This window comes from Bufo bufo, chromosome 1 (assembly GCF_905171765.1).
Source record: "Bufo bufo chromosome 1, aBufBuf1.1, whole genome shotgun sequence".
NCBI classification, from domain to species: Eukaryota; Metazoa; Chordata; class Amphibia; order Anura; family Bufonidae; genus Bufo; species Bufo bufo.
Genome location: NC_053389.1, coordinates 822179288 through 822323466, shown reverse-complemented (window position 1 = coordinate 822323466; position 144179 = coordinate 822179288).

Below are 144179 nucleotides of genomic sequence, written 5' to 3'. Positions count from 1 at the left end.
ATTGTGTGGTTGTCAAGCCTAGATATAGGGAAAAAAACTTAAAATACAGAAAACTATTTTTCTACCATAATCTATCAACATTTTTGCTGTCAACGGTGTAATCCGTGAATTGTGTGATCTGCGCTTCAATACATTGTGTGGTTGTCACGCCTAGATATACTGGGGGAAAAAAACATACAGTAAAAAACACTATTTTTTCCCCCATAATCTATCCACATTTTTGCTGTCAACGGTGTAATCCGTAAATTGTGTGATCTGCGCTTCAATACATTGTGTGGTTGTCAGACCTATATATTGGGAAAAAAATATTAAAATACAGAAAACACTATTTTTTCCCCCGTAATCTATCGACAGTTTTGCTGTCAACGGTGTAATCCGTGGATTGTGTGATCTGCGCTTCAATACATTGTGTCGTTGTCAGGCCAATATATTGAGGAAAAAATATTAAATTACAGAAAACACTATTTTTCTTCCCTATAATCTATGCACATTTTTGCTGTCAACGGTGTAATTCGTGATTTCTGTGATCTGCGTTACAATTGTGTGGTTGTCAGGCCTAGATATAATTGAAAAAATTTTAATACAAAAAACAATTTTTCTTCTATGATCTATCCACATTTTTGCTGTTAACTGTGTAATCTGTGAATTGTGTGATCTGCCCTTCAATTCATTGTGTGGTTGTAAAGCCTAGATATAGGGGGAAAAAATGAAAATACAGAAAACACTATTTTTTTCCTCATAATCTATCCACATTTTTGCTGTCAATGGTGTAATCCTTGAATTGTGTGATCTGCACTTCAATACATTGTATGGTTGTCAGGCCTAGATATAGGGGGGAAAAAAATACAGGAAAAAAAATTCTACCATAATCTATCCGCATTTTTGCTGTCAACGGTGTAATCCGTGGATGGTGTGATCTGCGCTTCAATACATTGTTTGGTTTTCAGGCCTAGATATAGGGAAAAAAAATTAAATACAGAAAACAATTTTTCTTCCATAATCTAATCAGATGTTTGCTGTCAACGGTGTAATCTGTGAATTGTGTGATCTGCGCTTTAATACATTGTGTGTTTGTCAGGCCTAGATATATCGAAAAAAACACTATTTTTTCCCCCATAATCTATGCATATTTTTGGTGTTAACGGTGTAATCCTTGGATTGTGCGATCTGCGCTTCAATACATTGTGTGGTTGTCAGGCCTAGATATAGGAAAAAAATAATTAAAATACAGAAAACACTATTTTTTTCCTCATAATCTGTCCACATTTTTGCTGTCAACGGTGTAATCCATGGATTGTGTGATCTGCGCTTTAATACATTGTGTGGTTGCCATGCACAGATATAGGGAAAAAAATGTAAATGCAGAAAACAATTTTTCTACCATAATCTATCCACATTTTTGCTGTCAACGGTGTAATCCGTGGATGGTGTGATCTGCGCTTCAATACATTGTTTGGTTTTCAGGCCTAGATATAGGGGAAAAAAATTAAATACAGAAAAAAAAATTCTTCCATAATCTAATCACATTTTTGCTGTCAACGGTGTAATCTGTGAATTGTGTGATATGCACTTCAATACATTGTGTGGTTGTCAGGCCTAGATATATCGAAAAAATAAATAAATACATAAAACACTATTTTTTTTCCCATAATCTATACATATTTTTGGTGTTAACGGTGTAATCCTTGGATTAATAGAATAATGAGCAAGCACTCATACATTTGGCAACCAGATTGACTTATGCAGAAAATATTTATTAAATCCCCATAAAAGTAATAAAATTTATAAGAACAATGTAGCAATAATATACAACATTACAGTCACATATATTGTGGTAGATATGATCGACACTATATTCATATGACTCAATAGTGTCGATAAATTCAATAATATATATCACACCAAAAAACTTCAAGTATATGCTGTTATTTGGGAAGAGGGGGTATTATCTTCTAGCGCTCTATCCCAATTTGGGAAACTGAATGTCACTGAAAATGTTGTAGGTGTATTCACTGGGAGCGCAATATGTTCATAAAGTGTCCACAGGAATCCTGATAATGTAAAAAGTCTCTTATAGCATATCCTTTTAAGCTCGATATGATCTTTGGATTGAAGAAAACTTTAAAATCGATGTTTGGCTTACCGTCTAGCGTCTGCTGTCTCCCTATTGCTTCAATGGAGCTTTAAATATTTGCCGGCTTATTCAGTCGCTCCATACAGCAAGCTGGTTTGAATTTCGCGGGAGTTCCAAAGATCGCAGGAGTTGCCACTCTGTTCCGCAATTTCCTTTGGTGCAGCTTTCGACGATAAGAATAGTTAATCCTTTACTGTAGAAACTTTCTTCTGTATGGCCATACAGTATTATCGGAGGCTTTTCAATGCAGGTACATCACTTGTTTCACCATACGCGTTACGGGTAGATTCACTCTCCCTTCCTCAGTGGTCGAGTGTCTGCCTGCTCTGCCTCCATTTTTATCCATTCCTTTAATTGCTTCCCAAATCTTGGACACCTGTTGTTCATGCTACTCCCAGTTTGCCAGGGAATCCTCCCACATAATCAGGGGATAATTCTATACAGCCTTTATTTTTTTTTTATTTTTTTTTTATTTATTTTTTTCCTCTTGCAGTCTCCATTCGTTTTTTATGGGTTTTTTTGGGGACACATGCGTTTTTTGGCCCAGATGTCCCAATTGGTAGGATATATCATTGTGTGAAATATAAACTTGATATCTGATTGCTAACACTTATAAAATGACTTTTTATAATAAAATATTATTAAACAAATTTTCAAGATTAAAATATCAATATAAGAATATAAAACAATAAATAATAGATGTGAGGAATCTTGAAAGTTTCATAGGAATCCTAGAGTTTGATACAATTATTCGGATTTGATAGAGAAAGAAGGGTGGGTATCTCGGAGCCAAGGACACGTCGCAGCGCCGATAAACGGCCTAGCATGCGACGCGCCGTCGGCCACGAGACACCCAACCTACATAAATCCAAAAATTTCCAACTCCGAATTAAGGCCTTTCGGTTGTAGAGATCCAAATTCATAAATGCGTCTGGATTTTATCCTAGACATTTGTCTGATAAAATCACCGCCTCTCCAGTGTTTCTCCACCTTCTCCAGTGCCGTAAACATCAGGCTCGATGGATCCTGATTATGCATCTCTTTATAATGTTTAGATAGGGAATGTTTATCGTACCCCTTCCTGATGTTGGCAATATGTTCGGCCACTCTTTTTTTTGAATGGCCTCTTGGTACGTCCTATATATTGTCTGTTACAGGGGCACTGGAGAAGGTAGATAACTCCACTGGAGTCACATGTAAGACAATCTTCTATCTCCCAATTAAAATTGTTCTGAGTCGAGGGGACATTAGTCATCAGGCGGGGTTTTTTATTCATTCTACAACCCATACACCTTCCACATTTATAAAAACCCTTCAAACTCAGCCAAGTTCCTGAAAAACTCAACTTATTCTGCTTCCACGTTTTTTACGGTAGGGGCCACCTTAATACCTAGATTGGGTGCCCTAGTGAAGGTAATCGTCGGAAGAGTCGGGAGTAAGTGTCCCACAATTTTGTCATTCAACACATGGTGCCAATGGGTTTTAATAATTTTCTGAATCTTCCTATAATTCTCATTAAATGGAAGAACAACTCTCATGGCTTCTTCTTTATTTTGTGTTTTATCTTTCTCATTATCCATCTCATTTTTATCTTTATTGTCCTCCTTATTAAAGAACTCTCTTCTATCTAATTTCCTAATTTGGTTGAGTGACTCCTCCACTAAGTTTTCAGGATATTCCTTCTCAATAAATTGTCTTTTCATCTCAATGGCTTCTATCTCAAAAGTATGTCCCTCTGTGCAGTTCCGCTTATTCCTACGGAACTGACCAGAGGGAACATTTGTCAGCCATTTTGGCAGGTGACAGCTAGAAAAATCAATATAGCTATTTCTAGCTGTGGGTTTACAAAATGTCTCACATATATATTTATTACCAGATTGTGTGATTAATAAATCCAAGAATTTGGTGCTCTCCTGTATGTTGGAGGTAAAGACCAGATTTAAATTATTAATATTAATTGTTTCTAGGAATTTTTCCAATTCTTCTTTACTCTTTTTCCAGATGAAGATCACATCATCTATATAATGGTGCCACAGGGCCAGATCCGTCCCCAGCCTTGGCTTAATGAGGTTGTACTCCCACTCAGCCAAGAACAAATTAGCATAGCTGGGGGCGAATCTGGTCCCCATGGCGGTACCCAGCTTCTGCAGGAAGAATTCCCCCTCAAAAAATAAGTAGTTGTGGCTCAGGATATACTCTATTCCTTTCGTTATAAATTCTTTTTTTATTGCTCCATACGAGCCATCTCTTATTAATTGCATTTTTACAGCATCAATTCCTTGCTGATGTTCAATCACAGTATAAAGTGATTGAATATCAAGTGTACCCATAATCCATCCAGACTGGACATCTAGGTTTTCCAGAATCTGTATGATTTGGGTAGTGTCTTTAATATAGGAATTGGTTTTCTTGACTATTGGCTGTAACTGTACGTCTATATATTTGGACAGGTTGGATGTGATAGATCCAATCCCTGAGACGATAGGGCGTCCTGGGGGATCATTCGGATTTTTATGCACCTTGGGCAGGAAGTAGAAGCATGGTAGCCTCCTCCTTGTATTGTGTGATCTGCGCTTCAATACATTGTGTGATTGTCAGGCCTAGATATAGGGGAAAAAAATACAGAAAAAACTATTTTTTTTCCTAATAATCTGTTCACATATTTGCTGTCAACGGAGTAATCCCTGAATTGTGTGATCTGCGCTTCAATACATTGTGTGGTTGTCAGGCCTAGATATAGGGGGAAAAAAATGAAATACAGAAAAAAAAATTCTACCATAATCTATCTACATTTTTGCTGTCAACGGTGTAATCCGTGAATTGTGTGACCTGCGCTTCAATACATTGTGTGGTTGTCAGGCCTATATATAGGGAAAAAAAATTAAATACAGAAATTATTATTTTTTTGCCCATAATCTATCCACATTTTTGCTGTCAACGATGTAATTCGTGGATGGTGTGATATGCACTTCAATACACTGTGTGGTTTTCAGGCCTAGAAATAGTGAAAAAAAATTAATTGCAGAAAACAACTTTTCTACCATAATCTATCTGCATTTTTGCTGTCAACGGTGTAATCCATGGATGGTGTGATCTGCGCTTCAATACATTGTGTGGTTTTCAGGCCTAGATATAGGGAAAAAAATAATTAAAATACATTAAAAAAATAAAATTCCCCATAATCTGTCCACATTATTGCTGTCAACGGTGTAATCTGTGGATTGTGTGATCTGCGCTTCAATACATTGTGTGGTTGTCAGGCCTAGATATAGGAAAAATTTTAAAAATACAGAAAACACTATTTTTTCCCCCCATAATCTATCCACATTTTTGCTGTCAACGGTGTAATCCGTGGATGGTGTGATCTGCGCTTCAATACATTGTGTGGTTGTCAGGCACAGATATAGGGAAAAAATTATAATACAGAAACACTTTTTTTTCCCATTTTCTATCCACATTTTTGCTGTCACCGGTGTACTCCATTGATTGTGTGATCTGCGATTTAATACATTGTGTGGTTGTCAGTAGAGATGTTGCGAACATAAAATTTTCCGTTCGCGAACGGCAAACGCAAATTTTCGCAAATGTTCGCGAACGGGCGAACCGCCATAGACTTCAATAGGCAGGTGAATTTTGAAACCCACAGGGACTCTTTATGGCTATAATAGTGATGGAAAAGTTGTTTGAAGGGGATTAACACCTAGACTGTGGCATGCCGGAGGGGGATCCATGGCAAAACTCCCATGGAAAATTACGTAGTTGACGCAGAGTTGGGTTTTAATCCATAAAGGGCATAAATCACCAAACATTCCTAAATTGTTTGGAATAACGTGCTTTAAAACATCAGGTATGATGTTGTATCGATCAGGCAGTGTAAGGGTTACGCCCGCTTCACAGTGACAGACCAAACTCACCGTTTAACGCACCGCAAGCAGTCCATTTGCACAACCGCAAACTCCCCATTTGCACAAGGTTGGATACCAAGCTAGCCATGTCCCGTTCCTTGTCCTCACTGACGTCATTGAAGGTCTTTTTGCTCTACCCAGCCACGTACAACACCAAGGGTCCCCGAAAGGTGGCAACAAGCCCCCTGGGACGCCTGCTGTGGTTGGTCTTCCACCTCCTCAAAGCCACCTTCCTCCTCTGACTCCTCTTCTTCAGACTCCTCTCTCTGCGTTGCCGCAGGTCCAGCAATCGACCACGACAAGGCTGCTTCTGGTGGTGATGGTGACCACAACTCTTCCTCTTCATGCTCATCTACTGCCTTATCCAGCACTCTTCGCAGGGCATGCTCCAGAAAAAATGCATATGGGATGAGGTCGATGATGTTGCCTTGGGTTTGACTGACCAGGTTTGTCACCTCCGCAAAAGGACACATGAGCCTACAGCCATTGTGCATGAGCGTTCAGTAACGCGGCCCAAAAATTTGCGCGTGCGCCGTGCAATGTACTATGCAATCCGAATATGAGTGGTGTGTTAAGTAGTACTATTCTTATCAGTTTAATCCCTGTTACGTCTCCAATCAGGGGCCGGTCTATGGAATAGATTTTAGGAACCGGGAGATGGAAAAAGATGCTTGGTTGGTCCTCCTACTTCCAGTTTGGGGCACTGCGCGTGCGCCATGCAATGTACTGTGCCACCAGATATGAGTGGTGTGTTAAGTAGTACTATTCCTATAAGTTTAATCCCTGTTACATCCCCTATCAGGGGACGTGTATGGAATAGATTTTAGACAACCGGAAAGAGTTGTCAATAGTTGACACACTCATGACATAAATTTTATTCCTCTGTGCGTCAATCTTGGTGTAGTGATGACTGTGCTCGTGCGCACGTTTGGGAGATTGCAGGCGATGGCGGTTTTTCAAAGCCTATGGTCGTGCTGAGGTAGTTCAGTGACAGTTAAGTGACCCAGAAAACAATGATTCTGCAGTGTGGGCCCATTGTTGGCCTAGTAGGCTTTAATGATCCCCTTAGATGATCACAAAGAAAATTAATGTTTTTTCTATGCAAAATTATCCAGCCGATCACTTTCCAAAACCCCTGTGGGTCTTCCAAGCACGCCAGATGGAATTAAATTTATGGATTAGTCTCATTTCCCAGAAGGAAATTTCTTCCAGTCTATAGATCTGATCGACCTTGGCGAACCATTGCTCTATGGAGGGGATGTCAGAGGAAAGCCAATGGTAAGGAATCAGAAATCTGGCCGCGTTAACCAATTGCTTATATAGGCCAAGATTAGGGATCCTACAGGATGTAGGATAGAGGTTCAAGAGAGCAATCTCAGGATGAGGTTGTAACGAGGCCCCACAAATTTGGTTACGGATGCCGAAAATCTGCTTCCACCAATCTAGTAAGGGAGGGCAATCCCACCTAATATGTAGAAAGGAGCCACTCGCTTTTGAGCACCTCCAACATGTGTCAGAGGCAGACCTGGAGTACAAGCAAGTTTTATCAGTGGTCCTGTACCATCTGACTAACACTTTGTAACTGTTCTCTTGTATTTTAACGCATCTAGATGGATTTTGGTCTGTTCACAATGAAGTAACGACCTTATCATCTGGGGTGTGCCAACATTGCCATTGCCAACCAGTGGCGGATCCAGGGGGGGGGGGGAACGGGGCAATTGCCCCCCCCGAGCTGGCGGCGGCGGAGCACAGGGAGATGAGCGCTTCCATTGTGGAAGCGTTCATCTCCAGTCATCTGTATCGCCGTCCTCAGGACAGCGATACAGTCTCAGATGCCTGTGCTGCGGCAGGGGAGGGAGAGGCGTGTCCCTTTCCCTTCCTCTGATAGGCTGCAGGCACTAGGCCGGCAGCCTATCAGAGGCCGGCGCAGGTGGCGCGATGACGTCATCGCGCCACCTGACCCATACAGCGCAGGACACAGGCCAGAAGAGGCCTGCATCGCATCGCTGACATGGAGGTAAGTATGTGTTTTTTTTTTTTTTTATATATATACAGTACAATGCTGTTATTACTGGCGGGGGGGCTGTTATTACTGGCGGGAAGGCTGTTATTACTGGCAGGGGGGCTGTTATTACTGGCAGGGGGGCTGTTATTACTGGCAGGGGGTCTGTTATTACTGGCAGGGGGGCTTTTATTACTGGCAGGGGGGCTTTTATTACTGGCAGGGGGGCTGTTATTACTGGCACAGGGGGGCTGTTATTACTGGCAGGGGGTCTGTTATTACTGGCAGGGGGGCTGTTATTATTGGCACAGAGGGGCTGTTATTACTGGCGGGGGGGCTGTTATTACTGGCGTGGGGCTGTTATTGCTGTCACAGGGGGGCTGTTATTACTGGCGGGGGGCTGTTATTACTGGCACAGAGGGGCTTTTATTACTGGCGGGGGGCTGTTATTGCTGTCACAGGGGGTCTGTTATTACTGGCGGGAAGGCTGTTATTACTGGCACAGAGGGGCTGTTATTACTGGCGGGGGGCTGTTATTGCTGTCACAGGGGGGCTGTTATTACTGGCGGGGGGCTGTTATTACTGGCACAGAGGGGCTGTTATTACTGGCGGGGGGGCTGTTATTACTGGCACAGAGGGGCTGCTATTGCTGTCACAGGGGGGCTGTTATTGCTGGCACATGGGGGGCTGTTAATACTGGCACATGGGGGGCTGCTATTAATTCTGGCACATGGGGGGCTGCTATTAATACTGGCACATTGGGGGCTGTTATTAATACTGGCACATGATTGGGGGCACTATAGGGGCATCTACTGAGGCCACAAAGAAGGGGTATTTTATATGGGTGCTCTGTACAGTACAATTTTATACTGGGACACATTATGGTGGGTACTATGGGGAAGGGGGGAGAGGAGTACTATGGGGTCATCTTTGGGGGGCACTAAGAAGGGGTATTTTATACTTGCAAATTATGGGGGACACTGAGGGCATCTACTGGAGCATTTTATACTGGTACATTATGGGGGACACTAGGAGGATGGAGGGTGTGGAGCACTATGGGGGCCTTTACTGGGGCACTATATAGCAGTATTTTATACTGGGACATTATGGGGGCACTATGGGGACATTAGCTCAACTGGGGGCATTACAAGGGGGTATTTTTTGCACTGTCACATTATAAGGAGAATTATTTCTACTGGGGGGCATTATGGTGGGCTTTATTACTCCCCCATGGTATTACCCCCTAGTAGCAGCACCAACCTCTCCCTGCTCTGCTATCCCTCTGCCCTTCTCCAAATCCTTATTATGAAATCTTTCTCATTAGGATAAAACACAACATCAGCTCCGCCGAGCCCCCGGCCAAAGTGTTGAAGTGGTGTCCGAGATCCCCAAGGGCCAAGCATAGTAATTGTAAGTTTTCATGTGAAATATGTTTGTTATACACATATAGCATACACTGTGCCCCACAATATACAGTATACCGCTACACTGTGCCACACAGTATACAGTATACGCCTACACTGTGTAGTCTGAGTCTATAAGCACCATTGTTTTGTGGCGGCGGACAGAAAAAAATCGGAAAGTGCCCCTCCCGAGACCAGGCTCTGGATCCGCCACTGTTGCCAACACACTCATAGAGGTGATCGCTTCATTGTGATACGCAAGCCCCTTCACCACAACAAGGAAACGATCACGAAGGGGAATTGACACATGTATGTGCCTTTTTTTTTGTTTTGTTTTTGCAGCCATAGTGCAGCACCAGAGGCCAGAAAAATTAGGCATGTACACATGCCTGAAAAATTTGGTATTGTAGCAGCGGCCGGAAAAATTGATGTTTTCAAGGCAGAGAGTGCACTAAAACATGGCGGCTTGAACCCTAGTTGGTGTCGAATAAGTCACGCAAGTCATCCGGCATGCAGAGATTAAATTCAGCAGCGTGTGGACCATTTTTAGCCCAAGGCAGCTCATCTCATCAGGCCTTTTTTTGTCAAATGTATCGCCCACTCTCAGTCCCTTCGGGATCCATGCCTCATTCATCTTAATAAAGGTGAGGTAATCTAGACTTTTTTGACCTAGGCGACTTCTCTTTTCAGTGACAATACCTCCTGCTGCGCTAAAGTTCCTTTCTGACAGGACACTTGAAGCGGGGCAGGCCAGAAGTTCTATCGCAAATTGGGATACCTCAGGCCACAGGTCAAGCCTGCCCACCCAGTAGTCAAGGGGTTCATCGCTCCTCAGAGTGTCAATATCTGCAGGTAAGGCGAGGTAGTCTGCTACCTGTCGGTCGAGTCGTTCTCTGAGGGTGGACTCCGAAGGGCTGTGGCGATGCGTAGGACTTAAAAAGCTCTGCATGTCCTCCATCAACAACACGTCTGTAAAGCGTCCTGTCCTTGCCGGCGTTGTCGTGGTAGGAGGAGGATTACTTTCACCTCTTCCCCTGTTAGATTCCTGTTGTGCTGTGACATCACCCTTATACGCTGTGTAAAGCATACTTTTTAACTTATTTTGGAACTGCTGCATCCTTTCCGACTTCTGGTAATTCGGTAACATTTCAGGCACTTTCTGCTTATACCAGGGGTCTAGTAGCGTGGCCACCCAGTACAAGTCATTCTCCTTCAGCCTTTTTATACGAGGGTCCTTCAACAGGCACGACAGCATGAAAGACCCCATTTGAACAAGGTTGGATGCCGAGCTACTCATGTCCCGTTCCTCGTCCTCACTGATCTCACTGCAATCTGTTCTTCCCCCCAGCCACGTACAACACCACGGGTACCAGATAGATGACAACGAGCACCCTGGGATGCCTGCTGTGGTTGGTCTTCCTCCTCCTCCTCAAAGCCAAATTCCTCCTCTGACTCCTCTTCCTCAGACTTCTCTTCCAGCTTTGCTGCAGGTCCAGCAAGCGATGCTGATAAGGCTGTTTCTGGTGGTGATGGTGACCACAACTCTTCCTCTTCACGCTCATCTACGGCCTGATCCAGCACTCTTCGCAGGGCACGCTCCAGGAAGAAAATAATGGGATGATGTCGCTGATGGTGCCTTCAGTGCGACTAACTAGGTTTGTCACCTCCTGAAAAGGACGCATGAGCCTACAGGCATTGCGCATGAGCGTCCAGTAACGTGGCAAAAAAATTCCCAGCTCCGCAGAGGCTGTCCTAGCACCCCGGTCATACAAATACTCGTTGACAGCTTTTTCTTGTTGGAGCAGGCAGTCGAACATTAGGAGTGTTAAATTCCAATGTGCCGGGCTGTCGCAAATCAAGCGCCTCACTGGCATGTTGTTTCGCCGCTGAATATCTGAAAAGTGCACCATGGCCGTGTAGGAACGCCTGAAATGGCCACACACCTTCCTGGCCTGCTTGAGGACGTCCTGTAAGCCTGGGTACTTATGCACAAAGCGTTGTACAATCAGATTCAACACATAAGCCATGCACGGCACATGTGTCAACTTGCCCAAATTCAATGCGCCAACAAATTTCTTCCGTTGTCAAACACCACTTTGCCGATCTCCAGTTGGTGCGGAGTCAGCCACTGATCCACCTGTGCGTTCAGGGCGGACCGGAGTGCTGGTCCGGTGTGACTCTCTGATTTCAGGCAAGTCAACCCCAAGACGGCGTGACACTGTCGTATCCGGGATGTGGAATAGCCCCTGGGGAGCTGGGGGGGTGCAGTTGATGTGGAGCAAGACGCAGCAGCAGAAGAGGACTCAGCCGAGGAGGTTAGCGAAGAGGATGGAGTAGGAGGAGTAGAGGAGGTGGCAGCAAGCCTGCTTGCAAGTCGTGGCGGTGTCACCAACTCCTCTGCAGAGCCACGCATTCCATGCTTGGCAGCCGTCAGCAGGTTTACCCAATGCGCAGTGTACGTGATATACCTGCCCTGACCGTGCTTTGCAGACCAGGTATCAGTGGTCAGATGGACCCTTGCCCCAACACTGTGTGCAAGACATGCCATGACTTCCTTTTCCACAATAGAGTACAGGTTAGGGATTGCCTTTTGTGAAAATAAATTTCATCCGGGTACCTTCCACTGCGGTGTCCCAATAGCTACAAATTTTTTGAAGGCCTCAGACTCCACCAGCTTGTATGGTAAAAGCTGGCGGGCTAAGACTTCCGACAAGCAAGCTGTCAGACGCCGGGGTGACTCTGTGACATTGACTTCTTACACTCAAACATTTCCTTGACAGACACCTGACTGTGGGCAGATGAGCAGGAACTGCTCAAGGCAAGAGGCGGATGGTTGAGAGGGGGCAAGGAGGACAGCAGTGGTTGACGTGGCTGAAGATGCTGGACGAGGAGGAGGATGGTGGCTTTGAGCTTGTGTGCTGCTTGTACTCGTCATCATGTGTTGATCCCATAGATGTTTGTGATGTGAGATCATGTGCCTTCGCAAAGCAGTTGTACCTAGGTGGGTGTTGGACTTCCCACGACTCAGTTTCTTTTGGCACAGGTTGCAAATGGCATCGCTGTTATCAGACACACAAAAAAAATGCCACACTGCTGAGCTTTGCAATGATGCCATTCTGGTGGTGGCAACAGCATGCGTTGATTGGCGTGCTGTCTGGCTGACCCCGGGTGCCGATACATGCTGTCTGACTGTGCCACTAGCTCCTTGCGACAACCTCCCCCTGCTTCCAACTCGTCTCCTCCTCCTCACAGTCTCCCCATCTGAAATTTCCCCCTGTTCTTCTCTTCGAGCGGGCACCCACGTGACATCCACGGACACATCGTCATCATCAACCTCTTCACTTGTATCTGACAACTCAGCAAAGAAAGCAGCAGCGGGTACAACATCATCATCATCACACCATATGTCCATGTGTGTAATGCTGCCTGACTGAGACATATCCCTGTTATCTACATCCTCTGGCAATAATGGTTGCGCATCACTCATTTCTTCCATCTGATGTGTAAATAACTCCTCTGACAGATCAAGTGAAGCGGCTGTGGTGCTAGTGTTGGTGGTGGCGGCAGGCGGGCGAGTGGTAACTTGAGAGGTGCCCAAAGCTGAGCTGGAGGATCATGGTGCGTCAAGGTTCCGAGCGGAAGCTGTAGAAGATTGGGTGTCCTGTGTTAGCCAGTCAACTATGTCCTCAGAACTTTTCGAGTTCAGAGTACGTGGCCTCTGAACACTGGGCATTATTCTAGGGCCAAAGGGAATTACAGCACCACGACCACGACGGCCCCTGCGGGGTGGCCTGCCTCTGACTGTCATTTTTTTTAGATTAGTTTAGTTGTACTATGCGTGCAAGCTACTGTGACACCAGATATGAGTGGTGGCACGGTGCACTGGCAGTAGTTGGCACAGTGCACGCTGTAGGCCTGACACACACGCTTGCAGGCAACTATCTGCAATTACATTACAGTCAAAAAAGTTTATTTTTTTTTATGTAATCTACTGTGACACCAGATATGAGTGGTGGCACTGTGCACTAGCAGTAGTTGGCACAGTACATGCTGTAGGCCTGACACACACGCTTGCAGGCAACTGCAATTATATTAGAGTCAAAATTGTTGTTTTAAAAAAAAATGTAATCTACTGTGACAACAGATATGAGTGGCACTGGAGACACTGTGCACTGGCAGTAGTTGGCACAGTACATGCTGTAGGCCTGACACACAAGCTTGCAGGCAACTAACTGCAATTATAATACAGTCAACAAAGTTTTTTTTTTTTTTTAAATGCAAGCTACTGCCAGATATGAGTGGTGGCACTGGGCAAGTGGGCACAGTATACACTGTGGGCCTGACACACACGCTGGTAGGCAACTGCAATTAGATTACAGAGGGGGAAAAAATCACTATGTGGGTATTAAGGGGACTGGGTGTGTATGATTATATTTTGGGCAGAATTAGAGGAATGGCCTAGTGTGCTTTTCAAAAGTTGGGTGGTATGACTATAGAGGGAAAATCAGATAAAATGGAGATACAAGTCATATAATGGCCAGATATTGTGTTATTCCTCATGTACAGTCGTGGCCAAAAGTTTTGAGAATTACATAAATATTGGGAATTGGAAAAGTTGCTGCTTAAGTTTTTATAATAGCAATTTGCATATACTCCAGAATGTTATGAAGAGTGATCAGATGAATTGCATAGTCCTTCTTTGCCATAAAAATTAACTTAATCCCAAAAAACCTTTCCACTGCATTTCATTGCTGTCATTAAAGGACCTGCTGAGATCATTTCAGTAATCATCTTGTTCACTCAGGTGAGAATGTTGACGAGCACAAGGCTGGAGATCATTATGTCAGGTTGATTGGGTTAAAATGGCAGACTTGACATGTTAAAAGGAGGGTGATGCTTGAAATCATTGTTCTTCCATTGTTAACCATGGTGACCTGCAAAGAAATGCGTGCAGCCATCATTGAATTGCATAAAAATGGCTTCACAGGCAAGGATATTGTGGCTACTAAGATTGCATCTTAATCAACAATGTATAGGATCATCAAGAACTTCAAGAAAAGAGGTTCAATTCTTGTTAAGAAGGCTTCAAGGCGTCCAAGAAAGTCCAGCAAGCGCCAGGATCGTCTCCTAAAGAGGATTCAGCTGCGGGATCGGAGTGCCACCAGTGCAGAGCTTGCTCAGGAATGGCAGCAGGCAGGTGTGAGCGCATCTGCACGCACAGTGAGGCGAAGACTTTTGGAAGATGGCCTGGTGTCAAGAAGGGCAGCAAAGAAGCCACTTCTCTCCAAAAAAAACATCAGGGACAGATTGATCTTCTGCAGAAAGTATGGTAAATGGACTGCTGAGGACTGGGGCAAAGTCATATTCTCCGATGAAGCCTCTTTCCGATTGTTTGGGGCATCTGGAAAAAGGCTTGTCCGGAGAAGAAAAGGTGAGCGCTACCATCAGTCCTGTGTCATGCCAACAGTAAAGCATCCTGAGACCATTCATGTGTAGGGTTGCTTCTCATCCAAGGGAGTGTGCTCACTCACAATTTTGCCCAAAAACACAGCCATGAATAAAGAATGGTACCAAAACACCCTCCAACAGCAACTTCTTCCAACAATCCAACAACAGTTTGGTGAAGAACAATGCATTTTCCAGCACGATGGAGCACCGTGCCATAAGGCAAAAGTGATAACTAAGTGGCTCGGGGACCAAAACGTTGACATTTTGGGTCCATGTCCTGGAAACTCCCCAGATCTTAATCCCATTGAGAACTTGTGGTCAATCCTCAAGAGGCGGGTGGACAAACAAAAACCCACTAATTCTGACAAACTCCAAGAAGTGATTATGAAAGAATGGGTTGCTATCAGTCAGGAATTGGCCCAGAAGTTGATTGAGAGCATGCCCAGTCGAATTGCAGAGGTCCTGAAAAAGAAGGGCCAACACTGCAAATACTGACTCTTTGCATAAATGTCATGTAATTGTCGATAAAAGCCTTTGAAACGTATGAAGTGCGTGTAATTAAATTTCACTACATCACAGAAACAAAGATCTAAAAGCAGTTTAGCAGCAAACTTTGTGAAAACTAATATTTTTTTGTCATTCTCAAAACTTTTGGCCACGACTGTACACACATGGCAGCTTATTCTGAAAAGTTCTCTGAAAGTGTCAGTAAACTTTTTATTTCTTGGTTATTTGCTTTTGATAAAGTTTTACTTTTTTACTTTGGAAACTTTGTGACCTCTTGACAGCACATATGAAGTTTTCCTCCTCAGAGATTTCGGCCCCAGGAGACACATGAGGTAATGGTAAAGCTTTTTATACAATTGGTTTCCACAGCCCATTCTCTTCACTATGTGGATATACTATATATACAGGCAGTGACATTGCTCCTGTGAACCTCCCGGAGGTCCTCTACACCAGAAAGCTGCTGCATTACATTTTAAAATGTATTTTCTTTTTTTTTATTAGAAGAATATTTACGTGGAAACAAGGAATGGAACATCTCATCAATAAAGAAGTCATCTGTCAGGAAAATCCCTAAAATCTGATGTAAGTTCATATTCAGTGTGGAGACTCTCAGTCATTGCAGGAATAGATATGTGACATTCAAATTTTCAGGAAAAATTTGTTTCATCACGAAGGGGAATTTCCTCTTGTTTTATGGAAGTGAATCATTTTTTCCTGAAATGGCGGGGGAAATGCTGCATCTGAGGGGTTCAATGACCGGGGCGACGCCATGGCCGTTCTCATCTTTGCGCCTACTACTTACAATGTAATATGTTTCATGACAAAGTAATTCATAACTAATCAAATTTCTTGCTGGAGTTTGGCAAAGCAGCTGAATCGAATTTTTGAAAACTGCGTTTATCTCTAATTATTATTATTGTGTTTGTTGCTCAATGCTGTAATGTGTACGGTAGTAATAACTGATTACACGTGCAAATACAATTAACAGCAAGAAAGTCATATTGGAGGTCATTTATCAAACCAAATATGTCAGGTTTTTGGTCTAAAAATACCACACGACATGACAATTGCAAATTCTTTCCAACATTTCTGCAATCTTACGGAGACACGTCACTTTTCAATGTGGTCTATGAGTACTGCAGAAAAGTGAGATTAGGTTCACTGCCTAAGGGCTTATGCAGACAAAACTATTTTTGTCTGTGTCCATTCTGTTTTTTTTTTGCAGCCCGTATACGGAACCATTCATTTCAATGGGGCCGCAAAAGAAAATAAAATGAATCTGCGTGCATTCCGTATCCGTATGTCTGCAAGTTTGTTCCGCAAAAAAATAGATCATGTTCTATTCTTGTCCGTTTTGCAAAAAAAATGGATGTTACACGGACGTCGCCTGTATTTTTTTGTAGATGGGTGTTTTGCGAACCACAAAATACCTACGGTCGTGTGCATGAGCCCTAAAGGACGGTAAAACAAAACAAGTAATAACTTTATCGATATCTCTAATTAAATAAGGTAAACATCCTGTAATTGTAATATTAGTGGACCGCTCCTTCTCAATATAATGATGGGCAGCAGATAGCGGTACAGTTGTGTCCCCTGCAGTATGAGAAGCACCAGGTCCCCAGAAAAGTAACAGTCCTAGCAGTGTTCTGATGTTGTACAAACCAGCCCGTTCCCGATCATTATATGGGGAAGTGCTGGAGAAAAAATTGACGCTGTCCTAGCAGAGCCAATAAGAGGAGGGGAGACGTCTACTGCCAAAGTCAGAACCGCCCCGAGTCCTAGTGCACTCTGTGTGATGTGCTGTTATGTGCCGTCTCATTACTTGCAAGTGGTGGTGAAGAAGGGATCAAGCAGCCTATTATAAAAAAATCAGGGTATAAATGGCAAAAATAACCATATATCATATTCTTTTCCCTTCACTAGAGATGAGCGAAGTTATCAAAAATTCAATTTGGTTGCTTTGTCGAAATTCAATTTGTTATGAATTACTTCATCACTAATCACATTTCATTGTATGTAGCGGGCCCAATGACGGGGAACGGTGATGGAGCCACCCCCCCATCAATGAACCACTCAGATGCCGTGTTCTATGCTGATGGTGGCATCTGATATTATAATGAACGCCTTTCAGGGGTTAATCAGGGTTAAAAAAAAAAAAGTAAAAAAGGCTCACCTTGTCCATTTGCTCACAGAGAGGCCGCCCCAGCCATTTTGTTTGAAGTTACCGATGATGTCATCACTCTGGGCAGGCACAGTGACTTCATCATTGAAGTCACACACCACTGTACGTGAGATTTCGCACAATTTCTTTTTGTTCGTTTTCTTTACCACCATTTCAGGAAAAATAGATTTGTTACCACGAAGAACAAGGAAATTTGGCTTTGTGGCAAATCAAATATATCCTGAAATTCAGATCAAAGTCAATTTGTATGACTTCAATTTGCTCAACACTACCCTTAACACATACATACCTTGTGTTAGACTATTGCAGTGATGGCAAACCTTTTAGAGACCGAGTGCCCAAACTGCAACCCAAAACCCACTTATTTATTGCAAAGAGCATACACTGCACTTTACCCTGAATATTACAGTCCAGTATAGTATATCTTCCATGTGCAGTACGCAGCCCTGCAGGGTGAGTGAGTGGCAGGTCACGGTTAATAGGCAGAACGAGGGTCTCTTTAGTACTCACAGTTCATAGGAGACCCTGGGCAGACGTACAGCAGTGATGGAGAGGCTGGCACATGAATCCTCTGGGGCACTCTCTGTTTGTAGTGACCAGGCCGGTGGTAGGTGAGGTGCCCTGGGTGTTGCGGGTTTAATGTGCCGGTGGCAAGATCCCTTTAAGTTTGTGACGCCAGTGCCGGTAATGGTGGCACACCGATTGATTGTAGGAATAATTGAGGAACACACGTTGCAGTGAACCAAAACTTCCTTTTACTGGAAACAGTTAACTATTTACAGTCTTTTGGCAAAGTTCCATATGTCAGCAGCAGTCACAAGCAGGCTTATACAAATGGCAGGCACAATGTTCTTGTAAGATACTCAGAGGATTAAACACTTACAGATCAGGCTGCACTTTTCCTCAAAATCCTGTCTGTCTTTATCCCAAGGCCCGTACGCCCTATTACTGGCTTTATCCTTGGTTAGGGAAACTTCCTCAGATATATATCTCCTTGCTTTAATTATATCCTTCTGCCTTTCAGCTCTCTGTCTGGCTGGAAACAACTTGGCTCTGCTCTGCACTCCTATGGGAACTTAGATTATCAGGAGGCAGCTCTTCTCCTGGTGGCAACTAGAAGCCTGGACTATCTAGCTGCATGTCAGGAAGTGGACTTCAGCTCCTCTCTGGCTAAGGTACCCACACTCTTCTGACTCTACACTCCTTTTCCTGAACAGGACCTGGCTATATATCTTAGGGGTTCCCTAACTCCCTCTACCCCTAGGAGGAGGAACTACACCCTAACAGGCCTGATACACAGATAAACAGCAAAAATACACATAAAAACATAGCAATATACATTAAAATGTAATGCAAATTACAATGCCACTGTTCCACAAGAGGTGGAGAACAACGTGACCCAATTGACCCTTGTGTAGTGCCCACATTTACCTAGTGAAACACTGCACATGTACTTTATCATTTATCTATAATTGCCTGCCTACATTAAGTGCACTGCTTGTGCTGTTCATAGTGCGCCCTGCACTGATGAATGGCAGGAAAAGTCTAAGGCATATTCGTACACCATAGACTTGTTCCAGGGTGCGAATGCCCACAGAGAGGGCTATGAGTGCCGCCTCTGGCACCCGTGCCATATGTTCATCACCTATGGTCTATCACAGTGTTTCCCAACCTGTGTGCCTCCAGCTGTTGCAAAACTACAACTCCCAGCCTGCCGGGACAGCCTTTGGCCTGGTCTATCATATATATGTCCATATTGGATACCGTAATTGCAGAGCAAAATTTATTCCTGGAGGTAACAAGTATAAACCGTTAAAATTATACCCCCCACGGCTTACAGCTACTGTAAAAACAGCAATATATGACAAAAAGGGCATTTATTAAAAAAACAAATCTGAGGGGTCAGCTGTAGGCTTTGAAGTTTACAAAATGCTTAATAAAATCTGTAAAAAGGAGATAAAATCTGCAAAAATACAAAAGGAACAGTAGGTGGCAAAAGAGAGCAAAACAAATCTCCAAAAGTTATTTAAATATAGAAATGCTAAAGAAACAAGGTCTGAGCAGGTAGGACCCCTAAATAACTGTAAAGGGGGGTTAGCCACTGAAGATAAGGAAAAGACAGAGTTACTAAATGTTTTTTTTTTTTAGCTCTGTATATACAAAAGAAGAGAAAGAAGCTGATATCTGTGGTGCTGTGGCGGTTATTACATCCAGCAAGTATATACTCAACTGTCTAACAGTAGATATGGTCCAAGCTAAGTTAAATAAGGTAAGTGTGAACAAGGATCCGGATCCAGATAGATAACACCCAATAGTTCTTAAAGAGCTCTGTTCAGTCATTGCTGTCCCCCTGTTTATAATTTTTAAAGATTCTCTAGGTACTGGTACCCATATTCAGGTGGTGCCCATATTCAAAAAATGATCTAGGTCCTCCACAAGTAACTATACACCAGTTAGTTTAACTTCTGTTGTGGGAAAATGTTTGATGGTCTCTTAAGGAACTTCATACAGGAGTATGTGACTGTAAATAATATTATAAGTGATAACCAGCATGGGTTTACCAAGGACAGAAGTTGTCGGACTAACCTGATTGTTTTTATGAGGTGGTGAGTAGAAGCCTGTACAGAGGGACGTCTGTGGATGTAGTGTTTCTGGATTTTGCAAAGGCTTTTGATACTGTCCCTCATAGACATTTAATAGGTTAAGTAAGGTCTATAGGCTTGGAAAGTGTAGTCTGTAATTGGATTGAAAAACTGGCTGAAGGACGGTGTCCAGAGAGTTGTGTTCAATGATTCATATTCAGAATGGTCCCGAGTTATAAGTGGTGTACCCCAAGGTTCAGTGCTGGATCCTCTATTATTTAACTTATTTATTAATGATATTGAGGACGGGATTTATAGCACCATTTCTATTTTTGCAGATGACACTAAGCTGTGTAGTACTGTGCAGTCTATGGAAGATGTCCATATACTACAAGCTGACTTGAACACTCTGAGTGATTGGGCATCAACTTGGCAAATGAGGTTCAATGTGGATAAATGTAAAGTCATGCATCTTGGTAGTAATAATCTCTGTGCTTCATATGTCCTAGGGGATGTAACACTGGGAGAGTCACTTATAGAGAAGGATTTAGGTGTCCTTGTAGATGGTAGAATAAATAACAGCATACAATGTCAGTCAGCAGCTTCTAAGGCCACCAGGATATTGTCATGCATTAAACGAGGCATGGACTCGCGGGGCAGGGATGTAATATTACCACTTTACAAAACGTTGGTGCGGCCTCATCTAGAATATGCAGTTCAGTTCTGGGCACCATTCCATAGAAAGGACGCCCTGGAGGTGGAAAAAGTACAGAGAAGAGCGACTAAACTGATAAGGGACACGGAGAGTCTTAGTTATGAGACAAGATTAAAAGAATGAAATGCATTTAGTCTTGAGAAGAGAAGTCTAAGGGGGGACATGATTAATCTATACAAATATATACTGTAAAAAACAGTTCCATGTAAAATGCCCTCAAAAGACAAGGGGGCGCTGCCTCCAACTGGATAAGAAAAAGTTCAGTCTCCAGAAGCGTCAAAGCTTCTTTTCTGTAAGAACTGTGAAGCTGTGAAATTTACTTCCTCAGGACGTGGTCACAGCAGGAACAGTGGACAGTTTAAAAAAAGGTTTAGATGAATTCTTAAAAGTAAATGACATTAATGCTAATGAAAACGTGTAGAAATCGGAGTCCCACATCTTTCTGGGATTCACGTCCCCACCTATCCCTTGGATGAACATGACAGACTTAGGTCTTTTTGTCAACCGTAATAACTATGTAACATAAAATCCCAATAAAAAACATTTACAAAAGTTCATGGGGTATAAATACTTTTTCAGGGCACTATGGGGATCATTTATTTTCCAGAAATCCGCCTATATTAGGTGCTATTCAGACGCAGATTTCAGTGCAATGGTTAGTTGCGCCGAAATCTGCGACATCTAAATGCTCATGTCAGGTCTAAAAAAGTAGGTATGACGTGGGCAGGGAAGCGGATTGACCTGTTTCAGGAGTGGAAAATGGTCTAAATGTAAGACAGCTAGGAAGCTAGGAAGCGGTCTTCCATTTAGAACTGGCAGAGGATCCACCGAAGTTCTAAAGAGGCCAATGCTTTATAACTTCGGCGATTCACTACCAGCTATAGGGGTTGTAACGGAACGCCTAGCACCCCGACCGGGTACCTCCGTTGATATATGCTCCTAGTGCTTCCAGAGGACTCCAAGAACTCCACTGTAGACCCCACAAACCGCCGCAGCTTGGTTGGGGTCTCACCGTCCTCCACCCACGCTGGACCCAAGACTGGGCTTCAGCTTCTAGTGGGTGAGCCTCTCCTACATCCAGAGAGCAGGAACCATGAACAAGCTCTTAAAAGAGCTTATACTCAGGGGAGTATTGTGATATAGCAATCCCCAAGAGTGTAGTTATTGCATTCCCCAAACATGAGCCAAAACTACATGAAGGTATAAAAGCAACCACTTTATTCTAACACACAAGCATTTTATACACATCTTCCAACAAGGCAACCACCACAGGGTTTTGTAAAAACAGCCATCACATGCATTTACAGTATTCAAACCTCCCCAGCAATTGTACACAAAATCCCCTTGCCTCTGTCTGTAACGCAATAAACAAATTACAATGAGCATTGTCTGAGACGCAATTAACTAACACAATGAGCATTGTCTGAGACGCAATCCACAAAATACAATTACCAAACGTAATGGACTAACTTAAACCCTGGTCTAATTCGTGGGGGTGAGAGTTCAAGTTAGTCCAAGTCCTTTGTGAACAAATGAGGCCTGGCTGATGAGAGGGCCCATAATCCTGGGGCAAGAGGCTAGTAGCCAGGCCCCTCCAAAACCCAGTGGCGAGGTTGGTTTCGCCACAGGGGTTATTAAGACCGGCGTCTAAAACGCTGGTCTTAATAAATGTGCCCATATATATATAGTTATCTGTATAGTATAGCTATGTTGGTCATGGGGTGTATGCAGCTGTCCTGTGTGTGTCTGTCAGCTGTGTAGCAGAGCTGTTTGTCAGGTGTATGTGGAGCAGTGCTGTGTGTGTAAGTTACTACCATTGACCCCTCCATTTTATTAAACTACTGGAAAACCTTTAGTAAGTAAAAAATGTTTTCTTTTAATTTTTGTTTGTAAACCTGCATCTTTTTGTCTGGTCTTATTGACAGAAAATATAGCTTTTTATCATCTTGACAGCACTATTAGTAATGTGCACCGAGAACTTTCCTGACGGCGAGCTCTAAACGAACAAGGCATCCGATATACGAGCCTCTGTGGAACCAAGCGGTGCAGCCAGTCCAATAACTGTACTGAGCCCTCTGCACACTGCAGGCGGACTAGTTTCAGGATGCCTATATTAGAAGAAAATACCGGCACTCTTTATGTCTTCTGCAAATTCAATCCTTTAATCGTCACATATAGGATACAATTCTGTGACGCGCGTTTCGGCTCACAATACGAGCCTTTCTCAAACAGATATGGCATGCACATAGTATAACATACACGATTTAAATAGACCGCCAAGGCGGAAGTGACATCAAGTAACCATGGTGATACATTCAACAAAATGAAACAGAAACAGAAACACGTGAAAGAACAGCCCAACTGCAGCAGCATCAATCAAAACAACATTACTAAGGCATATGTGGAATTCTCCAAAAATTTAGATAATTTCAAAGTCAGATGATGCGGTTTGGGGGTTCATCACGTTTTCTGAAAAAGATAAAGAAAAAGACAAATAATTACATAAAATATAAAATATACATAGCAATGGAACTTGGAAATTACAGGAAGCTATTGAGATCATATTTCCGGTTTAAACCCCTGGGTTCAAGTGTCTGCAGTGTGTGAATCCAATAGGCTTCACGCCTTTTTAACATTTTAATCCTGTCACCCCCTCTGCGAGGTTGCGGCACATATTCGATGATTTGAAAGCGCAATTGTGCAATATTATGATTGTAACTATCAAAGTGGTAGGGGATCGGTAAGAGCAAGTTCTTTTTCCGTATGGTCGACTTGTGTTTCGAGAAGCGGCCCTTCATTCGCATAGAGGTTTCTCCTATATACAGGAGACCACATGGACATTTCAATAGATACACTATATAGTTACTATTGCATGTGAAAAACCCCTTCACAGGAAATTGCTTTCCCGTATGGGGATGTGAAAAATATTCCCCTCTAATCACACTCGAACAGTGTATACATCCCAAACAGGGAAATGTACCCTTTCTTGGAGTGGACAAGGTATGTTGTCACTTCTCAATTTGACAGCTACCCACATCAGCCCTTACCACTATGTCGCAAATGTTTTTGTTGCGCCTATAACATATTAAGGCAGAACTCTTAAACTCCTCCACAGAGGGGTATGCCCTGGACAAAATATTCCAATGTCGATTAAAAATATGCCTACACTTGTTGACCCATGGGTGGTATTTAGTAACAAATGGAATACGTGGCTTTTTTTCTTTTATGGGAGCCAAAGAAGTGACCTTATTCCTCTCTCTGTTCAGCAGTGAAGTGGGATAACCTCGACTCTCAAATCTCACTGACATTTCATTCAAGTGATTTTCCTTGACCCCTGCACTAGAAACAATCCTAAGGACCCTCTGAAACTGAGAATGGGGCAGTGCTTTTTTGACTGTAGGAGGATGATGACTAGAATAGTGGAGGAGAGAATTCCTATCAGTACTTTTAATATACAAATCAGTCTCCACTGTTCCATTCTCACCTTTAATCACAAGGGTGTCCAGAAAATTGATTTCATGGATATCATAGTGCAACGTAAATTGGAGTTCAGGCCAAACAGAATTTAAGTAATCTGCAAAGTCCCGAAGGGATCGAATGCCGCCCCACCACACGCAAAACACGTCATCGACGAATCTTCACCAAAAAATGCAATGGAGTTTAAACAGTTCATTACTGTAAATATATTTATCCTCAAACCATGACATGTAGGAATTTGTGTATGGCGGTGTGGCATTCGAGCCCATCGCGGTCCCACAGCACTGCTGATAGTACGTGTCTTGAAACAAAAAGTAATTTTCATTCAAAATAATTTCAAGTAAGCACAAGAAAAAATGTTTCTCACGTTCTGTATGAGAGGAAAAGGACAACAACCACTCTACAGCCCGTATACCCTTAGAATGAATAATAGAATCAAAGGTGGGCAATAAATCCTCTTCCTGTAATGCCACGTTCCCAACTTCACCCAAAAATTGATTGGTATTCAGCAAAAAAGATGGCATGTTTTTAGTGAGAGGTGTCATGACTTTTTCAAGGAGAATCGCTGGTGGGGATAGAATGGAATCAGTCAGGGCCACAATTGGACGGCCAGGTGGTTGAGTAAGAGATTTATGCACTTTGGGGAGTGTGTAAAACACTGGCGTTACAGGATGATGATTAATCAAGTATTCCCCCAATTTGGGGTCAATAGTTTGACTGGATACAAACGCATCCACCAAAGTGCAAAACTTATTCTTGATGGTAAATACCCGGTCCCCCTTTAATGGGCAATATACTTCAATGTTGGCTAATTGGCCCAAAATCTCCTTGATATAATATTCCTTGTCCATCAAGACAAGGGCACCCCCTTTATCAGCGGGTTTGAAAATCAAGCTATTATCCTGTGTCAGATTCTCAATAGCCTGTCTTTCTGGACGTGAGAGATTGTGACTTAAATGAAACCCACAATGTCTCACCTCCTGTAGTGCTTGCAAAATATCGCTCTGAACCAAGGAAACAAATGTTTCCACGGGGTCGTAACATTTAGGTGGCTGAAAGCTACTTTTTATTCTTAAGCCAAAATCCTTTAACATGAGACAAGTATCATCTACATTAACCCTCTGTTGACTTATCCTATCTGGGCTGGCAAAGTGTGCCTTGAGTCGGACATTCCGAAAGAAGCGCTGGCAGTCCATATCAAGTTCAAAACTGTCCAATGGACTAGTTGGACAAAAGGACAGTCCCTTCTCAAGTATATGGAGTTGTAGTGGACTCAAATTTTTTGAAGAAATATTAAATACTAAAGTGTCACTTGTACCTGAGAGCGCGTGGTACGATAATGACGTCCTGCTCGTCTTGTGTTTTTCTTGGCTGGGGTCTCTGTCTCCTTCTGCCTAAAAAAGTCGAGCGAGGTGCTCCAACCGTGGAATCGCTGCCAGATCTGGATGACATAGAGCCTCCCTGGAGCTGCGGCTGAGTGAATAATGGTGTTGCGGTACCTGACAAGTCTTGCCATTTATACACGCGTTTATTCTGATAGTCCTCAGAGTCTCTGATAAATTTTTGACGTTTAGTGCCTTCAATGTCTTGCTTGAGATATGCACAGATTTTATCCACTTTGGACTTCAGAGTAGTTAATTCGTCTGCAGGTAACGCGTCTTGGAGCATCTCGCTCGACTTTTTTAAAGTTTGGACATTTGTCAACTTGGGCGTGCAGCATGACGTAGGGCGTGCTGCGGGCCTCCGACCCTCCGCCCCTCTGCCGCTCTGAGCCCCCCCGCCTCCTCTCCCTTGGCGCTCGTACCGCTTGACTGGCCACACTATGGCAACGCTGAGAGGGTTAGCGCATGGTACCTGCTGTGGATCGGCCGGCAGGCTCCCCTCTTGATGGGTGGTGATCAGCAATAGTTTGGCTGTGCTGGGAGTTCGGCGGTGCTGTGCACACAGCGAGCGGTGAGAGCGTCTCGCTGGCGCCCTGTTCGGCGCATGAACAGCCATAAGAGCTCGCAAGAACCCCAGGCTGGTGCGACGCATGGACCAGGTGCTCTGCAGGCCATGAGAGGGCATCGCAGACGGCTGATGCTGTGCATCACCAGCTGAAGGAGCTGCACCCCGACTCTGATGTGAGGTTACTGAACGGCAAGAGGAGAAGGTAGCTGCCGCAGGAGACCACAACATATACGAGCTTGTCATGAACCCTGGGCTGGCGGACTCCATGAAGCTTCCCCATAGTAGCAGACCAGAGAGACGCCGGTGGAAAGAGACCACAGCAACTGCCTGAGACCTGAAATCACGCGGTGGACCTTGACCCACGGACGGTCTGTGTCAAGGACGGGCAAGTTTGGCGGAAGCCATGGGTTCAGTTGAATAATTGTACTACTAACTGATAACGACTAAATTACTACTAACTGCTAAGCTATAGGCATAAGGCCATTAACTGTGGGGTATATCGGTTGGGTCACTAACAACATTAACAAACTGACCAAATTGAACATTGCTGATGACTTGTGGGTCTTTATAGAAAGATCCAAAATAAGTTTCTAACGTTCCGCATGAAGGTTTCCTGGCGCTGGGGAGGACTCTAAATCTTACACGATTTAGGCAGAATTGGCTTTTGGAGATCTAACCTTAAGTGATATAACCTTTCTGTCGGTATAAAAAAAAAAGAAAAAAAAGGGATCCGAACATGGCCCCTAAAACAATAAATAGGAAATCTTTGGGTACTTTGTCCCCTAAAGGCACAGAAGGGAAAAGTCCTCCCCCACAAAAACAAAAGGTACATTGAAATCCGCCGCCCGCCTAGAGGAAAGGGAAGAGTCCGGAAATGCGGTAATGCCCCCTAATAATATTGAAAAAGAGGCCATAGATACTCAGATATATACCCGTATGGAAACAATTGAGCAAAAACTGGGGGACATCTTAGAGGCCTTAAAAATAACTAATCAAGCCTTAGGGACATTGACAACAACTGTGGGCTCAATGCAATCTGATATCTCTTTTATCCGAAATGACATGGATAAAATTCACTCCAGAGTCAAAGAAACCGAGCTATCTCTAAAGGTCACTAAAAATGAAGTCTCCCTACTGTTGAAAAAATGTGATATGGTTGAAGAACATCGGGCCCTTAACCCCTTAAGGACTTGGCCCTTTTTTGCAAATCTGACCAGTGTCACTTTAAGTGCTGATAACTTTAAAATGCTTTGACTTATCCAGGCCATTCTGAGATTGTTTTTTCGTCACATATCGTACTTCATGACACTGGTAAAATGAAGTAAAAAAAAAAACATTTTTATTTATAAGAAAATACCAAATTTACCCAAAATGTTCAAAAAATTGCAAATTTCCAAGTTTCAATTTCTCTACTTCTGTAATATATAGTAATACCTCCAAAAATAGTTATTACTTTACATTCCCCATATGTCTACTTCATGTTTGGATCATTTTGGGAATGATATTTTATTATTTGGGGATGTTACAAGGCTTAGAAGTTTAGAAGCAAATCTTGAAATTTTTCTGAAATTTTCAAAAATCCAATTTTTAGTGACCAGTTCAGGTCTGAAGTCACTTTGCGAGGCTTACATAATAGAAACCACCAAAAAATGACCCCATTCTATAAACTACACCCCTCAAGGTATTCAAAACTGATTTTACAAACTTTGTTAACCCTTTAGGCGTTCCCCAAGAGTTAATGGCAAAAAGTGTTAAAATTTCAGAATTTAGATTTTTTAGCAAATTTTCAATTTTAATCAATTTTTTTCCAGTAACAAAGCAAGGGTTAACAGCCAAACAAAATGCTATATTTATTGCCCCGATTCTGTAAATTACAGAAACACCCCATATGTGGCCGTAAACTACTGTACGGGCACACAGTAGGGCGTAGAGTGAAAGGTGCGCCGTATGGTTTTTGGAAGGAAGATTTTGCTGGACTGTTTTTTTTGACACCATGTCCCATTTGAAGCCCCCCTGATGCACCCCTAGAGTAGAAACTCCATAAAAGTGACCCCATCTAAGAAACTACACCCCTCAAGGTATTCAAAACTGATTTTACAAACTTTGTTAACCCTTTAGGTGTTGCACAAGATTTAATGGAAAATAGAGATACAATTTCAAAATGTAACTTTTTTGGCAGATTTTCCATTTTAATATTTTTTTTTCCAGTTACAAAGCAAGGGTTAACAGCCAAACAAAACTCATTATTTATGGCTCTGATTCTGTAGTTTACAGAAACACCCCATATGTGGTCGTAAACCGCTGTACGGGCACACGGCAGGGCGCAGAAGGAAAGGAATGCCATACGGTTTTTGGAAGGCAGATTTTGCTGGACTGGTTTTTTGGACACCATGTCCCATTTGAAGCCACCCTGATGCACCCCTAGAGTAGAAACTCCAAAAAAGTGACCCCATTTTAGAAACTGCGGGATAGGGTGGCAGTTTTGTTGGTACTAGTTTAGGGTGCATATGATTTTTGGTTGCTCTATATTAAACTTTTTGTGAGGCAAGATAACAAGAAATAGCTTTTTTGGCACCGTTTTATTTGTAATTTACAAAATTCATCTGACAGGTTAGATCATGTGGTATTTTTATAGAGCAGGTTGTCACGGACGCGGCGATACCTAATATGTATACAATTTTTTTATTTATGTAAGTTTTACATAATGATTTCATTTTTGAAAAAAACTAAATCATGTTTTAGCGTTTCCATAGTCTGAAAGTCATAGTTTTTTCAGTTTTCGGGCGATTATCTTAGGTAGGGTCTCATTTTTTGTGGGATGAGATGACGGTTTGATTGGCAGTATTTTGGGGTGCATATGACTTTTTGATCGCTTTCTATTACACTTTTTATGACATAAGATGACAAAAAAATTCTTTTTTTACACCGTTTTTATTTTTATTTTTTTACGGTGGTCATTTGAGGGGTTAGGTCATGTGATATTTTTATAGAGCCGGTCGATACGGACGCGGAGATACCTAATATGTATACTTTATTTTTATTTATGTAAGTTTTACACAATGATTTCATTTTTGAAACAAAAAAAATAATGTTTTAGTGTTTCCATAGTCTAAGAGCCATAGTTTTTTCAGTTTTTGGGCGATTATCTTGCGTAGGGTATCCGTTTTGCGATATGAGATGACGGTTTGATTGGTACTATTTCGGCGTACATGTGACTTTTTTGATCACTTTTATTACCTTTTTTGGGAAGTAAGGTGGGCAAAATTTAAATTTTCTCATAGTTTTTATTTTTTTATTTTTATGGCGTTCACCGTGTGGGGAAAGTAACATGACCGTTTTATAGATCAGGTCGTTACGGACGTGGCGATACCTAATATGTGCAGTGTATTTTATTTTTTTCATTTTTATTCAGTGATAAATGTGTTTTTTTTAATCTTTACTTTTTTCACTTTTTTTTTAACATTGTTTGACCCAGACCCACTTGGTTCTTGAAGATCCAGTGGGTCTGATGTCTGTATAATACAGTACAGTACACTATATAGTCTACTGTACTGTATTTTACTTACACTTTGTCTGTACAGATCTATGCCTTTAGCACAGATCTGTTCAGCACCATGGACAGCAGGATGCCTGAGAAGGCGTCCTGTTGCCATGGGAATCTTCCCCGTCTGCGAAGTTGTGGCCACAACTTCGCAGATGGGGAAGGGTAAGGAGGGGGGCTCCCTACCTCTGTGACCTCATCCTGTCTGGGGGCTGCAAAGGCACAGCAGTCCCCCGATGGGAGAGGGAGGGAGCTCCCTGACCCTGACAGTTAACCTTGCACAGATGTCAGCCGTTTATACCAGAGTGTCAGCAATGTGCTTACACTCTGGTATACCCACTGGCCACCAACAAATTTTCAAGAGGAGGCGGGCGTGGGATCGCGATCCCGCCTGCCGCACCACCCGCCTCCCGCACCGCCCACAACCCCTCCCCCCTGCACCACCCGCCGGCAAAAAATCATGCAGGGAAAAATCTACATTTTGGGCATTTTAAAGTTTCTGATCCCCGCGGTCAGGGACCGCGGGGATCAGAAACTGCAGAAAGCGCAGCAAACCGCAGGTCTGAATTGACCTGTGGTTTGACCTGTGCTATCCCCTGGCGTTGTGACAGGATGCTGTTCGGATTAACCCCCGCGACGCCGCAATTGCAATTTAAACTTAGGATGTACCGGTACGCCCTGAGTCCTTAAGGATTCGCGAAATAGGGCGTACAGGTAAGCCCTAAGACCTTAAGGGGTTAAGGAAAAACTAACTCACCTGGAGGACAGGGCACGTAGAGGAAATATCCGATTGATAGGCTTCCCTGAAGGATCATAGGGGGATGACCCAGGGGGATTCATTCAGAAATGGTTGATGGACTCTATGGGCCGAGAATCCTTTTCATCACAATTCATGGTTGAACGAGCACACAGGGTTCCTAATAAAAAACTACCAGTTGGGGGCACCCCACGTAGCTTTCTTGCTAAAATCTTATACACTTGTGACCGGGACAAAGTTCTGAGGCAGAAAAGAGAATTAGGGGACTTGACCTATAATGGAAACAAGATCTCGATCTATACTGACTACTCTTTTCCCACACAACTTAAAAGAAGGAAATTTGGGGAGATCAAGAAACGTCTAATTAGTGCCAATATTAAATACTCAATGCTGTTCCCGGCTAAATTAAGAGTAGTATATAAGGACTCTGTCATCTTCTTCCCCAGTACTGAGGAAGCCTCCACCTGGCTGGATGATAGGGGGCTATGAGACCCTTAGCTGAATGGTCCCCTTTCCGTGCTTGTTTTTGGCTATAGCTAATTATGATTTATTTGTCTCCTTTTATTCCTATTTTCTAGGTAGTTGTGGACTGCCGCATTGGATAAATATAATGAAAGATATTACTCAGAGTGCCGGGGAGGGAGGAAGGGGGTGGGGAGGCGGCTTAGGCGATGTGTAAGAGGAGCATGGGACCTCACCGTCTTGTGCGCCATGGGGAGGTGGGGGGGAGCTTCACTGCTGCGGGATCCAACATAGAACCAGGAATTGGAGTGGAAAAACTTGACCATCCACCATTATTTTGTAAATGCCACGTATTTTGACATGGAATGTCCGCGGATTGGCGGACCGGTTTAAACGGAGGGTGGTCTACGATATTATCTCTAGACATTTACCTGCCATCGTGGGGCTGCGCGAGACCCATCTTACTGTTGAAAAATTGCAGTATATGCGAAAACCTTATACGCAGTACGAGTATCACTCCTGCCATTCGGCCTATTCGCGAGGAGTAAGCGTCTACATACATAGGAATGTGGACTACGACCCATATGATCAATGGATTGATAAAGAGGGACGATTTGTCTTTCTATATGGCTGATGGATGGGACTGATATGCATACTCGCATTCGTATATATTCCTCCTCCCTTCTCTTCGGAAGTGTTGAGGAAATTAGCGGAGTATGTCTGTAAGAGGCATCCATGTCCTATATTGGTGGATAATAAGGATAGTGTCACGGGGTTCCGAAGGAGCACTAGGTCCCCCATTGCCCGCAGACCTGTTGCTTAGCTTTGGAAATGAGGATCTGTGTTTGACCTCATTGCCAGGGCGGCTTTACTAGCTGGGTGGCTCCCTGCTCCTAGTCTGCCTTGAGCGCCGAGCTGATCACTCGGTGCTCGACTGTTTGGTCTGTCGGTCATGTGACGCTGGCCACATCACATGACCCTCACTCCCCACTATTAATACAGGCAGCCTGCTGGCTACAGGTTGCTTGTTAATTTCTAGGTTCCTGGCTATTTGTTGGACTGTTGAATACTTACCTGATCCTGTTCCCTGACCATCCTTTTGCCTGATCCTCCTTTACTGCGCATCCGTCCTGGTATTGTGACCTCGGCTCCCACCTGACTACTCTCTTAGGACTCCTCTTGTACTTCTCTGCTCTCCTGGTATTTGACCCCGGCTTCTCCTGACCATTCTTTGCTTAATCCTTTGTACTTCGTAGCTCTCTTGGTTCTGACCCGGTCCGTTCATGTTCCGTATTTTGTCTTGTCTGTCTTCCCTGCACATATCCTAAGTTAGGGACTGTCGTCCAGTTGTCCCCTGTCATCAGGACTCGTGAGGCAAGTAGGCAGGGCCAGGGGTGAGGGTGGAGCGCAGTGGTCACTATCCTTCCCCCTGTGTGTGTGTGGACGTGACCGTTACAGATTAACAGGCCCAATAACCACTGTATCATGAATCCGCTTACTACCCTGACTGACCATGTCTCTAGTTTGACACAGGTGGTGCAGGAGCTAGGAGAGAAACTCAGTTCTTTTGAGTTAGGGCAAGGTTCTTCCACTCTTCTGCCCTCCAGTCCACATTTTGAACCCCAGATCAAGCTCCTAGAACCCTTTTCTGGAGACCGGAAGAGGTTTCTCTCCTTTAAGGAGAGTTGCAAACTCTACTTCAGTTTGCGCCCCGTGTCCTCCGGTCCCGAGAGCCAACGCGTGGGGATTATCATTTCTCTTCTACAGGGTGATCCCCAGGCCTGGGCATTCTCGTTACCTCCTGGGGCCAGTTGTCTGACTTCTGTGGAGGTTTTTTTTCAGGCCCTGGGTACCCTCTATGATGAACCAGACAGGGCCCTGGTAGCCGAGATGGCTCCTAGGGCACTGGTTCAGGGCCATCTCCCTGCAGAGGAGTATTGCACCCAATTCAGATGGTGGTGTGTCCCCTCAGGATGGAATGAACCAGCCCTGTAAAGTCAGTTTAGGTCTGGTCTGTCTGATAATTTAAAAGATCTATTAATCAGTTATCAAATTCCAGAGACCTTAGAGGAGATGATGACCCTAGTTGTCCGACTTGACTGACGAGTTAGAGAGAGACGACAAGAGCGACAGATCTGTTCTCAGATAGTGTTCCAGCCAGAGGCCTTTTCCAGGGACAACACTGAGGCCTCCACCGAGGAACCCATGCAGGTTGGCATGACCCGGGGTAATCTTCGTCGCAGACACGGAGAGTGCTTCTACTGTGGAGATCCTGGCCATTGGATCAACAAGTATCCTAAGAGGGTCCTCTCTGACAAATCTCCTAAGACAAGACAACCTAAAGACCAGGTACACCCTGATTTTTCTAAATATAAGCTTTTGGTACCCATAACAATTTCTCTGGGGGTTAAAAAGTGGCCGGGTAAGGCCTTTATTGATTCCGGTTCAGCGGCCAACTTTATTGACTTTGAATTTGCTAGTAAATTGGGTATTCCAATGTTTGCTTTACCTACACCTATCCATGTCATGGCTATTGATGGGTGGTACGGTGAGGTCATGTACCTCGGAAATTTCTCTGACCGTGGGTGTGTGCCACTCTGGGAGACGTTCTCTTTTTGTCCTGGAGAACCTACCGGTTGAGGTGGTACTAGGGTTGCCTTGGCTCCATTTACATAACCCCACAATTGATTGGTCCAAAGGAGAGTTGGTGAAATGGGGACCTAAGTGTGACTCATGCTTGTCCGTGGTCCAGGCTGGGGTTTCAGTAAGGTCTAATACATTACCCTCAGTTATTAAAGAATTTTCTGATGTATTCTCATCCCCTACTCCAGAGGTTCTACCCCCCCCCCCCCATAGACCTTATGATTGCTCCATAGAGCTAATAGAGGGTGCCGAATTTCCTAAAGGGCGAATTTATAATCTTTCAGGGCCCGAACGCAAGGCTATGGAAGATTATATTAAGGAGAGCCTTGCTAAAGGGCATATTAGACCTTCAGTCTCTCCTATGGGAGCAGGGTTTTTCTTTGTTAAAAAGAAGGATGGTGGTCTTAGGCCTTGTATTGATTACCGGAGATTGAATAAGATCACTGTCCAAAATAGATACTCTCTCCCATTGATTCCGGATTTATTTAACCAGGTTCTGGGGGCAACCTGGTTTTCCAAGATTGACCTGAAAGGGGCATACAATCTAATCCGAATCAAGGAGGGAGACGAATGGAAGACAGCGTTCAATACTCCGATAGGACACTTTGAATATCAGGTGATGCCTTTTGGACTCAGCAATGCCCCAGCTGTGTTCCAAAACTTAATGAACGATATTCTCAGGGAGTTCTTAGGTAAATTTATTATTGTCTATCTTGACGACATTTTGATATTCTCTCCAGATTTCGAATCTTATGTGTCTCATGTCAAACAAGTATTAGAGGTGTTGAGGGAGAACCAGCTATCCGCTAAGCAAGAGAAATGTGTCTTTGGTGTACAGGATATACTGTTTCTAGGGCATGTTTTGACTCCTCACGCCTTTAAGATGGATCCTGGTAAGGTTTTAGCAATTAAGGAATGGGTAAGGCCTTCATCTTTAAAGGCTTTACAACATTTTTTGGGTTTCGCTAATTACTATCGTAAATTTATCATGAATTTTTCTGTAATTGCTAAGCCATTGACCGACCTTACGAAGAAAGGAGCGGATTTGGAGAATTGGTCTACCAAGGCCATCTCTTCATTTGAAACCTTAAAAAAGGCATTTAGTAGCGCTCCCATTCTGATCCAGCCTGATCAGGAGAAAGCTTTTATTGTGGAGGTGGATGCGTCCGAGGATGGCGCAGGAGCAGTCCTTTCACAAGGTCCTGCTAGCCTCACTAACCTAAGACCGTGTGCCTTCTTCTCCAGGAAATTCTCTCCCATGGAGAGAAACTACGACATAGGGAATAGGGAGCTGCTGGCTATTAAATGGGCATTTGAGGAGTGGAGGCATTTTTTGGAGGGGGCAAGGCATCGAGTAACTGTTGTCGCTGATCATAAAAACCTAATGTTTCTCGAGTCAGCTAAGAGGTTGAATCCCCGACAAGCCCGATGGGCTCTGTTTTTTACCCGTTTTGATTTCTCCATTACGTTCAGGCCGGGAAGTAAAAATGTGAAAGCAGACGCATTATCTCGGAGCTTCCATGCTTTTCAACCCACTGAGACGCCGCCTGAATCCATCCTACCAACAAACATCTTCTTAGCAGCTCTTACCCAGGATATCTCGGCTCGCATTAAGGCTGAACAACATCTGGCACCGGCATCCACCCCAACAGATAAGTTGTTTGTTCTCGTACAATTTCATCTCCAGCTGTTGGGGGAGTGTCACGATTCTGCCTTTTGTGGACATCCGGGTGTTGAGGGCACTAAGGATCTGGTTTCTAGATCTTATTGGTGGCCCACTCTGACCAGGGATGTTAAGTCCTACGTGTCAGCCTGTGAGGTTTGTGGCAGGTCTAAGACACCTAGGACTCGCCCTGCTGGTAACCTACGACCCCTACCCATTCCCAGTAGACCCTGGTCCCATATCTCGATGGACTTTATAACTGACCTACCGCTGGCGGAGGGTAAGACTGTGGTTTGGGTAGTGGTCAATAGGTTTAGCAAGATGGTTCATTTCATTCCCCTGTCTAAATTTCCGAATGCTAAAACCCTGGCGTCTATTTTTGTGAGAGAGATTGTTCGTTTACATGGCATCCCGGAAAATATTGTTTCTGACAGGGGTGTGCAGTTTGTTTCCAAATTCTGGAGGGCCTTCTGTCAAAGATGTAAAATTTCATTGTCTCTTTCTTCTGCCTACCATCCTGAGAGTAATGGGCAGACTGAACGCCTTAATCAGTCTGTGGAACAATTCTTGAGGTTGTATGTTGCTGATGACCAGCAATTATGGGTCAAATTCCTTCCGTTGCCTGAATTTGCTTTGAATAACCGTGTCAATTCTTCCGCTGGGGTCTCCCCTTTCTTTTGTAACTATGGTTTTCATCCCCGTTTTTATTCTGGGTCGTCCGTCTCCTCCTCTAACCCTGAAGCGGATTAACTCTCCTCCGAACTGTGCACAGTTTGGGCCCGGGTTCAATCGAACCTAGAAAAGGCTCAATGTTCTCAAAAACTCAAGGCCGATAGGAGACGTTCAAGGGGGGTAAACTTTTAGGTTGGGGATAAAGTATGGTTGTCCTCCAAGAATCTATCTCTCAAGGTAACTTCTTAAAAATTTGCTCCTCGTTTTATTGGACAATATAAGATCACGGAAGTGATTAACCCGGTATCTTTTAGGTTGGAGCTGCCCGAGTCATTCCATATTCATAATGTGTTCCATAAATCTCTGCTTAAAAAATATTTTGAACCGGTAGTACCATCAAAAGCCTCGCCTCCGCCGGTTCTTGTTAATGATGCTGTCGAGTATGTGGTGTCTAAAATAATGGATGTCAGGAAGGTTCGTAATTCCTTGCAGTACCTGATTCACTGGAAGGGGTATGGACCTGAAGAGAGATCTTGGGTACCTGCCAGGGAGGTTCATGCTCCTAGACTTGCTCGTAAATTTCATTTAGAACACCCTGAAAAGCCATCGCCTGAAGTCTTGGGTCCGGTGGCCCCTCGTAAAAGGGGGGGTACTGTCACGGGGTTCCGAAGGTGCACTCGGTCCCCCATTGCCCGCAGACCTGTTGCTTAGCTTTGGGAATGAGGATCTGTGTTTGACCTCATTGCCAGGGCGCCTTTACTAGCTGGGTGGCTCCCTGCTCCTAGTCTGCCTTGAGCGCCGAGCTGATCACTCGGTCCTCGACTGGTTGGTCTGTCGGTCATGTGACGCTGTCATCAGGACTCGTGAGGCAAGTAGGCAGGGCCAGGGGTGAGGGTGGAGCGCAGTGGTCACTATCCTTCCCCCTGTGTGTGTGTGGACGTGACCGTTACAGACAGGGTATCTCTGTTAAGTGGAGGGGGGACTATAAATGATCAGTCCACGACCCTTAGCAGGATCTGCCAGGAGATGGGCCTTATAGACGTGTGGCAGTTTTTGTGAGGGAAAAAAGTAGCCTTCTCCTGTTTTAGCAGATCCTGTAGGGCTATGTATAGGATAGATTTAGCTCTGGCGAGTCCAGACTTCCTAGAACGGATACAAAATATGAAGTATGAACCACACAGAATATCCGATCATACCCCAATGTTGCTCTCGACGGCCGACTCATTGTCTATAGAGGGGAGAAAATCCTTCAAATTAAATCCACACTGGATCCATGTGGTGGGTGACCAAGAAAGGATCGGGAAGGATATCTCAGAATTCTGTCCATTAAATTACGGATCCACATATATTCATTATGTATGGGACTCCCTGAAAGCTATGATCAGAGGGATATATAGTATGAGGATTAGGAAGAAAAGGGCGGAATATGCCAGTATTGAAAAGAAATTGGCAGAAAGGGTAAGGGTTCTGGAGGTAGAATTGGCCAGACAGAAGGGGGAAAATACTCGACTTATATTAATGGAGGCCAAGAGGAAATATCAGTCCTTTCTCTATGAAAAAGTGCAGCATAAGTCCTTTTTTGCTGGACAGCAAGATTTTTTTGAAAAAGGCAAGACTGGTAAAATGCTGGCCTCCGTAATCGCTAACCAACGGACCCAAATTCCCATAAGGCAAATTAAGCTGTCTACTGGTGCTTTAACTAATGATTGCTATAAAATTAAAGCTGCCTTTGTAGAACACTTTACAAAGGTATATCAGTCGGACCTTGGGGGGGATGACGGAGCCCGGGCCCTTTTCTTTGATAACGTGGAACTCCCTTGCCTGTCTGATCAGGATTGATCTAAATTAAACTTACCAATCACCCTTGAGGAAGTGGAGGCGACCGTCGACAGCATAAAAAGTAATACGGCTCCAGGCAGGGATGGCTTGCCCTTTGAATTTTATAGAGTACATCGCAAAACGGTGTTGCCTCTCCTTCTTCAAATGTTTAATGAATCATGGAGGAGTGGTTCACTCCCCCCCCTCCTTGAGGGAGGCCTCCATCTGCTTGATCTTGAAGAAGGACAAAGATAAGACTGAAGTGGGGGCATATCGCCCAATTTCACTACTCAATACCGATTATAAGATACTGGCTAAACTGCTCGCGAATAGGTTGAGGGGGGTCATCCACTGCCTAATCCATCTGGATCAGACCGTATTTATCCCCAAACGCGATATACAATCTAATATCCTTGGAGCCCTTTTTAATATATATATGTCGGGGAAGGGGAGGACCGCTCTATCCTGTCTTTGGATGCCGAGAAGGCCTTCGATAGGGTGGAGTGGCCCTTCCTGTGGGGAACCCTGGACAGAATGAACCTGGGGGTACATTTTATTAAATGGATACAACTACTTTATTTTGACTCTAACGCCAGGGTTAAGATAAACGGGATTGACTCTGAACAGATCCCTTTACAGCGAGGCACCCGGCAGGGATGTCCCCTCTCACTTTGATATTCGCCCTGGCCTTGGAACCCCTCGCATGTAAAATCCGACAATCTAACGAGATCATTGGCTTTGGAGGGAGTGGAGAGGCGGACAAGATAAGTCTATACGCGGACGATATTTTAGTATTTTTGAAGCAAGGGTGGAAAGCGGTTACACCGGTCATGAATATTTTGAGAGAATATGGATTACTATCAGGGTACAAAGTAAATTGGGAAAAATCCAAACTTTTTCCCCTGGTCCGAGCACCCCTGGATGGCCCCTTAGGTATCAGGTCACTTGGATTAACCGACTCCATTCGATATCTGGGTATTAGACTTGTCCAGATATAATCTTCTGAATATTATCCCTATGATTAATAAGGTCAGAGAGAGGGTCCGGACTTGGCAGAAGCTGCCCCTGTCACAGGTGGAAAGAATTGCACTGATAAGGATGGTGGTCCTCCCCATTGCTCTATACCCCCTGACAGCGTGTCCGATATGGATCGATGATGAATTTTTTGGGCTGCTGGATAAACTGCTGAATGAGTTGATCTGGGGGAGGGGTTGGGTTAGGATCAAGCAAAAATATCTCTGTCTCTCTGAGAGAGATGGTGGTCTGTCCCTCCCCTTTCTTCAAGGTTACTATATTGCAGCCCAGATAAAGTGATGTATGGGTGGGGGGGCGGACCATCACTCCGCTGTACTATTAGGTATCCTGGCAAGGGACTTTAGGGGCCATATGGGGATATTTTTTCTATTTTGGAGATGGGTTATCCGGGCAAAAGAAAAAAACAATGTTTAATCAGCGATACACTAAATAGGGTTTGGAATAAGATTAAGAATATATTGGGTGTAAAAAATCCCACGCATTTTACTCCACTTTGGCACAATCATAATTTAGTAGAATTCATGTTAATTGTAGATCACAAATATTGGAACTTACGCGGTATTAACCGCTTAACTGACATAACATTACACTGTAAAATTATCCCCTTGGATGAATTGGTAAAGGGTACACCTGTAACTTTTTGGGATAGATGTAGATACGCACAAATTAGTCACGCATACAGGAACACCGAGGATAAAAGCCTTTTGACTGATAGGGCAAATTCCTTTTTGTATTATTGTTTTAGATTTAAGGATACACAACTCACACTCTCTCAAATATATCATAGACTCCGGGACTGTTTAGGGGAAATAACTGCATTTAAAAGCGAGGGCGGCTGGGAAGCTGAATTGGGCGATGGGAGCATCTTGGAAAGGGATATAATATATCAAAACATAAAAAAAGTATCGATTTGTCAGAAATATAGACTTACTCAGTTCAAGATTGTATATCGCCTATACTACTCCCCCGCCTTCCTCGCCAAAATATATAAGGAAAAAGGGGACCTGTGCTGGAAATGCTCAGCAGAAAATGCTGACCTAGGCCACTTATTCTGGAACTGTTCAGAAGTGAGAGGTTTTTGGGCTAATATCTATGAGGAATTATCTAGAAGATACAAGATTAAATTGAACCACCCCTGTCTTGACGCCCTACCAGATACGAGTATGTCTGGAGGGCTTCGTGGTAGCGAAGGCCTTGATTGTTAAATATTGGGGTACAAACAATAGCCATAGCTTTATTGAATGGAGGTGTCACGAGGGTGTCAAGAGCCATGTCTGACTCCGTTGTACCCAGGGCCAGGAAGTCGCAGCGGGTGGCTGCGCGCTCTATGTCTAAAGATAGTGCTGTTTCCTAATGGTAGCTTTCTGGGTTTGCCTCGCAATCCTTTTCGGCTCACTCAGGGATCCGTAGCTTCTTCTCCTCAGCTGTTTCTTGTCTGTCACTCCCAACCTCCTTATATTCCCCTCTCTCACTTCTCTGGATGCCAGATATCGAGCTTCCTGCCTGGACTTCTATACTGACCCACTGGAGCTGTGTAGCCGTGATTCCTGGTTGTTGTTCCAGAGCGTTACCCTCCGGATCCCTGTTGGGCTTTTGTTGTCCGCTGTTGTCGCCCACCTGGGATTATATGTTTTGTCTGTCCTCTCCTTGGTGTTTTCCTTTAGTGTTCCCACCGCCCTATTCACTACGTAGGGCTCATCTCAGGGAAAGCCAGTGTTTAGGCACGTGATCGGCGTACGGGTGAGGAACCCGTCTAGGGACATCAGGGCAGGTGCCAGCCTCAAGGTGAGTTAGGGGTCACCACCTTTCCCTCTCCCTTGGACAGGGCCTTCCCATTTCCCTCCCTTTGTGTCACGTATGTGACCGGCACGCCGGTCATGATATTATAACTGGCCCTTATTTTGTGTAGGTAGAAAAAAAATTAAAACTTTTTCTTTCTGCCTATTTAGAATCCAGCATGGATCCTATTGCTGCTTTGACAAAGCAACTTCAAGGCCTGTCTTTGGAGGTGGCAGGATTTAAGGCGTCGGTCCTCCAGCAACAGCAGCAATTGCAACAGACTGCAAGTCCTGCAGTTGCTATGGGTAACCAGGTTGCTCCGGAACCCAAGGTTGTTCTTCCTGACAGATTTTCTGGGGGAAGGGACAAATTTGTGACGTTCCGTGAGGCCTGTAAGTTATATTTTAAGCTGCGCCCTTACTCCTCTGGTAATGAAGAACAGCGGGTGGGGATTGTTACTTCCCTGCTTCAGGGGGACCCGCAATCCTGGGCGTTCTCTTTACCCACTGATTCCCAGGCTCTCCGGTCAGTGGATGAATTTGGGGCCTTGGGTCTCATATATGATGACCCTGACCGAGTCGCCCTGGCTGAGTCGAAATTGCGGAGACTCCTACAGGGAGAGCGGCCAGCAGAGGAGTATTGGCCAGAGTTTCGTAGGTGGGCTACGCATACCCAGTGGAACGACCCGGCTCTCAGGAGTCAGTTCTGCTCTGGGTTATCCGAAAGGGTTAAGGATGCGCTTGCGCTGTATGAGACCCCCTTTTCCCTTGAGGCTGTTATGTCCCTTTTTATCTGATTAGATAGACGCCTTAGGGACAGATTGAAAAATCCTGAGCAATTGGTAACCCCTCCTAAGCAGCAATTAGTCTGTACAGACCTAGACGAGCCTATGCAGCTAGGAGGAACTACTCGTCAGGTCCGTCCTCCTGAGGCTCGCCGTAGGCGTGGGGTTTGTTTTTTCTGTGGGCGGAGGGGTCATTTCATTAATGTCTGTCCTTCCTTTCTCAAAAACAAATGACCGTCGGAACTACTAACCCCAGGCTGTGTGGAGGATGTCAGCCGGGGGGTATACGTTTCCTCCATTCGAACATCTCAATTTGTGTTGCCAGCGGTTGTTGTTTTTGGTGTTAAGACGGAGACTATTTCTTTCTTTCTAGACAGTGGAGCAGGGGTAAATTTGATAGATGCCCATTTTGCCCGCACTATGGGTTTGTCTCTCTGTACGCTACAGAGACCTATTCCTATATTCGCTATTGATTCTGCTTCTCTGTCTCAGAGAAACCTCACTCACATTGTCCATAACTTACACCTTCGGGTAGGGGACCACCATAACGAGTGTCTATCATGTTATGTTCTGGGGGGCCTTCCCACTCCTGTGGTATTGGGTCTTCCCTGGTTGGTAGCGCACAATCCAGTGGTGGATTGGCAGGCCAGGGAGATATTGGAGTGGAGTGAGCATTGCAGAGAAAATTGCTTAAATAGCAATTGCTTAGTCGCCTCCATAGCTACTCTACCTACATTTGTTTCGGACTTTGAGGACGTTTTTTCTGAAAAGGGTTGTCAGAAGTTACCACCTCACCGTCCTTATGATTGCCCGGTTAACCTGATTCCCGGTGCAAAATTACCCGAGACCAGGTTATATAATCTTTCGGGTCCCGAGAGACAAGCCATGAAGGATTATATCTCCGAGAGTCTGGCTAAGGGACACATCAGACCCTCTTCATCACCCGTGGCTGCAGGGTTTTTCTTTGTTAAAAAGAAAGATGGGGGCCTGCGTCCTTGCCTAGATTTCTGCGAACTAAACTGGATAACCATCCGAGACCCATACCCTCTTCCTCTCATTCCTGACCTGTTTAATCAGATTGCGGGTGCTAGGTGGTTCTCTAAACTTGATCTTAGGGGGGGCCTACAATCTGATTCGTATCAAGGAAGGGGATGAGTGGAAGACAGTTTTTAACACGCCTGAGGGGCATTATGAAAATCTAGTCATGCCTTTCGGTCTGACCAATGCTCTTGCTGTCTTCCAACATTTCGTTGATGACATTTTTAGTCATCTTATCGGCAGGTTTGTGGTGATATACCTAGATGATATTTTAATTTATTCATCTGATCTGAAAATACATGAGGTACATGTCAGACAGGTACTGCAGGTCCTACGGACGAATAAATTATATGCGAAAATTGAAAAGTGTGTCTTCGCCGTTCAGAAAATACAGTTCCTGGGATATCTATTATCTGCTTCAGGTTTCCGTATGGATCCTAGGAAGGTCCAGGCAATTTTAGATTGGGATCTTCCTGAGAACCTTAAAGCACTGCAACGGTTCTTGGGTTTCGCAAATTTCTATAGAAAATTCATTAAAAACTATTCTGTGATTGTCAAACCCCTTACTGACATGACTAGGAAGGGGACTTATTTTTCTAAATGGTCTGACGCCGCTAAAACTGCATTTTCCTCTCTAAAAGAGAGGTTTACCTCGGCACCTGTACTAATCCAACCTGATGTCTCCCAGCCTTTTATTGTTAAAGTAGATGCGTTAGAGGTGGGAGTGGGGGCTGTACTGTCTCAGGGTCCGTCTCCTGGCAAATGGCATCCTTGTGCTTTCTTTTCTAAAAAACTATTTGCAGCGGAGAAGAACTATGATATTAGCAATAGGGAACTATTAGCTATTAAACTAGCGTTTGAAGAATGGCGTCACTTTTTAGAGGGGGCAATCCACCCCGTCCCGGTGATTACGGACGACAAAAACCTTCTGTACCTCGAATCAGCTAAGCGTCTCACCCCTAGACAGGCTAGGTGGTCGCTATTTTTTACCAGGTTTAACTTTGTTATTACCTATCGTCCTGGGGCAAAAAATACCAAGGCAGATGCATTATCTCGTAGTTGCCCTGGAGGGGGTAATGTGGGTGATCCGGTACCCATTTTACAAAGAGGAGTGGTTGTCTCTGCTGTACACTCTGTTCTGGAGGGGAAGGTGTTAGAGGCCCAGGGGGACGCCCCGGTCTCTTGCCCTTCAGAGAAATTGTTTGTACCGTTAAACCTGCATCTCGAATTATTAACCACCTCCGGACCGCCTAACGCAGGATTGCGTTCCGGAGGTGGCAGCGCTGCGCAGAGTCACGCATATACGCGTCATCTCGCGAGACGCGAGATTTCGCTCAAAGCCGGCCCGCGCATGCGCATCGCGGGCCGGCAAAATTAAAAGAAGTATTTCGTCACCAGCCTGCCAGCAACGATCATTGGCTGGCAGGCTGGCGATTTTCAAAAAATCCAATCCAAAGTCATATAACAGATCATATTAGTAAATATGATCTGTTATATGGCTTGTCTGCTCCTGTGCTGGTCCTTTTCGTCGGTTGGATCCAGCACAGGAGCAGACTGAACTGTGAGTAGCACCAACACTACACCTTAGCCCCAGATCACCCACCTGCATCCCAATTAACCCTTTGATCACCCCTTTGATCGCCCCTGTCAATCACTAGTGAAAGGAAAAAAAGTGATCAGTGTAAACTGTCACTTTTTTTTTTTCACTGGTATTGGCTGTTAGGTTTTAGGGATAGTTTAGGCCCCTTGGTTAGGTAGTTAGCGTCAGTTAGCGCCCACCCCACCGCACCGCAGTCACTTTTATTCGCTGTTTAGCGTATCGCTAATCAGCATTTGTACTTTTATAGTATCTGTAAGTGATCAAAACTGATCACGGTCAGATCTATAATAGTATTAGTGTCACCTTAGTTCGCCCTCCACCCAAAACGCAGTGTTTGCCCGATCAGGCCTGATCGGTCGCCCACACGTGCGTTCACCCACGCCCGCCCCACCGCAGTGACAAAAAATATATATTTTTTGATCACTGCACATTCATTTTACACGCACTGCGGCGATAAAAAAATCAGTTTTGATATTTTTTATCAACCGCAGCAGCCTCCGGTACTTCGCTAGCCTCCCCTTTGTAAGACAGGTTTGCTTTTTTTCTTGGGTAGTCTCAGGGAATACCCCTAAATTTAGTAGTCCAAAATGTCAAACAGGGGGTATTCTTCTGAAGAGGCCTACAGGATTCTGACCCAGTCGGATGAGGAGTGGGAACCCTCATCTGACGAATCTAGCGGGTCAGAATATGAACCTGTGGAAAGCAGTGGCTCTCTGACCCAAAGTTCGGACGAGGAGGTGGAGGTCCCTGGCAGCACCAGGCGTACCCGGCCCCATGTCGCTAGACCACAGGTTACGCAGGATCCGCTTCAAGAGCAGCAGAGTGGGGCTGTCGCTGCCGGATCACGTGGTGAGGCATACACCAGCAGCGCAGCCCTTCCTGGACCTAGTACCAGCACTGCCGTACAACATGGTGAAGTAGCGAGCACCAGAAGGGCAGTTGAAGCTGGTACGGTGGCACGTGCAATAGTTACCCCGTCGCAGCCACCGCAAAGACGGGCCCGTAGAGCCCCTAGAGTCCCTGAGGTGCTGGCAAATCCTGATTGGCAGTCACCAACTTCAGCCGCACCAGTAGTTCCCCCTTTCACCGCCCAGTCTGGAGTTCGGGTTGAGACGGCTCAAATCGGTTCGGCCCTGGGATTTTTTGAGCTGTTCTTGACTGCGGAGCTCTTGGACTTAGTCGTGGCAGAGACCAACCAGTATGCCACACAATTTATAACCGCTAACCCGGGAAGCTATTATGCCCAGCCTTTCCGGTGGAAACCAGTCCAAGTTTCCGAACTTAAAATTTTTTTGGGCCTTCTCCTCAACATGGGCCTGACAAAAAAGCATGAATTGCGGTCATATTGGTCAACGCACCCAATTCATCACATGCCCATGTTCTCTGCTGCTATGTCCAGGACACGATTTGAGACCATCCTACGTTTTCTGCATTTTAGCGACAATACCACCTCCCGTCCTAGAGGCCACCCTGCTTTTGACCGGCTCCACAAAATTCGGCCCCTCATAGACCATTTCAACCTGAAATTTGCAGATTTGTATACCCCTGAGCAAAACATCTGCGTAGACGAGTCCCTAATACATTTTACCGGGCGCCTTGGCTTCAAACAATACATCCCAAGCAAGCGTGCCCGGTATGGGGTCAAATTGTATAAGCTCTGTGAAAGGGCCACAGGCTATACCCACAAATTTCGGATCTATGAGGGAAAAGATCAGACCCTGGAGCCGGTCGGTTGCCCTGACTACCTGGGGAGCAGTGGGAAGACAGTCTGGGACTTGGTGTCACCCTTATTCGGCAAGGGGTACCATCTTTATGTGGACAATTTCTACACAAGTGTGGCCCTCTTTAGGCATTTGTTTCTAGAACGGATTTGCGCCTGTGGCACCGCGCGAACTAGTCGCGTGGGCTTCCCCCAACGGCTTGTAACCACCCGTCTTGCAAGGGGGCAGAGGGCTGCCTTGTGTAACGAAGAACTGCTCGCGGTGAAATGGAGAGACAAGCGTGACGTTTACATGCTCTCCTCCATTCACACAGACACGACAATACAAATTGAGCGAGCAACCCGTGTCATTGAAAAGCCCCTCTGTGTCCACGACTATAATGCGCTCATGGGAGGGGTGGACTTCAATGACCAGATGTTGTCTCCGTATTTAGTTTCCCGCAGAACCAGACGCTGGTATAAGAAGGTGTCTGTATATTTAATTCAATTGGCGCTCTACAATAGTTTTGTTCTCTACAGTAAGGCTGGGAGAACAGGATCCTTCCTCAAATTCCAGGAAGAGATCATCGAGAACCTCCTTTACCCAGGAGGTTCCGTGGCCCCATCCACCAGTGTAGTTAGCCGTCTACACGAGCGACATTTCCCCAGTGTCGTTCCTGGTACCTCAACCCAACCGTCACCCCGAAAAAGATGTCGTGTCTGTAGCAGGAGTGGAATAAGGCGTGACACCCGCTATTTCTGTCCTGACTGTGCTGACCACCCTGCCCTATGCTATGGAGAGTGTTTCCGGAAGTACCACACACAGGTACACCTAGCATAGGGATCACATCTCACCAGGACAGGCACACAGGGCTATTAGGGCCCATTCACTCACAGCTGCTGCAAACCTCTCCTTTCACCTGGGATAAAGTGCATAACGTACTTCGCCACATCTTTGGGCGATTTGCGCTTTGCACATTGTCCCATGGGGAAGGAGAGGTTTGTTCTATAAAAGGTAAAAAAACTAAACAAAAAAAAAAATACCGGTAAGTAAAAAAGTTAAATGTTCAGTTAAAAAAGTTTAAAAAAAGTTTCAATGTTCTGTTCAACAGTTAATAAAGTTATTGCTTTGCGGCCTGGTTTTTTCTTTTTTGTTTTGTTTTTTTTACCTTCCAGGTGGACCAACCGATCGACTAGCTGCAGCACTGATGTGCATTCGGACAGAAGCATTGCGCTGCTGTCAGATTACACGCAAGTCGGTGTATGCGGCGCTGCAAGACGAGATTTCTCCTCTGCAGTAAAAGATACGTTTGCCGAGGCATATGAGCTGAGGAGGTGGCGGTGTTCATATACTTTGGCAAACACTTTGTATATATAAAAAAAAAAATCCCGGCAATGATTTATTCATCCACATCGATTGATGTGAATGGAGAAATCTGGTTTGCCAGGGCATACGAGCTGAAGTGGGTATGGATGTTGGGCGGAGCTCCTATGTCCTGGCAGACGCCTTTCCCCTCCTTTTTCTTTTTTTGGCAGAGATTTTTTCATCCACATTGATCGATGCGAATGAAGAAATCTGTGCCGTTCATTTTTTTCTTTCAGCCCAGAGGCTGAACGGAAAAAAAAAATCTCATTACCCGTATGCTCAATATAAGGAGAATAGCAGAAACTCCTAATGCTGGGCATACATGTAATGATTGCGGAGACCCTCAAATGCCAGGGCAGTACAAACACCCCACAAATAACACCATTTTGGAAAGAAGACACCCCAAGGTATTCGCTGAGGGGCATATTGAGTCCATGAAAGATTGAAATTTTTGTCCCAAGTTAGCGGAAAGGGAGACTTTGTGAGAACAAAATCAAAAAAATCTATTTCCGCTAACTTGTGCCAAAATTTTTTTTTTCAATGAACTCGCCATGCCCCTCATTGAAAACCTTGGGGTGTCTTCTTTCCAAAATGGGGTCACATGTGGGGTATTTATACTGCCCTGGCATTTTAGGGGCCCCAAAGCGTGAGAAGAAGTCTGGTATCCAAATGTCTAAAAATGCCCTCCTAAAAGGAATTTTGGCACCTTTGCCCACCTAGGCTGCAAAAAAGTGTCACACATGTGGTATCTCCGTATTCAGCAGAAGTTGGGGAATATGTTTTGGGGTGTCATTTTACATATACCCATGCTGGGTGAGATAAATATCTTGGTCAAATGCCAACTTTGTATAAAAAAATGGGAAAAGTTGTCTTTTGCCAAGATATTTCTCTCACCCAGCATGGGTATATGTAAAATGACACCCCAAAACACATTCCCCACCTTCTCCTGAGTACGGAGATACCAGATGTGTGACACTTTTTTGCAGCCTAGGTGGGCAAAGGGGCCCACATTCCAAAGAGCACCTTTCGGATTTCACAGGTCATTTACCTACTTACCAGACATTAGGGCCCCTGGAAAATGCCAGGGCAGTATAACTACCCCACAAGTGACCCCATTTTGGAAAGAAGACACCCCAAGGTATTCCGTGAGGGGCATGGCAAGTTCCTAGAATTTTTTATTTTTTGTCACAAGTTAGTGGAAAATGATGATTTTTTTTTTTTTTTTTTTTCATACAAAGTCTCATATTCCACTAACTTGTGACAAAAAATAAAAATTTCCATGAACTCACTATGCCCATCAGCGAATACCTTGGGGTCTCTTCTTTCCAAAATGGGGTCACTTGTGGGGTAGTTATACTGCCCTGGCATTCTAGGGGCCCAAATGTGTGGTAAGGAGTTTGAAATCAAATTCTGAAAAAAATGACCTGTCAAATCCGAAAGGTGCTCTTTGGAATATGGGCCCCTTTGCCCACCTAGGCTGCAAAAAAGTGTCACACATCTGGTATCTCCGTACTCAGGAGAAGGTGGGAAATGTGTTTTGGGGTGTCATTTTACATATACCCATGCTGGGTGAGAGAAATATCTTGGCAAAAGACAACTTTTCCCATTTTTTTTATACAAAGTTGGCATTTGACCAAGATATTTATCTCACCCAGCATGGGTATATGTAAAAAGACACCCCAAAACACATTCCTCAACTTCTCCTGAGTACGGGGATACCAGATGTGTGACACTTTTTTGCAGCCTAGGTGGGCAAAGGGGCCCACATTCCAAAGAGCACCTTTTGGATTTCATAGGTCATTTTTTACTGAATTTGATTTCAAACTCCTTACCACACATTTGGGCCCCTAGAATGCCAGGGCAGTATAACTACCCCACAAGTGACCCCATTTTGGAAAGAAGAGACCCCAAGGTATTCGCTGATGGGCATAGTGAGTTCATGGAAGTTTTTATTTTTTGTCACAAGTTAGTGGAATATGAGACTTTGTATGAAAAAAAAAAAAAAAAAAAAAAATCATCATTTTCCACTAACTTGTGACAAAAAATAAAAAATTCTAGGAACTTGCCATGCCCCTCACGGAATACCTTGGGGTGTCTTCTTTCCAAAATGGGGTCACTTGTGGGGTAGTTATACTGCCCTGGCATTCTAGGGGCCCAAATGTGTGGTAAGGAGTTTGAAATCAAATTCTGAAAAAAATGACCTGTCAAATCCGAAAGGTGCTCTTTGGAATATGGGCCCCTTTGCCCACCTAGGCTGCAAAAAAGTGTCACACATCTGGTATCTCCGTACTCAGGAGAAGGTGGGGAATGTGTTTTGGGGTGTCATTTTACATATACCCATGCTGGGTGAGAGAAATATCTTGGCAAAAGACAACTTTTCCCATTTTTTTATACAAAGTTGGCATTTGACCAAGATATTTATCTCACCCAGCATGGGTATATGTAAAAAGACACCCCAAAACACATTCCTCAACTTCTCCTGAGTACGGGGATACCAGATGTGTGACACTTTTTTGCAGCCTAGGTGGGCAAAGGGGCCCACATTCCAAAGAGCACCTTTTGGATTTCATAGGTCATTTTTTACTGAATTTGATTTCAAACTCCTTACCACACATTTGGGCCCCTAGAATGCCAGGGCAGTATAACTACCCCACAAGTGAACCCATTTTGGAAAGAAGAGACCCCAAGGTATTCGCTGATGGGCATAGTGAGTTCATGGAAGTTTTTATTTTTTGTCACAAGTTAGTGGAATATGAGACTTTGTATGAAAAAAAAAAAAAAAAAAAATCATCATTTTCCACTAACTTGTGACAAAAAATAAAAAATTCTAGGAACTTGCCATGCCCCTCACGGAATACCTTGGGGTGTCTTCTTTCCAAAATGGGGTCACTTGTGGGGTAGTTATACTGCCCTGGCATTCTAGGGGCCCAAATGTGTGGTAAGGAGTTTGAAATCAAATTCTGAAAAAAATGACCTGTCAAATCCGAAAGGTGCTCTTTGGAATATGGGCCCCTTTGCCCACCTAGGCTGCAAAAAAGTGTCACACATCTGGTATCTCCGTACTCAGGAGAAGGTGGGGAATGTGTTTTGGGGTGTCATTTTATATATACCCATGCTGGGTGAGAGAAATATCTTGGCAAAAGACAACTTTTCCCATTTTTTTATACAAAGTTGGCATTTGACCAAGATATTTATCTCACCCAGCATGGGTATATATAAAATGACACCCCAAAACACATTCCCCACCTTCTCCTGAGTACGGAGATACCAGATGTGTGACACTTTTTTGCAGCCTAGGTGGGCAAAGGGGCCCATATTCCAAAGAGCACCTTTCGGATTTGACAGGTCATTTTTTTCAGAATTTGATTTCAAACTCCTTACCACACATTTGGGCCCCTAGAATGCCAGGGCAGTATAACTACCCCACAAGTGACCCCATTTTGGAAAGAAGAGACCCCAAGGTATTTCGTGATGGGCATAGTGAGTTCATAGAAGTTTTTATTTTTTGTCACAAGTTAGTGGAATATGAGACTTTGTAAGAAAAAAAAAAAAAAAAAAAAATCATCATTTTCCGCTAACTTGTGACAAAAAATAAAAAGTTCTATGAACTCACTATGCCCATCAGCGAATACCTTAGGGTGTGTACTTTCCGAAATGGGGTCATTTGTGGGGTGTTTGTACTGTCTGGCCATTGTAGAACCTCAGGAAACATGACAGGTGCTCAGAAAGTCAGAGCTGCTTCAAAAAGCGGAAATTCACATTTTTGTACCATAGTTTGTAAACGCTATAACTTTTACCCAAACCATTTTTTTTTTATCCAAACATTTTTTTTTTATCAAAGACATGTAGAACTATAAATTTAGAGCAAAATTTCTATATGGATCTCGTTTTTTTTGCAAAATTTTACAACTGAAAGTGAAAAATGTCATTTTTTTGCAAAAAAATCGTTAAATTTCGATTAATAACAAAAAAAGTAAAAATGTCAGCAGCAATGAAATACCACCAAATGAAAGCTCTATTAGTGAGAAGAAAAGGAGGTAAAATTCATTTGGGTGGTAAGTTGCATGACCGAGCAATAAACGGTGAAAGTAGTGTAGGTCAGAAGTGTAAAAAGTGGCCTGGTCTTTCAGGGTGTTTAAGCACTGGGGGCTGAAGTGGTTAAAGGAACATCATAATTCGGCACTTGCTAGGCACCCGGGTAGTAAAGCAACCTTGGAGCTATTGTCTCGTCGTTTTTGGTGGCCAAGGTTGTGTCAGGATGTAATGGATTTTGTGTCTACTTGTTCTACTTGTGCACGCGCGAAAGTCTCTCATACACGTCCTGCAGGGTCTTTATTGCCACTTGTCATTCTCAATAGGCCATGGACACATCTGTCAATGGATTTTATCAATGACTTACCTTTGTCTGCGGGTAAAACAGTTATCTTGGTAGTAGTAGACAGGTTTAACAAAATGGTACACTTCATTGCGTTACCCGCACTACCTAATGCTAAGACTCTTGCTCAGGTATTCATCAGTGAAATCGTGAAGCTTCACGGGGTCCCTTCCATGTTGTTTCGGATCGGGGAACCCAGTTTATTTCTAAGTTTTGGAAAGCTTTTTGTTCCCGTTTGGGGGTACACTTGTCCTTTTCCTCAGCTTTCCATCCTCAGTCGAATGGACAGACTGAGCGTACCAACCAAAACCTTGAGACATATCTAAGGTGTTTTGTGTCTAAAAACCAAGAGGTGTGGTCATCATATTTACCGTTAGCCGAGTTTGCTATAAATAATCGCCGTCAGGAATCCACTGGCAAGTCACCATTTCTTGGTGCATATGGTTTTCATCCCCAATTCTGTACTTTCAAAGAGGGGGGGTCTTCTGGGGTTCCCGAAGAGGAACGGTTTTTGTCATCTCTTTCATCTGTATGGCAGAAGGTGCAAGCTAACTTGAAAAATATGGGAGGTAAATATAAATGCATGGCTGATAAGAAACGGTCGCCAGGTCCGGACCTAGGAGTGAATGACTATGTGTTGTTATCTACTAGGAATATTAAGTTAAAGGTTTCCTCTTGGAAACTGGGTCCTAGGTTCATTGGTCCTTACAAGATAGTAGCCATTATTAACCCCGTGGCTTTTCGCCTGGAGCTACCTCAAACTTTTAAAATCCATAACGTCTTCCATAAGTCGTTACTCAAAAAGTATGTTCCACCTCTAGAACCGTCACCGCTGCCACCCCCTCCTGTTGTTGTGGATGGTAATCTAGAGTTTCAAATATCCAAAATTGTTGATTCTCGTTGGGTCCGCCGCTCTCTTCAATATCTGGTGCATTGGAGGGGTTACGGTCCCAAGAAAAGAATGTGGGTTCCAGCGTCTGAGGTAAACTCCGACAGGTTAGTTCGAGCTTTTCATGCCTCTAATCCTGAGAGACCTAGTCCTGAGTGTCCGGAGGCCCCTCGTGGAATAGGGGGGGTTTTGTCACGAGGGTGTCAAGAGCCACGTCTGACTCCGTTATACCCGGGGCCAGGAAGTCGCAGCGGGTGGCTGCGCGCTCTATGTCCAGCTGTTTCTTGTCTAGCAATCCCAACCTCCTTATATTCCCCTCTCCCACTTTTCTGGTTGCCAGATATAGAGCTTCCTGCCTGGACTTCTATACTGACCCACTGGAGCTGTGTAGCTGTGATTCCTGGTTGTTATTCCAGAGCGTTACCCTCCGGATCCCTGTTGGGCTTTTGTTGTCCGCTGTTGTCGCCCACCTGGGATTATATGTTTTGTCTGTATTGTCTGTCCTCTCCTTGGTGTTTTCCTTTAGTGTTAGTGGTGCGGACTAGTGTTCCCACCTCCCTATTCACTACGTAGGGCTCATCTCAGGTAAAGCCAGGGTTTAGGCACGTGATCGGCGTATGGGTGGGGAACCCGTCTAGGGACGTCAGGGCAGTCAGGTGCCAGCCTCAAGGTGAGTTAGGGGTCACCACCTTTCCCTCTCCCTTGGACAGGGCCTTCCCATTTCCCTCCCTTTGCGTCACGTATGTGATCGGCACGCCGGTCATGATAGGAGGGCTCGGATTGACAATATTGACGCCTATAGAAGGATGGCATGGAAATTGGAGCATCACTAGAGAGGGTGGGTTTCTCGCTCTAAAAAGCCCGGATATAGGTGGCTCCGGAAACGGAAACCGCAGGAGAAATTAAGATATGGCTGGATCTCACAGCAGTGGAATTAGGGGGGGGGGGGTAAATAAATAGGATCAATTATGTTAAGTTGTCTATCACCACTTTTGTATATTTGAATGGCACATTACTGAATGTTATATATTTGGTTTAGAAAACAATAAAGGAATTTATAACAAATAAAAAACAAAACAAAAAAACAGAAAACAAAAAAAACAAAAATGTATTTAAACATTAGGTCATTTTCTGATGACACATTCCCTTTAAATATTATGTGTTTTTTCATGTTGTGATCACATTGCAGTTATTGTCTTTCATATTTTTCTACTAGTAAATACTTTTGATATACACTTTGAAGCATTTATCCTTTAAATATGCTTCAATTTTGATTGTTTTGATTCATGTTAATATTTAGTGAGAAGCAAAGTTTTGTAAAATTAGATTCAGCTGCCTCACCAAATTTAACAAAAAAAATTTGCTTCGTGTTGAAGCGCATTTCTTTGTAAGTAGTGGGCGCGATGACAGGGAGCGGCGATTGCGCAGCTTCCCGTCATTGTGCCCCTCAGATGCCCCGTTCATAGCTGATCATGGCATCTGAGTTTAATATTAACCCCTTCTACCCCAGGCCTGTTTTCAACTTCCTGCCCAAAACATTTTTGCAAATCTAACATGTGTCACTTTATGTGGTAATAACTTTGGAACACTTTTATTTATCCAAAACATTCTGAGATTGTTTTATCATTGCACATTGTACTTCATCATAGTGGTAAAAGTGAGTTGATATATTTCATCTTTATTTCTGAAAATATCACAATTTTCCAGAAATTTGGAAAAAAAATTAACATTATTTTGAAAATGTCAACTTATTTTTTTGGGACGTTAGAAGGCTTAGAATTTTAGAAGCAATTCTTTAAGAACATTTCCAAAACCACTTTTTAATGACCAGTTCAGTTATAAAGTCACTTTGTGGGGCTTATGTAGTGGAAACCACCCATAAATGACCCCATTGTAGAAACTACACCCCTCAAGTTATTCAATACTGATTTTAAAGACTTTGTTAACCCTTTAGGTATTCCACAAGAATTAAAGGAAAATGGAGATTAAAACAGATTTTTCATTTCAATCCATTTTTTTCTGTAGCACATTAAGGGTTAACAGCCAAACCAAACTCAAAATCTATTACCCTGATTCTACAGTTTACAGAAACAATTCACATGTGGTCATAAACTGCTGTATGGGCACACAGCAGGGAATCAAAGGAACGGAGCACCATATGGTTTTTGGAAGGCAGATTTTTATGGTCTGGCTTTTAGACACTATGTCTATTGAAGCCCCCCAGATGCACCCTACAGTAAAATCTCCCAAAAATTTACCCCATTTTGGATACTACGGGATTGGGGAACACAGCGGGCACAGTATGGAGGGGTGGCAGGATGGGTAGTTTAAAAAGTAGGGATGATGATAGAAAAATAGGAACCTAAGATGTCTGTTTTTCAAAATCTGCAGAGATGGGATGTGGCTGAAAGAATTCATAATGGCAGTCTGGTCTGAATGGACAAGATCAGGAAAGAGAACATTTATATCAGAGGATGTAAGAAGTATGAAGTTCTGTATTTTCCTGTATGTTTGGTAGTGTGGTATGTAATTTAAATAGTAATAGTCATCTATCATGGGTCCTAATGTGGTGTCTGTCATTTTAACATTCTGACAGAGGATTAGAACAGAGCATGCCAGTGGCATGAGAACAGCCTTATTTGGTTAACATTTATGACTGTTTGCTTCCTTCCGTGTGAACAGCTTGTCACTTGGTGTGAAAAGTTTGAGAACCACTGGTCTACACTTACTGTCTGTAATGACTTGTGATGTTGCTGTGCAGTGTGCGGGCAGAAAGGGGCTGTGTGCTGGACACTGGTTGCCTGTGCTCTACAGGGCTTGGTGGGTTGCCAGGCCAGTCCTGACATTGGATATCACATGACTTGACTAAGCCTGCATGAAGGCAGCAAAAAGCGCTCCTCTTCATCCGCTCAAACAGATGTTTTCACATCTACGCCACCAAGGCAATGCTCCTCTACTGCATCTCCTCTGAAGCCTTCATTGTAGCAATGGCAGTGGCTAGGTTCTGGGTGGCCCCAACGCTATGCTTGGTTCCCTGGACACAGTTTAGGTGTCACCATGTGTTGCTGCTCTCTGGAAGGGATGGTAAGTCGTGGTCTTCTTGTGGTTGCTCCAGTAGTCTGGAAGAGTCTCCTCTTCCAAGCACTGTTCCCTAACTTCAGAACTCTCACTGTCTGCACTGTGTAAGACCCTTAGTCCCAGAGTCAGAATTATTCCTCAGATTATTCCTCAGTCAATCTTCTAATCCTCAGTTTAATATTTCAATATCAGTTACAGTAGTCTCAATAAGTCTAAATGAAAATCAATCACTGAAGTGAAGACCAGAAACCCGTATCCACAAGAGCTTTTCTTGAAGAGACTTTTAAAGTCCACTTGTGATAGCGGCAGCTCAGAATTGGCCTCCTATAGTTTTCAGTTGAAGAATGTACAGCTGCTTGTGCCTCCACACCCAAAATGGCACCAAGAAAAGACACATTCTTTGTAGGCACGGTTGCGGATGTTAACTGCAGCCTCTGCTCCCCGTGACAATAAGGAAACAGGGCTGGGTGGTTGTTATGCAGCTGATGGTGGAACTGCAGTGGGGGCTGGGGCCAGTGAAATTTTAAAATATACTGGATAATATAAAAATATACTGGATGTCACACTGCATCCACAACTATATATCACTGTGGCCGTTAAGAGGGTAAAAAAAATTGCCTCATCCACTTTCACACACAGAGGCAGTCCCTCCTCTCCTAATGCTGAAGGACCTGCTGTCACGGCGGACAGGATATAAGATGCACAGATAACTAGACAAACAATATCTCTAGGCGAGAAGCTGGGGATAAGGTCACCTCCTACCAAATCCCTAACAGCTCTCCCTATTCTGCTTTGCCCACATTCAGACCCTGAAGGTGGGAATAATGTGTCCTCGTGCCTTGGCTGAGAACACCATAGAATCCCTGAGATGGTGAAAGGGGAAAAAGGGGCAGCCTGCTCCCTCAGAACCAGGAGGGGACAGACGACACTCAAACAGCCTAGACAGCAAACCAAAGAATTCAGAAACCAACTTATCTTATCTAAGCAGGAAAAGCCAATCCTTCACTCCTTGCTTCCACAGCCTGACAGAAGCTATAACCCGCACGGAACACTGGGAGGGGAGTAATTTAAACCAACGACCCCCACCCAGTGCACCTGAAGGGAGGCGGATCTAGCACGACTCCAAAACAAAACAAATGACTAGACACGTGCTGCTAATCTGGCAGACCTCCGTACATAGTCTGAGCAGGGCATGACACCTGCATTCCAAATGTGATGACATCATCATGTGCTCCCAGCGATCATGCTGGGAGAGCATGGTAATGTCATCACGCAGGTCCTTCAGTATCAAGAGAGAAGTGTCTGTCTCTGCATGTGCAAGTGGATGAGGTGGGTAATTCACTTTATTTTAGTTTATTTTTTGCTTTAAAAAATAAGCACATTAATACAGCTGATGACCATATTGTCCTATTACAAACCTTACAGTATATCCGCAAGATGTGTCTAGTTGGTTGGGGTCTAACTACTGTGGCCATCAGCGATCACGATAATGTGGGCCCAGTGTTCCTTGAATATAATGATGGTTTCTACATTATCCCAATATATGGAGCTGCCACAGACAGCCGAGCTCTTTTACTTAGCTGTCTCTGGCAGTACCACAGTTTGGTGGAGTGACCATCACTCCATTCATTCGGAGAACCCAAGACCTCTATTTCTGAGATTGTTTGGACCCTTAAAGATACAGTACTTATCACCTACCCCATGTATAGGGGATGTGCTTACAATGGGACAACCCCTTTAAGGTTTACTCCTATAAAATATCATGACAAATGCATTTAATGATTTACTTGTTCTAGTCGTTAATCAGACAACTATTTCCTAACACTTTTATTGATATTTATGCAGGAGAAGAACATGACTACGGTCACTGAGTTTTTCATTGTAGGATTTCAAAGCAGCCGTTATTTAAGAATTTACTTAATCTGTCTTATCCTGATGGTATATTGTGGGACAATATGTGGGAATCTCCTGATCATCACCCTGGTGTCTACCAGCAAGAACCTCCATGCCCCAATGTACTTCTTCATCTCACAGCTGTCTATTACTGATATCTTCTTAACTTCAAATATTGTCCCCAGCATGCTCCACATCCTACTGAATAATGGGGCGACCATTACTGTTATTAGTTGTATGACACAATTTTATGTTTTTGGTACTACAGAAATATCTGAATGTCTTCTTCTCACAGTGATGTCTTATGACAGATATGTGGCGATCTGTAATCCCCTCCTCTATTCTTCTATCATGACAAAAAAACACTGTGTGATATTGGCCGCCATGTGTTGGGTGTTAAGTTTCTTTTTGGCATTCATTGAAACCTTATTTACATCAAAGCTGACGTTTTGTGGACCAAATGTCATTGACCATTTCTACTGTGATCAAGTTCCCTTAATGAAAATTGCCTGTTCGGGGATGTATGCTATGGAGTTTGTGAACTATATACTGAGCTTTCTTTTACTCCTGTGCCCAATCACGATAATTATCATATCTTATACTAATATTATTGTCACCATCTTGCGGTTTCAGTCCAGAATCAGTAGACAGAAAGCCTTCTTCACTTGTAGCTCCCATCTCATTGTAGTCATCATATTCTTTGTTACTCTACTGAGTGTTTACATTTTTCCAACAGAAGGACAAACCCTGAATAGTAGTAAACTCCTGTCTCTGCTGTATACTGTATTTACTCCATTCATCAACCCCATCATATACAGTCTGAGGAATAAGGAAATCAAAAAATCTCTGCAGGAAATATTCAATAAATTAATCACAAAAAGAGGAGAAATGCTAAAAAAGACCAAAACAAAAAGTATTTAATAATATATCAAGGTAGGAATAGGTAAATGAGAAACCCTTTGATTAATACACACTGAATGCTGTGATTCGTAAATTGACTTTCAACTGGAAATGCTATTTTATTTTGTTTTCACCGAGCGTATGGAGTCAGCAGTCGTGTGATGGTTCTGGTAACTGGAGATAAGCAGCTCAGCTTATTCTAGTGTGAGCTCAAATGTACCAAGACCACAATAATATAGAAACTATTTCAGATGCTGTTACTATACATAACATGCCCTCCACTGTCTTATTAGTAATGAGAGCAAACAGCGATTCACCCCTCACACTGCTATTCATGCAGCTGGTGGATCGCTACAACAGTCATCTCAATGACATGTAACTATAATGTAACAACATGGCCTATTTACTTTGAAAGGCTGCACTTCAGCACATAATTGCAGTTCAACGCGTTTCTACACCTAATACAATATCTCATGCCACCACAGTCATTCAGATCATCCCGCATGGCACTGAGAGATCACGTGCCCCGTATGAGATCTTATGCTGCCATGTAAGCTGGGAGGTCCGCTAGGAGACAGCGCTCCCAGGTAATACAGGGATACAGTGGTGAATTTAGAAAGGGCAATTACTGGAGGATTAGAAAAAAGCTGGGACAACACAAGGTTTACATTATCTCTCAAAAGAGCAAAGATATAATGTTGTGACCAAAGCACAACAGACAAAATAAATACCAAGGATAAATAATGACCCCAATAATCATGATTATATACATGGGGAGACACAGAAACACTGGTACTATATGTTGGCTTCTTATGAAAAATTGATCTCAATTAGAGTTGAGCGGTCACCTGGATGTTCGGGTTCGACAGGTTCGGCCGAACTTCACAAAAAAGTTTGAGTTTGGGACGCGAACTTGACCCGAACTTAACCCCGAACCCGAACCCGAACCCCATTGAAGCCAATGGGGATCTGAACTTTTGAGCACTAATATGGCTGTGCAAATGTCATGGAAAGGGCTAGAGGGCTGCAAATGCCAGCAAAATGTGGTTAAGAGCATGGCAAGTGTTCTGCAAACAAAAGTGGATAGGGAAATGACTTTAAATAACGTAAAATACATTTAAAAAAAATAAAATAATCTTGATCTAGGAGGATGAGGTCCACATGGGGTAGGAGGATGTGGAGGCAGTTGATGTGGCAGTGTAGGTGGAAGCGGCGGTGGAGGAGGAGGAGGTAGCCTACACAGTTTCTTGGTTTTAAATTTATTTTTCTTTATTTAAATTAGGGTAAACCACAAAACATTGGGGAATATAACCTGTGATAACCCTCTCCAGTCGTGCTAAACACACGTTCAGACAATACACTGGCTGCAGGGCAGGCCAGCACCTCCAAGGCGTAAAGGGAAAGCTCAGGCCATGTGCTCAATCTGGAGACCCAGAAGTTGAAGGGGGCAGACCCGTCATTCAGTACATGTAGGCGTGTGCACACATACTGCTCCACCATGTCGCACGTCCCCGTGATGTCCACGATCCAATTGGATATCTGCTCTATCAACTTTCAATGTTCTTTTATGTGCCTACCATGGTGATCACGGGTTGCGGGGAATCAGGGTTCCAGGCCGGAGAGGGAGCCTGAGAAAGGGATACCACATCCAAGGGAGGTCAATGGATGAAATTAAATGTAATCGAGCGGAAATGTGGGACAAAGTATTGAAGCATAGGCTTCCAAATTAAGGAGGGGGCGCGCGGCAATTACCCACTCCCGACTCGGGGAGGTAGTGACGATAAATAACAATACAGGACTCTTAAGAAGCCCTGTTATTGGAATGATTAATAAAAAAATATAGGGAATGTCACTGGAGTATTTTGGTTTCAGAAACATTAGCCAGGAGAGGCCCTGCTGCCGCTTTGTTGACAGATAACTTCTGCCTGATCACACGTCCTTGTGACGACCACCATCCATTTGGATATCTTCTCTATAAACTTTCGATGTTCTTTTCTGAGCCTACCATGTTGATCACGGTTATCGGCGAATCAGGGTTCCACGCCGGAGAGGGAGCGTGAGAAAGAGAGACCACATCCAAGGGAGGTTAATTGTTTCAAATTAAATATGATAGAGTGGAAATGTGGGACAAAGTATTGAAGCGCAAATGTGGGACAACTTGTTAAAGTTTAAGCAGTGAATGAAAGGAGGTGGCGCACATCAATTAAGGAAGAATTTTATTCCTTGTCACCTATGCAGAGCAGGGGTTTCTATCCAGAAGAATTAGTAAAATGTCATCTGACAATATAACAGACGATTTTTTGAAATGTATGTTCCTGTCACCTATGCAGAGCTGCCCCCTTGACGTCCACCATCCATTTGGATATCTTCTTTATCAACTTTCGATGTTCTTTTCTGAGCCTACCATGTTGATCACGGTTATCAGCGAATCAGGGTTACACGCCGGAGAGGGAGCGTGAGAAAGGGAGACCTCATCCAAGGGAGGTCAATGGCTGCAATGGGATGAAGTGGAAATGTGGGTCAAATTATTAAAGCAGAAGGATCGAATGAAAGGACCAATTAAAGACGAATTTTAGAAATTTAAGTCCCTGTCACCTATGCAGAGTAGGGGTTTTTCATCACCAGAAATGCGTTAATGTCACCCACCAATAGAACAGATTATTTTTAAAAATTTGGGTCCCTGTCACCTATGCAGAGAAGGGGTTCATTCACGTCAAAAATTTTAAAATGTCAACCCAAGAATGTAACAGAAAAATTACTGAAATTTATTAACCTGTCTACTAGGTAGAGCAGGGGTCTATGACAGAAAAAAAAGTGTTTAATGTCACCCGAAAATGTAAAAGAGAAATTTGTGAAATGTATTAGGCTGTCAACCAGGTAGAGGAGGGGTACATTACAGCCAAAAATTGGTTAATTTTACCCAAAAATAAAACAGACAAATTAGTGTTTTTTTTTTTTTTTTTTTACCTGTCTACTAGGTATAGCAGTACTGTATATATCACAGCCAAAAATTGGTTAATTTCACCCTAAAATTTTACATATAAATTAGTGAATTTATTTTACCTGTCTACTATGTATAGTAGTGGTATCTCACACACAAAAATTAGTAATATCACCCGAAAATGCAACACACAAATTAGGGCCCTTTCACACCTGCGTTCTTTTCTTCCGGCATAGAGTTCCGTCGTCTGGGCTCTATGCCGGAAGAATCCTGATCAGTTTTATCCTAATGCATTCTGAATGGAGAGAAATCCGTTCAGGATGCATCAGGATGTCTTCAGTTCCAGACCGGAACGTTTTTTGGCCGGAGAAAATACAGCAGCTTTTTGCACCGGCCAAAAATCCTGAACACTTGCCGCAAGGCCGGATCCGGAATGAATGCCCATTGAAAGGCATTAATCTGGATCCGGCCTTAAGCTAAACGTCGTTTCGGCGCATTGCCGGATCCGACGTTTAGCTTTTTCTGAATGGTTACCATGGCTGCAAGGACGCTAAAGTCCTGGCAGCCATGGTAAAGTGTAGTGGGGAGCGGGGGAGCGGTATACTTACAGTCCGTGCGGCTCCCCGGGCGCTCCAGAGTGACGTCAGGGCGCCCCACGCGCATGGATGACGTGATCACATGAATCACGTCATCCATGCGCATGGGGCGCGCTGACGTCATTCTGGAGCGCCCCTGGAGCCGCACGGACTGTAAGTATACCACTCCCCAGCTCCCCGCTACTACTATGGCATCCAGGACTTTAATAGCGTCCTGGGTGCCATAGTAACACTGAACGCATTTTGAAGACGGATCCGTCTTCAAATGCTTTCAGTACACTTGCGTTTTTCCGGATCCGGCGGGCACCTCCGGCAAATGGAGTACACGACGAATCCGGACAACGCAAGTGTGAAAGAGCCCTTAGTGAATTTTTTTAACCTGTCTACTAGGTATAGCAGTGGTATATCACAGGCAAAAATGTGTGAATTTCACCCGAAAATGTAACAGACAAATTAGTGATTTTTTTACCTGTCTACTAGGTATAGCAGTGAAAAACCTATAAGCGAACACAGAATTGATAAGCTATAAAAATATTGTTTATTGAAATACATGATTAACCACCTCAGCCCCCAGTGCTTAAACACCCTGAAAGACCAGGCCACTTTTTACACTTCTGACCTACACTACTTTCACCGTTTATTGCTCGGTCATGCAACTTACCACCCAAATGAATTTTACCTCCTTTTCTTCTCACTAATAGAGCTTTCATTTGGTGGTATTTCTTTGCTGCTGACATTTTTCCTTTTTTTGTTATTAATCGAAATTTAACGATTTTTTTGCAAAAAAATGACATTTTTCACTTTCAGTTGTAAAATTTTGCAAAAAAAACGAGATCCATATATAAATTTTGCTCTAAATTTATTGTTCTACATGTCTTTGATAAAAAAAAAAATGTTTGGGTAAAAAAAAAAATGGTTTGGGTAAAAGTTATAGCGTTTACAAACTATGGTACAAAAATGTGAATTTCCGCTTTTTGAAGCAGCTCTGACTTTCTGAGCACCTGTCATGTTTCCTGAGGTTCTACAATGCCCAGACAGTACAAACACCCCACAAATGACCCCATTTCGGAAAGTACACACCCTAAGGTATTCGCTGATGGGCATAGTGAGTTCATAGAACTTTTTATTTTTTGTCACAAGTTAGCGGAAAATGATGATTTTTTTTTTTTTTTTTTTCTTACAAAGTCTCATATTCCACTAACTTGTGACAAAAAATAAAAAGTTCTATGAACTCACTATGCCCATCAGCGAATACCTTGGGGTCTCTTCTTTCCAAAATGGGGTCACTTGTGGGGTAGTTATACTGCCCTGGCATTCTAGGGGCCCAAATGTGTGGTAAGGAGTTTGAAATCAAATTCTGTAAAAAATGACCTGTGAAATCCGAAAGGTGCTCTTTGGAATATGGGCCCCTTTGCCCACCTAGGCTGCAAAAAAGTGTCACACATGTGGTATCTCCGTACTCAGGAGAAGTTGGGGAATGTGTTTTGGGGTGTCATTTTATATATACCCATGCTGGGTGAGAGAAATATCTTGGCAAAAGACAACTTTTCCCATTTTTTTATACAAAGTTGGCATTTGACCAAGATATTTATCTCACCCAGCATGGGTATATGTAAAAAGACACCCCAAAACACATTCCTCAACTTCTCCTGAATACAGAGATACCAGATGTGTGACACTTTTTTGCAGCCTAGGTGGGCAAAGGGGCCCATATTCCAAAGAGCACCTTTCGGATTTCACAGGTCATTTTTTACAGAATTTGATTTCAAACTCCTTATCACACATTTGGGCCCCTAGAATGCCAGGGCAGTATAACTACCCCACAAGTGACCCCATTTTGGAAAGAAGACACCCCAAGGTATTCCGTGAGGGGCATGGCGAGTTCCTAGAATTTTTTATTTTTTGTCACAAGTTAGTGGAAAATGATGATTTTTTTTTTTTCATACAAAGTCTCATATTCCACTAACTTGTGACAAAAAATAAAAACTTCCATGAACTCACTATGCCCATCAGCGAATACCTTGGGGTCTCTTCTTTCCAAAATGGGGTCACTTGTGGGGTAGTTATACTGCCCTGGCATTCTAGGGGCCCAAATTTGTGGTAAGGAGTTTGAAATCAAATTCAGTAAAAAATGACCTGTGAAATCCGAAAGGTGCTCTTTGGAATGTGGGCCCCTTTGCCCACCTAGGCTGCAAAAAAGTGTCACACATCTGGTATCTCCGTACTCAGGAGAAGTTGAGGAATGTGTTTTGGGTTTTTTTTTTTACATATACCCATGCTGGGTGAGATAAATATCTTGGTCAAATGCCAACTTTGTATAAAAAAATGGGAAAAGTTGTCTTTTGCCAAGATATTTCTCTCACCCAGCATGGGTATATGTAAAATGACACCCCAAAACACATTCCCCACCTTCTCCTGAGTACGGAGATACCAGATGTGTGACACTTTTTTGCAGCCTAGGTGGGCAAAGGGGCCCATATTCCAAAGATCACCTTTCGGATTTCACAGGTCATTTTTTACAGAATTTGATTTCAAACTCCTTACCACACATTTGGGCCCCTAGAATGCCAGGGCAGTATAACTACCCCACAAGTGACCCCATTTTGGAAAGAAGAGACCCCAAGGTATTCGCTGATGGGCATAGTGAGTTCATGGAAGTTTTTATTTTTTGTCACAAGTTAGTGGAATATGAGACTTTGTATGAAAAAAAAAAAAAAAAATCATCATTTTCCACTAACTTGTGACAAAAAATAAAAAATTCCAGGAACTTTCCATGCCCCTCACGGAATACCTTGGGGTGTCTTCTTTCCAAAATGGGGTCACTTGTGGGGTAGTTATACTGCCCTGGCATTTTCCAGGGGCCCTAATGTGTGGTAAGTAGGTAAATGACCTGTGAAATCCGAAAGGTGCTCTTTGGAATGTGGGCCCCTTTGCCCACCTAGGCTGCAAAAAAGTGTCACACATCTGGTATCTCCGTACTCAGGAGGAGGTGGGGAATGTGTTTTGTGGTGTCATTTTACATATACCCATGCTGGGTGAGAGAAATATCTTGGCAAAAGACAACTTTTCCCATTTTTTTATACAAAGTTGGCATTTGACCAAGATATTTATCTCACCCAGCATGGGTATATGTAAAAAGACACCCCAAAACACATTCCTCAACTTCTCCTGAATACAGAGATACCAGATGTGTGACACTTTTTTGCAGCCTAGGTGGGCAAAGGGGCCCAAATTCCTTTTAGGAGAGCACTTTTAGACATTTGGATACCAGACTTCTTCTCACGCTTTGGGGCCCCTAAAATGCCAGGGCAGTATAAATACCCCACATGTGACCCCATTTTGGAAAGAAGACACCCCAAGGTATTCAATGAGGGGCATGGCGAGTTCATTGAAAAAAAAAAAATTTGCCACAAGTTAGCGGAAATTGATTTTTTGGATTTTGTTCTCACAAAGTCTCCCTTTCCGCTAACTTGGGACAAAAATTTCAATCTTTCATGGACTCAATATGCCCCTCAGCGAATACCTTGGGGTGTCTTCTTTCCAAAATGGTGTTATTTGTGGGGTGTTTGTACTGCCCTGGCATTTGAGGGTCTCCGCAATCATTACATGTATGCCCAGCATTAGGAGTTTCTGCTATTCTCCTTATATTGAGCATACGGGTAATGAGATTTTTTTTTTTCCGTTCAGCCTCTGGGCTGAAAGAAAAAAATGAACGGCACAGATTTCTTCATTCGCATCGATCAATGTGGATGAAAAAATCTCTGCCAAAAAAATAAAAAGGAGGGGAAAGGCGTCTGCCAGGACATAGGAGCTCCGCCCAACATCCATACCCACTTAGCTCGTATGCCCTGGCAAACCAGATTTCTCCATTCACATCAATCGATGTGGATGAATAAATCATTGCCGGGATTTTTTTTTTTATATATACAAAGTGTTATGAACACCGCCACCTCCTCAGCTCATATGCCTCGGCAAACATATCTTTTACTGCAGAGGAGAAATCTCGTCTTGCAGCGCCGCATACACCGACTTGCGTGTAATCTGACAGCAGCGCAATGCTTCTGTCCGAATGCACATCAGTGCTGCAGCTGGTCGATCGGTTGGTCCACCTGGAAGGTAAAAAAAACAAAACAAAAAAGAAAAAACCAGGCCGCAAAGCAATAACTTTATTAACTTTAGAACAGAACATATTAACTTTTTTTAAACTTTTTTAACTTTTTTACTTACCGGTAATTTTTTTTTTGTTTAGTTTTTTTTACCTTTATAGAACAAACCTCTCCTTCCCCATGGGACAATGTGCAAAGCGCAAATTGCCCAAAGATGTGGCGAAGTACGTTATGCACTTTATCCCAGGTGAAAGGAGAGGTTTGCAGCAGCTGAGAGTAAAAGGGCCCTAATAGCCCTGTGTGCCTGTCCTGTGAGATGCAATCCCTATGCTAGGTGTACCTGTGTGTGGTACTTCCGGAAACACTCACCAAAGCATAGGGCAGGGTGGTCAGGACAGTCAGAACAGAAATAGCGGGTGTCACGCCTTATTCCACTCCTGCTACAGACACGACATCTTTTTCGGGGTGACGGTTGGGTTGAGGTACCAGGAACGACACTGGGGAAATGTCGCTCGTGTAGACGGCTAACTACACTGGTGGATGGGGCCACGGAACCTCCTGGGTAAAGGAGGTTCTCGATGATCTCTTCCTGGAATTTGAGGAAAGATCGTGTTCTCCCAGCCTTACTGTAGAGAACAAAACTATTGTACAGCGCCAATTGAATTAAATATACAGACACCTTCTTATACCAGCGTCTGGTTCTGCGGGAAACTAAATACGGAGACAACATCTGGTCATTGAAGTCCACCCCTCCCATGAGCGCATTATAGTCGTGGACACAGAGGGGCTTTTCAATGACACGGGTTGCTCGCTCAATTTGGATTGTCGTGTCTGCGTGAATGGAGGAGAGCATGTAAACGTCACGCTTGTCTCTCCATTTCACTGCGAGCAGTTCTTCGTTACACAAGGCAGCCCTCTCCCCCCTTGCAAGACGGGTGGTTACAAGCCGTTGGGGGAAGCCCACGCGACTAGTTCGCGCGGTGCCACAGGCGCAAATCCGATCTAGAAACAAATGCCTAAAGAGGGCCACACTTGTGTAAAAATTGTCCACATAAAGATGGTACCCCTTGCCGAATAAGGGTGACACCAAGTCCCAGACTGTCTTCCCACTGCTCCCCAGGTAGTCAGGGCAACCGACCGGCTCCAGGGTCTGATCTTTTCCCTCATAGATCCGAAATTTGTGGGTATAGCCTGTGGCCCTTTCACAGAGCTTATACAATTTGACCCCATACCGGGCACGCTTGCTTGGGATGTACTGTTTGAAGCCAAGGCGCCCGGTAAAATGTATTAGGGACTCGTCTACGCAGATGTTTTGCTCGGGGGTATACAAATCTGCAAATTTCTGCTTGAAATGGTCTATGAGGGGCCGAATTTTGTGGAGCCGGTCAAAAGCTGGGTGGCCTCTGGGACGGGAGGTGGTGTTGTCGCTAAAATGCAGGAAACGGAGGATGGCCTCAAATCGTGCCCTGGACATAGCAGCAGAGAACATGTGCATGTGATGAATCGGGTGCGTTGACCAATATGACCGCAATTCATGCTTTTTTGTCAGGCCCATGTTGAGGAGAAGGCCCAAAAAAAATTTAAGTTCGGAAACTTGGACTGGTTTCCACCGGAAAGGCTGGGCATAAAAGCTTCCCGGGTTGGCGGATATAAATTGTGTGGCATACTGGTTGGTCTCTGCCACGACTAAGTCCAAGAGCTCCGCAGTCAAGAACAGCTCAAAAAATCCCAGGGCCGAACCGATTTGAGCCGTCTCAACCCGAACTCCAGACTGGGCGGTGAAAGGGGGAACTACAGGTGCGGCTGAAGTTGGTGACTGCCAATCAGGGTTTGCCAGCACCTCAGGGATTCTAGGGGCTCTACGGGCCTGTCTGTGCGGTGGCTGCGACGGGGTAACTAGTGCACGTGCCACCGTACCAGCTTCAACTGCCCTTCTGGTGCTCGCCACGTCACCATGTTGTACGGCAGTGCTGCTACTAGGTCCAGGGAGGGCTGCGCTGCTGGTGTATGCCTCACCACGTGATCCGGCAGCGACAGCCCCACTCTGCTGCTCTTGAAGCGGATCCTGCATAACCTGTGGTCTAGCGACACAGGGCCAGGTACGCCTGGTGCTGCCAGGGACCTCCACCTCCTCGTCCGAACTTTGGGTCAGAGAGCCACTGCTTTCCACAGGTTCATATTCTGACCCGCTAGATTCATCAGATGAGGGTTCCCACTCCTCATCCGACTGGGTCAGAATCCTGTAGGCCTCTTCAGAAGAATACCCCCTGTTTGACATTTTGGACTACTAAATTTAGGGGTATTCCCTGAGACTACCCAAGAAAAAAAGCAAGCCTGTCTTACAAAGGGGAGGCTAGCGAAGTACCGGAGGCCGCTGCGGTTGATAAAAAATATCAAAACTGATTTTTTTATCGCCGCAGTGCGTGTAAAATGAATGTGCAGTGATCAAAAAATATATATTTTTTGTCACTGCGGTGGGGCGGGCGTGGGTGACCGCACGTGTGGGCGACCGATCAGGCCTGATCGGGCAAACACTGCGTTTTGGGTGGAGGGCGAACTAAAGTGACACTAATACTATTATAGATCTGACCGTGATCAGTTTTGATCACTTACAGATACTATAAAAGTACAAATGCTGATTAGCGATACGCTATTCAGCGAATAAAAGTGACTGCGGTGCGGTGGGCTGGGCGCTAACTGACGCTAACTACCTAACCAAGGGACCTAAACTATCCCTAAAACCTAACAGCCAATACTAGTGAAAAAAAAAAGTGACAGTTTACACTGATCACTTTTTTTCCTTTCACTGGTGATTGACAGGGGCGATCAAAGGGGTGATCAAAGGGTTAATTGGGGTGCAGGGGGGGTGATCTGGGGCTACAGTGAAGTGTTTGGTGTACTCACAGTTCAGTCTGCTCCTCTGCTGGATCCAACCGACGAAAAGGACCAGCAGAGGAGCAGAGAAGCCATATAACAGATCATATTTACTAATATGATCTGTTATATGACTTTTGATTGGATTTTTTAAAAATCGCCAGCCTGCCAGCCAATGATCGTTGCTGGCAGGCTGGTGACGAACTTCTTCTTTGAATTTTGCCGGCCCGCGATGCGCATGCTCGGGCCGGCTTGGAGCGAAATCTCGCGTCTCGCGAGATGACGCGTATATGCGTGATTGTGCGCAGCGCTGCCACCTCCGGAACGCGAATCTGCGTACAGCGGTCCGGAGGTGGTTAAAACATACAGAAAGAGATGACAGACATATCCATAATTAAAAAGAGTGCGGTACCGCACTCTTTTCAATTATGGATAAGTCTATCATCTCTTTTTGTATGTTTTAATCATGTATTTCAATAAACAATATTTTTATAGCTTATCAATTCTGTGTTCGCTTATAGGTTTTTCTAGTTATTTCTGAGTTAGCTCTTGTTGAGGGGCTCTTTTGCCACGTTGTTGCTTTACGCATTTCTTTTGTAACCTATTTTGTATCTAACTAGGTATAGCAGTGGTATATCACAGCCAAAAACTAATGAATCTCACCTGAAAATGTAACAGACAAATTTGTGAAATGACATAAAATAAAATACGTACAAATCAAAAAAAATAATTTGATTTATGAGGTGGAGGTGAATATGGAGTAGGAGTTTGAGGAGGCGGTGCACGTAGCGGTGTAGGTGGAAGCGGCGGTGAAGGATAACGATGTAGCCAAAACTGGTTTTAGGTTTTAATTTTCTTTTTTCTTTTTAAAATCTTTTTATTGATTTTATAAACATGAAAAATAAGTGTACAAACAAGGAATACAAGACCGTTCTTTGTACAGAGCACATATATTGACACCTTATGACAGGGCTAATACAGCAAAATATGTGAGATCTGGCTAACGAGCGGTACAAATAAATCGCAATCTGATATGCACCTTTATAAGGGTTGCTGTTATAGCAATATGGTGAGATCCCTATCAATGGATTCACCTACAATAGATATCCAGATCATCTTTACCGCAAATCTGCAAAACTACTCAAGCACAATATGAGAGCAGATGGACTCTTGCTTAGATTAGAAGAGAAAAATGCTGTAAATAGTTGGACAAACAAATTGCTAGTGACTGCATTCCGGAATTAAAACATAGAAACAATAACAACAAAAGTAAAGGTACGGCAGTAAAATAACAAAGGTTTTAATTTTAATTTTGTTTTTATTAGGGTACACTCCAAAAGAGTGTGAAATATCCAAAATGCAAGAATGAGCAATTGCGCTGTAGTATAACAATGGCTGGTTAAGGCCGGTAAACATGTCTATTCTGCACAAGGTACGGACAAGACCTGTGGGATCCATGCCTGGTTTATTTTAATGAACGTGAGCTTGTCCACATTGGCTGTGGCCAGACGGCTGCGCTTGTCTGTGATGACTTCCCCTGCCGTGCTAAACACACATTCAGATAATACACTGGCTGCAGGGCAGGCCAGCACCTCCAAGGCGTAAAGGGCAAGCTTAGGCCATGTGTCCAATTTAGAGACCCAGAAGTTGAAGGGGGCAGACCCGTCATTCAGTACGTGTAGGCGTGTGCACATACTGCTCCACCATGTTGGTGAAATGCTGCCTCCTGCTAAGATGCTCCATATCAGCTGGTGGTGCTGGTTGTTGTGGTGTGCTGACAAAGCTTTTCCACATTTCGGCCATGCTAACCCTGCCTTCTGAGGTGCTGGCGGTGCCCCAGCTGCGTTGGCGACCTCTTCCTCCTCCTCTGCCTTCACCTTGTGCTTCCACTGTGCCCCCGCTGACAGGTGGGAATGCCACCAGCAGCACATCTACCAGGGTGCGCTTGTACTCGCGCATCTTACGATCATGCTCCAGTAACAGAATTAAGGACGGTACATTGTCCTTGTAACGGGGATCCAGAAGCGTGGCCACCCAGTAATCAGCACAAGTTAGAATGTGGGCAACTCGGCGGTCGTTGTGAAGACACTGCAGCATGTAATCGCTCATGTGTGCCAGGCTGCCCAGAGGCAATGAAAAGCTGTCCTCTGTGGGAGGTGTATCATCTGTGTCCTCTGTTTTCCCCCAGCCATGCACCAGTGATGGCCATGAGCTGGTCTGGGTGCCACCCTGCTGTGAACAAACTTCCTCCTCCTCCATCTCTTCCTCCACCTCGTCATCCTCCAGAACTGTGCCCTGGCTGGACAATTGTCTACCTGGCGTTTGTGCGTGCAGGAACCCACCCTCGGAGCCACTTGTGAATGACTGGCTGGAAACCCTAAGAAATGATCCCTCTTCCTCTTCCTCCTCCTGGGCCACATCCTCTTCCATCATCTCCAGCAGCATTTTTTCAAGGAGGCATAAAAGTGGGATAGTAATGCTGAGAACGGCGTTATCGGCACTGACTATGATTGTGGAGTCCTCGAAACATCGCAACAAGGAACACAGGTCTCGCATGGAGGCCCAGTCATTGGTGGTGAAGTGGTGCTGTTCCGCAGAGCGACTCACCCGTGCGTGCTGCAGCTGAAACTCCACTATCGCCTGCTGCTGCTCGCACAGTCTGGCCAGAATGTGCAAGGTGGAGTTCCACCTTGTGGGCACGTCGCATATGAGGTGGTGAGCGGGAAGGCTGAAGTTACGCTGCATCGCTGACAGGCGAGCAGCAGCAGGGTGAGAATGCCGAAAACTCGCACAGAAGGCCAGCACTTTATGCAGCAGCTCTGACATATCGGGGTAATTTTTAAGGAACCTCTGCACCACCAAATTCATCACATGCGCCAGGCAATGGATGTGCGTCAAACCGACTAGTACCAAAGCTGCTACGAGATTTCACCCATTATCGCACACCACCAGTCCAGGCTTGAGGCTCAATGGCACCAACCACTCATCGGTCTGTTGTTCAAGGCCCGTCCACAGCTCCTGCACTGTGTGGGGTTTGTCCCCCAAACAGATAAGTTTTAAAACTGCCTGCTGTCATTTACCCCTGGCTGTGCTGAAGTTGGTGGAGAAGGTGTTATGCTGACCAGATGAAGAGCCGGTAGAGGATGAGGAAGCGGAGTAGGAGGAGGAAGCAACAGGAGGCAAACTGAAGTGCCCTGCAATCCTCGGTGGTGGAAGGAAGTGCGGCAAACTGCTATCTGCCTCAGGCCCAGCAGCCACTGCATTTAACCAATGTGCTGTTATGGAGATATAACGTCCCTGACTGGGCTTACTGGTCCACGTATCTGTAGGGAGGTGCACCTTGCCACAGATGGCGTTGCACAGTGCACACCTGATTTTGTCCCCCACTTGGTTGTGCAGGGAAAAGATGGCACGCCTGGAAAAGTAGTGGCGGCTGGGCACGACGTACTGTGGGACAGCCACCGCCATAAGGCTTTTAAAACTCTCCATCTCCACCAGACAGAATGACAGCATTTCAAAGGCCAGTAATTTTGAAATGCTGGCATTAAGTGCCAGGGATCGCGGGTGGGTAGGGGGGGTACATCCTCTTTCGCTCCAGTGTTTGGGAGATGGAGAGCTGAACGCTTCCGTGGGACATTGTAGAGAAGATGCTTGTTGACCCAGATGGTGGTGTTGCTGGCAGATCCTCTTTTTGCAGGGTGGCAGGTGGCACTGTCACTCTAAAGGTGGATGAAGAGGTTGAGACTGCAGCAGAAGAGGAAGCAGGACCTTTCTTTGTTTTTGAGGTGTCTATTCCATTGCAGCTCGTGCTTTGCACTTAGATGCCTGGTCTTGCAGGTTGTGCTCAGGTTGAGAACGTTTATGCCTTGCTTTAGGCTCTAATTGCACAGCGTGCAAACCACTTGTGTCTTGTCGTCAGCACATTGTCTGAAGAACTGCCACTCCAGGGAACTTCTTAGAGCTGGCTTTGGTGCACTCGGTCCCTTGCTGCGGTGGGCAGTAGCAGGCGTACTGTCTAGGGGATGGCCGCTCCCTCTTCTGCTGTGCTGGTGGCTCTGTGCGACCACCGCCTCTTCCTCCGAACTACACAGGTCATTCACATGACCTTGATTCCATGTTGGGTCGAGGACCTCATCGTCCTCCACATCATCTTCTACCCAGTCTTCACCCCTGCCCTCCTTGTCGGTCTGCACACTTTCGAAAGCCACAGCAGTTGGCACCTGTGTTTCGTCATCATCCGAGACGTGCTGCGATGGTCCTCCCATGTACTCATCTTGAATAGGGATGAGCGAACCCGAACTGTATAGTTCGGGTTCGTACCGAATTTTGGGGTGTCCGTGACACGGACCCGAACCCGAACATTTTCGTAAAAGTCTGGGTTCGGGTTCGGTGTTCGGCGCTTTCTTGGCGCTTTTTGAAAGGCTGCAAAGCAGCCAATTAACAAGCATCATACTACTTGCCCCAAGAGGCCATCACAGCCTTGCCTACTATTGGCATGGCTGTGATTGGCCAGTGCAGCATGTGACCCAGCCTCTATATAAGCTTGGGTCACGTAGCGCTGCACGTCACTCTGCTTATTAAAGCATAGGGAGAGGTTGCAGCTGCGACGTTAGGGCGAGATTAGGCAGATTAACTCCTCCAAAAGACTTCATTCTGTGATCGATCTGCAGCTGTGGATCATTGAAGTGCTAATATCGACTTGCTCACTTTTTTGAGGCTGCCCAGAGCGTTTTTAGATCACTTTTTTCTGGGGTGATCGGCGGCCATTTTGTGACTTGTGGTGCGCCAGCACAAGCTATCACCAAGTGTATTTAACCATCAATAGTGTGGTTATTTTGTGCTATATCCTACATCAGCTGTAGGCTGAGCCTGTGTCACCGAAGTGCATTTAACCATCAACAGTCTGGTTATTTTTTGGCCATATACTACATCAGGGGCAAGTTGAGCCTGTCACCCAGCGCCTAAAAAACAGGCCTGACATTTCTATTCAACCAAATCTGTACTGTTTTAGCTGGTCAAGTTATTTGTAGTGACCGTAAAAGCACATTTTTTGTTCTGGGTTGAAAAACTATTCCCAAATTTGCCATTCCCAAAATAACTAGCTTCTGGTATATGAGGCCTACTTGAAATCTATCCCAAAAAGGATATCTTACATTGAAGGTGCTGATAGTGTCATTCAGAAAAACCTAAGACACACGCTACCGTGCAGATAGAAGTCTGATTCTGTGATTAAACCTATACCTGTCACACAGCGCAAAAAAAAAAAAACAGGCCTCACATTTCTATTCAACCAAATCTGTACTGTTTTAGCTGGTCAAGTTATTTGTAGTGACCGTAAAAGCACAGTTTTTGTTCTGGGTTGAAAAACTATTCCCAAATTTGCCATTCTCAAAATAACTAGTTTCTGGTATATGAGGCCTACTTGAAATCTATCCCAAAAAGGATATCTTACATTGAAGGTGCTGATAGTGTCATTCAGAAAAACCTAAGACACACGCTACCGTGCAGATAGAAGTCTGATTCTGTGATTAAACCTATACCTGTCACACAGCGCAAAAAAAAACAGGCCTCACATTTCTATTCAACCAAATCTGTACTGTTTTAGCTGGTCAAGTTATTTGTAGTGACCGTAAAAGCACACTTTTTGTTCTGGGTTGAAAAACTATTCCCAAATTTGCCATTCTCAAAATTGTGGTGAACGGGAACAATGAGGAAAACATCTAATAAGGGACGTGGACATGGTCGTGGTGGTGTTAGTGGACCCTCTGGTGCTGGGAGAGGACGTGGCCGTTCTGCCACAGCCACACGTCCTAGTGTACCAACTACCTCAGGTCCCAGTAGCCGCCAGAATTTACAGGGATATTTGGTGGGGCCCAATGCCGTTCTAAGGATGGTAAGGCCTGAGCAGGTACAGGCATTAGTCAATTGGGTGGCCGACAGTGCATCCAGCAGGTTCACATTATCTCCCACCCAGTCTTCTGCAGAAAGCGCACAGATGGCGCATGAAAACCAAGCCCATCAGTCTGTCACATCACCCCCATGCATATCAGGGAAACTGTCTGAGCCTCAAGTTATGCAGCAGTCTCTTATGCTGCTTGAAGACTCTGCTGCCAGGGTTTCCCAAGGGCATCCACCTAGCCCTTCCCCAGGGGTGGAAGAGATAGAATGCACTAACGCACAACCACTTATGTTTCCTGATTATGAGGACATGGGAATACCACCTCAGCACGTCTCTGATGATGACGAAACACAGGTGCCAACTGCTGCGTCTTTCTGCAGTGTGTAGACTGAACAGGAGGTCAGGGATCAAGACTGGGTGGAAGACGATGCAGGGGATGATGAGGTCCTAGACCCCACATGGAATGAAGGTCGTGCCACTGACTTTCACAGTTCGGAGGAAGAGGCAGTGGTGAGACCGAGCCAACAGCGTAGCAAAAGAGGGAGCAGTGGGCAAAATCAGAACACCCGCCGCCAAGAGACTCCGCCTGCTACTGACCGCCGCCATCTGGGACCGAGCACCCCAAAGGCAGCTTCAAGGAGTTCCCTGGCATGGCACTTCTTCAAACAATGTGCTGACGACAAGACCCGAGTGGTTTGCACGCTGTGCCATCAGAGCCTGAAGCGAAGCATTAACGTTCTGAACCTTAGCACAACCTGCATGACCAGGCACCTGCATGCAAAGCATGAACTGCAGTGGAGTAAACACCTTAAAAACAAGGAAGTCACTCAGGCTCCCCCTGCTACTTCTTCTGCTGCTGCCGCCTCTGCCTCTTCTGCTGCTGCCACGGCCTCGGCCTCTTCTACTGCTGCTGCCGCCGCCTCGGCCTCTTCCTCCGCCTCTGGAGGAACGTTGGCACCTGCCGCCCAGCAAACATGGGATGTACCACCAACACCACCACCTGCGTCACCAAGCATCTCAACCATGTCACACGGCAGCATTCAGCTCTCCATCTCACAAACATTTGAGAGAAAGCGGAAATTCCCACCTAGCCACCCTCGATCCCTGGCCCTGAATGCCAGCATTTCTAAACTACTGGCCTATGAAATGCTGTCATTTAGGCTGGTGGACACACACAGCTTCAAACAGCTCATGTCACTTGCTGTCCCACAGTATGTTGTTCCCAGCTGGCACTACTTCTCCAAGAGAGCAGTGCCTTCCCTGCACAAACAAGTGTCCGATAAAATCAAGTGTGCACTGCGCAACGCCATCTGTGGCAAGGTCCACCTAACCACAGATACGTGGACCAGTAGGCACGGCCAGGGACGCTATATCTCTATAACTGCACACTGGGTAAATGTAGTGGCGGCTGGGCCCCAGGCGGAGAGCTGTTTGGCGCACGTCCTTCCGCCGCCAAGGATCGCAGGGCAACATTCTTTGCCTCCTGTCTCCTCCTCCTCCTACTCAGCTTCCTCCTCCTCTTCTTCCACCTGCTCATCCAGTCAGCCACACACCTCCACCACCAACTTCAGCACAGCCCGGGGTAAACGTCAGCAGAAAATCATATGTTTGGGGGACAGGCCCCACACCGCACAGGAGTTGTGGGGGGGTATAGAACAACAGACCGACGAGTGGTTGCTGCCGGTGAGCCTCAAGCCCGGCCTGGTGGTGTGCGATAATGGGCGAAATCTCGTTGCAGCTCTGGGACTAGCCGGTTTGACGCATATCCCTTGCCTGGCGCATGTGCTGAATTTGGTGGTGCAGAAGTTCATTCGCAACTACCCCAACATGTCAGAGCTGCTGCATAAAGTGCGGGCCGTCTTTTTGTGCTTCTGGCGTTCACACCCTGCCGCTGCTCGCCTGTCTGCGCTACAGCGTAACTTCGTCCTTCCCGCTCACCGCCTCATATGCGACATGCCCACAAGGTGGAACTCCACCTTGCATTTGCTGGACAGACTGTGCGAGCAGCAGCAGGCCATAGTGGAGTTTCAGCTGCAGCACGCACGGGTCAGTCGCACTGCGGATCAGACCCACTTCACCACCAATGACTGGGCCTCCATGCGAGACCTGTGTGCCCTGTTGCGCTATTTCGAGTACTCCACCAACATGGCCAGTGGCGATGACGCCGTTATCAGCGCTACAATACCACTTCTCTATCTCCTTGAGAAAACACTTAGGGCGATGATGGAAGAGGAGGTGGCCCAGGAGAAAGAGGAGGAAGAGGGGTCATTTTTAGCACTTTCAGGCCAGTCTCTTCGAAGTGACTCAGAAGGAGGTTTTTTGCAACAGCAGAGGCCAGGTACAAATGTGGCCAGACAGGGCCCACTACTGGAGGACGAGGAGGACGAGGATGAGGAGGAGGTGGAGGAGGATGAGGATGAAGCATCTTCACAGCGGGGTGGCACCCAAAGCAGCTCGGGCCCATCGCTGGTGCATGGCTGGGGGGAAACACAGGACGATGACGATACGCCTCCCACAGAGGACAGCTTGTCCTTACCTCTGGGCAGCCTGGCACACATGAGCGACTACATGCTGCAGTGCCTGCGCAACGACAGCAGAGTTGCCCACATTTTAACGTGTGCGGACTACTGGGTTGCCACCCTGCTGGATCCCCGGTACAAAGACAATGTGCCCACCTTACTTCCTACACTGGAGCGTGATAGGAAGATGCGCGAGTACAAGCGCACGTTGGTAGACGCGCTACTGAGAGCATTCCCAAATGTCACAGGGGAACCAGTGGAAGCCCAAGGCGAAGGCAGAGGAGGAACAAGAGGTCGCCAACGCAGCTGTGTCACGGCCAGCTCCTCTGAGGGCAGGGTTAGCATGGCAGAGATGTGGAAAAGTTTTGTCACCACGCCACAGCTAACTGCACCACCACCTGATACGGAACGTGTTAGCAGGAGGCAACATTTCACTAACATGGTGGAACAGTACCTGTGCACACCCCTCCATGTACTGACTGATGGTTCGGCCCCATTCAACTTCTGGGTCTCCAAATTGTCCACGTGGCCAGAGCTATCCTTTTATGCCTTGGAGGTGCTGGCCTGCCCGGCGGCCAGCGTTTTGTCTGAACGTGTATTCAGCACGGCAGGGGGCGTCATTACAGACAAACGCAGCCGCCTGTCTACAGCCAATGTGGAAAAGCTGACGTTCATAAAAATGAACCAGGCATGGATCCCACAGGACCTGTCCATCCCTTGTGCAGATTAGATATTAACTACCTCCCCTTAACAATATATTATTCTACTCCAGGGCACTTCCTCATTCAATACTATTTTTAATTTCATTTTACCATTATATTGCGGGGCTACCCAAAGTTGAATGAACCTCTCCTCTGTCTGGGTGCCGGGGCCTAAATGTGTGACAGTGGCCTGTTCCAGTGGTGGGTGACGTGAAGCCTGATTCTCTGCTATGACATGAAGACAGATTCTGTGCTGACATAAGGCCAGATTCTCTGTTACGGGACCTCTCTCCTCTGCCTGGGTGCCTGGGCCTAAATGTGTGACAGTGGCCTGTTCCAGTGAAGGGTGACGTGAAGCCTGATTCTCTGCTATGACATGAAGACTGATTCTGTGCTGACATAAGGCCAGATTCTCTGTTACGGGACCTCTCTCCTCTGCCTGGGTGCCTGGGCCTAAATGTGTGACAGTGGCCTGTTTCAGTGGTGGGTGACGTGAAGCCTGATTCTCTGCTATGACATGAAGACAGATTCTGTGCTGACATAAGGCCAGATTCTCTGTTACGGGACCTCTCTCCTCTGTCTGGGTGCCGGGGCCTAAATATGTGACAGTGGCCTGTTCCAGTGGTGGGTGACATGAAGCCAGATTCTCTGCTATGGCATTAAGAGACTGATTCTCTGCTGACATGAAGCCAGATTCTTTGCTATGGCATGAAGAGACTGATTCTCTGCTGACGTGAAGCCAGATTCTCTGCTATGGGACCTCTGTCCAATTGATATTGGGTCATTTTTATTTTTTTAATTTTTATTTTAATTCATTTCCCTATTCACATTTGTTTGCAGGGGATTTACCTACATGTTTCTGCCTTTTGCAGCCCTCTAGCTCTTTCCTGGGCTGTTTTACAGCCTTTTTAGTGCCGAAAAGTTCGGGTCCCCATTGACTTCAATGGGGTTCGCGTTCGGGACGAAGTTCGGTTCGGGTTCGGATCCCGAACCCGAACATTTCCGGGAAGTTCGGCCGAACTTCTCGAACCCGAACATCCAGGTGTTCGCTCAACTCTAATCTTGAAACATAAGTGGTTGGGCATTGGTGCACTCAATCTCTTCCACTTCTGGGGCAGGGATAGATGGATGGCCCTCGGAAAGCCCGTTAATATAGTCATCAAAAAGCAGAAGAGACTGCTGCATGACTATAGGCTCAGACCGCTTGGCTTATTTGCAAGGGGGTGAGGTGAAAGACTGATGAACGTCGGCTGCAGATGCCAACTCTGTTCTTTCAGCAGGAGACTGGGTGGGAGACAATGTGAAGAAACTGGAGACACTGTCAGCAACCCAATCTACTATTGCCTGTACTTGTTCTGGCCTCACCATTCGTAGAGCCTCATTAGGCCCGACCAAATACCGCTGCAGGTTCTGTCGCCTACTCGCACCTGAGGAAGGGGTTTCACTTGTGCATGTAGCTGGCACAGATTGACCACGTCCTCTCCCTGCAACAGGAGCTCCACCAGCAGCACCACGACCGGGGCCATGTCACTTATTTGACGCTCTCCTCATATTTCTCAAATTTAGGATCTTGCCCGGAATGGGTGTTTGGTTAATAGCAGAATAGAACGACAGTATGTAACGGGTGTATCTCACACGTACAGATGCAGAATAGGCCGCAATTAAAGATTTTTGCCCAAAATGGGTGTTTTATTAATAACAGAAAACAACCACAGTATGTAAAGGGTGTATATCACACGTACAGATGCAATCTAGGCCGCAATTAAAGATTTTTGCCTAAAAAAGGTATCTAATGGGTGTATCTCACAATGACATATGCAGCAAAGGCTGCAAAATTAATTTTGTTGCCCAAAATGGGTGTTTTTTTAATAGCAGAATAGAACCACAGTATGTAAAGGGTGTACCTCAAGCTTACAGATGTAGACAAGGCCACTATTAAAGATTTTTGCCCAAAATGGGTGTTTTATTGATAGCAGAATAGAACCACAGTATCTAATGGGTGTATCTTACAATGACATATGCAGCAAAGGCTGTTTTTTTACTAACAGAATATGACAGCAGTATATAACGCTTAAATTTCACACGTGCAGATGCAACAAGGGCTATAAAATTGTGTATTTTGCCCAAAAAGGGTGTTTTTTAAAACCCAGAAAATTATAGCTGTATTTCTAGCTTGAATTGCACACTGACTAATGCTGCAAAGGCACCATATGTAGGATATTGCCAAAAAAGGGTGTTTTAAAAAAAAATAAGATTATTAGTGCAGTATTTCAAGCTTGAATTTGAATGCCACAAAAGCACATATGCAGTGCTAGTGCACTGAGCTTGCATATAAAGGCCCCCGCCGCCCACCTAACTAACAGTCGGATAAAAGTATTTTTTCTCTGTCACTGGGCTCAGGGCAGGGTAAAAAGATTGTGCACTGCACCCATACAACTAAATCTATATAGATCGCTGAGTTCAATTCGAGTTCTGATTAAAGATTCTGTCCTATTCTCTCCCTCACAGCACCAGCATCCTCTCCCTACACTAAGCACAGCAGAGTGACTTGTAGCGCCACGTGACTCCAGATTATATAGATGCTGGGTCACATGCTACACTGGCAATCACAGCCATGCCATTAGTAGGCATGGCTGTGATGGCTTCTAAGGTCACACTGTTAAACGCTTGTTGATTGGCTGCTCTGCAGCCTTTCAAAAAGCGCGAAGAAAGTTCGAAGTTCGTACCAAACCTTAGGATTTTTAGACCCCAAACCCGAACATTTCAGTAAAAGTTCGGGTTCGGTCTTTGGCGATTTCTTAGCGCTTTTTGAAAGGCTGCAAAGCAGCCAATCAAGAAGCGTTTAACTGTGTGACCTTAGAAGCCGCAGCATGTGACCCAGCCTCTATATAAGCTGAAATCACGTAGCGCTGCACGTCACTCTACTGTGCTTAGTGTAGAGAGAGGATGCCGCTGCTGTGAGGGAGAGAATAGGAAAGAATCTGTGATCAGAACTCCAATTGAACTCAGCGATTAGTTGTGTGGGTGCAGTGCACAATCTTTTTACCCTGCCCTGAGCCCATTTTATGCAAGCTCAGTACACCAGCACTGCATCTGAGGATTTGTGACATTCAAATCCAAGCTTGAAATACTGCACTGGTTTTAAAAAATCACCCTTTTTTGGCAATATCTTACATCTGGTGCCTTTGCAGGATTAGTCAGTGTGCAATTTAACCCCTTAAGGACCCATGACGTACCGGTACATCTTGGCTTTAATTTGCGATTCCGGCGCCGCGGGGGTTAATCAGAACGGGATGCCGGCTGAAATCCTTTAGCCGGCATCCCGTAACAACGCAGGGGGGGGTCATTTGACCCCCCCGTATCGACGATCGCAGAAAACCGCAGGTCAATTTAAACATGCGGTTTGCTGCGCTTTTAGCCGATTCTGATCCCCGCGGTCTCCAGGGAAACTATGGCTCTTAGACTATGGAGACACTAAAATATTTTTTTTGTTTTAAAAATGAAATCATTGTGTAAAACTTACATAAATAAAAAAAATGGTATACATATTAGGTATCACCACGTCCGTGACAACCTGCTCTATAAAATTACCACATGATCTAACCTGTCAGATGAATGTTGTAAATAATAAATAAAAAAAAGTGCTAAAAAATCTATTTCTTGTTACCTTGCCGCACAAAAAAGTGTAATATAGAGCAACCAAAAATCATATGTACCCTAAACTAGTACCAACAAAACTGCCAGCCTATCCCGTAGTTTCCAAAATGGGGTCTTTTTTTTTGGAGTTTCTACTCTAGGGGTGCATCAGGGGGGCTTCAAATGGGACATGGTGTCAAAAAACCAGTCCAGCAAAATCTGCCTTACAAAAACCGTATGGCATTCCTTTCCTTCTGCGCCCTGCCGTGTGCCCGTACAGCGGTTTATGACCACATATGGGGTGTTTCTGTAAACTACAGAATCAGGGCCATAAATAATGAGTTTTGTTTGGCTGTTAACCCTTGCTTTGTAACTGGAAAAAAAATTATTAAAATGGAAAATATGCCCAAAAAGTTACATTTTGAAATTGTATCTCTATTTTCCATTAAATCTTGTGAAACACCTAAAGGGTTAACAAAGTTAGTAAAATCAGTTTTGAATACCCTGAGGGGTGTAGTTTCTTAGATGGGGTCACTTTTATGGAGTTTCTACTCTAGGGGTGCATCAGGGGGGCTTCAAATAGGACATGGTGTCAAAAAACCAGTCCAGCAAAATCTGGCTTCCAAAAACCATACAGCGCACCTTTCCCTCTACGCCCTACTGTGTGCCCGTATAGTAGTTTACGGCCACATATGGGGTGTTTCTGTAAACGACAGAGTCAGGGCAATAAAGATACAGTCTTGTTTGGCTGTTAACCCTTGCTTTGTTAGTGGAAAAAATGGGATAAAATGGAAAAGTAGGCAAAAAAATGAAATTCTCAAATTCATCCCCATTTGCCAATAACTCATATGCAACACCTAAAGGGTTAACGAAGATTTGCTTCTAAACTTCTAAGCCTTGTAACATCCCCAAAAAATAAAATATCATTCCCAAAATGCTACAAACATTAAGTAGACATATGGGGAATGTAAAGTCATCACAATTTTTGGGGGTATTACTATGTATTACAGAAGTAGAGAAACTGAAACTTTGAAATTTGCAAATTTTTCAAAGTTTTTGGTAAATATGGTATTTTTTTATGCAAAAAAATTAACTTTTTTGACCCAATTTTAGCAGTGTCATGAAGTACAATATGTGATGAAAAAACAATCTCAGAATGGCCTGGATAAGTCAAAGAGTTTTAAAGTTATCAGCACTTAAAGTGACACTGGTCAGATTTGCAAAAAATGGCCAAGTCCTTAAGGTGAAATAGGGCTGAGTCCTTAAGGGGTTAAGCTAGAAATACATCCATCATTTTCTGGGTTTTTAAAACACACACTTTTTTGCCAAAATAATAAATTCAAGGGTTATATACTGCTGTCATATTCAGTTATTAAACAAACACCCGTTTTGTGCAAAAAAGTTTATTTTGCAGCCTTTGCTGCATATGTCATTGTGAGATACACCCTTTACATACTGTAGTTCTATTCAGTTATTCGAAATACAGCCATTTTGGGCAAACAAATTTAATTGCGGCCTAGTCTGGATCAGGGCGTGTGAGATACACCCTTTACATACTGTGGTTATATTCTTCTATTAATAAAACACCCTTTGTGGGCAAAATACAAAATTTTACAGCCCTTGCTGCATCAGCACGTGTGAAATTCAAGGGTTATATACGGCTGTCATATTCTGTTATTAAACAAACACCCGTTTTGGGCAAAAAAATTAAATTGCGGCCTAGTCTGGATCTGTACGTGTGAGATACACCCTTTACATACTGTGGTTATATTCAGTTATTTGAAATACAGCCATTTTGGGCAAAAAACTTTAATTGCGGCATAGTCTGGATCGGGGCGTGTGAGATACACCCTTTACATACTGTTGTTATATTCTTCTAATAATAAAACACCCTTTTTGGGCAAAAATAAACAATTTTTCTGCCCTTGCAGCATCAGCACGTGTGAAATTCAAGGGTTATATACTGCTGTCATATTCAGTTATTAAACAAACACCCGTTTTGGGCGAAAAACTTTATTTTGCAGCTGTGACGGTCACGTACACTACACACATGGGGGGGATAGTGACCACTGCGCTCCACCCTCACCCCTGGCCCTGCCTACTTGCCTCGCTAGTCCTAATGACAGGGGACAACTAGACGGCAGTCCCTAACTTAGGATACGTGCTGGGAAGACAGACAAGACAAATAACGAAACGGGAACGGACCAGGTCAATACCTAGAGAGCTACGCAGTACTAAGGAATGAGCAGAGAATAGTCAGGAAAAGCCGAGGTCAAATACGAGGAGAGAAACGAAGTACAACAGGAGTCCGCAAAGAATCGTCAGGTGGAAGCCGGGGTCAGGATACCAGGAGAGATGCGCAGTACAGAAGGAGCAGGCAAAGGATCGTCAGGGAACAGGATCAGGTGAGTATTCAGTAGTCCAACAATTAGCCAGGAACCTAGAATTAACAGGCAACCTGTGGCCAGCAGGCTGCCTGTATTTATAGTGGGGTCTGAGGGTCATGTGACGTGGCCAGCGTCACATGACCGACAGACAGACAAGTCGAGCACCGAGTGATCAGCTCGGCACTCAAGGCAGACCTGGGAAGGAGGCCAAACACAGATCCTCGCTCCCGAAGCTAAGCAGCAGGTCTGCGGCTGATGGGAGACAGAGTGCGCCTTTTGCGCCCCGTGACAGCAGCCTTTGCTGCATATGTCATTGTGAGATACACCCTTTACTTACTGTGGTTATTTTCAGTTATTTGAAATACAGCCATTTTAGGCAAAAAACTTTGATTGTGGCCTAGTCTGTATCAGGGCGTGTGAGATACACCCTTTAGATACTGTGGTTCTATTCAATAATTTTAAAAACAGCCATTTTTGGCCAAAAACTTTAATTGCAGCCTAGTCTGGATCTTGGCATGTGAGATACATTCTTTAGATACTGTTGTTCTATTCAGTTATTTGAAAAACAGCCTTTTGGTCAACAAACTTTAATTTAGGCCTAGTCTGTATCAGGACGTGTGAGATACACCCTTTACATACTGTGGTTCTATTCATTTATTAAACAAACACCTATTTTGGGCAAAAAACTTATTGCGGACTAGTCTGCATCTGTACGTGTGAGATCCAACCTTTATATACTGTTATTCTATTCTGCTATTAATTAAACACCCATTTAGGGCAAGATCCTAAATTTGAGAAATATGAGGAGAGCGTTAAATAAGGGACGTGGCCCAGGTCGTGGTGCTGCTGGTGGAGCTCCTGTTGCAGGGAGAGGATGTGGTCGATCTGTGCCAGCTACACGCACAAGTGAAACACCTTCCTCAGGTGCGAGTAGGCGACAGAACCTGCAGCGGTATTTGGTCGTTCCTAATACTGCTCTACGAATGGTGAGGCCTGAACAAGTACAGGCAATAGTAGATTGGGTTGCTGACAGTGGATCCAGTTCCTTCACATTGTCTCCCACCCAGTCTCCTGCTGAAAGATCAGAGTTGGCACCTGCAGCCGATGTCCATCAGTCTTTCACCTCACCTCCTTGCAAATCAGCCAAGCAGTCTGAGCCCAAGTCATGCAGCAGTCTCTTCTGCTTTTTATGACTATGTTAGCAGGATTTCCCAGGGCCATCCACCTAGCCCTGCCCCAGAAGTGGAAGAGATTGAGTGCACCGATGCCCAACCACTTATGTTTCAAGATGAGTAAATGGGAGGACCATCGCAGCACGTCTCAGATGATGACGAAACACAGGTGCCAACTGCTGGGGCTTTCGAAAGTGTGCAGACAGACAAGGAGGGCAGGGGTGAAGACTGGGTGGAAGATGATGTGGAGGACGATGAGGTCCTCAACCCCACATGGAATCAAGGTCATGCGAGTGACCTTTGTAGTTCGGAGGAAGAGGCGGTGGTCGCACAGAGCAACCAGCACAGCAGAAGAGGGAGCAGGGTGCAAAAGCGGAGCGGCCGTCCCCTAGACAGTACGCCTGCTACTGCCCACCACAGCAAGGGACCGAGCACACCAAAGCCAGCTCCAAGGAGTTCCCTGGCATGGCAGTTCTTCAGACAATGTGCTGACGACAAGACACTAATGGTTTGCACGCTGTGCAATCAGAGCCTGAAGCGAGGCATAAATGTTCTCAACCTGAGCATAACCTGCATGACCAGGCTTTTAAGCACGAGCTGCAGTGGAGTAGACACCTCAAAAACCAAGAAAGGTCTTCTGCTGTAGTCTCAGCCTCTTCATTCACCTCTGGAGTGACAGTGCACACAGGAGCACGCGTTCACAGGATCGGAAGGTAAACGAGCTGATCTACAGCCTGCCAGCAGCAATCATTCGCTGGCAGGCTGTAGATCCAATTTTTTTAACCCCTGAAAGGTATATCAGACGCTGTTTTGTTAACAGCGTCTGATATACCTGCTACCTGGTCCTCTGGTGGTCCCTTTTGCTTGGATCGACCACCAGAGTACACAGGCAGCTCTGTAAGTAGCACCAATCACCACACTACACTACACTACACCCCCCCTGTCACTTATTAACCCCTTATTAACCCCTGATCACCCCATATAGACTCCCTGATCACCCCCCTGCCATTGATCACCCCCCTGTAAGGCTCCATTCAGACGTCTGTATGTGTTTTGCGGATCCGCGGATCCGCAAAACACGGACACCGCGGATCCGCAAAACACGGACATCGGCAATGTGCTTTCCACATTTTGCGGATCCGCACATTGCCAGAACTATATTGAAAATGCCTTTTCTTGTCCGCAATTGCGGACAAGAATAGGACATGTTTTATAGGCTCTACAAAAAACGCAGTGTTCGCCCGATCAGGCCTGATCTTGTGCGCACACTTGCGTTCAGTCCGCCCCACCGCAGTGACAGAATCTTTTTTTTTCTGATCACTGCAAAAACACCGTAAAATCGCTGCGGCGCTATAAAGATCACTTTTGAGAGGCATGGAGAGTTCATAGAAGATTTTTTTTTTTGCCACAAGTTAGCGGAAATTGCTTTTGTGTTTTTTTTGTTTTTTCTTACAAAGTCTCATATTCCACTAACTTGTGACAAAAAATAAAATCTCACATGAACTCACCATAGCCCTCGCGGTATCCAAATGCGTAAATTTTTTTAGACATTTATATTCCAGACTTCTTCTCATGCTTTAGGGCCCCTAAAATGCCAGGGCAGTATAAATACCCCACATGTGACCCCATTTTGGAAAGAAGATACCCCAAGGTATTTCGTGAGGGGCATGGCGAGTTCATGTAAAATTTAATTTTTTGTCACAAGTTAGTGGAATATAAGACTTTGTAAGAGAAAAAAAAAAGATCATTTTCAGCTAACTTGTGCCAAAAAAAAAATGTTCTAGGAACTCGCCATGCGCCTCACAGAATACCTTGGGGTGTCTTCTTTCCAAAATGGGATCACTTGTGGGGTATTTATACTGCCCTGGTATTTTAGGGGCCCTAAAGCGTGAGAAGTAGTTTGGATTCCAAATGCGTAAAAAATGCCCTGTGAAATCCTAAAAATACTCATTGGAATTTGGGCCCCTTTGCGTTCCTAGGCTGCAAAAAAGTGTCACACATGTGGTATCACCGTACTCAGGAGAAGTAGGGCAATGTGTTTTGGGGTAATTTTTTACATATACCCATACTGTGACAAAAAAAAATTACAGAAAAAAATAAGATAAAAACATACACGGTATGATATACAATTGTGCGGATGTCCCTGGCCATATTATTGAAGAAAACCACAGAAATAAGATAATAATGCACTTAGTGAAGTAGATGCAAGCATTATATATGGACAAAGTCCTCACTCTGATATGATAATATCTGAGACACTTAGTCAATAGCGTAGGACCCACCTGACCTGAGACCACCTTGGCACTTGGTAGGCGGGCTCAGATGTGTTTTGATCAAAATATATTAACTACTGTAAGTGTCTCAGATATTATCATATCAGAGTGAGGACTTTGTCCATATATAATGCTTGCATCTACTTTACTAAGTGCATTATTATCTTATTTCTGTGGTTTTCTTCAATAATATGGCCGGGGACATCCGCACAATTGTATATCATACCGTGCAGCATGTTTTTATCTTAGTTTTTTCTGGAATTTTTTTTGTCTATGTAGTACTTGCTTGAGGGAGTGGCACCTTCAAGTGTGAATGCACACCTATTTTATCTTGGGAGTAGCATTCCTCTGCACTTTTGCCCTTCCTATCCAATAGAGCGCCTTGATTAGGTGGTACATATGGGTGTGCTTGCTCCTCCTCCATTGGTTGCTTGATGCACATGGAGGTGACTAGGAGCAGCACACCATATGTGCGGTGTCTGCGCTCCTGAACATAGAAGCCCAATGGCTTAGGTATGTTTAGCGTAGGACCCACCTGACCTGAGACCACCTTGGCGCTTGGTAGGCGGGCTCAGATGTGTTTTGATCAAAATATATTGACTAAGTGTCTCAGATATTATCATATCAGAGTGAGGACTTTGTCCATATATAATGCTTGCATCTACTTTACTAAGTGCGTTATTATCTTATTTCTGTGGTTTTCTGTGGTTTTCTTCTATACCCATACTGTGTGTGAGAAATATCTTTGTAAATGACAACTTTTAAAAAAATTTTATACAAAGTTGTCAATTTACTGAGATATTTCTCTCACCCAGCATGGGTATATGTAAAAATACACCCCAAAACACATTGCCCTACTTCTCCTGAGTACGGCCATACCACATGTGTGACACTTTTTTGCAGCCTAGGTGCGTAAAGTGGCCGAAAGTCCAACAAGTACCTTTATTCTTTACAGGGTTGCTCACAATTTAGCCCCGCCCAAAATGCCAGAATAGTAAACACACCCCACAAATGACCCCATTTCGGAAAGTAGACACCCCAAGGTATTCGCTCAGGGGCATATTGAGTCCATGAAAGATTGAACTTTTTGTCACAAGTTAGCGGAAAGGGAGACTTTGTGAGAAAAAAACAAAAAAAATCAATGGTAAAGGATTCAAATACAATTCAGAGAGTATCTAATGTTCCCTGATGCAGCAGGGTATGTGACATTATAGATATGTGATAGAGTATGCTTAACGGCAATACAAGCATCAAATGCAATTGGTATGTAATAAAACATTAAATCAATATCTAATTAATAACAGATGTGACATAGATCACCTGAGGAGGGGGGAGGTCGGTTATTATCTAATTAAGAAAGAAGCCAGTTGGAAGAAGGGAGGTTCTAGGGTGTACATAAATCAGGAGAAATTTTTATATTTCTTCCAGGTGGACCAGGTAGAAAGAAATTTCTTTCTGGTTCCCAGTTCCCAGTTAGATATCTCCTCAAAACGGAAGATTTGGTCTACTCTGTTTCTCCATTGTTCAATGGAGGGAGTTTCAGAAGAGCGCCACTTAGTGGGAATCAAAAGACGAGCTGCTGATAACAGGTAAGGTAATAATCCATTTTGTTTGTCAAACTTTGATATACCAAGAGATAAGAGGGCAATTTCAGGTGTGCAGGGGGAGTTTGAGTTACAAATGTCATTGCTTATTTGCAAGATCTGTCTCCACCAAAGCGACAGAGGGAGGCAGTTCCACCAGACGTGAATAAAAGTGCCCTTCTCTAAACCACATCTCCAGCATGTTTCAGGAACGTCGGGTTACAGGAGAGCTATTTTATCAGGGGTTTTGTACCATCTAGACAAAATTTTATATCCGTTCTCCTGCACCCGGATGCACCTAGAGAGTTTATGCGGAATAATTAGCAGTGAATTAATTTCTTTGTCTGAAAATTGTTTATTTAAGTCTTTCTCCCAATGTCCTATAAAGGCAGATTTAACCCTTGTGGGGGACTGGTTAAGCTTTTTGTAGAGAAAGGAGATCAATTTGGGTGGGTAGCAGGTAGTGGACAATAGGTTCTCAAACCAACTAGGGGAGTGGTTCTTAGGTACAGACCTAGTATGTATGAGCAACTCATCTCTAAGAAATTTAAGAGTGAGAAAATTAGCGGGATGGATGTTGAAAGAGGAGGCTAGTTCTAGCTCAGAAGGAACACAGCCATCTCTATCTAGAAGCTCAGTTTTAAGGGTGGACGATGTTTTGAGCTGCGGGGGGGTTGAGGATCTAACCTCTATAGGGGCTAGGGAGTAAAGATCTCTGATTTGAAGGAGGGGAGAGAGAGGTAAAAGATCATTATGCCTGGAATAAAACCAATTCCATACTTTAATGGTAGAGCGTATCAAAGGGTTGGACATTAGAGGAAGGGGTGTAAGGGGTTTGCTTGATAACAAAAGAGGTTTAAGGGGGAATTGAAATTAGCATTTTCAATATGGAGCCAAATTTTATGGGGGGGGAGCGGATCCAATCAATTGCTCTACAAAGGTGGATGGCTTTCATGTATAGCTCAGGGTCAGGCAGACCAGTGCCCCCTAGACGCTTAGGTTTAATAAGGGTGGAAAGTGAAATTCTAGACTTTTTCCCTTCCCACAAGAATTGACGTATGAGTGTGTTAAGCTTTCTGAAAAAAGAGCGGGGAATTGTGATGGGTAGAACCTGGAGGAGGTAAGTAAGTCTAGGGATGACCAATGACATCACAATATTTTTCCTGCCAAACCAGAAGAAGTAATGTCTTTCCAACGAGTCCAATTGAGCGGCGATAGATTGTAAAAGGGGAATATAATTCAATTGGAAGAGATCTGGTAGGTGAGCGTTAATTTTAATTCCCAAATATGTTATAAGTTGGGCAGTCCAATTAAAAGGGGAGTTTGATTGGAGTTTTTTGATGGATGAAGGGGATAGTCCAGTGTGTAGAATTTGTGATTTGTGTGGGTTAATTTTAAAGTTGGAAAATTAGCTAAAGGTGTTTAGTAGTAGGAGAATCTTGGGCATGGAGGTGATGGGGTTGGTGGTAAGAATTACGAGGTCATCAGCAAAAGCAGCTAATTTACATTCTTGGGACCCAATTTTTAATCCTTGGATGGAGATTTCCTGTCTGAGGGCTTGCATAAGAGTTTCCATGATTAAGACAAAGCTGATGGGGGAGAGGGGGCAACCTTGTCGTGTTCCGTTCTTAATCTGAAAGTTGGAGGATATATGGTTGTTCGCTAGAACCGAGGTGGAAGCATTGTTGTACATTGCAAAAATAGCATGAATATATGGGGCAGGGAAGTTAAATTTCAGTAGGGTGAGTTTGATGTAGGACCAATCAATACGGTCAAAAGCTTTTTCCGCGTCGGTGCTTAGGAGAACCAGAGGCAATTTTTTGTTTGAGGCATAATAAAGGGCATCTAAAATTTTGGTAGTATTATCTTTTCCTTCTCTTCCTTTAACAAACCCCACCTGGTCAGGATGGATCAAGTCAGGGAGAATGGATTGTATTCTAGTTGCGAGAATTTTTGCTAAGAGTTTTAAGTCAATATTCAGAAGGGACATGGGCCGATAGTTGGCACATATAGTGGGATCTTTTCCCTCTTTGGGAATATTCGTAATCACTGTCCTCGTCATGTCTGAGGAAAGGGGGTAATTTAGTAGGGCTTTGTTACAAACACGAAGTAGATAAGGAGCTAACGTGGTTTGTAAGGTTGAGTAATAGGTAGTTGGGAGTCCGTCAGGGCCGGGACATTTACTTTTTGGAGAGCATTTAAAGGCCTTGGTAAGTTCCGCAGGGGTGAAAGGTTTTCAGAGGTCTTCTCCTTGGGAAGGGGTTAAGGATGGTAATTTTAGGGTGTCTAAAAAATATTTGGGTTGAGGGTGTGCCTCCTTGTTAGATTGGGGAGCAGTGGGGGGGGGGGGGAAATTGTAAAGGTCTTTATAGAAGAGACGGAATTGTTCAGCAATGGCCTCAGGAGAATAGAGTTGCTGACCTTGGATTGACTTGATTGAGGTTACGTATCTGGCGTTTTTTCTTCTTTTAATACGGTTCATCATAAATCTCGAGGCTTTATTGCCATGTGCATAAAATTTATGTTGGGAAGAAAGGTAGTACTTGGAGGTTTTTCTGTTTAGTAGGTTTTTAAGCTCGGATCTAAGAGTCGAGAGGTCAGATAAATGTTGAGGGTCAAGGGAATGTTTGTGTAGGCTTTCAAGGGTGTGTATGCGGTCTAAAAGGGAGGAAAATTGTTTGTCAGCTAGTTTCTTTAAGTTGGAGCATTTGCTTATAAAATGGTCTCGGATAAAGGCTTTATGGGCATCCCATAGTATTTGCGGGGAGTCATTAGTCTTGAAGTACTGTTCTAGGAGGGAGGTGAAGTGAATTATATGTCTATCGTTGCTTAATATGGACTCATTAAGTCTCCAGCTGGAGGGCTTACCGGACCCAGGTTGTAGATGGAAGGAGCAAAAAATCGGAGAGTGGTCTGAAATGGTGATGATTCCAATCTGAGGGTTTGAGGACTGATGTAGGAAGTCTTTGGGTACGAAGATATAATCAATCCTGCCATATGAATGACCTGGAGCAGAGTAAAAAGTGTAGTCAATAGCAGAAGGGTTCATGCATCTCCATATATCAATCATTCCCATTATATGTAATTTGGTTTTGAGTTTTTTAAAGAGTTTAACCGATACAGGGGACTTTTTAGACAATGTGTCTGTGGTAGGGTTTAGGTCAATATTTAGGTCTCCTGCCAGGATTAGTATACCTTCCCTGACGGGTTCTATCAAGGAAAGGACTTCTAGAAGCCAAGGGACCTGATTATAGTTAGGGGCATAAATATTTACCAGGGTGAACATCTTATGGCCAAAAAGCCCCTTCAGGATAATACAGTTGCAAGAAAAAGTATGTGAACCCTTTGGAATGATATAGATTTCTGCACAAATTGGTCATAAAATGTGATCTGATCTTCATCTAAGTCACAACAATAGACAATCACAGTCTGCTTAAACTAATAACACACAAAGAATTAAATGTTACCATGTTTTTATTGAACACACCATGTAAACATTCACAATGCAGGTGGAAAAAGTATGTGAACCCCTAGACTAATGACATCTCCAAGAGCTAATTGGACTGAGGTGTCAGCCAACTGGAGTCCAATCAATGAGATGAGATTGGAGGTGTTGGTTACAGCTGCCCTGCCCTATAAAAAACACACACCAGTTCTGGGTTTGCTTTTCACAAGAAGCATTGCCTGATGTGAATGATGCCTCGCACAAAAGAGCTCTCAGAAGACCTACGATTAAGAATTGTTGACTTGCATAAAGCTGGAAAGGGTTATAAAAGTATCTCCAAAAGCCTTGCTGTTCATCAGTCCACGGTAAGACAAATTGTCTATAAATGGAGAAAGTTCAGCACTGCTGCTACTCTCCCTAGGAGTGGCCGTCCTCCAAAGATGACTGCAAGAGCACAGCGCAGACTGCTCAATAAGGGGAAGAAGAATCCTAGAGAGTCAGCTAAAGACTTACAAAAGTCTCTGGCATATGCTAACATCCCTGTTAGCGAATCTACGATACAAAAAACACTAAACAAGAATGGATTTCATGGGAGGATACCACAGAGGAAGCCACTGCTGTCCAAAAAAAAACATTGCTGCACGTTTAGAGTTTTTACAAGTTCACCTGGATGTTCCACAGCAGTACTGGCAAAATATTCTGTGGACAGGTGAAACCAAAGTTGAGTTGTTTGGAAGAAACACACAACACTATGTGTGGAGAAAAAGAGGCACAGCACACCAACATCAAAACCTCATCCCAACTGCGAAGTATGGTGGTGGGGGCATCATGGTTTGGGGCTGCTTTGCTGCATCAGGACCTGGACGGATTGCTATCATCGAAGGAAAAATTAATTCCCAAGTTTATCAAGACATTTTGCAGGAGAACTTAAGGCCATCTGTCCACCAGCTGAAGCTCAACAGAAGATGGGTGTTGCAATAGGACAACGACCCAAAGCATAGAAGTAAATCAACAACAGAATGGCTTAAACAGAAGAAAATACGTGTTCTGGAGTGGCCCAGTCAGAGTCCTGACCTGAACCCAATTGAGATGCTGTGGCATGACCTCAAGAAAGAGATTCACACCAGACATCACAAGAATATTGCTGAACTGAAACAGTTCTGTAAAGAGGAATGGTCAAGAATTACTCCTGACCGTTGTGCACGTCTGATCTGCAACTACAGGAAACGTTTGGTTGAAGTTATTGCTGCCAAAGGAGGTTCAACCAGTTATTAAATTCAAGGGTTCACATACTTTTTCCACCTGCACTGTGAATGTTTACATGGTGTGCTCAATAAAAACATGGTAACATTTAATTCTTTGTGGGTTATTAGTTTAAGCAGACTATGATTGTCTATTGTTGTGACTTAGATGAAGATCAGATCACATTTTATGACCAATTTGTGCAGAAATCCATATCATTCCAAAGGGTTCACATGCTTTTTCTAGCAACTGTATATCTTCCCTCTGTGTCTCTAATATGGGAGGAATATTGGAATGGGATGTTTTTTCTAAAGCCACTACTGACTCCCCTAGAGGCCGCGCCATCAAAGCCGCTATGATACCATTCAGGGAATCTAGATTGGGGTAGGTCTGGAATATTTCTCTTGTTTATAGTGGGTTTCCTGTAGGAAAATTACTGAGCAGTTTTCTTTCCATAGAAGAGAAAGGATCTGGGATCTTTTAGAGGGTGATCTAATTCCCTTCACATTGAAAGATGAAAGTTTATAATCTGTCATGAGAGACTAGATGGGGAGTGAAGGGGGGAGTAAATGTTGTTATGCTCGTCACGTTTAAAAGTGGGAAGGTGAAAGTGATAGGAAGCCTCGAGGGGAGTCAGGGCCTAATATGTCATATTTTTAAAGCCATATAGAAAATACAGTAATACTCTTTGACTGTAAAATAACAATAAAAAGCAAAAACTGAAAACAAAACAATAACTTAACCAGGGTCGCGTTAAGGCAACCAACAATGATGTCATTTGTGAGAAGCTTTTAAGCATCATGTAGGAGGGGGGGGGGGGCGAGAGGGTATCACCCCATGTAGAATGACCTGCTACGGGATGATAGGAGTTTTAGTGTTGAGACCAACAAGAAGTTACAAGAGACAAAAAAAAGGGGGGGGTTCGGGAGAGGTAAAAGGGGAGAGAGAGTTTGGTCAGTGGTATCATTAAGCTATAACAGACATGTGATATCTATTAGGCTTTACGAGGTGGACCAGGCAATCCTCTTGGGAGTCAGAAGACTGTTTCTTCTCTTCGCCCTTTGTTGCTTCGGGGTGCCAGCTTTTTCCCAGGGTGTCATCCTCGGTAGGTCAGGTAGAGATGTTATATCTGAAACAGTGTCCCAGCAGGCGATATCCAAAGGCGGAATGTCTGTGGATGAAAATAGTTCTTGGAGATCTTCGTATAAGGAGATCCTGACGAATTTCCCGGAGTAGCTGAATGAAAGGCCAAAGGGGAAGGTCCATCTATATGGGATCCGTTTTCGACGAAGGTGATCAGTGAGAGGTTTAAGCATTTTCCTCTTTTGGAGGGTAACCGGGGCTAAATCCTGGTATATTGATATAGGGTTATCTCTGAAAGAGATGTTGTTTGATGATCTTGCAGCAGTAAGGATTTTTTCCTTAGCCACAAAGTTCAGAAAGCGACAGATAATGTCCCTGGGTGGTTCATTACTTTTCGGCTTTGGTCTGAGAGCTCTCTAGGCTCTCTCGATTATAAGCCTTGAGGATGTGTTGGAGTTAGGATGCGATACATTTCATCGCAGGTATGATTTCTTCATTAGCCACCGATTCCGGTATTCCTCTAAAACGCAGATTATTTCTTCGACTGCGATTTTCTTGGTCTTCCAAGTTCACATACAGGGTGTTAATATGTGACTGGCAGACGGAGAGGGATTGAGCCATCGCTGCACTATGTTCAAGTGTGGCTGCTTGAGCAGTCTCCAGCGTTTCAACTCTGTGACCCACATGTTGAATTTCCTGGGTCAGGACAGATATCTCCTGCTTCAGCGGGAGTAAAGCTTCAGCTAGTGCTTGTTTTATAAATCTTCTGGACACAGATAAGGCTCGGGGAGATCCTATGTCCCCCACATCACTTTCCCCCTCAGACTGAACTTCTCTCCGCCGTCAGGAGCGCGGTCATTCAGCGGCGCCATTTTGGAATCTTTAACTCCTGGGCCTGCGGCTTGTTTTTTAAAAAATTTGGCCATCCCCGAGTTTGGGTTTATAGTTTTAGGAACTGCGCCTGGCTCGAGGGGTCTTTTTCCTCCGATTTTGACCATGATTCGGGTCTCTTTAGCAGGCGTATGCTTAAATCCCAGCAGGTCTGTGTACGGAGCTCAGCAAGATGCGGCCATTCAGCTTCGGCGCTAGCTCCGCCCCTCCACAGAAAACTATTTTTATCCTATACTCTGTCTACATTTTTGAAGTCAACGGTGTAATCCGTGGATTGTGTGATCTGTGCTTTAATACATTGTGTGGTTGTCTGGCACAGATATAGGGAAAAAAAATTAAATGCAGAACTTTTTTTTCTCCCATAATTAGAGTTGGCCGAACTTCCCGGAAATGTTCGGGTTCGGGTTCGAACTTCGCCCCGAACCCGAACCCCATTGAAGTCAATGGGGACCCGAACTTTTCGGCACTAAAAAGGCTGTAAAATAGCCCAGGAAAGGGATAGAGGGCTGCAAAAGGCAGCAAAATGTAGGTAAATCCCCTGCAAACAAATGTGGATAGGGAAATTAATTAAAATAAAAATAAAATAAATTAAAATTAACTAATATCAATTGGAGAGAGGTCTCATGGCAGAGAATCAGGCTTCATGTCATAGCAGAGAATCAGGCTTCATGTCATAGCAGAGAATCAGGCTTCACGTGACCCACCACTGGAACAGGCCATTGTCAGATATTTAGGCCCCGGCACCCAGACAGAGGAGAGAGGTCCCATAGCAGAGAATCAGGCTTCATGTCATAGCAGAGAATCAGGCTTCATGTCACCCACCACTGGAACAGGCCATTGTCAGATATTTTTAGGCCCCGGCACCCAGACAGAGGAGAGAGCTCCCATAGCAGAGAATCAGGCTTCATGTCATAGCAGAGAATCAGGCTTCAAGTCATAGCAGAGAATCAGGCTTCATGTCATAGCAGAGAATCAGGCTTCACGTCACCCACCACTGGAACAGGCCATTGTCAAATATTTTTAGGCCCGGCACCCAGACAGAGGAGAGAGGTCCCATAGCAGAGAATCAGGCTTCATGTCATAGCAGAGAATCATGTAAGGTGGGCACATTGTCTTTGTACCGGGGATCCAGCAGGGTGGCAACCCATTGGTCCGCACACGTTTAAATGTGGGCAACTCAGCTGTCATTGCGCAGGCACTGCAGCATGTAGTCGCTCATGTGTGCCAGGCTGCCCAGAGGTAAGGACAAGCTGTCATCTGTGGGAGGCGTATCGTCATCGTCCTGCGTTTCCCCCCAGCCACGCACCAGTGATGGGCCCGAGCTGCGTTGGGTGCCACCCCGCTGTGAACATGCTTCATCCTCATCCTCCTCCACCTCCTCCTCATCCTCATCCTCCTCGTCCTCCAGTAGTGGGCCCTGTCTGGCCACATTTGTACCTGGCCTCTGCTGTTGCAAAAAACCTCCCTCTGAGTCACTTCTAAGAGACTGGCCTGAAAGTGCTAAAAATGACCCCTCTTCCTCCTCCTCCTCCTCCTGGGCCACCTCCTCTTCCATCATCGCCCTAAGTGTTTTCTCAAGGAGACATAGAAGTGGTATTGTAACGCTGATAACGGCGTCATCGGCACTGGCCATGTTGGTGGAGTACTCGAAACAGCGCAACAGGGCTGAATGTTGCCCTGCGATCCTTGGCGGCGGAAGGACGTGCGCCAAACAGCTCTTCGTCTGGGGCCCAGCCGCCACTACATTTACCCAGTGTGCAGTTAGGGAGATATAGGGTCCCTGGCCGTGCTTACTGGTCCACGTATCTGTGGTTAGGTGGACCTTGCCACAGATGGCGTTGTGCAGTGCACACTTGATTTTATCGGATACTTGGTTGTGCAGGGAAGGCACGGCTCTCTTGGAGAAGTAGTGGCGGCTGGGAACAATATACTGTGGGACAGCAAGCAACATGAGCTGTTTGAAGCTGTCTGTGTCCACCAGCCTGAATGACAGCATTTCATAGGACAGTAGTTTAGAAATGCTGGCATTCAGGGCCAGGGATCGAGGGTGGCTAGGTGGGAATTTACGCTTTCTCTCAAATGTTTGTGAGATGGAGAGCTGATTTCTGCCGTGTGACATGGTTGAGATGCTTGGTGACGGAGGTGGTGTTGGTGGTACATCCTCTGTTTGCTGGGCGGCAGGTGCCAACGTTCCTCCAGAGGCGGAGGAAGAGGCCGAGGCGGCGGCGGCAGCAGAAGATGTAGCAGGGGGAGCCTGAGTGAGTTCCTTGTTTTTAAGGTGTTTACTCCACTGCAGTTCATGCTTTGCATGCAGGTGCCTGGTCATGCAGGTTGTGCTAAGGTTCAGAACGTTAATGCCTCGCTTCAGGCTCTTATGGCACAGCGTGCAAACCACTCGGGTCTTGTCGTCAGCACATTGTTTGAAGCTGCCTTTGGGGTGCTCGGTCCCAGATGGCGGTGGCCAGTAGCAGACGGACTCTCTTGGCGGCGGGTGTTCTGCTTTTGCCCACTGCTCCCTCTTTTGCTACGCTGTTGGCTCGGTCTCACCACTGCCTCTTCCTCCGAATTCTGAAAGTCAGTGGCACGACCTTCATTCCATGTGGGGTCTAGGACCTCATCGTCCCCTGCATCATCTTCCACCCAGTCTTCCTCCCTGACCTCCTGTTCAGTCTACACACTGCAGAAAGACGCAGCAGTTGGCACCTGTGTTTCGTCATTATCAGAGACGTGCTGAGGTGGTATTCCCATATCCTCATCATCAGAAAACATAAGTGGTTGTGCGTTAGTGCATTCTATCTCTTCCACCCCTGGGGAAGGGCTAGGTGGATGCCCTTGGGAAACCCTGCCAGCAGAGTCTTCAAACAGCATAAGAGACTGCTGCATAACTTGAGGCTCAGACAGTTTCCCTGATATGCATGGGGGTGATTTGACAGACTGATGGGCTTGGTTTTCATGCGCCATCTGTGTGATTTCTGCAGAAGACTGGGTGGGAGATAATGTGAACGTGCTGGATCCACTGTCGGCCACCCAATTGACTAATGCCTGTACAGCCATCTCTATCTAGAAGCTCAGTTTTAAGGGTGGACGATGTTTTGAGCTGCGGGGGGGTTGAGGATCTAACCTCTATAGGGGCTAGGGAGTAAAGATCTCTGATTTGAAGGGGGGGAGAGAGAGGTAAAAGATCATTATGCCTGGAATAAAACCAATTCCATACTTTAATGGTAGAGCGTATCAAAGGGTTGGACATTAGAGGAAGGGGTGCAAGGGGTTTGCTTGATAACAAAAGAGGTTTAAGGGGGGAATTGAAATTAGCATTTTCAATATGGAGCCAAATTTTATGGGGGGGGGGGCGGATCCAATCAATTGCTCTACAAAGGTGGATGGCTTTCATGTATAGCTCTGGGTCAGGCAGACCAGTGCCCCCTAGACGCTTAGGTTTAATAAGGGTGGAAAGTGAAATTCTAGACTTTTTCCCTTCCCACAAGAATTGACGTATGAATGTTTAAAAGAGCGGGGAATTGTGATGGGTAGAACCTGGAGGAGGTAAGTAAGTCTAGGGATGACCAATGACATCACAATATTTTTCCTGCCAAACCAGAAGAGGTAATGTCTTTCCAACGAGTCCAATTGAGCGGCGATAGATTGTAAAAGGGGAATATAATTCAATTGGAAGAGATCTGGTAGGTGAGCGTTAATTTTAATTCCCAAATATGTTATAAGTTGGGCAGTCCAATTAAAAGGGGAGTTTGATTGGAGTTTTTTGATGGATGAAGGGGATAGTCCAGTGTGTAGAATTTGTGATTTGTGTGGGTTAATTTTAAAGTTGGAAAATTAGCTAAAGGTGTTTAGTAGTAGGAGAATCTTGGGCATGGAGGTGATGGGGTTGGTGGTAAGAATTAAGAGGTCATCAGCAAAAGCAGCTAATTTACATTCTTGGGACCCAATTTTTAATCCTTGGATGGAGATTTCCTGTCTGAGGGCTTGCATAAGAGTTTCCATGATTAAGACAAAGCTGATGGGGGAGAGGGGGCAACCTTGTCGTGTTCCGTTCTTAATCTGAAAGTTGGAGGATATATGGTTGTTCGCTAGAACCGAGGTGGAAGCATTGTTGTACATTGCAAAAATAGCATGAATATATGGGGCAGGGAAGTTAAATTTCAGTAGGGTGAGTTTGATGTAGGACCAATCAATACGGTCAAAAGCTTTTTCCGCATCGGTGCTTAGGAGAACCAGAGGCAATTTTTTGTTTGAGGCATAATAAAGGGCATCTAAAATTTTGGTAGTATTATCTTTTCCTTCTCTTCCTTTAACAAACCCCACCTGGTCAGGATGGATCAAGTCAGGGAGAATGGATTGTATTCTAGTTGCGAGAATTTTTGCTAAGAGTTTTAAGTCAATATTCAGAAGGGACATGGGCCGATAGTTGGCACATATAGTGGGATCTTTTCCCTCTTTGGGAATATTCGTAATCACTGTCCTCGTCATGTCTGAGGAAAGGGGGTAATTTAGTAGGGCTTTGTTACAAACACGAAGTAGATAAGGAGCTAACGTGGTTTGTAAGGTTGAGTAATAGGTAGTTGGGAGTCCGTCAGGGCCGGGACATTTACTTTTTGGAGAGCATTTAAGGGCCTTGGTAAGTTCCGCAAGGGTGAAAGGTTTTCAGAGGTCTTCTCCTTGGGAAGGGGTTAAGGATGGTAATTTTAGGGTGTCTAAAAAATATTTGGGTTGAGGGTGTGCCTCCTTGTTAGATTGGGGAGCAGTGGGGGGGGGTAAATTGTAAAGGTCTTTATAGAAGAGACGGAATTGTTCAGCAATGGCCTCAGGAGAATAGAGTTGCTGACCTTGGATTGACTTGATTGAGGTTACGTATCTGGCGTTTTTTCTTCTTTTAATACGGTTCATCATAAATCTCGAGGCTTTATTGCCATGTGCATAAAATTTTTGTTGGGAAGAAAGGTAGTACTTGGAGGTTTTTCTGTTTAGTAGGTTTTTAAGCTCGGATCTAAGAGTCGAGAGGTCAGATAAATGTTGAGGATCAAGGGAATGTTTGTGTAGGCTTTCAAGGGTGTGTATGCGGTCTAACAGGGAGGAAAATTGTTTGTCAGCTAGTTTCTTTAAGTTGGAGCATTTGCTTATAAAATGGTCTCGGATAAAGGCTTTATGGGCATCCCATAGTATTTGCGGGGAGTCATTAGTCTTGAAGTACTGTTCTAGGAGGGAGGTGAAGTGAATTATATGTCTATCGTTGCTCAATATGGACTCATTAAGTCTCCAGCTGGAGGGCTTACCGGACCCAGGTTGTAGATGGAAGGAGCAAAAAATCGGAGAGTGGTCTGAAATGGTGATGTTTCCAATCTGAGGGTTTGAGGACTGATGTAGGAAGTCTTTGGGTACGAAGATATAATCAATCCTGCTATATGAATGACCTGGAGCAGAGTAACAAGTGTAGTCAATAGCAGAAGGGTTCATGCATCTCCATATATCAATCATTCCCATTATATGTAATTTGGTTTTGAGTTTTTTCAAGAGTTTAACCGATACAGGGGACTTTTTAGATGATGTGTCTGTGGTAGGGTTTAGGGCAATATTTAGGTCTCCTGCCAGGATTAGTATACCTTCCCTGACGGGTTCTATCAAGGAAAGGACTTCTAGAAGCCAAGGGACCTGATTAGAGTTAGGGGCATAAATATTTACCAGGGTGAACATCTTATGGCCAATAAGCCCCTTCAGGATAATACAGTTGCAAGAAAAAGTATGTGAACCCTTTGGAATGATATAGTTTTCTGTACAAATTGGTCATAAAATGTGATCTGATCTTCATCTAAGTCACAACAATAGACAATCCCAGTCTGCTTAAACTAATAACACACAAATAATTAAATGTTACCATGTTTTTATTGAACACACCATGTAAACATTCACAATGCAGGTGGAAAAAGTATGTGAACCCCTTGTCACGAGGGTATCAAGAGCCACGTCTGACTCCGTTATACCCGGGGTCAGGAAGTCGCAGCGGGTGGCTGCGCGCTCTATATCTAAAGATCACGTTGTTTCTTAGTGATTGTTTTCTGTGTTTGCCTTGCTATCATGTTTGTCTCACTCAGGGATTCGTAGCTTCTCCTCCTCAGTTGTTTCTTGTCTGCCACTCCCTACCTCCTTATATTCTCCCCTCACACTTCTCTAGTTGCCAGTTATAGAGCTTCCTGCCTGGACTTCTATACTGACCCACTGGAGTCGTGAATCCTGGTTGTCGTTCCAGAGTGCTACCCTCCGGATCCCTGTTGGACTTCTTGTTGTCTCCTGTTGTCGCCCACCTGGGATTATATGTTGAGTCTGTATTGTCTGTCCTCCCCTTGGTGTTTTCCTTTAGAGCTAGTGGTGCGGACTAGTGTTCCCACCGCCCTGTTCACTATCTAGGGCTCAGCTTAGGGAAAGCCAGGGTTTAGGCACGTGATCGGCATACGGATGAGGAACACGTCTAGGGACGTCAGGGCAGCCAGGTGCCAGCCGCAAGGTGAGTCAGGGGTCACCACCTTCCCTCTCACTTCGGCAGGGCCTTCCTCGTTCCCTCCCTCTGTGTCACGTATGTGATAGTCACGCCGATCGTGATATTATAACTGGCCATTACTTTTTGAGAAAAAAAAAAAATAAAATAATTTTCTCTACTTAGAATCCAATATGGATCCTATTGCTGCCTTGGCAAAACAGCTTCAAGGCCTGTCTTTGGAGGTGGCAGGATTGAAGGCGTCTGTCCTCCAACAACAGCAGCAAATGCAGCAGACCGCACGCCCAGCGGTTGCTATGGGTAACCAGGTTGTTACAGAACCCAAGGTTGTTCTTCCTGACAGATTTTCTGGGGGAAGGGACAAATTTGCTACGTTCCGTGAGGCCTGCAAATTATATTTTAAGTTGCGCCCTTACTCCTCAGGTAATAAAGAACAGCGGGTAGGGATTGTCATTTCCCTGCTTCAGGGGGACCTGCAATCCTGGGCGTTCTCGTTACCCCCTGTTTCCCAGGCTCTCCAGTCAGTGGAGGGATTTTTTGGGGCTTTGGGTCTCATATATGATGACCCTGACCGAGTCTCCCTGGCTGAGTCGAAGTTACGGAGACTCTTACAGGGAGATCGGTCAGCAGAGGAATATTGCTCAGAGTTCCGTAGGTGGGCTACGGATACTCAGTGGAACGACCCGGCTCTCAGGAGTCAGTTCTGCTCTGGGTTATCTGAAAGGGTTAAGAATGCACTGGCGCTGTATGAGACCCCCCTTTCCTTTGATGCTGTTATGTCCCTCTCTATCAGAATTGATAGACGTCTTAGGGAGAGATCGAAAATTCCTGAGCAATTGGTTACCTCTCCCAAGCAACAGTTAGTCTGTACTGACTTAGATGAGCCTATGCAGCTAGGCGGAACTTCTCGTCAGGTCCGTCCTCCTGAGGTTCGCCGTAGGGGGGGGGCTTGTTTTTTCTGTGGGGGGAAGGGTCATTTCATTAATGTCTGTTCCTCCTTTCTCAAAAACAAAAGACCGTCGGAAAACTACTAACCCCAGGCTGTGCGGAGGATGTCAGCCGGGGGGTATACGTTTCCTCTATACGAACATCTCAATTTGTGTTACCAGCGGTTATTGTTTTTGGTGTTAAGACGGAGTCTATTTCTTTTTTTCTAGACAGTGGAGCAGGGGTAAATTTGATAGATGCCCATTTTGCCCGCACTATGGGTTTGTCTCTCTGTACGCTGCAGAGACCTATTCCCGTATTCGCTATAGATTCTGCTCCTCTGTCTCAGAGAAACCTCAACCACATTGTTCATAATTTACACCTTCGGGTAGGGGACCACCATAATGAGTGTCTTTCATGTTACGTTCTGGAGGGCCTTCCCTCTCCTGTGGTATTGGGTCTTCCCTGGTTGGTAGCGCACAATCCAGTGGTGGATTGGCAGGCCAGGGAGATATTGGAGTGGAGTGAGCATTGCAGAGAGAATTGCTTAAATAACAATTGCTTAATCGCCTCCATAGCTTCCCTACCTACATTTATTTTGGACTTTGAGGACGTTTTTTCTGAAAAGGGTTGTCAAAAGCTACCACCTCATCGTCCTTATGATTGCCCGGTTAACCTGATTCCCGGTGCAAAATTACCCAAATCCAGGTTGTATAATCTTTCGGGTCCCGAGAGACAAGCCATGAAAGATTATATCTCCGAGAGTCTGGCTAAGGGACACATCAGACCCTCTTCTTCACCCGTGGCTGCAGGGTTTTTCTTTGTTAAAAAGAAAGATGGGGGCCTGCGTCCTTGCCTAGATTTCCGTGAGCTAAACCGGATAACCATCCGAGACCCATACCCTCTTCCTCTCATTCCTGACCTTTTTAATCAGATTGCGGGTGCTAGGTGGTTCTCCAAACTTGATCTTAGGGGGGCCTACAATCTGATTCGTATCAAGGAAGGGGATGAGTGGAAGACAGCTTTTAACACCCCTGAGGGGCATTATGAAAATCTAGTTATGCCTTTCGGTCTGACCAATGCCCCTGCTGTCTTCCAACATTTCGTTAATGATATTTTTAGTCATCTCATCGGCAGGTTTGTAGTCATATACCTAGATGATATCTTAATTTATTCGGCTGATCTGAAAACACATGAGGTGCATGTCAGGCAAGTACTGCAGGTCCTACGGACGAATAAATTATATGCGAAAATTGAAAAATGTGTCTTTGCCGTTCAGGAATTACAGTTCCTGGGATATCTATTATCTGCTTCAGGTTTCCGTATGGATCCTGGGAAGGTCCAGGCAATTTTAGATTGGGATCTTCCTGAGAACCTTAAAGCCCTAAAACGTTTTTTGGGTTTCGCAAATTTCTATAGAAAGTTCATTAAAAATTATTCAGTGATCGTTAAACCCCTTACCGACATGACTAGGAAGGGGACTGATTTTTCCAAATGGTCTGACGCCGCTAAAAATGCATTTTCCTCTCTAAAAGAGAGGTTTACCTCGGCACCTGTTCTAATTCAACCTGATGTCTCCCAGCCTTTTATTGTTGAGGTAGATGCGTCAGAGGTGGGAGTGGGGGCTGTATTGTCTCAGGGTCCGTCTCCTGGCAAATGGCGTCCTTGCGCTTTCTTTTCCAAAAAATTATCTTCTGCAGAGAAGAACTATGATATTGGAAATAGGGAACTGTTGGCGATTAAACTGGCGCTTGAAGAGTGGCGTCACTTCTTAGAGGGAGCTATCCACCCCGTCACGGTGATTACGGATCACAAAAACCTTCTGTACCTAGAATCGGCTAAGCGTCTCACCCCTAGACAAGCTAGGTGGTCGCTATTCTTTACCAGATTTAACTTTGTAATCACCTATCGTCCTGGGGCAAAAAATACCAAGGCAGACTCATTATCTCGTAGTTTCCCTGGAGGGGGTAATGTTAGTGATCCGGTACCTATTTTACAAAGAGGAGTGGTTGTCTCTGCTGTACACTCTGTTCTAGAGGGAAAGGTGTTAGAGGCCCAGGGGGACGCCCCGGCCTCTTGCCCCTCAGAGAAATTGTTTGTACCGTTAAACCTGCGTCTTGAATTATTAAAAGAACATCATAATTCGGCACTTGCTGGGCACCCGGGTAGTAAAGCAACCTTGGAGCTATTATCTCGTCGTTTTTGGTGGCCAAGGTTGCGTCAGGATGTAATGGATTTCGTGTCTACTTGCTCTACTTGTGCACGCGCGAAAGTCTCTCATACACGTCCAGCAGGGTCTTTATTGCCACTTTTCATCCCCAATAGGCCATGGACACATCTGTCAATGGATTTCATCACTGACTTACCGTTGTCTGCAGGTAAAACAGTTATCTTGGTAGTAGTAGACAGGTTTAGCAAAATGGTACACTTTATTGCGCTACCCACACTTCCTAATGCTAAGACTCTTGCTCAGGTGTTTATCAGTGAAATCGTGAAGCTTCACGGGGTCCCTTCCGATGTGGTTTCGGATCGGGGAACCCAGTTTATTTCTAAGTTTTGGAAAGCTTTTTGTTCCCGTTTGGGGGTACACTTGTCCTTTTCCTCAGCCTTCCATCCTCAGTCGAATGGACAAACTGAGCGTATCAACCAAAACCTAGAAACATATTTAAGGTGTTTTGTCTCTGAAAACCAAGAGTTGTGGTCATCATATTTACCGTTAGCTGAGTTTTCCATAAATAATCATTATCAGGAGTCCACTGGCAAGTCACCATTCCTTGGTGCATACGGTTTTCATCCCCAATTTTGTACTTTCAAAGAGAGGGGGTCTTCTGGGGTTCCCGAAGAGGAAAGGTTTTCTTCATCTCTTTCATCAGTATGGCAGAAGGTGCAAGCTAACTTGAAAAAGATGAGTGGTAAATATAAATGCATGGCCGATAAGAAACGGTCGCCAGGTCCGGACCTAGGAGTGAATGACTATGTGTGGTTGTCTACTAGGAATATTAAGTTGAAGGTTCCCTCTTGGAAACTGGGCCCTACGTTCATTGGTCCTTATAAAATAGTAGCCGTCATTAACCCTGTGGCTTTTCGCTTGGAGTTACCTCAGACTTTTAAGATCCATAACGTCGTCCATAAATCGTTACTCAAGAAGTATGTTCCACCTCTAGAACCATCACCGCTGCCACCTCCTCCTGTTATTGTGGATGGTAATCTGGAGTTTCAAATAGCCAGAATTGTTGATTCTCGTCGGGTCCGCCGCTCTCTTCAGTATCTGGTGCATTGGAGGGGTTACGGTCCCGAGGAAAGAATGTGGGTTCCAGCGTCAGAGGTAAACGCCAACAGGTTAATTCAGGCTTTCCATGCCTCTCATCCGGAGAGACCTGGTCCTGAGTGTCCGGAGGCCCCTCGTGAAAGGGGGGGTACTGTCACGAGGGTATCAAGAGCCACGTCTGACTCCGTTATACCCGGGGTCAGGAAGTCGCAGCGGGTGGCTGCGCGCTCTATATCTAAAGATCACGTTGTTTCTTAGTGATTGTTTTCTGTGTTTGCCTTGCTATTCTTTTTGTCTCACTCAGGGATCCGTAGCTTCTCCTCCTCAGCTGTTTCTTGTCTGCCACTCCCTACCTCCTTATATTCTCCCCTCACACTTCTCTAGTTGCCAGTTATAGAGCTTCCTGCCTGGACTTCTATACTGACCCACTGGAGTCGTGAATCCTGGTTGTCGTTCCAGAGTGCTACCCTCCGGATCCCTGTTGGACTTCTTATTGTCTCCTGTTGTCGCCCACCTGGGATTATATGTTGAGTCTGTATTGTCTGTCCTCCCCTTGGTGTTTTCCTTTCGAGCTAGTGGTGCGGACTAGTGTTCCCACCGCCCTGTTCACTATCTAGGGCTCAGCTTAGGGAAAGCCAGGGTTTAGGCACGTGATCGGCGTACGGGTGAGGAACCCGTCTAGGGACGTCAGGGCAGCCAGGTGCCAGCCGCAAGGTGAGTCAGGGGTCACCACCTTCCCTCTCACTTGGGCAGGGCCTTCCTCGTTCCCTCCCTCTGTGTCACGTATGTGATAGTCACGCCGATCGTGATACCCCTAGACTAATGACATCTGCAAGAGCTAATTGGACTGAGGTGTCAGCCAACTGGAGTCCAATCAATGAGATGAGATTGGAGGTGTTGGTTACAGCTGCCCTGCCCTATAAAAAACACACACCAGTTCTGGGTTTGCTTTTCACAAGAAGCATTGCCTGATGTGAATGATGCCTCGCACAAAAGAGCTCTCAGAAGACCTACGATTAAGAATTGTTGACTTGCATAAAGCTGGAAAGGGTTATAAAAGTATCTCCAAAAGCCTTGCTGTTCATCAGTCCACGGTAAGACAAATTGTCTATAAATGGAGAAAGTTCAGCACTGCTGCTACTCTCCCTAGGAGTGGCCGTCCTCCAAAGATGACTGCAAGAGCACAGCGCAGACTGCACAATAAGGGGAAGAAGAATCCTAGAGAGTCAGCTAAAGACTAACAAAAGTCTCTGGCATATGCTAACATCCCTGTTAGCGAATCTACGATACAAAAAACACTAAACAAGAATGGATTTCATGGGAGGATACCACAGAGGAAGCCACTGCTGTCCAAAAAAAACATTGCTGCACGTTTTGAGTTTTTACAAGAGCACCTGGATGTTCCACAGCAGTACTAGCAAAATATTCTGTGGACAGGTGAAACCAAAGTTGAGTTGTTTGGAAGAAACACACAACACTATGTGTGGAGAAAAAGAGGCACAGCACACCAACATCAAAACCTCATCCCAACTGTGAAGTATGGTGGTGGGGGCATCATGGTTTGGGGCTGCTTTGCTGCGTCAGGGCCTGGACGGATTGCTATCATCGAAGGAAAAATGAATTCCCAAGTTTATCAAGACATTTTGCAGGAGAACTTAAGGCCATCTGTCCACCAGCTGAAGCTCAACAGAAGATGGGTGTTGCAATAGGACAACGACCCAAAGCATAGAAGTAAATCATCAACAGAATGGCTTAAACAGAAGAAAATACGCCTTCTGGAGTGGCCCAAACAGAGTCCTGACCTGAACTCGATTGAGATGCTCTGGCATGACCTCAAGAAAGAGATTCACACCAGACATCACAAGAATATTGCTGAACTGAAACAGTTCTGTAAAGAGGAATGGTCAAGAATTACTCCTGACCGTTGTGCACGTCTGAACTGCAACTACAGGAAACGTTTGGTTGAAGTTATTGCTGCCTAAGTAGGTTCAACCAGTTATTAAATCCAAGGGTTCACATACTTTTTCCACCTGCACTGTGAATGTTTATATGGTGTGTTCAATAAAAACATGGTAACATTTAATTCTTTGTGGGTTATTAGTTTAAGCAGACTATGATTGTCTATTGTTGTGACTTAGATGAAGATCAGATCACATTTTATGACCAATTTGTGCAGAAATCCATATCATTCCAAAGGGTTCACATGCTTTTTCTAGCAACTGTATATCTTCCCTCTGTGTCTCTAATATGGGAGGAATATTGGAATGGGATGTTTTTTCTAAAGCCACTACTGACTCCCCTAGAGGCCGCGCCATCAAAGCCGCTATGATACCATTCAGGGAATCTAGAGTGGGAGAGGTCTGGAATATTTCTCTTGTTTATAGTGGGTTTCCTGTAGGAAAATTACTGAGCAGTTTTCTTTCCATAGAAGAGAAAGGATCTGGGATCTTTTAGAGGGTGATCTAATTCCCTTCACATTGAAAGATGAAAGTTTATAATCTGTCATGAGAGACTAGATGGGGAGTGAAGGGGGGAGTAAATGTTGTTATGCTCGTCACGTTTAAAAGTGGGAAGGTGAAAGTGATAGGAAGCCTCGAGGGGAGTCAGGGCCTAATATGTCATATTTTTAAAGCCATATAGAAGGTACAGTAATACTCTTTGACTGTAAAATAACAATAAAAAGCAAAAACTGAAAACAAAACAATAACTTAACCAGGGTCGCGTTAAGGCAACCAACAATGATGTCATTTGTGAGAAGCTTTTAAGCATCATGTAGGAGGGGGGGGGAGAGGGTATCACCCCATGTAGAATGACCTGCTACGGGATGATAGGAGTTTTAGTGTTGAGACCAACAAGAAGTTACAAGAGACAAAAAAAAAAGGGGGGGTTTCGGGAGAGGTAAAAGGGGAGAGAGAGTTTGGTCAGTGGTATCATTAAGCTATAACAGACATGTGATATCTATTAGGCTTTACGAGGTGGACCAGGCAATCCTCTTGGGAGTCAGAAGACTGTTTCTTCTCTTCGCCCTTTGTTGCTTCGGGGTGCCAGCTTTTTCCCAGGGTGTCATCCTCGGTAGGTCAGGTAGAGATGTTATATCTGAAACAGTGTCCCAGCAGGCGATATCCAAAGGCGGAATGTCTGTGGATGAAAATAGTTCTTGGAGATCTTCGTATGAGGAGATTCTGACGAATTTCCCGTAGTAGCTGAATGAAAGGCCAAAGGGGAAGGTCCATCTATATGGGATCCGTTTTCGACGAAGGTGATCAGTGAGAGGTTTAAGCATTTTCCTCTTTTGGAGGGTAACCGGGGCTAAATCCTGGTATATTGATATAGGGTTATCTCTGAAAGAGATGTTGTTTGATGATCTTGCAGCAGTAAGGATTTTTTCCTTAGCCACAAAGTTCAGAAAGCGACAGATAATGTCCCTGGGTGGTTCATTACTTTTCGGCTTTGGTCTGAGAGCTCTCTAGGCTCTCTCGATTATAAGTCTTGAGGATGTGTTGGAGTTAGGATGCGATACATTTCATCGCAGGTATGATTTCTTCATTAGCCACCGATTCCGGTATTCCTCTAAAACACAGATTATATCTTTGACTGCGATTTTCTTGGTCTTCCAAGTTCACATACAGGGTGTTAATATGTGACTGGCAGACGGAGAGGGATTGAGCCATCGCTGCACTATGTTCAAGTGTGGCTGCTTGAGCAGTCTCCAGCGTTTCAACTCTGTGACCCACATGTTGAATTTCCTGGGTCAGGACAGATATCTCCTGCTTCAGCGGGAGTAAAGCTTCAGCTAGTGCTTGTTTTATAAATCTTCTGGACACAGATAAGGCTCGGGGAGATCCTATGTCCCCCACATCACTTTCCCCCTCAGACTGAACTTCTCTCCGCCGTCAGGAGTGCGGTCATTCAGCGGCGCCATTTTGGATTCTTTAACTCCTGGGCCTGCGGCTTGTTTTTTAAAAAATTTGGCCATCCCCGAGTTTGGGTTTATAGTTTTAGGAACTGCGCCTGGCTCGAGGGGTCTTTGTCCTCTGATTTTGACCATGATTCGGGTCTCTTTAGCTGGCGTATGCTTAAATCCCAGCAGGTCTGTGTACGGAGCTCAGCAAGATGCGGCCATTCAGCTTCGGCGCTAGCTCCGCCCCTCCACAGAAAACTATTTTTATCCTATACTCTGTCTACATTTTTGAAGTCAACGGTGTAATCCGTGGATTGTGTGATCTGTGCTTTAATACATTGTGTGGTTGTCTGGCACAGATATAGGGAAAAAAAAAAAAATGCAGAACTTTTTTTTCTCCCATAATTAGAGTTGGCCGAACTTCCCGGAAATGTTCGGGTTCGGGATCCGAACTCAACCCGAACTTCGCCCTGAACCCCATTGAAGTCAATGGGGACCCGAACTTTTCGGCACTAAAAAGGCTGTAAAATAGCCCAGGAAAGGGATAGAGGGCTGCAAAAGGCAGCAAAATGTAGGTAAATCCCCTGCAAACAAATGTGGATAGGGAAATTAATTAAAATAAAAATAAAATAAATTAAAATTAACTAATATCAATTGGAGAGAGGTCTCATGGCAGAGAATCAGGCTTCATGTCATAGCAGAGAATCAGGCTTCATGTCATAGCAGAGAATCAGGCTTCACGTGACCCACCACTGGAACAGGCCATTGTCAGATATTTAGGCCCCGGCACCCAGACAGAGGAGAGAGGTCCCATAGCAGAGAATCAGGCTTCATGTCATAGCAGAGAATCAGGCTTCATGTCACCCACCACTGGAACAGGCCATTGTCAGATATTTTTAGGCCCCGGCACCCAGACAGAGGAGAGAGCTCCCATAGCAGAGAATCAGGCTTCATGTCATAGCAGAGAATCAGGCTTCAAGTCATAGCAGAGAATCAGGCTTCATGTCATAGCAGAGAATCAGGCTTCACGTCACCCACCACTGGAACAGGCCATTGTCAGATATTTTTAGGCCCGGTACCCAGACAGAGGAGAGAGGTCCCATAGCAGAGAATCAGGCTTCATGTCATAGCAGAGAATCATGTAAGGTGGGCACATTGTCTTTGTACCGGGGATCCAGCAGGGTGGCAACCCATTGGTCCGCACACGTTAAAATGTGGGCAACTCTGCTGTCATTGCGCAGGCACTGCAGCATGTAGTCGCTCATGTGTGCCAGGCTGCCCAGAGTCACTTCTAAGAGACTGGCCTGAAAGTGCTAAAAATGACCCCTCTTCCTCCTCCTCCTCCTCCTGGGCCACCTCCTCTTCCATCATCGCCCTAAGTGTTTTCTCAAGGAGACATAGAAGTGGTATTGTAACGCTGATAACGGCGTCATCGGCACTGGCCATGTTGGTGGAGTACTCGAAACAGCGCAACAGGGCTGAATGTTGCCCTGCGATCCTTGGCGGCGGAAGGACGTGCGCCAAACAGCTCTTCGTCTGGGGCCCAGCCGCCACTACATTTACCCAGTGTGCAGTTAGGGAGATATAGGGTCCCTGGCCGTGCTTACTGGTCCACGTATCTGTGGTTAGGTGGACCTTGCCACAGATGGCGTTGCGCAGTGCACACTTGATTTTATCGGATACTTGGTTGTGCAGGGAAGGCACGGCTTTCTTGGAGAAGTAGTGGCGGCTGGGAACAATATACTGTGGGACAGCAAGCAACATGAGCTGTTTGAAGCTGTCTGTGTCCACCAGCCTGAATGACAGCATTTCATAGGCCAGTAGTTTAGAAATGCTGGCATTCAGGGCCAGGGATCGAGGGTGGCTAGGTGGGAATTTACGCTTTCTCTCAAATGTTTGTGAGATGGAGAGCTGATTGCTGCCGTGTGACATGGTTGAGATGCTTGGTGACGGAGGTGGTGGTGTTGGTGGTACATCCTCTGTTTGCTGGGCGGTAGGTGCCAACGTTCCTCCAGAGGCGGAGGAAGAGGCCGAGGCGGCGGCGGCAGCAGAAGAGGTAGCAGGGGGAGCCTGAGTGAGTTCCTTGTTTTTAAGGTGTTTACTCCACTGCAGTTCATGCTTTGCATGCAGGTGCCTGGTCATGCAGGTTGTGCTAAGGTTCAGAACGTTAATGCCTCGCTTCAGGCTCTGATGGCACAGCGTGCAAACCACTCGGGTCTTGTCGTCAGCACATTGTTTAAAGCTGCCTTTGGGGTGCTCGGTCCCAGATGGCGGTGGCCAGTAGCAGACGAACTCTCTTGGCGGCGGGTGTTCTGCTTTTGCCCACTGCTCCCTCTTTTGCTACGCTGTTGGCTCGGTCTCACCACTGCCTCTTCCTCCGAATTCTGAAAGTCAGTGGCACGACCTTCATTCCATGTGGGGTCTAGGACCTCATCGTCCCCTGCATCATCTTCCACCCAGTCTTCCTCCCTGACCTCCTGTTCAGTCTACACACTGCAGAAAGACGCAGCAGTTGGCACCTGTGTTTCGTCATCATCAGAGACGTGCTGAGGTGGTATTCCCATATGCTCATCATCAGAAAACATAAGTGGTTGTGCGTTAGTGCATTCTATCTCTTCCACCCCTGGGGAAGGGCTAGGTGGATGCCCTTGGGAAACCCTGCCAGCAGAGTCTTCAAACAGCATAAGAGACTGCTGCATAACTTGAGGCTCAGACAGTTTCCCTGATATGCACAGGGGTGATTTGACAGACTGATGGGCTTGGTTTTCATGTGCCATCTGTGTGCTTTCTGCAGAAGACTGGGTGGGAGATAATGTGAACGTGCTGGATCCACTGTCGGCCACCCAATTGACTAATGCCTGTACCTGCTCAGGCCTTACCATCCTTAGAACGGCATTGGGCCCCACCAAATATCGCTGTAAATTCTGGTGGCTACTGGGAACTGAGGTAGTTGGTTCACTAGGACGTGTAGCTGTGGCAGAACGGCCACGTCCTCTCCCAGCACCAGACGGTCCACTAACATTACCACGACCATGTCCGCGTCCGCGTCCCTTACTAGATGTTTTCCTCATTGTTACCGTTCACCACAATAAGAAAAAAATTATTTGGCCCAATGTATTGAATTCAAATTCAGGCCTTTTTTTACAGGCACCTAACACTATCTGGCTATCTATTTAGGTACCGTATTACACTAATACAGGCACAGCAGTAACAACAGATTTAGCTGAATATAAATTGTAGGCCTAGTATTTAGGCGCTGGATGACAGGTTTCCCTTTTACGGACAGAATTAGACTTGGAAATGCACGGTAGCGTGTGAAGTTATTGAAGATGACCCTATCCGCACCTTCAATCTAATATACCCTTTTATGGATAGATTTAACCTTGGCCTGATAGAGCAGAAACCACAAATTTAGGGAATTACTGAGTTGGGAATTGTATTTCAACCTAGAACAAAAACTGTGCTTTGGCAGACACTAAATAGATTGACCAGCCACAGCAGTAACAACAGATTTAGCTGAATATAAATTGTAGGCCTAGCATTTAGGCGCTGGATGACAGGTATCCCTTTTACGGGAATTGCTAAGTTGGGAATTGTATTCAACCAAGAACAAAAACTGTGCTTCGGCAGACAGCAGACAGTATTACAATTGGCTAGCCACAGCTGAAACACCAGATTTAGGGTACTGCTATTTTGGCAATTGTATTTTACCCCTCAATAAAATAGCAAGCACAGCCAAGCCCCTGATGTAGGATATAGCAAAAAAAAATAAAACACACTATTGATGGTTAAAAATGGACTTGGTGGCAGCTTGTGCTGGCGCACCACAAGACACAAAATGGCCGCCGATCACTCCAGAAAAAAGTGACTGAAAAGCGTTCTGGGCAGCCTTAAAACAGTGAGCAATTGAATAGCAGAGGTTGTATGATACACAGCTGTATATATGCCAATAGTAGGCATGGCTGTGATGGCCTCTTGGGGCAAGTAGTATGACGCTTGTTGATTGGCTGCTTTGCAGCCTTTCAAAAAGCGCCAAGAAAGCGCCGAACACCGAACCCGAACCCAGACTTTTACGAAAATGTTCGGGTTCGGGTCCGTGTCACGGACACCCCAAAATTCAGTACGAACCCAAACTATACAGTTCGGGTTCGCTCATCCCTACCCATAATCTATCCACATTTTTGCTGTCAATGGTGTAATCTGTGAATTGTGTGATCTGCGTTTCAATACATTGTGTGGTTGTCAGACACAGATATAGGGAAAAAATTATAATACAGAAAACACTATTTTTTTCCCATTTTCTATCCACATTTTTGCTGTCAACTGTGTACATCGTTGATTGTGTGATCTGCGCTTCAATACATTGTGTGGTTGTCAGGCCTTTATATTGGGAAAAAATATTAAAATACAGAAAACACAATTTTTTTCCTCTATATTATTTACTCATTTTTGCTGTCAACTGTGTAATCCGTGATTTGTGTGATCTGCGCTTCAATACATTGTGTGGTTGTCAGGCCTAGATATAGGGAAAAAAATTTAAATACAGAAAACATTTTTTCTACAATAATCTATCCGCATTATTGTTGTCAACGGTGTAATCCGTGGATGGTGTGATCTGCGCTGCAATACATTGTGTGGTTTTCAGGCCTAGATATAGGGGGGGGGGGGGGAATACAGAAAAAACTATTTTTTTCCTTAAAATATGTCCACATTTTTGCTGTCAACTGTGTAATCCGTGGATTTTGTGATCTGCGCTTCAATACATTGTGTGGTTGTCAGGCCTAGATGTAGGGGATCTTTACTAGCCACAGGATTGGGGGCTGCATGAAAGGAAAGGGTTGCTAAAAAATTACTGTGGAATGGCACCCCATTAAAAAATTTGCTGTGGGGCCCAGTCATTTCTAGCTATGCCACTGATGCAGCCCACAAAAGCAAGTTGGGTTTACTTACAGGGTCAGCTCACAAGCAGGCCTTTGTATATAATCTTTTACAGGGTCAGCTCACCTGCAGGCACTAGCATATAATGTTTTACAGGATCAGCTCACCTGCAGGCGCGCAACTCATGCTGCCTTGCTTTGAAGTAGTAGCTGTAGCCATTTATCAGGCTCCTTCTCCGAAATTGAACAATTATTCCTAGTTATCGGTGGTCACCATATTAGGCGCATACAAAAACATCGAAAGTTGATAGGGAATAGAGTTGAGCAGACACCTGGATGTTCGGGTTCGATGGGTTCCGCCGAACTTCGCAAAAAAGTTTGAGTTCGGGACCCGAACTTGACCCCGAACCCAAACCCCATTGAAGTCAATGGGGACCCGAACTTTGGAGCACTAAAATGGCTCTAAAAAAGTCATGGAAAGTGCCAGAGGGCTGCAAATGGCAGCAAAATGTGTTTAAGAGCATGGCAAGTGCTCTGCAAACAAATGTGGATAGGGAAATGACTTAAAATAACATAAAATACATAAACAAAATATAATAATCTTGATCTAGGAGGATGAGGTCCATATGGAGCAGGAGGTTTAGGAGGCAGTGGATGTGGCAGTGTAGGTGGAAAAGGAAGCCTACACTGGTTTTTTGTTTTAATATATATATTTTTTGTTTAAATTAGGGTACACCCCAAAACATTGGGGAATATAACCTGTGATAACCCCCTCCAGCCATGCTAAACAAACGTTCAGACAATACACTAGCTGCAGGGCAGGCCAGCACCTCCAAGGCGTAAAGGGCAAGCTCAGGCAATGTGCCCAATTTGGAGACCCAGAAGTTGAAGAGGGCAGATGCATCATGCAGTACGTGCTATGCGTGTGCACACATACTGCTCCACCATGTCGCACGTCCCCGTGATGTCCACGATCCAATTGGATATCTTCTCTATCAACTTTCGATGTTCTTTTCTGCGCCTACCATGGTGATCACGGTTAGCGGTGAATCAGGGTTTCACGCCAGAGAGGGAGCGTGAGAAAGCGTGAGAAAGGAATACCACATCCAAGGCAGGTCAATGGCTGCAATGTGATCGAGCGGAATTGTTAAAAGTTGTTAAAGTTTAAGCAAAGCTGCCGCTTTGTTGACTCTAGATAACTTCTGCCTGATTGCACGTCAAAGTGACGTCCACGATCCAATTGGACATCTTCTCTATGTTCTTTTCTGCGCCTACCATGTTGATCATGGTTATTGGCGAATCAGGGTTCCATGCTGGAGAGAGAGCGTGAGAAAGAGATACAACATCCAAGGGAGGTCAATGGATGAAATTAAATGTTGAGCAAGTGGAAAAGTGGGACAAATTATGGAAGCCAAAGCACGTCAATTAAAGAAGAATTTGGGGAATTTAATTCCTTGTCACCTATGTAGAGCAGGGGTTTAATAATGGCAAAAATGGTCAAATGTCACCCAAGAATGTAACAGACAAATTAGTGAAATGTTTTTACTTCTCTACTAGGTATAGCATGGGTATATCACAGCCACAAATTGTTGAATTTCACCTGAGAATGTAACAGACAAATTAGTGAAATTTGTTTACCTGTCTACTAGGTATAGCCAGGATTATATCACACTCAAAAATTTTTGAATTTCACCCGAATATGTAACAGACAAATTAGTGAAATGTTTTATCTGTCTACTAGGTAGAGCAGGGGTATATGACAGCAAAGAATTGGTGAATTTCACCTGAAAATGTAACAGACAAACTAGAAGGTGTCGTTTCTGAAGAAACCACAGGATGTTGGCTTGAAATCTGATTGGCTGTTGGTGGCTCCACCTAAGGGTCGGGGTGGTTGCACCAAAGGGTCGGGGTGGTTGCACCTAAGGGTCGGGGGGGTGCACCTAAGGGTCGGGGTGGTTGCACCTAAGGGTCGGGGTGGTTGCACCTAAGGGTCGGGGTGGTTGCACTTAAGGGTCGGGGTAGTTGCACCTAAGGGTCGGGGTGGTTGCACCTAAGGGTCGGGGTGGTTGCACCTAAGGGTCAAGGTGGTTGCACCTAAGGGTCGGGGTCGTTGCACCTAAGGGTCGGGGTCGTTGCACCTAAGGGTCGGGGTTGTTGCACCTAAGGGTCGGGTGGTTGCACCTAAGGGTCGGGGTGGTTGCACCTAAGGGTCGGGGTCGTTGCACCTAAGGGTCGGGGTGGTTGCACCTAAGGGTCGGGGTGGTTGCACCTAAGGGTCGGGGTCGTTGCACCTAAGGGTCAGGGTGGTTGCACCTAAGTGTTGGGGTGGTTGCACCTAAGGGTCGGGGTGGTTGCACCTAAGGGTCGGGGTGGTTGCACCTAAGGGTCGGGGTGGTTGCACCTAAGGGTCGGGGTGGTTGCACCTAAGGGTCGGGGTGGTTGCACCTAAGGGTCGGGGTGGTTGCAACTAAAAGTCGGGGTGGTGGCACCTAAGGGTCGGAGTGGGTGCACCTAAGGGTCGGGGTGGTTGCACCTAAAAGTCGGGGTGGTTGCACCTAAGGGTCGGAGTGGGTGCACCTAAGGGAAGGGGTGGGTGCACCTAATCGTTGGGGTGGGTGCACCTAATGACTAGGGTGAGTGCACCTAAGGGTCGGGGTGGTTGCACCGAAGGTTCGGGGTGGTTGCACCGAAGGGTCGGGGTGGTTGCACCTAAGGGTCGGGGTGGTTGCACCGAAGGTTCGGGGTGGTTGCACCTAAGGGTCGGGGTGGTTGCACCTAAGGGTCGGGATGGTTGCACCTAAGGGTCGGGGTGGTTGCACCTAAGGGTCGGGGTGGTTGCACCTAAGGGTCGGGGTGGTTGCACCTAAGGGTCGGGGTGGTTGCAACTAAAAGTCGGGGTGGTTGCACCTAAGGGTCAGGGTGGTTTCACCTAAGGGTCGGGGTGAGTGCACCTAAGGGTCGGGGTGAGTGCACCTAAGGGTCAGGGTGGTTGCACCTAAAAGTCGGGGTGGTTGCACCTAAGGGTCGGGGTGGTTGCAACTAAAAGTCGGGGTGGTTGCACCTAAGGGTCGGAGTGGGTGCACCTAAGGGTCGGGGTGGTTGCACCTAAAAGTCGGGGTGGTTGCACCTAAGGGTCGGAGTGGGTGCACCTAAGGGAAGGGGTGGGTGCACCTAATCGTTGGGGTGGGTGCACCTAATGACTAGGGTGAGTGCACCTAAGGGTCGGAGTGGGTGCACCTAATGGTCTGGGTGGCTCCACCCACTTTTTTGAATTTGAATCCCAGTCATCCAGTGACCAACCGTGCCAAGTTTGAAGACTGTGCCAAAAAAAGTCTAAGAGCAGCGGCAGTTTTAAATTTTCCTATTAAAACAACTGACTAAAATTTGATTGGCCGTTGTAGACTCCGCCCACTTTTTATAAGTTTTAACCTTTGTCACACACTGACCCCCCCTGCCGAGTTTGGGTGCTGTGGCTTAAAAACTGTGAGAATGACAGCTTTTTAAAGGTTTCTCATTGAAGTCAATAGGGAAAATCTGATTGGTTGTTGTAGACTCCGCCCACTTTTTAATGTCCCCAAAATGTGACAGAAATTTTCAGGTTGACCCCATGACTAAGTGACCCAAGTTTGGTGAGTTTCACTCCGAAGCTGTATGAGTGACAAACGTTTTCGGGGGCCCGCCCCAGGGGCCCGGAGGGTGGGATCGGTTAACAAAGCACAAGCAAGATACTCGGGTATGTGCCGACCAAGAGTGCAAAGTTTGAAATTTGCACTCCTAAAAATGTGGGAGGAGTAGCAATTTGAACGTCTCATTATAGTCAATGGGGAGAATTTGATTGGTTCTGTGTGGCCCCGCCCACATTTTAGGGTCTCAGAAATGTTCTAACAAATTGCACGTTGACCCCATGACTAAGTGACCCAAGTTTGGTGACTTTAATTTCAAATCTGTGCGACTGGGAGCGATTTGAAAATTTTCCCTGTCAAAGTCAATGGGAAAAACTTGGATTTTGGGGGCCCGTCCCAGGGGCCCAGAGAGTTGGATCGGTTAACAAAACACAAGCAAGGTACTAGGGTGGGTGCCGACCAAGTCTGCAAAGTTTGGAATTTGTACTCCTAAAAATGTGGGAGGAGTAGCAATTTGAATGTCTTATTACAGTCAATGGGGAGATTTTGATTGGTTCTGTGTGGCCCCGCCCACTTTTTGGGGTCCCCGAAATGTGCCCAAAATTTTCGGGTTGACCCCATGACTAAGTGACCCAAGTTTGGTGACTTTAGCGTCAAAGCCTGGCGAGTGAGAGCGATTTGAAAATGTACCCTGTCAAAGTCTATGGGAAAAAAGGGGGCTTCCGGGGCCCGCCACGGGGGCCCCGGGGTTGGGATCGCTTATAAAAGCACAAGCAACTCGAGTCGCTATAGGTCGAAGAATTGTAGAAAGTTTGGGGTATGTAGCCCCAAAACTGTAGGAGGAGTAGCGTATAGAAAACGCGTCTAAGAATAATAATAACTAGAAGGTGTCGTTTCTGAAGAAACCACAGGATGTTGGCTTGAAATCTGATTGGCTGTTGGTGGCTCCACCCACTTTTTTGAATTTGAATCCCAGTCCTCCAGTGACCAACTGTGCCAAGTTTGAAGACTGTGCCAATAAAAGTCTAAGAGCAGCGAAGGTTTTAAATTTTCCTATTAAAACAGCTGACTAAAATTTGATTGGCCGTTGTAGGCTCCGCCCACTTTTTATAAATTTTAACCTTTGTCACACACTGACCCACCCTGCCGAGTTTGGGTGCTGTGGCTTAAATACTGTGAGAATGACAGCTTTTTAAAGGTTTCTCATTGAAGTCAATAGGGAAAATCTGATTGGATGTTGTAGACTCCGCCCACTTTTTAATGTCCCCAAAATGTGACATAAATTTTAAGGTTGACCCCATGACTAAGTGACCCAAGTTTGGTGAGTTTCACTCCGAAGCTGTATGAGTGACAAACGTTTGCATTTTTCCAATAAAACTCTATGGGGAAAAAAGAGGTTTTCGGGGGCCCGCCCCAGGGGCCCGGAGGGTGGGATCGGTTAACAAAGCACAAGCAAGATACTCGGGTATGTGCCGACCAAGAGTGCAAAGTTCGGTATTTATACTCCTAAATCTGTGGGAGGAGTAGCAATTTGAATGTCTCATTATAGTCAATGGGAAGAATTTGATTGGTTCTGTGTGGCCCCGCCCACATTTTAGGGTCTCCGAAATGTTCTAACAAATTGCGCGTTGACCCCATGACTAAGTGACCCAAGTTTGGTGACTTTAGTTTCAAATCTGTGCGACTGGGAGCGATTTGAAAATTTTCCCTGTCAAAGTCAATGGGAAAAATGTGGATTTTGGGGGCCCGTCCCAGGGGCCCGGAGGGTGGGATCGGTTAACAAAGCACAAGCAAGGTACTAGGGTGGGTGCCGACCAAGTCTGCAAAGCTTGGAATTTGTTCTCCTAAAAATGCGGGAGGAGTAGCAATTTGAACATCTCATTACAGTCAATGGGGAGATTTTGATTGGTTCTGTGTGGCCCCGCCCACTTTTTGGGGTCCCCGAAATGTGCCAAAAATTTTCGGGTTGACCCCATGACTAAGTGACCCAAGTTTGGTGACTTTAGCGTCAAAGCCTGGCGAGTGGGAGCGATTTAAAAATGTACCCTGTCAAAGTCTATGGGAAAAAAGGGGGCTTCCGGGGCCCGCCACGGGGGCCCCGGGTGTAGGATCGCTTATAAAAGCACAAGCAACTCGAGTCGCTATAGGTCGAAGAAGTGTAGAAAGTTTGGGGTATGTAGCCCCAAAACTGTAGGAGGAGTAGCGTATAGAAAACGCGGCTAAGAATAATAATAATAAAAATAATAACTAGAAGGTGTCGTTTCTGAAGAACCACAGGATGTTAGCTTGAAATCTGATTGGCTGTTGGTGGCTCCACCCATCTGCACCTAAGGGTCAGGGTGGGTGCACCTAATCGTTTGGGTGGTTGCACCTAAGGGTCGGGTGGGTGCACCTAATCGTTTGGGTGGTTGCACCTAAGGGTCGGGGTGGTTGCACCTAAGGGTCGGGGTGGTTGCACCTAAGGGTCGGGGTCGTTGCACCTAAGGGTCGGGGTGGTTGCACCTAAGGGTCCGGGTCGTTGCACCTAAGGGTCGGGGTCGTTGCACCTAAGGGTCGGGGTGGTTGCACCTAAGGGTCAGGGTGGTTGCACCTAAGGGTCAGGGTCGTTGCACCTAAGGGTCGGGGTGGTTGCACCTAAGGGTCGGGGTGGTTGCACCTAATCGTTTAGGTGGTTGCATCTAAGGGTCGGGGTGGTTGCACCTAAGGGTCGGGGTGGTTGCACCTAAGGGTCGGGGTGGTTGCACCTAAGGGTCGGGGTGGTTGCACCTAAGGGTCGGGGTGGTTGCACCTAAGGGTTGGGGTGGTTGCACCTAAGGGTCGGGGTGGTTGCACCTAAGGGTCGGGGTCATTGCACCTAAGGGTCGGGTCGTTGCACCTAAGGGTCGGGGTCGTTGCACCTAAGGGTCGGGGTGGTTGCACCTAAGGGTCGGGGTGGTTGCACCTAAGGGTCGGGGTGGTTCCACCTAAGGGTCGGTGTCGTTGCACCTAAGGGTCGGGGTCGTTGCACCTAAGGGTCGGGTCGTTGCACCTAAGGGTCGGGGTCGTTGCACCTAAGGGTCGGGGTCGTTGCACCTAAGGGCCGGGGTCGTTGCACCTAAGGGTCGGGGTGGTTGCACCTAAGGGTCGGGGTGGTTGCACCTAAGGGTCGGGGTGGTTGCACCTAAGGGTCGGGGTGGTTGCACCTAAGGGTCGGGGTGGTTGCACCTAAGGGTCGGGGTGGTTGCATCGAAGGTTCGGGGTGGTTGCACCGAAGGGTCGAGGTGGTTGCACCTAAGGTTCGGGGTGGTTGCACCTAAGGGTCGGGGTGGTTGCACCTAAGGGTCAGGGTGGTTGCACCTAAGGGTCGGGGTGGTTGCACCTAAAAGTCGGGGTGGTTGCACCTAAGGGTCGGAGTGGGTGCACCTAAGGGAAGGGGTGGGTGCACCTAATCGTTGGGGTGGGTGCACCTAATGACTAGGGTGAGTGCACCTAAGGGTCGGGGTGGTTGCACCGAAGGTTCGGGGTGGTTGCACCGAAGGGTCGGGGTGGTTGCACCTAAGGGTCGGGGTGGTTGCACCTAAGGGTCGGGGTGGTTGCACCGAATGGTCGGGGTGGTTGCACCTAAGGGTCGGGGTGGTTGCACCTAATCGTTTAGGTGGTTGCACCTAAGGGTCGGGGTGGTTGCACCTAAGGGTCGGGGTGGTTGCACCGAAGGTTCGGGGTGGTTGCACCGAAGGTTCGGGGTGGTTGCACCTAAGGTTCGGGGTGGTTGCACCTAAGGGTTGGGGTGGTTGCACCTAAGGGTTGGGGTGGTTGCACCTAAGGGTCGGGGTGGTTGCACCGAAGGGTCGGGGTGGTTGCACCGAAGGGTCGGGGTGGTTGCACCGAAGGGTCGGGGTGGTTGCACCTAAGGGTCGGGGTGGTTGCACCTAATGGTCGGGGTGGTTGCACCTAAGGGTCGGGGTGAGTGCACCTAAGGGTCAGTGTGGTTGCACCTAAAAGTCGGGGTGGCTGCACCTAAGGGTCGGGGTGGTTGCAACTAAAAGTCGGGGTGGTTGCACCTAAGGGTCGGAGTGGGTGCACTTAAGGGAAGGGGTGGGTGCACCTAATCGTTGGGGTGGTTGCACCTAAGGGTCGGGGTGGGTGCACCTAATGACTAGGGTGAGTGCACCTAAGGGTCGGAGTGGGTGCACCTAATGGTCTGGGTGGCTCCACCCACTTTTTTGAATTTGAATCCCAGTCCTCCAGTGACCAACCGTGCCAAGTTTGAAGACTGTGCCAAAAAAAGTCTAAGAGCAGCGGCAGTTTTAAATTTTCCTATTAAAACAACTGACTAAAATTTGATTGGCCGTTTTAGACTCCGCCCACTTTTTATAAGTTTTAACCTTTGTCACACACTGACCCACCCTGCCGAGTTTGGGTGCTGTGGCTTAAAAACTGTGAGAATGACAGCTTTTTAAAGGTTTCTCATTGAAGTCAATAGGGAAAATCTGATTGGTTGTTGTAGACTCCGCCCACTTTTTAATGTCCCCAAAATGTGACAGAAATTTTCAGGTTGACCCCATGACTAAGTGACCCAAGTTTGGTGAGTTTCACTCCGAACCTGTATGAGTAACAAACGTTTGCATTTTTCCAATAAAACTCTATGGGAAAAAAAGAGGTTTTCTGGGGCCCGCCCCAGGGGCCCGGAGGGTGGGATCGGTTAACAAAGCACAAGCAAGATACTCGGGTATGTGCCGACCAAGATTGCAAAGTTCGGTATTTATACTCCTAAATCTGTGGGAGGAGTAGCAATTTGAATGTCTCATTATAGTCAATGGGGAGAATTTGATTGGTTCTGTGTGGCCCCGCCCACATTTTAGAGTCTCCGAAATGTTCTAACAAATTGCGCGTTGACCCCATGACTAAGTGACCCAAGTTTGGTGACTTTAGTTTCAAATCTGTGCGACTGGGAGCGATTTGAAAATTTTCCCTGTCAAAGTCAATGGGAAAAATGTGGATTTTGGGGGCCCGTCCCAGGGGCCCGGAGGGTGGGATCGGTTAACAAAGCACAAGCAAGGTACTAGGGTGGGTGCCGACCAAGTCTGCAAAGTTTGGAATTTGTTCTCCTAAAAATGCGGGAGGAGTAGCAATTTGAACATCTCATTACAGTCAATGGGGAGATTTTGATTGGTTCTGTGTGGCCCCGCCCACTTTTTGGGGTCCCCGAAATGTGCCAAAAATTTTCGGGTTGACCCCATGACTAAGTGACCCAAGTTTGGTGACTTTAGCATCAAAGCCTGGCGAGTGGGAGCGATTTGAAAATGTACCCTGTCAAAGTCTATGGGAAAAAAGGGGGCTTCCGGGGCCCGCCACGGGGGCCCCGGGTGTGGGATCGCTTATAAAAACACAAGCAACTCGAGTCGCTATAGGTCGAAGAAGTGTAGAAAGTTTGGGGTATGTAGCCCCAAAACTGTAGGAGGAGTAGCGTATAGAAAACGCGGCTAAGAATAATAATAAGAAGAAGAATAAGCTGAAACGCTTTTTGACTATCGAATAACAGTATGTTGGCTTTTACAAGCCAACATAATTAATGATTTTTTTTTTACCTGTCTACTAGGTATAGCAGTGGTATATCACAGCCAAAAATTTGTGAATTTCACACAAAAAATGTAACAGATAAATTAGTGAAATAACATAAAATAAAATAAAATATGTACAAATTAAAAAAAAAATCTTCATTTATGAGGTGGAGGTCCAAAATGGAGAAGGAGTTTGAGGAGGCGGTGAGCGTAGCGGTTTAGGTGGAAGCGGAGGTGGAGGAGGACGAGGTAGCCAACCCTGGTTTTTGGTTTATAATTATTATTATTTTTATTAGTGTACCCTCCAAAAGAGTGGGAAATATCCAAAATACAACAATGAGCAATTGCACTGTAGTATAACAATGGCTGGTTAAGGCCGGTATACATGTCTATTCTGCACAAGGTACGGACAAGTCCTGTGAGATCCATGCCTGGTTCATTTTAATGAACGTGAGCATGTCCACATTGGCTGTGGACAGGCGGCTGCGCTTGTCTGTGATAACACCCCCTGCCGTGCTAAACACACGTTCAGATAATACACTGGATGCAGGGCAGGCCAGCACCTCCAAGGCGTAAAGGGCAAGCTCACACCATGTGCCCAATTTGGAGACCCAGAAGTTGAAGGGGGCAGACACCATTCAGTATGTGTAGGTGTGTGCACACATACTGCTCCACCATGTTGGTGAAATGCTGCCTCCTGCTAAGACGTTCTATATCAGCTGGTGGTGCTGGTTGTTGTGGCGTGCTGACAAAGCTTTTCCACATTTCGGCCAGGCTAACCCTGCCTTCTGAGGTGCTGGTGGTGCCCCAGTTGCATTGGCGACCTCTTCCTCTGCCTTCGCCTTGTGCTTACACTGTGCCCCCACTGTCAGGTGGGAATGCCACCAGCAGCGCATATACCAGCGTGCGCTTGTACTCGCACATCTTTCAATCATGCTCCAGTGACAGAATTAAGGACAGTAACTTGTCCTTGTAACGGGGATCCAGCAGCGTGGCCAGCCAGTAATGAGCACAAGTTAGAATGTGGCCAACTCGGCGGTCGTTGCGAAGACACTATAGCATGTAATCGCTCATTGGGGCCAGGCTGCCCAGAGGCTGTCCTCTGTGGGAGGTGAATCATCTGTGTCCTCTGTATCCCGCCAGCCACGCGCCAGTGAAGGCCATGAGCTGTTTTGGGTGCCACCCTGCTGTGAAAACGGTTCCTCCTCCTCCATCTCCTCATCCTCCACCTCGTTATCCTCCAGAACTGTGCCCTGGCTGGACAATTGTGTACCTGGCGTTTGTGGGTGCAGGAACACACCCTCGGAGCCACTTGTGAATATCTGGCCAGAAACCCTATGAAATTATCCCTCTTCCTCTTCCTCCTGTGCCACATCCTCTTCCATCAAGCCAGAAGCGTTTTGTCAAGGAGGCATAGAAGTGGCATAGTAACGCTGAGAACGGCGTTATCGGCACTGGTCATGTTGGTGGAGTACTCGAAACAGCGCAACAAGGAACACAGGTCTCGCATGGAGGCCCAGTCATTGGTGGTGAAGTGGTGCTGTTCCACAGAGCGACTCACCCGTGCGTGCTGCAGCTGAAACTCCACTATCGCCTACTGCTGCTCGCACAGTCTGGCCAGCATGTACAAGGTGGAGTTCCACCTTGTGGACACGTCGCATATGAGGCTGTGAGCTGGAAGGCCGAAGTTACGCTGCAGCGCTCACAGACGAGCAGCAGCAGGGTGAGAACGCCGAAAGCGCGCACATACAGCCCACACTTTATGCAGCAGCTCTGACATGTCTGGGTAATTTTTAAGGAACCTCTGCACCACCAAATTCAGCACATGCGCCAGGCAAGGGATGCACGTCAAACCGGCTAGTCCCAGAGCTGCTACGAGATTTAGCCCATTATCGCACACCACCAGGCCGGGCTTGAGGCTGACTGGCACAAATAACTCATCGGTCTGTTGTTCAAGGCATGTCCACAACTCTTGCGCGGTGTGTATTTTGTCCCCCAAACAGATACTGCCTGCTGTTGTTTAGCCCTAGCTGTGCTGAAGTTGGTGGTAAGGTATTACGCTGACCGGATGATGAGCCGGTAGAGGATGAGGAAGCGGAGTAGGAGGAAGCAACAGGAAGCAAACTGAAGCGCCCTGCAATCCTCGGTGGTGGAAGGACATGCGCCAAACTGCTATCCGCCACAGGCCCAGCCGCCACTGCATTTACCCAGTGTGCCGTTAGGGAGATATAACGTCCCTGACCGTGATTACTGGTCCACGTATCCGTAGTTAGGTGGACCTTGCCACAGATGGCGTTGCGCAGTGGACACCTGATTTTGTCCCCCACTTGGTTGTGCAGGGAAGGGAAGGCACGCCTGGAAAAGTAGTGACGTCTGGGCATGACATACTGTGGGACAGCCACCACCATAAGGCTTTTAAAACTCTCCGTCTCCACTAGACGGTATGACAGCATTTCAAAGGACAGTCATTTTGAAATGCTGGCATTCAGGGCCAGGGATCGCGGGTGGGTAGGGGGTTACTTTCTCTTCTGCTCCAGTGTTTGGGAGATGGAGAGCTGAATGCTTCCGTGGGACATTGTGGAGATGCTTGGTGACCCAGATGGTGGTGTTGCTGGCAGATTCTCTATTTGCGGGGTGGCAGGTTGCACTGTCGCTCCAGAGGTGGATGAAGAGGCCAAGACTGCAGCAGAAGAGGAAGCAGGAGGAGCCAGAGACCTTTCTTGGTTTTTGAGGTGTCTACTCCACTGCAGCTCGTCGTTTGCACTTAGATGTCTGGTCATGCAGATTCTAATCAGGTTGAGAACGTTTATGCCTCGCTTCAGGCTCTGATTGCACAGCGTGCAAACCACTCGTGTCTTGTCGTCAGCACAATGTCTGAAGAACTGTTACGCCAGTGAACTCCTTGGATCTGGCTTTGGTGTGCTCGGTCCCTAGCTGCAGTGGGCAGAAGCAGGCATCCTGTCTAGGGGACGCCCGCTCCGCTTTTGCACCCTGCTCCCTCTTCTGCTGTGCTGGTGGCTCTGTGCGACCACCGCCTCTTCCTCCGAACTACACAGGTCACTCGCATGACCTTAATTCCATGTGGGGTCGAGGACCTAATCGTCCTCCACATTATCTTCCACCCAGTCTTCACCCCTGCACTCCTTGTTGGTCTGCACTCTGCAGAAAGCCACAGCAGTTGGCACCTATGTTTCGTCATCATCCGAGACGTGCTGCGGTGGTCCTCCAATGTACTCATCTTGAAACTTAAGTGGTTGGACATCGGTGCACTCAATCTCTTCCACTACTGGGGCACTGCTAGGTGGATGTCCCTAGGAAAACCTGCTAGCAGAGTAATCAATAAGCAGAAGAGACTGCTACATGACTTGGGGCTCAGACTGCTTGGCTGATTTGCAAGGGGTTAAGATGAAAGACTGATGGACATCGGCTGCAGGTGCTAATTCTGATCTTTCAGCAGGAGACTGGGTGGGAGACAATGTAAAGGAACTGGATGCACTGTCAGCAACCCAATCTACTATCGCCTGTACTTGTTCTGGCCTCACCATTCGTAGAACCTCATTAGGTCCGACCAAATAACGCTGAAGGTTCTGTTGCCTACTCGCACCCGAGGAAGGTGTTTCACTTGTGCGTGTAGCTGGCACAGATCGACCACGTCCTCTCCCTGCAACAAGAGCTCCACCAGTACCACCACGACCGGGGCCATGTCCCTTATTTGACGTTCTCCTCATTTTTCTCAAAATTAGGATCTTGCCCAAAATGGGAGTTTTTTTAATAACAGAAAAGGACACCAGTATCTAACGTGTGTATCTCACACTGACAGATGCAGCAAAGGCTGAAAATTAATTTTTTTGCCCAAAATTGGTGTTTTTTTTAACCCAGAACATTTTTTAAGTATTTCAAGCTTGTCTTTTACACTGTCATATGCTGAAAAGGCACCAGATGTAGGGTATTGCCAAAAATGGGTGTTGTATTAAGCCCAGAATATTTTTGCAGTATTTCTAGATTGTATGTCACACTAACAAATGCAGCATAGGCCCAAGATGTAGGGTATTGCCAAAAATAGGTGTTTTTTTTAAACCCAGAATATTATTGCAGTATTTCAAGCTTGTATCTCACATTGACAGATGCAGCAAAGACTGCAAATTTAGTTTTTTGACCAAAATGCGTGTTTTTTTAATTACAGAATAGAACACCAGTGTCTAACGCATGTATCTCACACTGACAGATGCAGCAAAGGCTGCAAATTTAGTTTTTTGCCCAAAATGCTTGTTTTTTTTAAATAACTGAATAGAACACCAGTATCTAACGTGTGTATTTCACACTGACAAATGCAGCATAGGCCCCTGATGTAGGGTATTGCCAAAAATGGGTGTTTTTTTAAACACAGAATATAATTGCAGTATTTCAAGCTTGTATTTCACAATGACAGATGCAGCAAAGGCTGCAAATTTAGTTTTTTGCCCAAAATAGGTGTTTTTTTAATAACAGAATATAACACCAGTATCTCACGTATGTATTTCACACTGACAAATGCTGCTCCAGCTTACCCCTGATATAGGGTATTGCCAAAAATGGGTGTTTTATTAAACCCATAATTTTATTGCAGTATTTCTAGCTTGTATGTCACACTAACAAATGTAGCATAGGCCCAAGATGTAGGGTATTGCCAAAAATGGGTGTTTTTTTAAACCCAGAATATTATTGCAGTATTTCAAACTTGTATCTCACACTGACAGATGCATCAAAGGCTGCAAATTTAGTTTTTTGCTCAAAATGGGTGTTTTTTAATAACAGAATAGAACACGAGTATCTAACGCGTGTATCTCTCACTGACAGATGCAGCAAAGGCTGCAAATTTAAATCCAGAATATTATTAAAGTAGTTCAAGCTTGTCTTTCACACTGACAAATGCTGCAAAGGCCTCAGATGTAGGATCTTGTAAAAAATGTTTCTTTTAAAACCCTGATTATTATTGCAGTATTTCAAGCTTGTATTTGCATGTCACAAAAGCTCATATGCTGTGCTGGTGCACTGAGCTTGCATAAAATGGCCGCCGCCGCCGCCCACCTAACTAACAAATGGATAAAAGTTATTTTTCTGTGTCACTGGGCTCAGTGCAGGGTAAAAAGATTGAGCACTGCACCCACAAAACGAAATCTATGTAGATCGCGGAGTTAACAAGCACTTCAGATTAAAGTTTCTGTCCTATTCTCTCCCTCACAGCACCAGCATCCTCTCCCTACACTAAGCACAGCAGAGTGACGTGCAGCGCTACGTGACTCCAGCTTATATAGAGGCTGGGTATAGAGGCTGGGTCACATGCTGCACTAGCCAATCACAGCCCTGACATTAGTAGGCATGGCTGTGATGGCTTCTACGGGCACAAGAGTTAAAAAAAAAAAAACGCTTGTTGATTGGCTGCTCTGCAGCCTTTCAAAAAGTGCCAATAAATCGCCGAACACTGAACCCAAACTTTTACTGAAAAGTTCGGGTTTGGTCCGGGGTCAAAAAATCTTAAAGTTCTTTACGAACCCGAACTTTACAGTTCGGGATTGCTCAACCCTAATAGGGAAGATATCCAAATGGATCGGGACGTGCGATCAGGCAGAAGTAATCTAGAGTCAACAAAGCGGCAGCAGGGCCTCTCCTGTATAACGTTTCCTCATCCAAAATACCGCAGTGACATTCCCTGTAATTTTTTATTACTCATTCTAATAACAGGGCTTCTTAAGAGTCCTGTATTGTATTTATTGTCACTACCTCCCTGAGTCGGGAGTGGGTAATTGCCGCGTGCCTGCTGCCTTCCTTTGATGTTTCTGCTTTAATAACTTGACCAACCCTCTCTGGGTGGTTCACAATTAGGAAAAAAAAGGTTCAGGGCAACAACATATCCCTTTCTCAAGCTCCCTCTCCAGCATCGAACCCTGATTCCCCGTTACCCGTGATCACCATGGTAGTGGCAGAAAAGAACATCAAAAGTTAATAGGGCAGACATCCAAATCGATCGTCGCCGTCACGGGGACGTGCAATTTACCTGAGGTTGTCTAGAGTCACCAATGCGGCAGCAGGCCCTCGCCCCTAAGGTTTTAGATGGTCAGATCAGCAGGCCCTTGCTCCAAATGTTTATGAGGGTCACCAGCAGGCCATCAATCATAATTTTTTAAGGGTGTGTATGATGCCCTCTTTTTTGTGTAAGAAAGGGTGTTTTGGAGTGCCGGTTCCTTGTTATTTTTGGCAGCCCTTTCAATTAGTGCATAGGCTTTATAAATGTAGGAGTCCCACTACCTGAACAATTGTACCACAATGTGAATGAGGCTCTCCTTTATGTGATACACAGGCTGTTTCGGAGTGCCTATTGCTTGTAATTTTTTGCAGCACTTGCACTTTATTTACAATTGAATATACATAAAGAATGTTTCCGAACAATTTTTCATGTTTTGTGCGTATTTTTGTCAGTCTGTAAAAGTGGCGTACAAATCAGACAACACCGTTCCCAGCAGCGTCCAAGATGCATCCATTTGCAATTTTATAACATTTGACCTCACAGTACATGTCAACGTTTTAGATACAAAGAGAGAAACCCAGCAAAGGGATTAAAGTTCTCATGCCTGCGTTAGTACAAGCCTAAGATACAGGGGGGCAAGCAGCGATGAAAAGATACAAAGTGAACGCGCATGCGCGAGATATGGGTCTGAACTAGTCAGACCCTGGTTAGGACTACATCACAGAATAACCCTTTATTGAATTGAGATGGACCTGATTCTGTGTAAAAAGAGAAAGCCAAACAGGAGGACATATTTTTCTTATAGAATGCTCCTTTCCTGAGAATCTGTTCAGGGTCTTGTTTTAACCCTTGGACTTCAGTGATTATTTTGTCTCCAATAGATGAGTCTCTAAATAGTAATTAAAGTAAACAGGGAGGGGGTGTGGAGATTCAGATGGTTCATAATAGATAATGGTTTTCTAGCTGCCTTTGAGTGTGATCGATACTTAAGAAAAAAACTGATTTATAACCATTGGTAGTGACTTTATGATCACTAACTGGATTGTTATGCCGTAGCTTTGATAGAAAGTCTCCTCCTGCAGAAAACAAGACTTGGATCCCGAGCATTTAAATATTTAAGATAAATGGGGTAATCCTGCTTCATGTGGTTTAATAGAACTGGTGACTACATTTCTGTTTGGCTGAACACATCTTTTTTTGTTCTTGCATAGCTTGCAACAGGGCAATGCATTTGTCTTCCGGTATCGTGGACAACAACTGCCAAATGGGAGATACTCACGCAGGGATAGAGACAGCCGAGCTGGGCTTAGCTCTGGTACATTTTAGGCCTAACCCAACCTTTGCGTCAGCAGCATCAACAAATCCTGAAACAGACATGGCCCTGACTGTTCTTTGGGAGGTACATGGGCTCTGTTCTTTATTGCTGCCGCCATGACCCTCCTCCTCTGATGTTGCCTTCTTCTCAGCGCCCTTATCCCAGGTGTGCTCCGGGGAACAGTTGCGGGCCTGTTTGATGTGGCCCGCCTTCTACCTTTTGCCACCCCACTGCCTCTTCCAGCCTGTTGCAGTGCTGTGGTTCCCTCCCCCTCTGTACTTCTGTCCTCGCTCGACTTGCCACCTTCCTAGGTTGGGTCAGTGACTTCAATGTCCAGCAGCTCCTCTTCCACTTTCTTACAACCTCAGTTATTGACAACTGTGTCTCATCCTCATCATGAACCTCTTGAGACACTAATTGTGGTTGACTTATTGGCAACTGTGTCTCATCATCATCATCCACCTCGTGAAACACTAATTGCCGTTCCCCACCATCATCTTCTTCTGACTGTGGATGCTCCAGTGTTTGGGAATCAGGGCACAAGATCTCCTCATGTCCCTCTTCAAGCGGGCTTAGCAAGAGCCCCAAATTAAGGAATGGCGATGAAAACAGCTCCTCGGAATATCCGAGAGTGGGATCACTTGTTTGGCTAGACTATACATGGTGGGTGGATGGAGTATCAGGGTGAGGATTCTGTTGACCAGACTCGTGGCTACTGAGACTGAACTTTATGGAAGACAGGGTGGTGATTAACCGACTGGAAGCATTATCTGCTGCAATCCAACCGACCACTTGGTCACATTGGTCTGACTTTGAGAGTGGTGTCCTGCGCTGTCCTGCAAACTGGGACATGAAGCTAGGTATCATGGATGAGTGTGTTTCTTGTACTCTGGCAGCAGGCACAGTTTCACCGTGCCCAGGGTTACAGCCTCTGCATGCACCATCAGCAGCACAGCCACTTCCCTGTCCCTTACTGCTCACCTTGCAGTAAATGGTATATATGCTCTCAAGTATGTCAGACGTACAGTAGCGCAGATTTTGTAAGTGTATGCGCAAAAAAAGTACACAGAATGTCACAGATATTTTTAGGATGCGCACACGTTAAACAGGAGGTATAGCACAAGTAATGTCTCTGTCACGACCGCCTAATAAAAAATTACACTGAATGAATGTCACTGATATTTAGGATGCACAAACGTTATACAGGAGGTATAGAGCAAGTAATGTCGCTGTCACCAGCGGCTAATAAAAAATTACACTAAATTGATTTCACTGATATTTAGGATGGGCAAACGTTATACAGGAGATGTAGCGCAGGTAATGTAACTGTCCGCATTGGACACCATCTACAGAATAAGTACACTGGATGTCACAGATATTTTTAGGCTGCGCACATGTTAGACAGGAGATGTTGCGCAGATAATGTTGCTGTCTGCAGCGGCAAAACAATTGCAAGCTATTTAGCGCAGGTTGCGCTAAAAATATAAATTGCTGTCACACACAACAATAGTCTTTAAAATGACTTTTGGGTCTATAACAAGTATAAAAGCTAAAATATTCCTATTTCACTCCCTACACTATCGGTCCCTTCCTCAGCACAGCTCTCCCTGACTAATACTGAGCCGAACACATGTCATTGGGTGCTATATAACACCCGATGGCGCGTTACAGCTAGCCAATTATTGTAATGCCAGTAGCCAACATGGCTACGGCGTTATAGTGAATGACAGTAGCTACCTGCACGTTTATTGGCTACGTAGCAGTGTGGGGAGGAGACTCGAGTAAAATTAGTGTTCGGCCGAGCATGCTTACCCAACACTAGTGAACAGTACATTAAGAGATACACGCATATCTGACTCAGAAGCTAAAAGTAAGTTTTATATCTCACCCAAGTGCTTTATTCACATCACTTCTGTTCATAATATCTCTATAATGTGTTCTCTGGTTCTTTCAAGTGACTCTTTGTGAGTGAGAAGTAGCTGTGGAGCAGAATCTATTGTCTCATTGTGTAGTCTCTGGGCAGACATGATCCTGTAAGATAGCCCACAAACTAAGGGAGGATTAAGAATTATAAATAAATCTTATAGCATATCTCCCAACTGTCGCAGATCCGGCAGGACAGACCCAGATTTGAGTGGCTTTCTCTCTGACCCAGAATGGTTGAGGTATGCCCCGTTCTCAGCTGACTCTGCATCCATAGAACGCAGAGACTGTTTGTAATGGTGAAGCTGGGGACCGTCGGCTCCCTGCTTCTCCATTCAGCTCAGCTGCCGTGCTCCGCACTGCTGGACTGTGTAGGAGGAGTGGTGCTGGCCAAGGAATCAACCTGTTGACTCCCCCAGCACAGACCAGCATCACAATGTGTAACAGTATCCTGATTGCTGCTGCCTATGCAGGGTGAGCTGTAATGATCATTGGAGGAACTAGGTCAGAATTTACTGTTTTGTTTTATTTTTATAATAAGGGGCATAGCTATTGTGAAGGGGGCACATCTAGGCATAGCTACTGTGAAAGGGGCACATCTGGTCATGGCTACTGTAAAGGTGGCACATTTGGGCATTGCTACTGTGAGGGATACATGTAGGCATAACTACTGTGAAGGAGACATATCTGAGCATAACTATTGTGAATGGGGCACAAATCTGGGTAAAACTACTGTGAAGGGGCTTATATCTGGGAATAACTACTGTGAGGGAGCAAAATGTGGGCATTACTACTGTGAGGGGGCAAAATGGGATAATAATTACTATGTGGGTATTAAGGGGACTGGGTGTGTATGATTATATTTTGGGCAGAATTAGAGGTATGGCCTAGTGTGGTTTTCAAAAGTCGGGTGGTATGACTATAGAGGGAAAATCAGCTAAAATGGAGATACAAGTCATATAATGGCCAGATATTGTGTTCTTCCTCATGTACACACATGGCAGCTTATTCTGAAAAGTTCTCTGAAAGTGTCAGTAAACTTTTTATTTCTTGGTTATTTGCTTTAGATAAAGTTTAACTTTTTTACTTTAGAAACTTTGTGACCTCTTGACAGCACATATGATGTTTTCCTCCTCAGAGATCTCGGCCCCAGGAGAAACATGAGATAATGGTAATTGGTTTCCACAGCCCATTCTCTTCACTATGTGGATATACTATATATACAGGCAGTGACATTGCTCCTGTGAACTTCACAGAGGTCCTCTACACCAGAAAGCTGCTGCGTTACATTGTAAAATGTTCTATTCTTTTTATATTAGAAGAATATTTACGTGGAAACAATGAATGGAACATCTCATCAATAGAGAAGTCATCTGCCAGGAAAATCCCTAAAATCTGATGTAAGGTCATATTCAGTGTGGAGACTCTCAGTCATTGCAGGAATAGATGTGTGACACGGTAGGTTTATTGCTGTCAGACATTGATTTAATATTATTATTACTATTATTATCAGTGTTCAGTGAATCGTAGTAAATGAAGTGGACTTCAATTCGAATTTTCAGGAAAGATTTGTTTCATCATGAAGGTGAATTTCCTCTTGTTTTATGGAAGTCAATAAATTTTTCCTGAAATGGCGAGGAAAAAATGCTGCTTTTGAGGGGTTCAATGGCCAGGGGTGGCGCCATGGCCGTTCTCAAGTTCACTGCCTAAGGGCTCATGCAGACAAAACTATTTTTGTCTGTGTCCATTCTGTTTTTTTTTGCAGCCCGTATACGGAACCATTCATTTCAATGTGGCCGCAAAAGAAAAGAAAATGACTCTGTGTGCATTCTGTATCCATATGTCTGCAAGTCTGTTCCACAAAAAAATAGATCATGTTCTATTCTTGTCCGTTTTAACACAGACGTCGCCTGTATTTTTTGCAGATGGGTGTTTTGCGAACCACAAAATACCTACGGTCGGTGCATTAGCCCTAAAGGACGGTAAAACAAAACAAGAAATAACTTTATTGATATTCCTAATGAAATAAGGTAAACATCCTGTAATTGTAATATTGGTGGACTGCTCCTTCTCAATATAATGATGGGCAGCAGATAGCGGTACAGTTGTGTCCCCTGCAGTATGAGCAGCACCAGGTCCCCAGAAAAGTAACAGTCCTAGCAGTGTTCTGATGTAGTACAAACCAGCCCGTTCCTGATCATTATATGGGGAAGTGCTGGAGCACAAATTGACGCTGTCCTAGCAGAGCCAATAAGAGGAGGGGAGACGTCTACTGCCGAAGTCAAACCGCCCCGAGTCCTAGTGCACTCTGTGTGATGTACTGTTATGTGTCATCTCATTACTTGCAAGTGGTGGTGAAGAAGGGATCAAGCAGCCTATTATAAAACAAAAAGCAGGGTATAAATGGCAAAAAGAACCATATATCATATTCTTTTCCCTTCACTAGAGATGAGCGAAGTTATCAAAAATTCAATTTGGCTGCTTAGCCGAAATTCAATTTGTTATGAATTACTTCGTCACTAATCACATTCCATTGTATGTAGCGGGCCCAATGACGGGGAACGGTGATGGAGCCACCCCGCCATCATTGAACCACTCAGATGCCGTGTTCTATGCTGATGGTGGAATCTGATATTATAATGAACGCCTTTCAGGGGTTAATCAGGGTTAAAAAAAAGTAAAAAAGACTCACCTTGTCCATTTGCTCACAGAGAGGCCGTCCCGGCCATTTTGTTTGAAGTTACCGATGATGTCATCACTCTGGGCAGACACAGTGACTTCATCATTGAAGTCACACACCACTGTGCGTGAGATTTCGCACAATATCTTTTTGTTTGTTTTCTTTATCACCATTTCAGGAAAAAATAGATTTGTTACCACGAAGCACAAGGAAATTTTGTTTTGTGGCAAATCAAATATATCCTGAAATTCAGATCACAGTCAATTTGTATGACTTCAATTTGCTCAACACTACCCTAACACATACATACCTTGTGTTAGACTATCGCAGTGATGGTAAACCTTTAAGAGACCGAGTGCCAAAACTGCAACCCAAAACCCACTTATTTATCGCAAAGAGCATACACTGCACTTTACCCTGAATATTACAGTCCAGTATAGTATATCTTCCATGTGCAGTACGCAGCCCTGCAGGGTGAGTGAGTGGCAGGTCACGGTTAATAGGCAGAACGAGGGTCTCTTTAGTACTCACAGTTCATAGGAGACCCTGGGCAGGCGTACAGCAGTGATGGAGAGGCTGGCACATGAATCCTCTGGGGCACTCTCTGTTTGTAGTGACCAGGCCGGTGGTAGGTGAGGTGCCCTGGGTGTTGCGGGTTTAATGTGCCGGTGGCAATATCCCTTTAAGTTTGTGACGCCAGTGCCGGTAATGGTGGCACACCAATTGATTGTAGGAATAATTGAGGAACACACGTTGCAGTGAAAACTTCTTTTTACTGGAAACAGTTAACTATTTACAGTCTTTTGGCAAAGTTCCATATGTCAGCAGCAGTCACAAGCAGGCTTATACAAATGGCAGGCACAATGTTCTTGCAAGATACTCAGAGGGTTAAACACTTACAGATCAGGCTGCACTTTTCCTCAGAATCCTGTCTGTCTTTATCCCAAGGCCCGTACGCCCTATTGCTGGCTTTATCCTTGGTTAGGGAAACTTCTTCAGGTATATATCTCCTTGCTTTAATTATATCCTTCTGCCCTTCAGCTCTCTGTCTGGCTGGAAACAACTTGGCTCTGCTCTGCACTCTTATGGGAACTTAGATTCTCAGGAGGCAGCTCTTCTCCTGGTGGCAACTAGAAGCCTGGACTGTCTAGCTGCATGTCAGGAGGTGGACTTCAGCTCCTCTCTGGCTAAGGTACCCACTCTCTTCTGACTCTACACTCCTTTTTCTGAACAGGACCTGGCTATATATCTTAGGGGTTCCCTAGCTCCCTCTACCCCTAGGAGGAGGAACTACACCCTAACAGGCCTGATACACAGATAAACAGCAAAAATACACATAAAAACATAGCAATATACATTAAAATGTAATGCAAATTACAATGCCACTGTTCCACAAGAGGTGGATAACAACGTGACCCAATTGACCCTTGTGTAGTGCCCACATTTGACTTGTGGGACACTACACATGTGCTTTATCATTTATCTTTAATAGCCTGCCTACATTAAGTGCGCTGCTTGTGCTGTTCATAGTGCGCCCTGCGCTGATGAATGCCAGGAAAAGTCTAAGGCATATTTGTACACCATAGACTTGTTCCAGGGTGCAAATGCCCACAGAGAGGGCTATGAGTGCCGCCTCTGGCACCCGTGCCATATGTTCATCACCTATGGTCACTCATATATATGTCCATATTGGGTACCGTAATTGCAGAGCAAAATTTATTCCTGGAGGTAACAAGTATAAACCGTTAAAATTATACCCCCCATGGCTTACAGCTACTGTAAAAACTGCAATATATGACAAAAAGGGCATTTATTAAAAAACAAATCTGAGGGGTCAGCTGTAGGCTTTGAAGTTTACAAAATGCTTAATAAAATCTGTAAAAATGAGATAAAATCTGCAAAAATACAAAAAAAACAGTAGGTGGCAAAAGAGAGCAAAACAAATCTCCAAAAGTTATTTAAATATAGAAATGCTAAAGAAACAAGGTCTGAGCAGGTAGGTCCCTAAATAACTGTAAAGGGGGGTTAGTCAGTGAAGATAAGGAAAAGACAGAGTTACTACATTTTTTTTTTTTTTTAGCTCTGTATATACAAAAGAAGAGAAAGGAGCTGATATCTATGGTGCTGGGGCTGTTAGTACATCCAGCAATATATACTCAACTGTCTAACTGTAGATATGGTCCAAGCTAAGTTAAATAAGGTAAGTGTGAACAAGGATCCGGATCCAGATAGATAACACCCAATAGTTCTTAAAGAGCTCAGTTCAGTAATTGCTGTGCCCCTGTTTATAATTTTTAAAGATTCTTTAGGTACTGGTACAGTGCCAAGTGATTGGCACTAGGCAAATGTGGTGCCCATATTCAAAAAAGGATCTAGGTCCTCCACAAGTAACTATAGACCAGTTAGTTTAACTTCTGTTGTGGGAAAATGGTTGATGGACTCTTAAGGAACTATATACAGCAGTATGTGACTGTAAATAATACAAACCGTATTCCCAAAAAGTTGGGACACTATACAAATCGTGAATAAAAACTGAATGCAATGATGTGGAGGTGCCAACTTCTAATATTTTATTCAGAATAGAACATAAATCACGGAACAAAAGTTTAAACTGAGAAAATGTACCATTTTAAGGGAAAAATATGCTGAATCTGAATTTCATGGTGTCAACAAATCCCCAAAAAGTTGGGACAAGGCCATTTTCACCACTGTGTGGCATCTCCCCTTCTTCTTACAACACTCAACAGACGTCTGGGGACCGAGGAGACCAGTTTCTCAAGTTTAGAAATAGGAATGCTCTCCCATTCTTGTCTAATACAGGCCTCTAACTGTTCAATCGTCTTGGGCCTTCTTTGTTGCACCTTCCTCTTTATGATGCTCCAAATGTTCTCTATAGGTGAAAGATCTGGACTACAGACTGGCCATTTCAGTACCCGTATCCTTACGCAGCCATGATGTTGTGATTGATGCAGAATGTGGTCTGGCATTATCTTGTTGAAAAATGCAGGGTCTTTCCTGAGAGAGATGACGTCTGGATGGGAGCATATGTTGTTCTAGAACCTAAATATATTTTTCTGCATTGATGGTGCCTTTCCAGACATGCAAGCTGCCCATGCCACACGCACTCATGCAACCCCATACCATCAGAGATGCAGGCTTCTGAACTGAGCGTTGATAACAACTTGGGTTGTCCTTGTCCTCTTTGGTCCGGATGACATGGCGTCCCAGATTTCCAAAAAGAACTTCGAATCGTGACTCGTCTGACCACAGAACAGTCTTCCATTTTGCCACACTCCATTTTAAATGATCCCTGGCCCAGTGAAAACGCCTGAGCTTGTGGATCTTGCTTAGAAATGTCTTCTTCTTTGCACTGTAGAGTTTCAGCTGGCAACGGCGGATGGCACGGTGGATTGTGTTCACTGACAATGGTTTCTGGAAGTATTCCTGAGCCCATTCTGTGATCTCCTTTACAGTAGCATTCCGGTTTGTGGTGCAGTGTCGTTTAAGGGCCCAGAGATCACGGGCATCCAGTATGGTTTTACGGCCTTGACCCTTACGCACAGAGATTGTTCCAGATTCTCTGAATCTTCGGATGATGTTATGCACAGTTGATGATGATAGATGCAAAGTCTTTGCAATTTTTTGCTGGGTAACACCTTTCTGATATAGCTTCACTATCTTTCTGCGCAACATTGTGGGAATTGGTGATCCTCTACCCATCTTGGCTTCTGAGAGACACTGCCACTCTGAGAAGCTCTTTTTATACCCAATCATGTTGCCAATTGACCTAATTAGTGTTAATTGGTCTTCCAGCTCTTTGTTAAGCTCAAATTTACTTTTTCCAGCCTCTTAATGCTACTTGTCCCAACTTTTTGGGGATTTGTTGACACCGTGAAAATTGGAATCAACGTATTTTTCCTTTAAAATGATACATTTACTCGGATTAAACGTTTGATCTGTCATCTACGTTCTATTACAAATAAAATATTGACATTTGCCATCTCCACATCATTGCATTCAGTTTTTATTCACAATTTGTTTAGTGTCCCAACTTTTTTGGAATCCGATTTGTATTATAAGTGATAACCAGCATGGGTTTACCAAGGACAGAAGTTGTCGGACTAACCTGATCTGTTTTTATGAGGTGGTGAGTAGAAGCCTGGACAGAGGGACGGCTGTGGATGTAGTGTTTCTGGATTTTGCAAAGGCCTTTGATACTGTCCCCGGGATTAATAGCACCATTTCTATTTTTGCAGATGACACTAAGCTGTGTAGAACTGTGCAGTCTATGGAAGATGTCCATATACTACAAGCTGACTTGAACACTCTGAATAATTGGGCATCAACTTGGCAAATGAGGTTCAATGTGGATAAATGTAAAGTCAGGCATCTTGGTAGTAATAATCTCCATGCTTCATATGTCCTAGGGGATGTAACACTGGGAGAGTCACTTATAGAGAAGGATTTGGGTGTCCTTGTAGATGGTATATTAAATAACAGCATACAATGTCAGTCAGCAGCTTCTAAGGCCACCAGGATATTGTCATACATTAAACGAGGCATGGACTTGCGGGGCAGGGATGTAATATTACCACTTTACAAAACGTTGGTGCGGCCTCATCTAGAATATGCAGTTCCGTTCTGGGCACCAGTCCATAGAAAGGACGCTGTCACGGCCTATGGTGTGTTTTGAGACACTTTCCTTCACTTGGTTGCCCATGGCAACGTGTAGTGTTGTTTGCATGTGGTGGCAGTGTCTCAGCCCTATGGCTGATCCCCAGGACATTGTTGCCACGCATGCCGTTGCCCGCGGCAACAGGTGAAGTTTGTGTGTGTACTTCCCCTTTAAGTTGATGTCTTCCCTTCCTTGGTGTTGGAAGGGTTAACTTCCTTCCTAGTGTGTGTGCACTGGGTGTGTCCGATTGTGGGTGTGGCTGCATGGGCTATAAAGCCTCAGTTAAGACCTGAGGTCTGAGGGGTACTCCAGCCTTGTTGTAAGCTGGAGGAACTCTCCTGGTCACATTTCCATCTGCCAGTGAGGGCCACCCTTGTGGTCATAAATTGTGATTCACTTTGTTATGAAGATGTGTGTTTACTTCATGTATGGTGTTTGGTAGATGTTTGTTTGCTCTTTTCTTATTGCAGCATATGGTTTCCTGTGATGTGTGTTGTGTGCTCTGTCTTTTGTGTTTGTGGACAGCAGCACTTGGGTTCCAGGTTGTGTGTCTGTGGCAGGTAAGTGTGGTACTAGGCTCACTTACCTGTCATTGCCATATGTCTGTTTATGTTCCCCTGTCTGTGTTGCTTGGCCACTTTAGACTCCTGTTCCTCCGTGTCCAGGAGGAACGGGCTGTCTACCCAGCTCCTAGTATAGGGCCATCTTGAGGGCTAGCAGGGACTTCAAGGTTCCGGAGCATGAGCCCTCCTACCATCAAGGTCGGCTCATGTTGTTAGGAGTCAGGGTCAGGTTAGGGATGCGTTTAGGAGGTGACCTGCTCCCTAATCCTGTTGTCCTGGTCGAGCAGCGACCAGTCCATCTGCTGATACCGCACAGCTGAGGGTTTTCCCCATCCTCAGCCGTGACAGACGCTCTGCAGCTGGAAAAAGTACAGAGGAGAGCGACTAAACTGACAAGGGGCATGGAGGGTCTCAGTTCTGAGAAAAAATTAAAAGAATGAAATGTATTTAGTCTTGAGAAGAGACGTCTAAGGAGGGACATGATTAATCTATACAAATATATACTGTGAAAAACAGCTCCATGTAGAATGCCCTCAAAAGACAAGGGGGCACTGCCTCCGACTGGAGAAGAAAAAGTTCAGTCTCCAGAAGCGTCAAAGCTTCTTTTTTGTAAGAACTGTGAATCTGTGGAATAGACTTCCTCAGGACATGGTCACAGCAGGAACAGTTTAAAAAAAGGTTTAGATGAATTCTTAAAAGTAAATGACATTAATGCTAATGAAAACGTGTAGAAATCGGAGTCCCACATCTTTCTGGAATTCACGTCCCCACCTATCCCTTGGATGAACATGACAGACTTAGGTCTTTTTGTCAACCGTATTAACTATGTAACATAAAATCCCAATAAAAAAACATTTACAAAAGTTAATGGGGTATAAATACTTTTTCAGGGCACTATGGGGATCATTTACTTTCCAGAAATCCGCCTATATGTATTAGGTGTAATTCAGACGCAGATTTCAGCGCAATGGTTAGTTGTGCCGAAATCTGCGACATCTAAACGCTCACGTCATGTCTAAAAAAGTAGGTATGACGTGGGCAGGGAAGCAGATGGACTTGTTTCAGAAGTGGAAAATGGTCTAAATGTAAGAAGCTAGGAAGATGTCTTCCATTTAAAACTGGCGGAGGATCCATCGAAGTTATACAGAGGCCGACGCTTCATAACTTCGTTGATTCACTACCAGCTATAGGATTATTAGGACCGGTATCTAAAATGCTGGTCTTAATAAATGTGCCCATATATATATAGTTATCTGTATAGTATAGCTATGTTGGTCATGGTTTGTATGCAGCTGTCCTGTGTGTGTCTGTCAGCTGTGTAGCAGAGCTGTTTGTCAGGTGTGTGTGTAGCAGTGCTGTGTGTGTAAGTTACTACCATTGACCTCTCCACTTTATTAAACTACTGGAAAACCTTTAGTAAGTAAAAAATGTTTTCTTTTAATTCTTTGTTGGTAAACCTGCATCTTTTTGTCTGTTCTTATTGACAGAAAGGAAAATATTGCTTTTTACCATCTTGACAGCACTATTAGTAATGTGCACCGAGAACTTACCTGGCGGCGAGCTCTAAACCAACAAGGCATCCGATATACGAGCCTCTGTGGAACCAAGCGGTGCAGCCAGTCCAATAACTGTACTGAGCCCTCTGCACACTGCAGGCGGACTACTCTCAGGACGCCTATATTAGAAGAAAAGACCCGCACTCACTATGTCTTCTGCAAATTCAATCCTTTAATCGTCACATATAGGATACAATTCTGTGACGCGCGTTTCGGCTCACAAAACGAGCCTTTCTCAAACAGATATGGCATGCACATAGTATAACATACACGATTTAAACAGACCACCAAGGCGGAAGTGACATCAATAGACCATGGTGATACATTCAACAAAAAGAAACAGAAACACGTGAAAGAACAGCCCAACTGCAGCAGCATCAATCAAAACAACATTACTAAGGCATATGTGGAATTATCAAAAAATTTAGATAATTTCAAAGTCAGATGATGCGGTTTGGGGGTTCATCACGTTTTCTGAAAAAGATAAAGAAAAAGACAAATAATTACATAAAACATAAAATATACATAGCAATGGAGCTTGGAAATTACAGGAAGCTATTGAGATCTTACTCCCGGTCTGCAGTGTGTGAATCCAATAGGCTTCACGACTTTTTAACATTTTAATCCTGTCACCCCCTCTGCGAGGTTGCGGCACATATTCGATGATTTGAAAGCGCAATTGTGCAATATTATGATTGCAATGATCAAAGTGGTAGGGGATCGGTAAGAGCAAGTTCCTTTTCCGTATGGTTGACTTGTGTTTCGAGAAGCGGTCCTTCATTCGCATAGAGGTTTCTCCTATATACAGGAGACCACATGGACATTTTAATAGATACACTATATAGTTACTATCGCATGTGAAAAACCCCTTCACAGGAAATTGCTTTCCCGTATGGGAATGTGAAAAATATTCCCCTCTAATCACACTCGAACAGTGTATACATCCCAAACAGGGAAATGTACCCTTTCTTGGAGTGGACAAGGTATGTTGTCGCTTCTCAATTTGACCGCTACCCACATCAGCCCTTACCACTATGTCGCAAATGTTTTTGTTGCGCTTATAACATATTAAGGGAGAACTCTTAAACTCCTCCACAGAGGGGTATGCCCTGGACAAAATATTCCAATGTCGATTAAAAATATGCCTACACTTGTTGACCCATGGGTGGTATTTAGT